Here is a 144,179-nt window from a genome sequence, read left to right as displayed (position 1 = left end):
ATAAGAAATTTTACTTTCTTCAAGCTAGTTCCTAGTGAATATATTTCTCTATGTTGTTGAGGTTGCCAGAAGTTCTTATGGCAAAAAGGATGAGTAAAGGGTTAATTTTACTTCATCTCAAAAATGGAGAGAATATTGTCTTGTAATTTGGGGATTTCCAGTGCTACCACTCAAATACCTTACTCTAAAAATCATAATGCTAACTTAAATATTACAGAATTTGGAAAAAAGAGCTGAAGGAAGTGTCTTATTAAAAACATCTTCCTGATTTGGGAACAATGATGCCCAACAGTTAACAGTAGAACAGTGTGGGGATCTCTGTGTCATAGCTTGCTATTGCTCCCAGTTTCACTTGCTGATCAGTCTCAGACATCACCTTGGAAATGACAATGTGTAAGGATATGGGTGTGCTTAATTTCCCCTCCATCTCCTTGCCTGGTGTCCATTTCTGTTGCCTAGTGCCTGGGGACAACTACAATTGTAACCATGGTGTGCACCCAATAAATCTCCATGTCAAATGTTTGCAGTTTTAGCCCACAGATGTTTCCATTCAGACCCCATTAATTCTTGAAAACAATGTTACCTGGTTTGGTAGTGATTTTGGGGGTAAAAATCATATTAGCAACACTGACATGTCTGACTCATTTTGCACAGAGCAGTGAGGTGATATGATGTCTGGACTACAACAGGATGCAGGTTCAAAATACCATACTCTTCTCCCCTGGGCAACATCACTGTTCTTTAGGTCCATGTGGATTTGGGAAGCCTTAATTTTTTATTTGTTCATCGAAAATTGTGATCATATTTATTAATTCCTGACAGCTGCCTGGCACAATTTTGATACATGTGCCTAAATCTTGACAAGCACCAATTAAATCTGGCTAACAAACCTCATTAATTCACTCCACTCACCAGTAGATGGCCTTGGTCACAAAGCTATTGTGGCTGGGAAGTAACTGGTATTAATGAGACTGTAAGTGGGGTAAAGGATGAAATGGTAGAAGCATTAGGTGCTATTTAAATAATTTAGATTTGTCTTATTAAAAAGTCTTTATATCTTTCCTGGCTTTCATTGTGAGTCAACGATAGTGTCTTGTGTTTTCTCTGCACTGCCTGCCCATTTTAAAGTGGCAATTTATCTGCATTCTTAATGTGGGAAAGGTGTGCTGTACATGTGAATTCACACAGGCACCTCTGTGTCTGACAGTAGCAAAGCTAAGTTTTAATGTTCACATTTTAAAATGTGTTTATCATGTTGATTGTGATTCCTTTCCCTACTGTCCCAGCATTGTCTGATTACTTCAAGGAACACATTCAGCTTTCTCCAGTTTTTAAGGCATGTTCAAGCTTGACCTTATCATCACTTCAGGTTATATTAATTATTTTGAGGTCTTATGGCTAGAAATCTGTTTAGGAGTAAAGTCATACTGTTTATCATAGCAGTTGTCATACCCCTTCAAAACTTCACAGATCCCCTGCTTTTTTTTTTTTGTTTGTTTGTTGTGTGATTAAGCTTGATTTCTGCCCCATGTGCCCTACTGGCTGCAGGTGAGGGCTTTGAGATTCCTCACAGAAGTCACATGGTGACTCACTGTAGTCACATGGTGGCTCACAGCTTACAAGAGATGGGGTACATGAGTGTGTAGTGCTTTTAGTTTCATTTCTCCCTCGTACATGGGTGTGATAGCTGATCTCTAGGCACTGGACCACATGTAGACACAGGAAGAGGTATTTAGCTGTTAAAAAAGCAAGCATTGCCTACACAGCTGTGCTTTTGTTCTTCTAAGGGAAAAGTACCTGGGGCAAATGCTATTGCACAGTGAGTACTGACTACCCTAAGTCATAGGAGTTCCTCTCCTTGTCTTTTACCTTCATTTTTCATTGCTGGTGTGCCAGCCTTTTGGATATTTATAGCATTGCCATAGAATAGAGGTTGGGTAAGTCACTGTGAACTTGTGCAGTGCTGTTGAAAACATCCCTTAATCACAGTGCTTCTCTTAAAGTGTATTTTGTCTGATTTCAGTGGTGTGTGCTTTTCCTCATATAAAGTTCTCCTATTTAAGTTGTTTAGGGTAAGCTGTTCTGCATTTTAATGGGAGCAGACTGCAACTTCTTTGCTGCCTTTGAAGTTAGTCCATCAGAAACAGAGGGGAGCTAAAGTTAGGCATGCTGTATTTTCTTGTGTGCCATTTCATCCCTCCTCTGCTGTCACAGAACAAGGCTCTTCATAGTGAGCTCAGTACTGTAGTGCCAAGAGGCACTATGAGGGAAGGGAACAGGACAGCAGAGAGAAGTGCAGAGGAGGTGGCATTTCACCAAGGATTCAGCCCTTTGCCTTAAGGATATGGGCTATTTGGAAACAAGTGGTGGCTTGAATGTTCCTCTAAATTATATCTTGCAGTTGACAGTAACCTTTTGCATAAAATGCTCTGCTTGTGTATGGGAAAGAAATCTGACTTTTCAAGATTAGAGATAAGGTCCCACCTTAAGTTTGCAGAGATTTCTTAGTCTGACTAGGGAACAGTGGGAGAGACTACCCAGGTAAAGGTGGGGTACATCAGAGCAACTAAAGGCTACTTCTGCCTTATGCTACTTAGCAGCTGGCACATCACTAGAAATCAGAGTGAAAAAGGAGAGGGGCAGGGAAAATGGCGTATTAATTCCTCTCTTCTGAACTTTCTGGAACTGTTCGGCAGGTGCAGCAGCTATAAGGTCAGTGCCATTTGCCAAGTCTGGAAGTGGTGCAATTTGATTAGGTGGGTGCCTTGTTCCAGCCTGTGGGGCTGTCCCAGTGTTGGGTTCTGTGCTCACTTTTGGTATTAATGCTGTTTGAGGACCTTCACATTGCTCATCTGCACTACAGCCAGGCAAGGTCATTATTTGTAATGTTACTTCTTTGTAATGTGTATTTCATTGCATAAACTGAGAATAGATGAATATAAATTATTATTTGCAGAATATTTTTAAAAATACTTTCAAATGGAACAGAATTGACAGATTGCAATATAAAGTGACAAACAAGCTATTAAAAATATATTTTGGTAGTCCAGAGTTCATGTCACGTATGCCATTGACCATTAACTTGGCCATTGACCATTAACTTGGTGAACATCTAATCACTACTGGTGTGATTGGGATAGAAATTGTCATGAAGAGGTCATTGGAATCTGATTGAAATCTCTTATTCTGTATTTTCAAAGTACATATATTATTAATGTTTGTAATCAGCATAGTGAAGTACTTCATCCTTTTTAATTATCAGTAGGGTCACTGTCACTTAGGCCTACCTCAGGCTCAAGCCCCTATAAATAGAACCTTCTGAGCTGTTAGCCTGTTTCCTACATTTTTTGTCATTAGTGTTGTTAAGTCAGTTTTTTCTTTTCTGGGCTAAGATATTTTTCATAGGGTAGAACAATAGAGAGGTTGCTGATTCTCTGGGTGCAGTGTGCCTTGCTTGTTGGTATAGGAATCCTGCCTGGTCTTCTGCTGAGATGTGCTCTCAGAAGGCATAATTTCTGCTGTTGTGAAGCAGTCTCTGCCTATGAAAGCACTGTGCAAACCCAGTGGTGTGAGAATTAAACTGTGTGATTTCCATCTTACCATAAGGTTCCAGCCCTCCATCTGAGAAGGTAATAAGGCATTTATACCAGTACTTGTAAAGATGGTAGGACCATGCTGGTTTGAATTGTAAACTTACTGTGTATATTCTTAGAAGTTTCAGAAGCAAATCTACAGATCACATATTAAATCTGAATTTTTATCAGCTGCATTAAGACAGTAATTATAATAAAATCTTAGTATAATTTCTGCTGTGAGTAAGAGAGGGCTTTTTCCTTTGTTCATGTTGTTCTGTGGTGGTTTTTGTTTGTATTTTTTTTATTCTCTCCTAAACACCAGCAGTTAATCAAGGCTAGGAAAAGTGTTCATTACATAAGAGATAGCATAGACATCAAAGGGAAAATCAGATTATCAGTAATTTTTACATATTGCATGTTCTACTTTTAGATTCTGTGTTAGAAAGAAGTGGGGGTTTAATGCCAAATTGGTAACATTGACTGACTTCCTCCGCAGTGCAGGCAGTTGTTTCCTGATGGAATAATTTGCATATGGTTTTGCCCAGTTTTGTGCCAGTGCAGCTTGTGCTGCAGGGTCTCCTGCAGTGTACAATTTAATCTCTTGCTTTCATTTCACTGAAGTGTATGGATTTCAGCAGGGGTAGCTGGGTGAAAGTTAGTGCCTGCATTATACTGGAGATCTGCTTAAGTGATCTAGTGGTTCCTCCTGGCAAAGTCTGTGAAATTACAATAGCAGATATAGAGAGAGGAAGGGGATCAAAGGTGGGTGGTAATGCAGGATTCATATAAAAGGGAAGCTGTATGTATTCTGTCTCTAGAGCAGAAGCTGAAGCAGCCCTGAAATGCAAGTAAGTTTAGAAAACTTGAGAAAAAATAAATTGTGAGAAGGTTGGTGTTCTGCCTGGAGGTTGTTCTCTCAGATAAAAGGCTAGAGAACTCCCTTGTACCTGAGGCAAGGAGAATTTCTTGTAGGATTCTGAGGTGGTGTCCTGGGTATCAGGAAGAAGCAAATTCTAAAGAATTTATAGTGACTACCTCATTTGTGAGAATGGTATTTGGAACACTTTATAAAATGACACGTGCTGAAATCTTCACTTGCAAAAACCAGGGATTACTTCTCTCAGCAGTAGTCACTGCCTTCTCTTGAGACTGTCTGATACATTTAGTCTGCAGTCAAATGGCCTTTCTGACTTTATTTACTGTCACACAATTCTCTTTCCTTACGCATCTAGCAGTGGGTATTTGAGATGAGCTGCTGACACTCATTCACAGATGCACTAATCCCATTGCAGTTTCAGAATCAGTTGATTGTCTTTTCTCAAAAATCTGAGTATCTCTAACAGCCTAACCAGAGCTGAGCATGCTGCTGCAGATGAGCCTGCTGTATTTATCCAGTGTGTTGGAATAATTTCCTCTAATTTAATATTTAAGAATTCTCAAGCTTAGTTTGCAGGATCTTGTTTCTTCTGTTAAGCATAGTAGCAGACTACTTGAGATTTCTCCCTGGTATTATTTCTGACCCTGTGTGTGACTAGTAAGGATTTCTTTCCTTGTTTTTTTGTCCAATCACACATTACCACCATAGGTTTGTTCTCCCCTTGTTTTTGACCTTGTGCATTCCTACTCTTTTTACTGTATTCAGTGTGCTCTCTTTTCTTTCTTGTTCCTTTTGCTTTCTTTATGGTGCATTAAGTGATTATTTCTTTCATCCTGTGCCCAGAAAAAAGATAAAATCTGTGTTTCAAAGATTACGCCCAAAGCTACTTAAAAAAAGATTTGGTGATTCAGACATTCAAAAAATGCCAGAGAAAGGCCAGCTCTAGTTTCCTGTACTCAGATTTTCATGAGCTCTTATCTTGCTGCCTATCTGCATGTCTCTGCTGGGACAGGCAGAGCTGTGTCACTTGAAGTCAAGATCTGTCTAGAAGCCAGTGATTCTGAAAATTGGCCAGTGTACCATGTCACAATTGTGGATCCCCTCCTGCACTGATCTCTAGTCATATTCTTCATATGTAAATTGATACTCCAACTCTCAATACAGTTTATTTGATACGTAAAATTTCTGTGTCCATTCAAGCACTAATCCAGCCAATTGTTTGAGCACAAAAGACCTAATTGTTTGCTTTAGCTTCCCTGCTGCTTTACTAAAACAGTGACCCTTTATCTTATATTTACATGATCTTTACTTTTTTGCTTAAATTTTTCTTGAACTTTCACTAGACATTTACTTTAAAAACCCTCCCAGTACCATTTGAGTGTAGAATGAGCTGCAAAGCAAAGAGGATTTTAAAAGGATTCATTTAGATACATAGTGTTGCCTGCTTGCTTCTTAGCTGGTTTGCTGGGCTTTGTGGTTTGGAAGAGCTGTTGTGGGGGAGTTTTGAATCGCTTTCTCTTCTAATTTCATGTTTGCACTCACAACAGGCTGCCTGTTTTAGTAGTCTTTTATATTTCTCCCCAGTGGACTATATTTCCTGTTTTCTTTGTGAACATCACCATATGTAATTACTTTACCATTCTTGCTTTCTTCCTGAATGACTTGGGAACTATTTTGAAGCCTTTATCCAGATATACATCCCTCTCCCAAGTGCTTGAGCTCTCTTATGTTCCCAGGTTAGTCCTGAACAAGACTGTTTGAAATATGCACTTTAACATATTTTGGGGGGTTTTTTTCTGCCTTTCTGTTGCATTTCTTGACAGCACTATTGTAGTGTATGTCCTGATGCTACAGGTGTTTGGAACACACAGGTATCTGAGGGAAGTGGCTTTATGCTGTCACTTCAGTTATTCTTTAACTGGTAGGCCTGATTATTGACAAAGACCACATCTAAATATGTGGTCTTTGTGGATTTGCTGTGTATTGGTTTTTATGTTTTGGTTTATTTTTTATGGTTTTTTTGTTTTTTGTTTTTTTCCAAATGCTGCATCCAACTTAATATTTCATAAAGTAAATAACTGAATAAATGTATAACTTCTGTCATTGGAGCCTTAAATGTCTGAGGTGCTTCCTGTTTCATATCCACAGGGCTGAAGTTGCATGTAATTAAAATCCTGTCATTTCGGCATGAATTATTTTATTGAATCATATTTTATTCACATGCCTTTTCTCTTTCAAGGTTCTCTGGTATGCATCAAACACTTGCACATTAGTCGTACAGTCTGCTGTAGCAGCTTAACTTGGATTAATTTCTTATGCTTGTTAGTTTGTGAAACAGCTCTGGTTTTGAGTTTTAGCTTCTGTGTTTTCCATGCTTCACTTTCTTTTCTTCTGTTTTTGTTTTTCCCCCTAGAAATTGTCTAGAAAGATTGTCGTTTTAGTAGATAGATGCTTGTATATCTGGTCCTAAATGCAGATCAAAATTCCTAAAAAGAATATACTGTATGTGTTAGGGGATTAAATGTAGTATGGTTACTTATAATTTACTTGAATAGCTTTCTGTTATTCTCAATGCCATATTTCATCCTAATATTCTTAATGGCAATTTCAAGCAATGCAAACAAGCAAAACCAAATAAATGTGGAAGAAAAGTCACTTTGGAAATGTAGAAATACTGTCCTTGGTCAGAGAGCGCTGATGAGAGATAAGGATTTGTTTTATTTTGTCTTCCCAGGAAGAGCACACTGTGCTGCCTGGAGTTTCTTCAGGCACTGTGCAAGCTACTGCACAGTTAAGATTATTCTGGCATGGGTCTGACAGAATTCTTAAACCATGGACTGTAGAGCTGTGTGGGCATCCTTAGGCAGTTTTTAAAATAAATGGTGGCAAAGTAAGTCCCCATGGGGCATAAGGCATAGATACTTCAGAGGGGTCAGAAAGCACATGTACATATATGACATGGTGGCACAATAAACACATGGTGTTTAAAGTGTTTCAATTTTGCTCATCTTCCTCATGCTTAGTTCTTGGATGTAATTGTAATGAGAACAATTGTCCTTTTTGCTTGCTACACAGCTTGATGTTTTCCTGGTTATGACTGTTTAACCAGATCACAGAGAGTGGTTTAACAGTGCATCTAATGCACTAACTCTAGTGTATTTGCAGTGAGGATATGGTACAGACACCTAACATATATATCACCCCTAAAAAGGTGTTGCTTTCATGCAGAAATGTTTATGTATGTCTGCCCTGTAAGCCAACCATGGTAACTGGTCTTTCTAAACCCTGAGAAATGAAAAACCTGTTTTGCGTGCAACTTTCAGAGCATTTTATTATGTTTGTTTACAGATGGAAATGGGGCTGGGTGGAGGAGTTCGTGGGTATATCCAGGTCCGCTTGCTGATGTCAAAAGGAGAATACAGTTCTCCAGTCTCAGGCTAATACAGTTTCTGTGAGGTCAGAGCCTCCCTGCCAGTATTTGTGCTTTTAAAGCATGCATTTTGCTTGTTTGAGGCCCGAGAACTCTTTTTCCAAAAGCCTCAGTACCGAAAGTTTTGCAGTGACTTCAGCAGTGCAGCTGCCTAACACCATTCACTGAAGACAACTAGTAAAAAAATAATGACTCAAGACTTCTTATAAATGACTCCTTGATTTCAGTGTGCTTCATAATATTCTGCAATTCTCTGATGAGCCTGGACACTCAACAAGGTAAGGTGCTGCTGCATGTACTGGCCCCAGTGCTACCAAATATTCCATAGAAGTACCAAGGATGACAGTTTCACTCTTGCTTTTAAGTTCTGTGAATTTCTAGGAATTTGTTTTTTGTGTAGGGTTCAGCTTTTAGTTTGTTTGCTTTCTTGAAGCAAAATTATGACCACAGCGCTTGTCACATTGCAGACTTTATAGTTCCAGTTTTAGATTCCTTTTATAAACCTGAGCCTCAATTTCCCAGTTTGATAAGTTTTTTAAAGTACTGCTAGGAACATGTTTTTGAGTCCACATGGCTTTTGTCTCAGAGCAGAAGCAATGATTTTCCTCTTTTCTCTGAGTGCAGTCCAAACCCCAGCTTTGCATGAAACCTGGCCTGTTCTACTCTGTGATGGTCTTGGAGCAGTAAAATAGTCTCTCTGGTGTTCTGTGGGGAACAGCCTGGAGCAGAGCTGATCTACAGCACAGAGCAGCTGTATCCTGCTTTCCTCAGAGCAGCAGAGCTCTCTGAACCAGCCCTCTCCATGAACCAAGCTGTCCAGTGTTTGTATTTCAAATACTGCCCTGACCTATACACTAGACTAAAGCTTCCTGTTCTAATATTGATTTAAGACTTAAGTATCAGGGGCTTATTTTTTACATTATCATTCTCTTCCTCATTTACCAATTCCCTGGGGTATGCAGAAAGCCATAGTCAGGCCTTCCTAGCAGCCAGGATGAGAGGAGGGGAAAAGCACATGAAGGACGTTTATGAAAAGAGGCAGAGCTTGAATTGCCATGCAACTCACAGAGTATTTCAGTTCAGCAATCAAATTGTGTGCTGTACTATTTTCCAAAAAAGAAGAATCACAGCACTCATTCTCTTGAAAGCTCTCTCCTGCAGGAATTTGTTAGCTTACTTTAAGTTTCATATTATTTATAAGCTCTGACCCAGACTTCTCATTAACTGTTCCCAAAGCACTAGGAAAGGAAAGTAGAAGGACTTCCTGCTTCATGTATCTGGTTAACAGCTGTGCCTCTTAGAGGAAGGAGAAAATAGCCAGTAGTGATAAAAGCTCACCCTGCCCGCCCTCATAGGGAGCACTGCTGCAGTGTGAGCTGCCTCTCCCCAGGATCCTCACGTAGCAGCACTCACTACAGTGCTCTCAAGTGCAGCTTGCTGAAAACACTTTTATTGTGGGCAAAGAAAGGTTTACTCATCCTCCTTGCCCCACTGTTGGCTACATATTCCCTCTATTACTTCTTTGTTGGTTTTAATTTTTAAAAAACTGCTAGGCTGGGTTTTAAGAGAAGTACAAATGCTCAGAGGTTGCCGTGGCTCATCAGTTGTTAGTGTTGTGAAAGTGTGAGAAACCAGTTTTATTGCATCTCTGCATGTGATCAGCCCTGCAGTACTGTGTTGCTTTCTTTCAGCAGCAGGTCTCCCTTGTCTCACTGCAGTTGAACCAGTGGTTAGGCAGCCTCCTGTCCCCAGATGAGTCTTGTTACATCAAACCATCACCTGCATAGCTGCTGGCATCCTGAAATTACATACTCATCTTCCCCCTTTAATTTTTTGTGGTGGTTCTGATCCAGTGTTCCTGAATATAAACAGTAAAAATTACAGCAGTGGCTTAATATTTGTTAAATGAATTAAACTCTGAAATCTGACTGCTTTTGATTTGTTTTATTCTGACTTTCTGAGTTTATATGTTCATTAAAGGCACATTTTGGAAAGTGTTTTATGTGATATTGAAGGCAAGGACGGTGTCTTCCAGTACCACCAAGATTGTCCCTAGTTCATATGCTTGTAAGAAATCAGGATTTAGGATCCATGTAAGGTATGATGAGAATCCCAGGAGTTGATAGCAGGGTGTACTTGTTTTTTGCAGATGGGGACAACACACAAACATGAGGCAGCTGACCAGCCCTGCCTGAGCAAACCAAAAAGCATTCTCAGATCTTTCCATCCGGGCTTTGGTACCTGAGATTCTCTTTTCCTGAGTGGCACATACATTGCTTCAAGGAGGTGATGACATTCTTGCCCAAACTGTGCCTTGTAAGTCAAGGTTGCTGTCTTCTGAGACTTAAACTTTTCCACCTTTTCTCTTTTACAGTATTGAAAGTAGTTTATCCTGTGTGCATTTTTCAGACTGAGGAAGGGAAAGCATTTCTAATCCGTCTGACTTGGGCGAATTTTAATGCACTGGGAACACTGACAGTCTCTCAGTATTCCCCTTCAACATATATTTGATATATTTAAAAAAAAAAAAAAAACCAACTATTAACAAATTTTCACACTATTTACTAAAACTGCATCTTCCATAAGGCAAGGCCAGAATTCATAACAATCCCTTGAGTATAAACAAGATCAACACCCAGCCATTACTTTCTCTGTCAGGAAGAAAGGAATGTAGAAGGGTCTGCTTGTATGGCAAAAAAAAAGAATGCCTTTGTATTTAACTTAACTCAGTTTGTATTTCCCTGTCTAGGGTATTACACTTTTAATAACAATTATGAAATTTACTTCTCACTAGACAAAAAAGTAGCTACACAATGAAAGTGGATCACTTCTTTTCAACAAACAGGAAATCCTCTTGACCAGCTTAGTTCCTCCCCTAGAAGAAAATCTGTGTGCTTTACCTCTACTCATGCCTCTTTACCTCTTTGCATACATCTGTGGGAGGTTGGGGAAATTAACACATAATCTAGGGAATTTTTAAGAATAAGTTCCTAACCCTCAGCCAGTCTGTTACCTTGAATTTGTTAACACTTCTGGAGTTTTGACAGAGAGAGACAAGCTCCAAACTGAAAAGTGTGTATTTTGAATAGCTGAAGGTAACTGGGATCAAACTGTTAGGAATGTTACTGTTGGTTAACATGACTGTTGGAAGATCTGGAAGGAGGTTATCTTGATGACCACAACACTGTGCTCCTAGCTGCCTGAGTAAGTAAACATCTCTGTGTGGAGTTCCGTGTGCTGCTCTCTCAGGTGACAAATCTGTTTGGTGCCTCTCTTCAAAAGCTACCTTACTGTCTTCATTTCCTTAAAAAAATAAAATCTCCTCTTTTCTGCAAGGCAGCCATGGGGGGTCTTTATGTACATTAAATACCAGGACATTATACACTTAAAGTGCTTTAGGAAGGATGTTGCAGAGAAACAGTGGATGGAAGTGTTGGTTTGAAGCTATCAATCAGTTGCTGTCCTAGGTTTTGGGATGTGAAGTTTCAGGCTGAGCGAGACCCAGACTCTCTTCTGGACTCTCTACCAACTGGGGTTGTAATAAAGGGGGACAGAACAGCCATGGTGTATCTATCCTCCCTTAGGTGATTGTATTTACTTCATCTGATGAAGCAGTAGAGGAAAGGAATTGACCAAAAAGGCTTCAGAGGTACTGGCTTGTGCTAAGGAACCTTTCCTGGAAACATAATGAAGCACAGGATGTGATAAGCATAGCTCACAGAGAAGGAAATTGCTTCAGAAGGCTGCAAGGAACAATGCAGCATCATTTGAAACAGAAAACTCCCTGGGATTAGAATGCATTGGCTCAGGCTGACGAAGAAAGACAATCTTGAAAGACAGTTTTGGAAAGTTTTTATTGTTTATGTATGGAAAGTATATGTTCTTCCTTAGCAGTTGCATTTTGTGAGTCTGCATGCACTGTTTATGAAGAGTGTGAAATGCTCCCTAGTGGTAGCATTTATCCACTCCCTGTTTTCTTCTTGGGAGATGAATTGCCTTTCTAGTAAACATCATTCTGGAGCTGGAAGTATAAAGGGAAAGGAGTTGTGGTTGGGCACTTGGCGATCACCTGGATCTGCAAAATAACCTTTGTGCCGTAGGGAAAAGAGAAGCTTTACTTAGGGGCAAGGAAGAGCTCTGTCAGAGTTTAACCAGGACAAGCTCTCACAAGGGTGAGAATAATATCACAGTGTTAATATCTCTAAAATGACAAGACCTGGCAGTGAGACATCAATCTCACAGTCCTTCACAATGCCAGGATGAATTGCATAGGATTATGATGAGAAGGTTGCCCTTCTGCCAAGCTTGGTGCCTAATGCATTTGATGTTCCCAGTACAAGCTATTGCTATGAATACTGCACAGCCACCCATCACTTAAAAGACTGAGGGACATTAATGTCTCTAGTTACTGATGTGAATGGTGGTGCTGGCATTAAGAACTGTCCAAAGGCAAGTTGTTTGTTCACTTACATGCATTATGAGCTCAATGAAGTTAATATTCTTAGTGAAACATTTATTTGAGTCAGACGGAAGTCTCCAATGCAGTCTTTGATTTGAAATTTCAAAAATACTGAGCTTTGGATGAGGGGATTTGCACATGACACTTTCATTATTTTGCATTAAAATTCAGGTGGTTTTACTTTAGACCAAAATAATCTTTGTTGCACCTTAGAGATAACTTGGGCCTTGTACATTTATGAAATTTCATGGTAGTTAATTCATGCTGCTGCCAGGAAGAAGTATGCAAGCACTGAAGTAGTTTAACCAAAACCAGGCAACATGGTTTGCTGTTTTGATAACGACTATCTTTTTCTATCACACTGAAAGTCATTTTATGAACCTCTGACATTTGATGATCATTATGTCAAAAGCCTTTTGGGGTAAGTAAAGCAGACAACTTTTTTAGAGCTTTCTTACTTCTCAGATTATACTGAAAATGGAAAAGTGTAACTGGTAATATTTTAAACTTTTACTCTTAGTGTGTATAGTTCTGCTTCCATTATACATAGTTGCAGATACCCATAAAACAGAAACACTATGATCTGTATTATGAAGTGACAAGTCACAGATGACAGATAATTGTTAGGACTCTTGTTACCAATGGTTTTGTACGTGAACAATGCTGATAATATATTTATAGAAAGCATATTTAATTCAGAGGATTTGTAAGCAAAAACCCCCCTTCTTCATGTTTTTCAGTTCTGTTTCAAGTGACTTGTCATAGCTGTAGACATTACAAAAGTGTTTTTAAATTATAAGCTGGTACTTCTTTTCTTACAAAATTTGATGAGAATAATCTTACTTTGTTCTTGGCAAGTTTTGTAATCACTTAAGTTGATAAGAATTATTTCACCCTTCTGTAAATAATATCCTATACGGTTACACAAAGCAATGCAACTGTTTAGAAAAGGAAATGCTGTGTCATCATAGAAATCATAGGCAAGATTTAAGTTGGCAGACAGCTCTTGATGCAGGTTGAATGTTGCAAGGTCACTATGTCCTTCCTGCCTGTTGTTTGCTGAAAGAATTCCTGGAATTCTTGATTATGGCCAGAAATACAAGCTTCTTATCTGAAAGTCACTGTGCCTGATGCCCTTAACATTATGTTTTAGGATTAGATCTTGATGAAAAGTGAGAAAGACCTGAAGACTCATCTTAATGTAAAAGGTTTCGTGCAATTTCATTTCTCAGGTGGTTGAATCAAATAGATTGCAAAATGTCGCTTTAGCTGAAATGTATTTCCTTGTAACAATATATTCTAAATAAAGGTTTTTAATGTAAACACTGGGGAGGAAAGTAGACACCCAAGTGTCCCTCCCTTTTCTCTGGGTTTATGTGTGAAGGAAATTCTTCTGTGGCTCTGTATTCATATACCTGAGACCAGTGGAAGAATGTTCTTAGGAATCCCCTCCAGAACAGCATGTGTTACACGCCACTGCTGCTGTATTCTCAGAGCCTCATAAGCATAGGAAATAAAATGTTCTTCCACTGCTCTTAGGATTATGGTTTCCATCCCAAGCCAGGGAGCAGTTCCAGAGGCAGGCTCTGGGAGCAGGCTTAAGTGTTGCCAGCAAGCTTGGAACACATGGTGCCTCTTTAGAATCCCTTCTTGGAGAAGAAGGATCCTTAAAATAGACTCCTTTTCTGTAGCACCATATGTAAGCTATTATCAATCAAAACTTTTCCAAACTCATTGTTTAACTTTCTATAAAGGGAACCTTCTCAAGCAAGAGGGAGCCCCCACCTTATGAAATGCAGAGGAAATGTGCTCAAAACAAAGGAGGAGTCCTCCATTTTAAATCCCAGAAAAAGGTTTAGAGCAGAAAAAGGGGTTTATGGCTGTGTTTATGTATTTTATATCTCTAGCAATGTGCCTCTTTAATCGGAAATTATAAAATTGCACAATGCCATCCTGAAGAAGAGGGTTCTCTTGTTCTGGTTATATTTTTTGCTGTGTTTTCTAAGAAGCTAGACAGGTCTCACTGAAAGCATAGTTAGCCCTAGTAACTTAATAACACCAAATTTTGTTGTTTCTTTAAGCACAAAGCAAACTCTTCCTTAGCCTGCTCAGCATGAAAGCAGATAGTTTATGAAGCACCAGCCCTCTCACACTGTTTGTGTAGTGTGAACAGCACAGAGCAAATGGACTGTGCTGGGCCCTGGGCAGCAGCCCATGGCCCCCACACAGAGCCTGATGAGCAGTTCTGGGCATGCGACAGAGCTTTGGGACCTTCAAAGGGATTTTCAACCCTCTATAACTATTGCTGCTGCAGGTTTTTTTCTTCATGGTTGTGGCAACTGTTTATTTCTGTCTTGGAGGCTGGCTGCAGGGGAAGCAATTTTAGAGGCATCAGGTAGATTAGAGCAATTTCTTGCACTGTTGCATAACCATCACTTATCTCTTCTAGACAAAACTTGCAGTGCAAACATGATATTACCTCCTCAGGGAAATTGTAGCTGAGTTGCAAGTTTAGGCTTTGGGAAAAAAACACAAGTGTTTTGGACAATCATTTCTTCTTTTTGCTTTTAGTCCTGGCTTTTTTGGAGGTACATAAATACCCAGTACATTAACTTAGTGTCTTTTAAAGCTGTGCTGCTACAAACACAAAGCGTGTCTTTACATGAGCTGCTGTGCCAGAACATGGCAGAGCTCCTATGAGCTGTCTTCTGAAGTTACCAGGGGCAGTCTGGTGAGGCCATTTCCTGGAAGGGTCTTCTGATCACATCTGTGAGCTTTCTAGGGTAAGTGCTAGGATTTGAGTTTATATTGCTTCTGACATGCAATTGTTCTTCAATATAATCTCGGTCCATGTTACACACAGTGAAAATCAATAAAAAATAATAGGCTTTCTCTGCACCAAATAGGTGCTCAGACCCTCAAACTCTACATGGCTGGCCCATGCTGGAAAATAGAGTGTGGTTGTCTGCCACCTGTTTCGGAGAGAAACATGTATCAATACTCAGATCACCTTTTATCTGTGAGACCGGAAATTGGTCTTACATGGTACAGGTCACTGAAGCTGATAATTGCTAGCAGATATTTCAGATGTGCTCAAAGCAGGTGGGATCTTAAAATCCTTTTTTTCCTTCACTTAAGTACAAAAGTGGGCTAGGTACTCTTGGAAGTTTCAGAAGATACCTGAACAACTTTGTATGTCCAGGCCCCTGATCTCTGCGTAGGGCTGAAGGGACTTGTGCTTCTGTATTCTGTGGTCCTGGTCTTGGCCTTCAAGAGATGTCATCTGGGACTTCAGAGTTTAGCTTCTGTCAAGTAGCTCTTTTTTTTTTTCTTAACTCTTATGTTGAGAATTGATGTGCCAGTTTTCAGCATTTTGATGCAGAAAGCGAAGCTGTTAGTCTTACTAGTTCAGTTTTGTAAATATTGCATTAGCTCCCAAAAGCCACATGTAACTACTCAAGATGTATTTTCTAAAACTGCTCAGCAAGCAATGCCTTTTAGAACAGTGTGATTTATGAAGTAATCTGTGTGTAACAACCAGCTCAGTTCTTTCAGTTCTTGATAGATGGTTACAGAGATTAGTTATATGTGTCTAATGATCATCCAGGAAATATGCCTAATCCAGGAAAAGGGCAAGAGGTGTGAGAGGCTCTGTGCCAAAAAGCTTCTGGCTAAATTCTGCCGTACTCCCAAAACAATGTCTTGTTACACACCAAAAACTGCCTATACTGCAGTTGGGAACAGCATTTTAAAAATAAAATTGAGGTTTTCAAGTTCATACCAATGATTGACTGATTTAATCGTGACTGCATAATAGTGAGTTGAGAACTGAACCCCTTAAATTAATAACATGTCATTGCTTTTGGAAATAGTGAATAACTGAAATAACAAATCTGGTCAGTGGAGAGCATCTACATCCAGAAAGCTAAAATGGGAAAATAATTTGAAGTGAGGAAGTTCTTTAATACATTATTTTGAACAGCAGCCCAGTTTAAAAAATTGGATCAGATTCACAAATCAAAATGTTGCATTTTTCCACAAAGCTGGATCTCTGCAAAGAAAAGCAGTGACAGCTTGAGAGTACCTGTTTTCTCTCAAACTCTGCTAGTCTTTTGAAAACTCCAGGGCATGCTTCATTTTAGTGCAGATTTTTTGAGTCCCTGCAGGATTTCACTAAATTAGTAATACTCCCTACAGAGAGTTTTTCCTTTCTGATCTCTGCTCTAAGCAGTTAAATAAAACGGGTTAGTAATGGGAGCTCAGGACTCCCACTCAAGCACATTATGGAGGTGGGCTAGCAAGGGGAAAGTACTGATGTCCAGGATGTGGTTCTGGCCATGCTGTTTGTAATGTCTGTGCTCTAAACAGTGGTGCAGGTTAGCATGGCTGGCTGCTGTCGTTGTGGCAGCTGTGAGGCATGGCTGGCTCCTCGTGCAGGAGAGCACTGGAGAGAGCTGTGAGGACAGTGACAAAGCTGTGCACACAGCAGCTGTGGCACAAACCTCTGCTGAGTTACCAAATGTGCTCCCAGAATTAATCTGCTTCATCCCAGAGACATTTAGGACACCGAGGGGATGGCTTAGACTGTTGACCTGGAGCTGAAAGTTGTCCTCTGAATAATCACTTCATCTCTGGCACCAGCTAAGGGTACATGTTGTAACCTTATGAGACTCTTTTATTAAACTAGTTGAGAGGGGGATGTGGGTTTTGTTTGGCCTTTTTTTTCCCCAAAAAATACTAACAGGAGGTTGTTCCCAGTCTTTAGCAGTTGCCTATCTCAGGCATAAATATTGCTTTGCTGATACTTATATGACATCAACTTTTTCACTGCCTACTGCACCTTGGACCTCACAGTACAAAAATGAGTCTGTCTGCTTGAGATACACTTGTGCACCTTTGTGGAAGCACAGATGTTTGTAGGTCACAGATAGTATGAATAGGTTTAGTATAATTGGGATACTTGTTTGATGTGCACCAGAGATTAATTTTAAAAGTCAAGCTCCTGTCTTTGTCTTCCAGTCCTCTCCTCATTGGAGCTGCCAGACAAAAGAAGGTACTTAGCTGAATCTTGATAGGCTGCACAGCACATAAAAATAGACAAGATGGGTAACTAAAATCAGATTCACACTAACCAGCCCATTTTGGACAAAGCCAATATCCTGACTTTTAAGTGGCCAAACATGGGTGACTCCCCCCCCCTGCCTTGGGCATAGTTTTTTACACTGGACAAAATTATAATTTTGTCAATGAATTATATACTTTTCTTTAAGCTTTTATGTATCTTTCCAAGATTTTTGAATTCTTATCATTGGTCTATATATTTTTGAGCCCAGAAATACACTTTTAAAGCAGGAAGTAATTTGCTTGTTGAGCAACTGAAGTCTGTGTTTTGTTGCGATGCTCTCTATGCCAGGCATAGTGGTGGTCAGTTTTTGCCATTTCAGTCACTGTACCTTTTCCTCTTTCCCAACCAAGGTGTTTAGGATTCCTATCAAGCTTGCAATTACACAGGAGTAAACAGAATAAGAAGTATTTTTATAGAGGTGTTGGATCTTTAACAAAGTTAAAATTGTTATAGATGTGCTTATCCAAGTTCACTACCATGTAAATCTTTTGATTGTTTAGGTTATTGAGCATCTCTAGGTTTAGGATTGCCTCATCCCTGTATTCAATCACATGGCCAGATGCCCAGAACTGTTGTTTTGCAGAAGAAGTGGTTTACAGTACTGCTCCAACATTGTATAGGTTTGTTCTGCCCACATGTGCCTACAAGTATGTAGAAAGCTAGCTGTTTGCAAACGTCTTTGTGTCATGTGTCCTGTGTTAAGGACAGTGCCCCATTGACATGCCACTTCCACTCAGGGCTACCTGTTTGTCTGCATGGATGGTAGCTCCTCCCAGTAGTGATCTCAGCTGGTTTTTAGTTAGAATAATTGTTTGATCTGACTTTTGCTGTCTTTAGGACAAATTGCTTGCTGTACTACTTGACAAAAAATTCATGTTTGCCTTTTTTTTTTTACTGCTTCTCTCAAGACTGTTTACAGACAATTTGCACCTTTATCTACTCCTGCTTATACCTGCAGGAATCACAATTAGCACCATAGGAAGCAATGATGACATTTGAGAATGTTAGGAAGAATGGTAGTAAGACACTGCAATGTGTCATCCTCTTACTAAAGCAGCCTGTATGGGCATTGATACGTCTTTGTTTCTTTCAGCGTGATCCTGTGGAGTGCTTTTGCTGCACTGTTTGCAAGTGAGATTCTGTGAATGTGAATTTAGGCTGTGCAAGGCCCCTGCATATCAGAAATGTGAACTAAACTCCTGTGTGCTTAGTCCATCACCAGCACAAAGTCAAATGGCTCAGGTTAATCCACCATGAGGCACTTGAGCAGACAGTAGTAATACCCAATATATAGGCTGTCATTCTTTTACCATTATGGAATCATACTTTTATGGTTTCTATAGCTGTTTGCTGTTTATTATTGATTAGTTTTTTTAATTTGCAGCACAATGACGAAGACATTAGCTCGAGTCATGTATTCTTGCTCATCTGTGCTGATTCAACCTTCTTGATCACAATTAATTTTGCTCTTTGCTCTTAGATCTTGTCTAAGGAGTGAGAAAATTATCCATAACTGGACATACATTTCACACTCACTGTGACAGTCAAATTATAGGAAAGTGGGGCCATTATGACATATGTCGTCTCTTTTTCAGTCCCTTGATAAAAGCATGAAGGCTGTACAATCCACCTATTGTCATTGTCCTGGGACTTTCTAGCAAGGCCTCCAGGCTGTAATTGCTAATTTTGTGGCAAGAAATCACACTATTTTTGCTCACATAATCCTCAAGGCAGTCAGGTTTTTAAACTGGCTTTTCCTCATCCCTACTTCTACCACTGTAAATTAGAGCAGTCTTGAAGCTGGTTTGGAGGTACATTTACTACATGTATGGCTATGGTTGCCTGGAACACTTGTCCTCTGGATTTAATGGGAAATGTTTTGAGCTGAAGAGAGTTGACTATGTAAATCCAGATCTAAACATATATTGATAACTTTTGACTAAGTAGAAACTCTACAGAGGTCACCTGACTTTTCTGAAGAGGTGTCACCAGCGAGGAGTCAGCTGATGGTCTCTGTTGATGTAAATGTCAGAAATACCAATAAAACTTGTAGAACTTTCAAATTTAAACCTTTCTTTCAAGTATATACATTTTTCTGTGTTTCAAAGGTGGCTGTTACTGGATTTTTATATGCGTTGAAAATTTAGAGTAATTTTTCTGCTTATAAAAGAAAAAAAATTATAAAGAAACTGACAGCATAGCCAAGAAGTACATAATGCAAAGTGCTTGTCCAAACACATTCCTTCTAACTTACACCACATCCTGTTAGTCCTTTAATAGATCTTGTATGAATGGATAAAGCAGATTAGAGAGTCACCAACACCCCAAGCTATTTCAAAAAGACTTTATACTAGAATTCTACCACCAGGATTATTCATTGGAGTTGGCTATAGTGAGAGTGTGAATGCAGATCCAACTTTGAACATTTTTCTCATTCCTTAGAGATCTGAAATAAGAGTGAAAGATTCTTAACTTCAAAGCAAAACAGACAAAAAGGACTTATTTGGGTATGTCTAAATAATACTTACATTGAAATGATTGATTTGGGACTGCTAGTAAGGCTAATTCTTGTGATTAAATCAACATCTGAGAAGGAGCCCTGTCCAGTGTATGAGAGGAAATAAACTCTTAGCTCAGGCTGGAGTCAAAAGTTTGGTCTTGAGTAGACAAGATCTGTTCTGGGATCAGTCTCTGCCCAAAATGAGCTTTCCCTTGGGGAGTTATGATGCGGTCAGTCAGGCAGCTGGGTGATAAGCAAACTCGCTTCCTATCTGTCTGAATAGCCATATTTCCCTAGGCTATGCCTCCACAATATAAATGTGACAGGAGTAACTTTCTGTAGAATTAGGAGTGGAAAATAAGTTCTGCTCAGGTCATTAGAAATATCTTTCAGGTTTCTTCCTCTTCATTCCCACCCTTCCCCAAATTCAATCTAAGCAATTTATCCTCTCATTTTCTGAATGCTTTCTCTTCATTCACTTTGAGATGTAACCATCAGATGGTCACAGAGCTGTGTGTGTTTATCATTGCAGCATTTGAAAGTATGTAAATGACTTGCAGATGCTCTATGGGCTGTAACCAAATTTGGCTGTGTCAGTTTTAACATCCACATGACAAAACCACACTGGCTGGACAGGCCTCAGTGTAATAAACTCTCTAGGTTCTCCTCCTCCATAAGCACTTTTATGTTCTTATTAATTAGAAACAGGAGTCTGTTTCTTTCAAAGTTCATGTGATAGTTATCAGGCCAAAGAATGAGGTACATGCAATATCTGAATGGTAATATGTTGATAATACTGCCAGGGATCTGAAGTTTATTTTTTGGGAAATATATGTTTATGAGTGTGTTTGTATATATATATATATATGTGTATATATATCTATAAAAGTTAAACAGGCATAAACAGTAAAGCTCCTGGAATATTTGATGTGGTATATTTGCAGTTAATTCAATGTATATTTCACATGACATAGTGTTGACCTTAAACTTTAGTGAATATTTTCTTGACCTTCTATCTTAATTTCTTTCAGCACAAACAGATCTTGAAGCTGCTTTATGAATTGGCAACAGCACCATGACTTAGTGAAATAAAAATACAAGAGCAATCTGGTAATAATTATATAAATCTCCACTCAGAAAGGTCTTTAGGTTGGCTTTAATTAGGAGCATGTATCAGTAACTTCTGTTTTATAGCATTGATGGCAATATTTGAACGTGAAATATTGTAATTGCTGTGGCCATTTTAACTGGGCAAATGGGGGATAACTTTGTTATTGATCATTTATTGACAGATAACCTTGCACAAGTAAGTGAGGACATGGTTTGATTACAATAGTCCAATTACCTGAGTAAATTTCGTCAAGAAGTTCTTACCTGCTGTACCCATCAACAAATATTTTTCAGAATTCCCTTTGGTTATAAATCACCATAAACTGTAACTTTCTGTGCACAGGTGTCATGTAAGTTGCAGACTGGTGGTAGTACAGAAGCCAGGAAAGAGGTTGGAGAGAAGGCAGATGGTAATGAAGAAATCCCCTCTGGCACAAAAGGGTGTGTTTGCAAGTTGCTGTGATGATGGAGGTAATGAACAAGCAGAGATTTGGGGCCCTTAGTACGCCCATCTCTTGGGCCTGTAATATTGGAGAATAGTGGGAAGTTCAGATAATTGTTGACAAAAATTCCCTAAGCTTACTGAAGAAGCAGAAATACTGATTAATTACACACTAGTTGATGCTGACTGCTTCATAAAAACATGGCCTGGCTTAGCACATATCATCAAATCTGCTTCCCTTCAAAATCTTGTCAGCATCTATTGCAGTCCCAATCACTTTCCATTTCCAACTTAGACTAGTTTAAGCTCCCCAAGAAGAACAGTTTAATATTTTCTTGTTTAAATCTCCCTTCCCATCAGAATCCTACAAGTCTTGCTGCTTTTGTCCTGCTTTGTGTGAAAAGGGCAGTGACATTTATCTCAAGTGAACTTTTCAATTTAATTTTTAAGAATTACTTTTGCCTTGAAAGGATTGTGTGAGTTTTCTCAAAGTCTTTAAAATTCAACCTATTCTGTTTTTTGGGAATATCATTCCTGAATGTTGTATTTTGTAATTCATCTCTCTGCCTCTTCAGGAAGATGTTAAAATGGCTGTTTTAGGTAGTTACTTGGGAGCTCCTTTCAGAATCTTGGCTTACTGCACTCTGCCCACCACTGATATGAAGGGGATAATGCTGTCAGTTCACTGCCCTTCTCTTGGCTGTAATCATATACATGAAAAATATATGTATAAATACAGCAGGTTCTTTCCATGTTGCTGCTAGCAGGTTGTCTGTCTTTCCCATCTTTTCCTCTCTCTTTAGACAGAAATTACTCCAAGTATATTCTGGAGACCAGGACTGTATTTTCACTGCATAATTAAGAAATGCCAGCTGTGTTATCACAACTCAGTTCAAGGTTTTCCTAGTCTGGATTGTAGCATATATGAACTATAAATGCTTGAAAGTGAGCTATTTGTGAAGCTGTAAACCTGGATCAGAAGATTCAAAATTTGGATTCTGCCCCTTCTGAAGTTTTTCATGATCTTGGATGAAATGGTTTCATTTGTATGGCTCTCCTGCCTCCAGACAGTAAGGCCTGACTGGTCTGCTTTTCATCGAGTGCTTTCTGCACACGTGTGCTCAGACCCAAGCACTAGGGCACTCAAATGTGAACATGGCTTTATTGATACTGAAGTGCTAGATTAATTCTGTGTTTTTACAGCACCTAGCAGATGAAAAGCAGAGCATCATTTGGGACATCAAAGTACTATGGTGATACAAATAATGATAGTACATTTTACCATATAACAGAGACAACATGCATACTCTGTCAGTGAAGTCTGTTTTAGATAATTAGCTGCATAGCAGATTGGAGAGAATTGCAATTAGCTATAATCACTAATGAAAAAACATGACACTTTGACAAGGAAACAATTTAAGGGATTAATCTGCAAGATGGATGTTGATTGTGATTTCTAAAGGAAGTAAAAAGGTCAATACTGATACTAGAGTTTGTATGGCATTAAGATAATTAGATTGAGGTATCTTTATTTTGAAAAGGTCTTTAGTAGTAAGATAATATTAATTCTGCAGAAACTATCTAAAGGCTAAAATATGATTAGTGGTATCAGTTCAAAAACTCGTGCTGCATAGAAATCATTTGACAGGAGCTTAATATATTGTACTGCTGTTGGGACATTGAGCTGTAACTGCTATAAGTGGTATTTTGTAAAATCTTTTAAAATATCAAGGTTTGTTTTTCCAGTCAGCTTCTATACTGTTGCTCCACTGTTATTTAAAGAAATGTCTGGTCTATGTAAACTGCAAGAAGATGAAGCATTTCCTGAAATTGCTGGTTAAAACAAAAGAAACGCTGCATTTTTCCTTGGATTGATTCTGTTTGCCATTTGTCCCTGGCTCTAATGGAGAACTGGAGAAAGTGGCTCATGTATCTAGTGCTGGATGGCAAAATAAAGCCTGTATGTCATTAGGGTTTTGGTTTTCTTTTAAATTCTCAGCTGAGCCAGTGTCTGAACAGCTCTGTATCTATTCTCAATCCTTTCCATCGGCATCAAAGCACAATCTTTTCAACAAAGCACCTGATTCATGAGGCAACCATACAGGAGTTAAATCAGTAAAGGAGTGTGCCATATGTGGCTGTGTTGGATTCATCAGTTGTTTGGAGAAGGAAAGGTAGTGGGTGTTCCATGCAAATCTGTCCAGTGAAAACACTTCAGAGCTCACATAATTTCCTGTGCTGAGATAAACTTGGGTGAAAAAAGCCTATTTGTCTTCTTTAATGACTTGCTTTACTCTGTGTCCACTTTCATCTTGTTAGTTATGTACAGAACACAGATTCTGCAAGGGCAGTCTTTGCACTCAGTCAGGACCCACCAAGACAGACACCCTTTCCTCACAGGAAATTCTCCAGAGTGACTTCATAGGCCTGGGGTTGTGACTGGCATCTTCTGACTTAGAGGAGAATGGAGATCAGTGAGGACCAGGAGAAAGGATAATATTTTTACTTTTCAGCATCTTCTTTAAGCTCTACCCCTGACACTGGGTGAATGATAATAAAGCACATGTCAGCTCCATAAATTCTAGTTTGAGACCTGGAAACCTTTTCTCAAGGTTGTTTTATAACCCTGAAATTAAATTTTAAATGTTATATTATGAAGGACTGCAGAATGACAATCTCTCCTTTATGCTTCCAGATTTCTTATTCCACCGCAGCACCCTGAGCACTGCAGTCAGGTGAAAGCCATCAGGGCTCTGACATGTTTTCAGCCAAGCTTGAGATGCACCATGCAAGTCTGAAGGGTACATGGCACTTTCAGCACTGGAAATGCACAGTATCCAGTGGAAATCAGCAAAGTCACATTTACAAGGGCCTTTGTGCAATGTTCCTGTTTTCCTCTTGCTTGTAGAACTTTATTATTTCTATAAAGCACGCAGCCCGCTGTTATAATTAGATGCCTTTATATGACCCCAGGGTCACACACTTCTGGAGCCTGAGTCCAGCTATACTGACAGCACTATCTGCTGTCATCCTGGCAGCAAAATTCTCTGTTGGTGATACACCTACATCTCAGAGTGAGCAAAACCAACAGATTTCATTACCACAGGCAGCAAAGAATACACTTTTTTTTCTGTAGTCAATGAAATTCCATAAAGATGAAGGGCAAGGTAATAGTGAAAACTGAATTAAAACAAGAATTCAAGGAAAAAGGAAGCTGGTGCCAAGAATACTTTAATGATCTTTTTCTGCTCCAGTGATTGTACCAAAGTAACATCTTAATTTCTTAAGCAAAATACTATATTTGTTGTCTACCATTCAATCACTTAGGGGAAGCATTTATTCCCCCATTTTAGATGCGCTGTGATATTGTAATGGGATTTGTGTACCATTGACAAACCCATGTGGGAAGACTATTCCATCCAGAAAAGCTTTGAACTTTTCCTTCAGAACAAAAAGAACAAATGAAATAACAGATCTGGTTTTTATAGATTTCTGCTTCATGATTTATGCAAACTTTGACTTTTTTATAGTTGAAAAATTTAAAAGAGTAGCATTCCAACAATGTTCTCTGATGTCAAAATCTGTTCCCTCAGCCAGATGCTGAAGATAGTGTCCTCTATTTAGCTGCCTGTTTCCTCTTAACTCTGAATTGACCATTCCTCTGTCAACTTTGTTAGAAATCTGCTAATAAATTTACAAGTCATACAGCATGTGAGCCTACATGCACAAAAAATTACTCCTCCATTGTGACTGTCACAGTCCCATTTCCTTTGAGAACCAGCTAATTAACCCAAAACAGAACTCCTTGAGCTTCCAGGAGGTACTTTGTAGCTGAGGGCTAGACTTTCTCAGTTTGACAAATCTGTGCTCTCATTGCCAGTCAGCGACAGGTCAGTCTTTTTTTTTGTTTGTTTGTCTGAAGTCTGGGTTGCAAGATGTGTTTGTCTGAAGTCTGGATTGCAAGATGTGTGGTTGCACCTCTGTGTTTGTTGAAATATGTCCATATCCTGTAAGACAGACTTACTGAAAAACATGGCTTCAAGAGAAGTTTGGAGTCTGATAGGCCATCCTTCCCACCACATAGTGGGCTGATACATGATTATATCCTGGTTTGTAGTAATTTGCCTTTCTTGTTTTTAAATAAAATACCACTATCTCTCCAGGTAAGATATTTTCAGAACTTTCTTACTGCTATCACAAGATTGTGCTAAGAACTAAGAGACTTTTGAAAGTTGTAAGTTCTGCTATCAGCTATATCCAAGTTGAGAGTGTGTTGGCCCCAGCAGCATAGAGGAAGAGGTAAAGTAGTAATTTATTAACCGTGTTTAATCTACTAATATAACCATTCTAGCAGGGCAAATACAGGTTTCTTCCTTATAGTGAAGCCTGTGGAGTGCCATCCAATTCCTGATTCTGAGCCTCTGAAGACTCTCAATCCAAGCTTTTCTGCCCATGGAGGAGATGATTATTTTTCCTCTCATTTGTCCCACTCATCCTTTTTCTTGGCCATATCAACACTTTCACTACTAGAGCTCTGTTGCTTTAACAAAACTAGTGGTCTAATGATTGAGGCATAACTGCACACTGCTTTGGTGATAGCTTAATGTGAGCACAGTCACATATGAAAATGGCACATGAAAGATCTCACTGGTTTCTCTCATAGGTTAGGTTATTCTGCTTGTTCTACAAAAAACACCTCAGCTATGATATCTGACAGGAAAGCTGAAAGAGTAACAAGGTCTCTTATAAACATCCATTGCAAACTCCACACAAATATCTAAGCCTTCTGGGCTAATCCCTGTACTAGATATGCAAGCTCATAGAGGTGCAGCTCTCTGCATTTCCAGACCTGTTTACTATAAGAATAACCTGATTCACAAGGGCAGAAACACATGAGACATTTCCCTACTAGTCCTGACAGCAACATCCATCCTGCTGGTGTAAAGACACAGTTTTCATTGGTCACTGATAACATCTCTCAGAGTTTGTAATCTTTAAAGCTCAGATCAGGCTACTCTGGAGGGCCAAGAAGTTTGCTGCCTGCTGCTGTCCAGTAAAATTCTGTTCTGCAGGAACTCATGCAATTGGAGATCTGTCTGTGTAATTCTCTGGGGTATCTGACTGGATGTTATTCAGTAATCTGTTCCACATCTCTGTTTGTAGGGGACTGTCAGGGTTTTTGCACTCCAGATATGTAGCTGCTGTTCTTGCAGTTTGCTGTGCCTCTGCTCTGGTGACCACCATGTATACAGATTTGGAAACTCCTTTGTTAAGAGCTACTTGTTAAGATAAAGTTGCTAATATTTTCTGTTTTGCATTATCAATCATAGCCACAACTAAGTTACTCATGTATGGCTTAAATATTATTCAGAAGTGCATTTTTGTTAATACTAGACAAATGCCTCTGGAAAATCCTAACATCCCTACCTGTCTGTAGTGTAGGACTTAAGAATTCTGGAGAAAAACTGTAAAACAGGGTCTGAAAGGCAAAATGCCTTGGTACTGTTACAGACATTGCAACAGACTTACCATGGATAGATCATTTTGCCTCTTGGGTTCTCTATTTCACTGTGGCCTCGTGTCAGTTTAGACCATGATTTCTAAGGAATGTGGGCCTGTATTATAAATGTTCTCTGACTTACACCTCTGCTATAATGCAGTTAATAAATACCTTTTAGTGGCTGCAAATAAGCCATAGTCCATAAGTGCTTAGCATCATTCCTTCAGTGATACATCTCTAGTGGTCACAGAAAAGCAGTGTTAACTTCAGTTAAGATATTTACCAGAAGTATCTTTGTCTGCTTATTCAGTCCATCGTTCTTGCCCGTGGAGCTACAAATGACACAAGGCATTCTTACCACCACTGCATCCTTCAGGGTGGGTGAACACACATCTTAGAGTTTTGGCCCTTGTAATTGGAGGCCAGCTCACCTATTAAAAAGAGAGGGTTTTGGTACAGGTCTATCCTACCTTGGCACATGAGAAAATGGGACTAGTGAGTTCAGTGGCTTCTGGGCCAAATTTAGGACTGCTAAAAATAGGTGCAATTCTGTTAAGACAAGTGAAGTCATAGTTACTGGTTACTGTTTTTAATTTAACAGTCAGAGTTCATTATTAGAGTGCAGTAAGGAGAAGTCTGAAAATTAAATGAGCTTGGTTATTAACAGGTTAATGCCTAAAATTTGTGTGACATTAATTCATATGTTACCTCAAGGTTACTGTGTTTTGATGCAGGTGTACTTCAGAGCAAGAGTTTTGTCCTCTGCAATAATCTAGCTATAACAGCACGGAAAAATGAGACCACAGTGGTGTCTGATGTATGAGCACTATGCTAGAGAGCAAGTGTGTAGAAAGCTGATACAAAGTGTGAAAATGTAAATCAGGTGCCTGCCAAGCCAGGACATGTGTGAACCAAATGTTATCTCAGTGGTGCTGACAGGTGTTAGCAGCAGACAGCACAGGGGCTTTCTGCTAGTGCTTAGTACTTAGATCTTTCTGTTAAGTGAATCCCAGATCTTGTTTTTCTATGTAGAGAGCTTCTGTCTTTTTATTGTTTTTGTATAACAACAGATAGGTAATATGGTGGAGCGATTGCTTCTAGACTAGTTCTGGCCCTCCAGCCCCTGGAAAGGGATGAAGGGTCCTGATTTCCTGCCTGCTTCTGACTCTCTGTGTAAGCCTTGAGAGTTCACCAAGCTTGCAAGAAGAGATAAAGGGGTGGAGGTGACTGAATGCTGAAATTAAGGGTTGTGTTAGCTCTCCAATTCTTATATTGTGTTGCCCTAGAACTTTTTTTTTCATGTGAGTTTTCTTACATTTGGCAAGGATAGAGATGCACTTGTACAGGTGTTATTCTGTCACGTAATGAGGGAGGAAGAGATTATACAGGGAAAGAAATGCAGGGTCTGAAAGTCGGTCAAAGTTACCAGAGCACTGCATACAGTAACTCTGTAGGCAGGGACTCGGGGGGCCATCTGAATGAGCAGTTGCATTCCTGGTGCAATTCTGCAGCTTGGTGGAGTGCTTGTGGGACATATAAACAAGGAACATTGTATGGTTGTAGAGAAGACATTAAAGTTATAAACATCTTTAGCAAAATCATTCACATTGTAACTTGCCTGGCTCTTTGGTGTCCCTGCATTCAAAAGTCAGTTGGACACTTGGAAAACATATAGAAGAAAAAAAAATTTTTTGAGAATGGGGAATGTCTTGAGGATGAGGGATTTAAGGCTTACTGTATTTCAGTCTTGATTTAGAGAGAACTTGTTTTCTACTAACAAATGTATAACTGGGAAAGGTAATTCTAGCAGCCCCTTAGTTTACTAGAGGATGATATGTAGCATCTAATATTTGGAAGCTAAAGCTAGACAAGTTAAGTTTAAGTGAGGACTATATCATAAGATTGTAGCTGTGAAAGACCAATGTATTTTGCATGTAATGATGGTCAGGTAAGAAGTATCTGGAATTACAAACTAAATTTCCTGAATACCTACTCTGGTGTGAAGGTATATAGATGGAGAAAAGTACTAGAAAGTAGAGCAATAAAAGATTATTTTAAAAAAAGACCCAAACAAACAGGTGATCCCAAATGGGGCTTTCTCAACATGAGCGGTTACTGTTTTTATCCTGTGTGTTACACAGACTGTTCCCTGCTCTGTGTGTCCTTATTGAGTGTATCTTATTGTCTGTGAGGGCCTGACTCCTGTTGTTGGCTTATTGGATGGTTACTTCTTAGGCCGTTACCTGCCTTTCTACTTCTTGCATTCCAGCTCCTCTGTTCAAGTGACCAAAAATATTCCCTCATTTCAGTACATGTGTATAGCTCTAATAGACAGTTCATGTATTCATAACAACAATACTGCCTCCCTTTACTCAGTTTGATTATATATTGCAGAAGCCTGCAACCTTTTCATATTCCCCTAAACTGCCAAAAGAAATCCATTAAAATGCCATAAAAACAGAGTGAATTGACTCCTTTTGATATCCTTGTAAGTCACCTTAAATGTCTGTAACATTAGCTAGAACGAGTTTGCAACATAAAGGAAGCCCTTATGAGCTTTCCTAATAAAGAGCTGCACCAGTTTTTTTTTGCTGTGAGAATCTAACCTTTTGTATGGGAATCTGTTATGAATTTTTCCAGTGGTACCACGAGGCCTGAGTCCTGTGAACATGTACACAGGCATAATTTTACTTGCTGGCTGGTGCCATTGCTCTGTGATTGTCTGCCCCTTATTTAAAAAGAATAAGATTACAGAAAGCATTGCTGAATAAAGAGCTGTAAAAATCTGTGTTGTAGGGGGTATCCAGTCTCTATTTTCTGTAGAATTATAGGACCCATCCAAGTTATCTACAAAAATGTCCAAGGTCATTGTTAAGTCTGTTATGTGATCTGATGGATCAACACACACACACACACACACACACAGACCTATGTAGTCCATACTGTTTAATATTCTCATTTTACCACAGCTTTTTCACATGGGCATCAAACATTATTGTCTCAAGAGGCTGTTTACACTGGGAGTGATTTTAGAAGGTTCCTGTTAGTATTGAAATAGAGATGATTATGTTGTAGCATGAACCAGATTTTTCTTCTTGTGGCAAGACCCTTCCAGCTTCAGATTTAAAAACCTTAGGCCCAGATACAGTCTCCCCAGTGCTTTTGCTGACAGCTGGGATAGGCCTTCAGTGCTCTCATATTGGCCCAGTACTTGGTAAGTCCTTGGCTCCTCCATTTTCTGGAGTTTTCTGCAATAGATTGGATGATACAAAAAAAATGCCTTGGCTTCTAGTTGCAACTTCACATATGGTAAAATGAGCTCAGCACTTAGTTATGGGGCCTTTTCCTCAATCCTCCCTCCTGGTGACAATTCTAAAAGCTTATTTGGAAAATAGAAGTGGAAAATAGGAAAAATTGAAGTAAGTACTGGAGATCTCAAAGCATGGAGCTCTTGACAAAAGCATATGTCAAACAGAAAAACATCTTCAAATCATCTCAGAACTCAGAAAATATGACACATGAGTCTTATGCAAAAGATGAAGAATCTGGAATGTTAATGCTCTGAGCTAATTTGGAGGCATCTGTACTGTCCTGATACAGAGACAATAGCATGAATGAGGAAGATTAAAATCTATCAGTTAGCCAACATTTGCTGGAAACACAGAAATTGAATGAAGCAGTAATGGAGCCAGTGGGACAGGAAACATCTGTCATACTGGCATAGTCAGCATTATAACTGAAAAGCACCTTACCTTGCAGTCTTTGCTAGAGTGGGCTGAAGAATTTTAGGTTGAACTATATGTAGTTAACATTTTAGAGAGCATATTCCAACTTTCTGCATCAATGACAACTACGTGTTATTTTGTTCTGAACTTTGATGAACTGGAATTTACTTACTCAATCCTAACCATTTGGTGGGATTTTTAAGCTATCCTCTTGACAGAACACTCTTAAATGTTTTTCTCACACATGAACATTTGCAGTTCAGTCACTGAAATATAAAAAATAAATTCATCTGTAGTCATGACCATTACGTCAAAACATTTATATCTTCTTAACTGCAGTATTATTAAAGTTACTGAGCGTGGGTCTTATTAAGTGACAGAAAAAGCAAAGTTGCCACTAAAAGCCAGGCACTGGATTTGTAAAGATACATCAAAGTACAGGAACCACAGGGTGCCAAAGTCCATCATCAGTTCTGCTTCTTAGGGTGGTAATAGAAATAGGACAGTATGCAGGTGGGCTCACCAGATTACTTTACACAGGCTTACCCAGTAATCATCTCAGCTCTATGTAATTACCATTCAACTCACAGCATTTGTCAGGACATGCATGTTTTTGTCAAACCTTATAACAGACATATATCTGCCTTTGAGCTCTCTCTTAATTTCCTTTTCTTGCATAGCTACTGGTGATGCTCTGTACTACAAGATTATATTGCTGAAGCTTTTTTTATTACATTGCTGAATGTAATAAAATTAGCATCAAGATACAATGCTGAAGAATAAAAGAACTTTTAAGAAGGGAAACATGAAAGAGCTAATAAATACTCCCTAACAAGCATCTCTGCTATGAAGCTTTGTTTACATGTTTAATTTAACAAGCAAATGATTAACCAGCAGTCTATATCAAGAGCCTCTTTTAGCCTGTCTTGCTCCTACTGTTTTTCTAGTAACTGAGGAGAGTGCTCCTGACCATTTTGTAAGGCTAGTGGAAGAACAGACCCAAGAGATTACAGACACACAAGTAAATTCCTAACAGCTGTAAATAAAAAAATGTATTATAATGTCTTCACATCAGGTTGTATTTATAGTTCCAAATATATCCTGCTCTGGTCTCTGTGGGAGATGTCCTCCTGCTGTGCATCTCCCCAGGGACACGAGGCTCTGCCAAGGTCACACAGTGCTTTCAGTGCAGTGTGTTTTCCTTGCTGATGTGCAGCATCAGCGCTCTGTCCACAGCAGGCTCCAGATATTCCCTGGAGGGAGAGGCTTTGCTCCTGTACTGTGCCATATGGAGCTGAATGCTTTAACACAGCCTGGCAGTCAGGGTGCTTCAGACTTGTCTCTGAGACCATTGGGATTGATGCCTCACTCTTGAACTTGATGATCAAGCAGCTTTTATTACCAGCTGAGCTGTTCTTTTGAAGAGGAGAGTCCTTGGCTCCTGATGAGACTTGAGACAGGGGACTGTTGATTGTGGATGCACACAAACACCCTCTGTCTGGAGAAATGGGACTGGATAGCTGTGTAGCTGTGGCAGGGCCACTCCCACAGGGCTCTGTGGGACAGGTGGCTTTCCCAGCATAGCTGCATTGGTTGGTGTGGATGCAGAACAGGAGAGCTGTGTATGGTCATGTAGCATGTCCACTGGAAGTCCTAGGAATATGTACCCTATATGACAGGAGCTGAAGGGGGAGGGACAACCTTCTCAAATCTTATTAAATCAGCCTCTGATAGGGGACTCCAGCTAGATACTGTTGCTGCAGTGGATTTATACTTTAGTAGAAATTAAGCTTTAACCTTTACAAAAAAATGGGTGAAGGAAGCAAAAGCCTTTTGATCCATAAGCTGAGATATTCTGAAATCAATACCTATGTTTTCCTGGAACTTCTAGGCCATGATGTCTGAGGATATCTTTAAGCTGAATTGCATAAAGACTTAATATTTGCTTTTTCTGGAATAGTATTACATAGATACATCCTGGGACCATGACATCTTTCTTACTAATGTGAAAATTAAATCACACAGATGCACGAACATTTTTCTCTGTGGATTCCCACTTGCAAGTATAACTTTGGCATATGCAGTGGTATTTTTACTAATTTTTGTGAGAAGGATGGGCAGAAGTCCAATGATCTGTGAGACTTTAGCACAAATTTTGCATTCTTAAAGTACAGAAATTGCTCTTGAACCTTATGATTGTTGCAGCTGCTTGAGATTCCTTAATTTAATAAAATTTGTGCCCCAGTTCTGCAGCAATATAATTAACTCTATTGTCTCTGTTACGTAGCAGATGATGTTTGTTTTAAACAGGTGACATTAACATCTAATCATTACTAAAGTTTTAATAATTGTTGAGGATTTAGATGGAAAGCAAAATGCTGCCCTTGTAAATTGTTCTTTGAAATTAATTATATAATGGCTAATTGCAGGAATTTAATAGGTTAGTTAAAAGACATGCAGGTACTGGTAACACTAGTGCTGAAGGGTTTTTATAATGGCCAGAGTGATTCAGTTTTAAGTTCTATTAATGTTCTTACTGTGAGAACTGTCAGTATGTTTGATGCATCTGAGACCCTACTGAAATCAGTAGGGCACTCTTAGTATATAGGATGTGTTTTATGGGTCACCCAATAAGTTTCCTGCAAGGACTTGATGACAGGAAATTTTTTTGTTGCATGAGCTTATGTGAGTTATCTGAATTTTTGAAGTCTACAGTGGTACAACTCTGTAAAATGAGTTCTGAGAATCTATGTATTTAAACTGCTAAGAGCTATAAACCCACCATGTTAAAGTACAGTGTGTACTTATTGTAAAAGAAGAGCTGTAAAGTTTCTGGAATAGAATCTAGCTATAAATTACCAGTAGTTTTTAAAACTCTTACACAAAGTGGTTCAGTTTTTCAAAATTTTAATCATTTGGTATTGACAATTATGGTCTATCCTCTCTGTATACATCCACAGCCTCTTTATTCACATTTATCCAATGGAAGTTAAAAGTGTGAAGCCAAGAGAGGGATCTGAGATTGTTCTTGCTTCTAATGTACCACAAGTTTTGGTACAACTAAACAATAAAGTGTTAGTTCATAATGTGATACATCACAAAGTATTTAAAGCTTTGTAATGAATTGTTTTGTATATGGACTGTGACAGAGCTTCCATGATGCACATCTCTGGTATGGAGAAGGTGTGGGGGCAACGAGGTAGAACTCCCCCAGCCTGTGACCGTGGGTCTGTAGGGGAAGGCTGTGGAGATTATTGGAACCATCAGTACATGGCTCTTAGCAAGTAGGGAAGAGGAGAATTCTGTATTCCAATACCCTGATATAAACTCGTACAAAACCTATTTAGGCTTTTACATAGAATGGAGAAACTGAATCATCAGTACCCATACAACATTTTATTGCTTTTAGAAACTGGATTTTGCTATCTTTACCTTCCACTTAACAGAACAATAAATTCTAACTTTGCATTAAGTGAGCTCCTGGACTAGGACATGATCAAGTTTTGTTATTCTGAATCTGGCCACTATGTGCTGAGCAGAGATTTTGGATAAAGAGTAACACACAGGTAATGTAGCTGCCTTGTTTTTCTCGAGTCACAGAACTGGAATAACAGGACAGTTTTGTCATATTCACTGAGCTGCTCATTTGCATGTGGAATTAATTTGCATGCTATTGACATTTGGGGGGAAAGCGCTGGGAAGGTGCTGGGAGGATCTGCACTTGATGCAGAACAGATCTCTGGCTGCAGTTGGATGGGAACAAAATGATCCTGGTCTGTGGGAAAAGCTGACAAACTTGGCTTCACAAAAATGTCTCAGTCGTGTGCATTTTCTGTTTGGAAAGATGCAGCAGTGCCTTGTAAGTAAGGCAGAGGTGTTAGGTATTCATAGGAAGGAGAATTTAATTTCAAATCACCTTCTGCATAGCTTCCTTTCGTCTTTGGGAAGTTCTTGTAGATTCACTCTTTCCATCTTCAAAATATTTTCCTGGTTTATTGAAAGGATTTATATAGTCCAAAGTTCCATTCTTTACTGTGCCAGCCAGGTTTGTGATCTTGTATGAAAGAGACTTTTTCAGAGATCACCTATGATCACTTTCTGGGGTTCTGAAGTACACCAGCTACACACTTGTCAGCAAAATAATTCTTTGGTTTAATAAGTACAGGAGCCAGGAAAACTTGTTCTGTGTTTACCAGGACCAAACAGTCTGGTGGAATGAGTATTCAAGGTAGTGAACCGTGGCTGGAATGACGCAAATCTGTGTGGACACACTCAAAGCTACTCTTTGGCTTGGGGCGAATGTTAATGACACTTCTATGTCTCATGATAAATTCATTCAGACATTAAGTCACTGGAAAAATTACTCTCTGAAAAATATGCATGTGTTCCTGCTGACTCAAACCCTTGTAATAGCAGCATGCTTGGGAAGAAAAAAGATTTTCTTTATTTTGTGATCTTAAGAATCAAAACTTGGCTGAAAATGTCACAGATTCAAACTAACATGGTCATTTCAGCTTTCCAGCACATCTAACTTCCCTATGGCTCAATTAAAGACTGGGATCTGAGATTAAAGGAGGAGGCCCCCGTTGCATATAACTAAAGAGGATTTGGAGCAATTGGTGTACATTTGCACTGGAGAGAGAATTTTTGTGTTCAGTTATTGTGTTAGGTAATTAATTGATTTTTTTTTTTTTTTTTCAAATGATAACATGGTTGTGATCTAATTTATTTACTTATTTCTATAATTAATTTCTAGACTGGTACTGAACAGTTGATTTTAATTAGTGAAAGAATAATTAAAGACCTAGACTGTCTGAGCAAACAGAGCAGTACCTTTTGGGACGTCACCTGAGGTGAATGTAGAAGAGCATCTTTTACACAGTCAAGCAGTAAAAGTTCAGCTTGTGCAGTGGTGATGTGAGTGTTCTTGGCAAGGAATAGCCAGTTCTGGACTTGATGAGCCTTCTTGTGTGATTTTGGTCTCCTTTTACTTGATCTTTTTTGCCTCAAGTACATCTGTTCAAAAGGGTGGTCATTTACCTAGATTTGTTGGTTTGGTTGTTCTGTAATGATCATATATTTTCTTCCAGGCAGAGCTGTCTCCTTCCTACTCGTGTGTGTAGCACCTGGTACAGTGTGTCCTCAGAGGTGCTATTGTAACACAGAGCTCACTCCTATTAATAGTTATAAAGCATTTCCATTCCTGTGAGCAGGAACTGGGCCTTGGGAAAGCCAGGGAAAAGGCTTCACTGGGTGTTTGGAGGGCACACTGGCCTCATGCTCGTGTCCCTCAGAGAAACATGAATTGTCTGCAGCAGGAAGCAGGGCTGGGCATTGTGTATGCCTCCCTGGCGTTCTTCCATGTGAGAAAGTTTCAGGATGAGCTTTAAATTTTATATTTAATTCGGACACCTGGAGTGTTTGATAGAGTAGCATAGATAGTGTTGCACAGAGTAGCTCTACAATGGGGATTTAAGTTCAGTTTAGGGTGGAGAGGAAGAAATATATCTATGGAAAAAATTCTCTCCACTTATACAAAGATATTGTCTAGATGACCAGTGTCTGGCATCTCCTGTATAGGAAATACTTGCATTTATGCTTATGTATGACCAACCCACCCCCACTAAGATGCTTTCTGCTAAGAAATGCATAGTAATATGCATAAGCCAGGAACTGATAAATCAGTCACAAAATAAAGGCTTGCCATTTTCTCCTTAAAATTAAAAAAACCCAAAACATATATACATGTTCTTTATGTGCAGGAATATGTAAGCTTGTGCTATTTTTTAGTGTGTGGACAATACACACAAGCTTACAAGTCAATTTAAAACTAGGTGCTTAGGTAATATCTAACTGGAAGATGAATTTGCAGCAGAAGCTGCTAGGTGAACACTGAAAGGAACATTAGTTTCCAGTTTTTCCTTCAGTAGCTACTAATAGGAACATGGATCCCTCAAGCCTGACCTTACATAAAACTTGTATATGGATTCCAAATTTTGTGCCTTTTGGGTTCTGAACTCCTTGATTTAACCATATAAAGACACACCTTGAAAAGGTCTGATTGGTGCTGATTTACATCAGCTGAGGATCTGATCCAGGGGCTGCATCATCACCTCAACAGGCACAAATCCCACTGTGAAGAGTTTTCATCAGTTCCTGTCTTGTGGGGATCTTGTGGGGACTAACTTCAGTTTGCACAGTGCACTGTAACTGAACTGGAGTTTACAACTAACCCACAGTCACTTCTGGAAAACTGTTTCACAAGGGACTTTATTTAGGTTTGAAAGATATCCAGGCACTTAGAAATGGAAGGTAAATCCCTCATTGCATTAGAAAATCTTATATAGTGCTTACTGCTAGTTAACTTCCATGGGGATTGAGCTTGGTTCTGTTTTTCAAAAATCCCATGAGTAGTTATATGAACCTTTACCTGCTCAAAATTCTGACTGTTGACAGTTTTGAAAGTATTGTCTGATTACTAGCAAAGTGGAGAGCTGTTTTGTGTTCCTGTATTGGGATTTTAGTGATTGCTGACATGGTCCTGTCCAAAGGGTGAAACTTGCCTTTAGCAGGAAGAGTACCTTCTGGCAAATGCCAATTAAATGATTTGTTATTTAATTTACATTTGTGATATTTCTTCTGCCATGTTTTAAGGTGTTGAGCTGCATGGATCAGAAAGGATTTCTGTGCCTGGAAGTTAAAAGCATTCAACAGAAAACAGTGTTTCTGACCTTTAGAGTTGCCAGCACTGTATTTAATGTGCTTGTAATTTATTGGAAGGCTCCACTGATTTTTATTTTAGGTTTTAATATCTGACACATTCACATTACTTAAGGGATTCTGCCAAAAGCAATTCCAATCACAGCTGAAAAGGAAAAGATGCAGAGTCAAACGCCTCACCCCTTATTCACTGTTCATAGAAAATCTCTGTGAATGGGGATATCAAATATCTGCCTAGTCTGAGAGATCAGTGATTTTTGGAAAGAGTATCAGCTACTTGCACATGCAAAAAGGGTCTGATTTTTAACAGCCAAGTAAATAACTAGAAACACAGAGTGAATTTCACCTTATGAAGTGTTGGTAGTGAAGAAACTGACAGATCATGAAAGTCATCCAGCAAAAACTAAGTTGGACTTGAGTAATAGATATGAAAGTTTCAGAGTGATTTGTTCTTTGAGTGCTGGCAAGAAGCAGTAGCCATGGCTGCTTGTCTTGCTGCAGTGATAGTCTGCAAGAACAGGCAGCCAAGCCAGGAGGAACAACTGCAGCTGACACTGGCTGCTCAGTGAAAGAGCTCAGATGGGTTTTAGCTCTCTGGATAAAGTTAACTTGCTGCAGCTCCAGACCCAGAACTGCTTGGAGACATCAAATCTTCAATAGGAAACAGAAAGGTACAAACACTGCAAATAGAGGCAATGGGCTCCACACTGTGCAGCATTTCTGACTGAAATGAGTTATTTGGCTTCAGAGTTGAGTAAGACTGTAAATATACAGAAAATACTTCTAGAAATGGAATTTCTGCCAAATTGAAAATTAGCAAATGAGTGACAATAGTTAGCAGATGTCAAGTTTCTCTTTATTTACTTGTTTTATGGAATGTTTATAAGTTTCATTTTTAATCTTTTTTTTTTATGTTAGTCTTTCAAATTTTCTCATGTGAGGTGCAGAGAATTTGTTTACCAGCCCTTTAAAATGGCATCATTGAGGCATCTGGGTGAGATTGTAGAGGATAAGGAAATTTCTCTGTATGTTTATTGTTGCCGTAGATCTTGTTTGTTTACATGAGATGTAAACAGAGTGTTCACAGAGTGAAACATTATTAAACAACTCAGCAGATAGGCAGAGTAACCAACCTACTCTCACTGGCCTTTTGTTGGCCATTACCACCCACCTAGCTTCTCTGCAGAGCCTGCTGATAAAATTAACATCCCTCCAAACACCAAGTAGCTGTCAGACAAGGAGTCTGGGCCCTGGCAAGGCAATGCCAAGAGCATTTCCCTTCCCTGGAAGAGAAGAGTAAGGACTTGCCACAACTTACCATGCCCCAAGTTACTGCAGCAGCTCAGTGCTCTGGGACAAGTCCAGGAATTGGCCTCTGCAGAGTAATTGGCACAGCTGTGGCTGTCTCCTGTGGCTCTCCACACTTGCAAGGAAAGCATGAAGGGAAAATGAAGAGGTGTATAATTTTTCTTCTAAGGTAGTCCTTACACTCCTGGCTGACATTGTTCTTGGTAGAACAGACACTGCAAAAATCAGTGTTAGCAGCTGTTTTCCCAGTCAAAGTATTTGCCTTGGATGAGAGTGTCAGCTGGCTGAAAACTGTCTCCAGCCATCTGACTTTCCACAGTGGGGTTGGGAGTGTTACTTTTATCACCAATAAAATATGAGAACCTTTGGATGTGGCATTACCTGTCTGACTTACACATCCTAGTAACATTTCCAACAGCTTTTTTTATTACTGTCAGCTTAATATAAATCTCCTAATTTTTCTGTGCAGGAAAATTAGTAATGCAAGCTGAAGGGTGGATTTTTTCAATTGGCTTCTTCACCAGAAGGGCATATATTTTGTATGTTGAGGAGGGTAGAGATGGAATGGGATAGGACATAAGTTTACTTCTCTGGAGTTTGGAAGAGAATTTGAAAAATTATTCTCAATATATTTCCAACTTCCTTGAAAAAAACTAGACCATTGGCAAGGACTTAGTGTCCTTCACTTCAGGAATGACGTCTTAGGAATCTTATGTGTTGACTCTCTGGTTTCATTCCATTTCAGAAATATATGGAAGAGAGGAAAAAAATTTCATCAGCCTACTTCAAGAAAACCGAAAGGTGGGCTGCAGAGGACAGAATTCTGAGAGGCTAGGTCCTATTTCCATATCTATCATTTAATGCCAAATTGCAGGCAAATCACTTATGTTTTCTTCTCATGTTTTTTTCTGCTTACCTATCACCCTTGAAAGTGCTGCACCTGACACAATAAAGATAGAGGTCTGGGTGGGGCTGCCCACCCAGATGGCAGTACCTCTGCAGTGCTTCTGCTGTGTCACATCTTCCAGTCCTCACCTGTCCTATTTGGCAGCAACAGGTTGGTTTACTTACAGGTATTGTCTGATCAAAAATGTACATTTCAGTGATCTGGAAAGTTCTACAATAGCGAATACTTTGGCCAGCATCCGGGATTCATATAACTCTGTTGAACCTTCCTGTGCTAGTTAAACTGTCCACAGGATTAATGTGTCCATCACTTTTTTTTTTTTTTTTTTTTTTTGACATCTTAGTTCTCTCCTGGGTACGAGGTGTTCCAAAGATCTTCTAGGTACAGAGGTGTTACTGAATGTATACCCAGATAACTTCACCATTACAAGTGCTCCCATGTGTTTGATATTGCTGTGGAGTATACAGAGAACAAAGGTAATGCTAGAAGGAATCTTCCTGAAGCCTCCTCACAACAAAACAACAACAACAACAAGACACTTTATAATGCTCTTTTTCTTTGGTAGGCATTGAGACAAAATGGTGGAATTAACATTTGATTAATAGCTTCTTTCATCTTGATGGGTGAAATTGTGACCCCAACCAAGATGGCAGAAAGTCTGTTAAAGACTTAACTGAAAAAAATCATACGCCTTCTTCAAAAAAGAAATTTGGATTTGATGCTGCAAGCTACTGTCTGCAGCTATTTCTTATTTAGAGCTCTAATATGTTGCAAAGATGGAAGATAGTGAAAAATTTTTTCAGGTACAGGTACTCAAAAGCCTGTCTTCATTTCAGTGCTGGCATCCTTTCAGCCATAAGCAGGGGTGACATTGCTTAGCACTGTCTGCACCTGCCTGCAGAACAGCATCTTCCATCTGTGCTGTCAGACTGCTCTGCTTACTTGGCTCTGATGGTTTCAGGGGGCCCCAGAGAATTACATCAGAGATGGACTTTGTCCAGGGATTCAGCCTTAATTTGAATTTACCACCTCCCCACCCAGAAGCTAGGCTCTGAGGTTATTTTAGGAGTGTATGTGTATGTGTAATGATTCTCATGTGTTTGCCTCAGCAGGCTCTGATGGACTGCTGTGCTCTTTTCTTTATTTCCCATCTTTGGCATAATGAATTGTAGCCACAATTGCATGAAGCCATCTACAAAGTAATTTTTTCCAATGGTGACTACTTTTTTTCCAAAAGGTTACAGACTACTCTGCTGCTCACTGTTTACTTAAAGAGAAAGAATGTAGCCACATATGTTCACATATATAAACCATAACTGGTCTGATATTGTACTGTGTACAATGCTTTTTTAAAAATAAGTGAAAACAGACCAGCACTCAGCTTCAAAAGCTGAGTGTACAAGGGAAAAGGAGGGAAAAAAGCTAAGATTCTTGTTTCAGGTTTTACTAAATATTATGAGCACTGTACAGCAAATAAATGGGTAACTTGTTTGAAGTTTCTGCCCAGTCAGGACATAACTAACTGATAAAAGCGAAACCCTGTTGTAAACATTTGGAGAGGCAGTGGTACTGAGGTGGGATCCCCTGGTACAGTGTAACTAAAGCAGATGTAGCACCAGTGTTTCCAAACAGGGTGGGAATGGCTCTGTAAAATCCTGCTTGGCTGGTGATTTCTGAAGAAAATAGGTCACAGACTCTTGATGGTCTTCTTGCTAAGTCTATAGTCTTCAAGGTAACCTCAATACCTAGCTGGATGGGCTTTGTATCTTCCTGCCAAACGAGGCATGTCTTTCAAATTAGAGCAAATCACACCTGTAAATGATTCCTGAGGCCCAGTTATGACACCCTTGTTCCAAAGACTGAGGAGGACATGGCATTTCCAGCTCTCCTGCTCTCACTCCAGGACTGTCAAGTAATTTGGCTACTGTGGTTCCAGGGACCTGGCAGAAGTTTTTTTCCCTGTAAAAATTTGCTAAAGTGATTGCTACAGCTTTTAGTTCAAATTACAGAACATGAGAGGGACTGTGCAGAAAAACATCGGGTTATGGATAAAACACAGAGCAGAGATGTGCAGGAGAATAAGCCCCAAATAACTGTAAAGGAGTAACACAGGCTAAATGTGGCAAGTAACAGAGAGGAAGATAGCTCACTGTAGTGTTTAGATACTTTCAGCAAAAGTTGGTGTTGATTTATCAGAGCCCGACCTGTACGCCAACTGTGATTTTAAACATGGTTTATTCCATGCATTATGTAATGCTCAGGGGCATAAACTACACAAGGCTAGGATCCATGAAGTTTTTGTGAAAGATTCTTCTGGTAAATCACAAGTGGCTTGCTGCTTACATCATACTATTGTCACATGAACTCTTCTTGGTTTGCTAGAAAAAGTATATTATTTCATATTAAAGAAAAGGAAGGAAGATTACAGGAGCAAATAGGAGATGTAGTACAGGTCAGTAATAAATTTTCTATTTCTCTTTTCCCAAGAGTTATATATGTGTGTTGAGCTATGCTAAGTTCAGGGATGTTGTTGTAACTATACATGCAGCAGCAGATCAGTGACCACAGAAGTATGCAGAAAATTATCTTCACTAGGACCATGTGCCCTGGCAATAATGTGCATTTCCTGCTAAATGTTTATCTTATTGTATCTGTGTTTACTTAGATGGCTTAATGTGTGCTTTGAAGCTGTGGGGCTGCATTTGTGCTTGTCTCCCCAACCAAGGATTATGTGGTAGACAAGCAAACAAGCTCGTTAATGAAATGTGCTGAAGGGAATTTAATACATTTATATTCTCTGAGTACTCCTCTTCCTCTGGATTGAAGGGTTGTGCTGTTGATAGTGAAATGAGCACAAGGATAGAGGATGATCAGATAAAACCCAGTTGGAGTAACTGATAAGGCTTAAGAATTCTTGTTTTGATTGACAATGTAATTTAATGATAAGCACAGAAGAGTCTGTTGTTGAACTGGGAACTATGCAAAGAAGATTGTTTAGTGATGTGCACTGTCTTTCTGGGATAGCTGAAACTTATTGAACTAAGACTATCTTTGTTTCTTCTGAAGACCTGAGAACAGGATGTGTAACTAGCATAAGATTCTTAAAAATAGCAGAGAAGAATGTGTCCTTCAGATAACCCTCAAAACTCACTGAAGGACAAAGGGCTCTTCTACACACCAAGACCCAAAGTACTGAATTTCAATAATAGTTTCTACCATAGCTGCTAATGATGATCTGTGCTGTTGGACTCTGTAAGATTCTTGATTTTGTCCTTCTTCTAATTTATGCACTGTGTTTTCCTCTGGTGTGTTTACTCTAACTTGTCCACCACACAGAATTCCTTGTGACTAAATAATACAGGTTGAGGGTCCTTCAGAGCTCTTGGTTATCTCTCTGGCCATAAGAAAATTCACTGACAAATTAGGCCCATTGAGCCTGAACCATTTTTTTCTAAGCCCAAGGCTTTTCTCCTCTGGCTACTGTTCTTGGTAGATGTGTTATTTTGCTGTTTTTTAAGGGATTGCTAAAATGAAAAAAATACTTAGTAAAAAAAATTAACACACAAACGAAACACTTTCCTTACTCTGCTGTGAGTATTATGACAGAGAGTGTAAGAAGAAAAATATGTGTCCATTTAGGGAAATAAAAAAGGCAGGCAGCTAACAGGAATCCTTTTGAGCTTATAAGAATACAGAAAGAATATCTGATTTGAAACAGGACTAATTGTGCTGACAGAGGGAGACTTGACTTATTATACCCAACTAGTTATCATGTGATTTTATTATTCTATAAAATATCCTTCACAACTGTATACAGTATCATACTGAAAAATTGATCCTTTAGTTCCTCTATGTTATGTGCTTAATGATACTAAAAAATGCAAAAGATTCTTTGTGAAATTGAGAATAACTTAAAGTAGAAAACCAAACAAGGCCTATGGTGTCAGCCAAAGTCCACTGAATTAACTTGTGTGATTTGTATCAGGCCCAAAATAACTAAATGCAACTTACAGATTATGAACTTGTTCATTTTCTTTCTGACTTTCTAATGGAGTAGTAGATTTTTCCAACAAAATTGAAAAGTGACATCATTGTTTTAGAAAGGGAGAAGAAAGAACCTCAGATTACACATTGATTTCTGAATATACAGTGCTACATAAACATTTGAAATCACTGAATGCCATGCACATGCTTAGAAAGTAAAGCAATTTTAAAAATAATTGGTCTGCTGTCAAATTGAAAGAAATTTCCAGAAATGCTTTTAGTGAAAAATAATAAATAGTGGATGAAGAACACTTCAGAAGTGTACCATTCTTATTCCACATTATAAGCTATAGTGGGAAAAAGCTGTTAAAACAAATCTGATTTCTGTAAATGTAAACCCACTACTTCATGACACATTTTTCAACTGCAGTTTGTAATCAAATCACAGGCTCCAGCGAAAAGACTGATTCAGTAGGAATGTAACCCAGCTTACACTGTACGTGTGTGCAGTCAGTAGATTCACACAGTCTGTGCTGAGTGATACGATGTGGATTACCCTGAGTTGAGCAACTCTGAGGAATCCAGCTTGAAATAAAGTGTGAGCACTGCTGGATGCTCTTCTGGATGTGTGCATCTGTGGCCTTTGCAACAGTTTTGCTGGAGGACGGTCAGTTATTCAGCTGTGCATTCCAAAACCATCAGTGCATCTGCATTCTTTCTCACAAGCTGATACTCCCTCTCAGAAGATACTGCATTATCTTGCCCTGATGCTAACAGCAAAAGCATGTAAATCAATTTATTCAATTTATTAAGGGGAGTAGGCTCATGAAAAACCTGTTGGATCACATCCTGTAAAATTAAATTCGGTTTAACTGGAAAAAAAAATACTGTTTTCTAGAATGGACACTTAGCAATAAATTGTGGTATTCATATTTGGGCAGTTCTGAAAAGTGCTGAGAATTGAATTCTCCTACTCATATGTGCTGAAAAGGCACTAAAAGCTATTACTCTGTTTTCTGGTCACTACTCAGTAGGACATGCAGAAGATATCCCACTGAGCTATAGCAATCCTACCCATTGTGCTCTGGCCTGAGAGTTCCAGTGGTTCAACGAGCAGAGCAGTCAGCTATGAAATGCAAAATGTTCCAGTTTGAGTTTGATCTGTGTTGACATGCCACAAAACAACCCACTGGTTCTACCAAAATGTTTATGGTGGAAGCAGTGGGAATTCTCCCATCAGCCAGGTGTGGAGTGAACTCATCAGTGGGAGCTGGCGTGTGCTGGAGAGGGAGGGATGCTTTGGGACACAAAACTGCTGCACCAGAAAACAGAAAGATATACTGGTTGTGAAATGATGCCACTTGTTTGGGTATGAGATTAGCATAATTTGTCATATGGTGTAGTTTCTTCCATTTATAATAGGTTGCAATTATGAATTACTCTCATTTTGAATTATATATAAAATTCATTTGGTTCCTATCATAAGTACCTCTCCAAGCTTATCTGTGAATTTCATTATAATTCATAGCTTTCTCCTTAGGTAGCCCCAAACTAATCAGTGCTTTACAAGCTAATCAGCTCATACTGTCACAAGTGGCATAATGCAAGCAATTATGCTTTAATTCAACTTCTAAACAAGGAGGAGAAAAAAAATCAGATTGAACAAAAAGAGGCTTATCATGAACTCATGAATTGATAATCATGATTAATGGAGGGTCTCTGGGAGAAGATGTGGTTAAATCTCTTGCCTGTGACCTTTTCATTGGGTATGGTAGTAAAATAAGCAGATGTACATTGACCTAGTCAGCAGCCAAGAACCTGTTACCTCCAGCATCTTCTCCTAATCAAATCTGTTATCACTTTCACATATTAAAAAAAAATCTTTTGTCTCTTAAACCATCTCACTATTAAACATGTATCCCAGTTCTCTGTGTCACCTATACATTCAAGTGAAAGAACAAACTGTTTCTCTAAAATTGCATAATTTTGACAGAGAGTAAGGATTCCCAGGTCCCATTCTTCATTGCTGTTTTGAATCCTGATAAACATATCAACAATAATTGTCTCTGTCTAATACTTATATCAAGATCTGCAAGGAAAGATAGAAGCACAAAATAGTTTTCCTAGAGAAGCTAACTTTTAGTAGGTCTTTGTTTTAGAAAAATGCTTCTGTGGTTTGGGTGGTAATTCAACATGACAGAAAGAGAGAACCTCTGTCACCTCACTAGACAGGTCAGGTGAGAGGGGAGCCTTTTGGGAGGGGAAAGGGAAGTAGTCAAAGTTCCACCATTCTACCAAAACCAGATGATATAGTGCCTACTCTGTGTCAGAAATCACAAACCAAGTATACCTTCTTTTCCTGGAAAATAAATCAATATCAAAGCAGAAGCTTCATCTTATTTAGCACTGGCAGGAATTATTCCTAATTTAGGCCCATAAGGCTGCTCAGAAGTCAGTCACTAATTCAGTTAGAACTTGTGTTGCATTAGAATTGGTGTTTGAGGAATGGGTGGATTAGATTTCACTTGAATATTTGCCTTTGCCATTTTGCAGAAATAATGAAAGGCATAAAAAGGGTAGATCAGGATAAGACCCAGACACACACAGTCTGTCAGTTCTGCAGTTTCACTTTCTTGGAAATGAAATTGAGATCCATATGACAGTACAAGGTTGTAAATGGAAAAACTTTTCTATTTCACTGGACTGAGTCTAGGGTAATACTCAGGATTTTTTCACGTATCAAGAAATTCTGCATGATATTGGTTTTTTAAATTTTACTATTTTTAAAATTGACCAATTCTTTAAACTAACAGAACTGTAGTAATCTGATGAGACTGAAATACAGGTATTTTGAGCCATTTTAAATAAATACACATTTGTTTAATATATAGTGTCCTTTGGTAATGAGTTCCATCAGCTTAAGTGCCAGAGATTAGTAGGATTTAAATATAATTAAAATGTAGGTGGCGAAATGAGCTGTTACATATGCTTTTTAAGATTAGATTATATATTCCTGAACCACATAACTGGAGGATATGAGAAGAAATCCCCCATTTATCAAGTCTGCAGTGAAACCAACTACTCAGTTAACCAGGCTAGAAATGGGAGAGCTTGGTTTGCTCTCCTGGAGTCTGTGATGTGCAACCTGAATGTGAAATGGGCTAAGTGGGACAGAACCTCAGCAAGGAGCTGGAGACTGGCCCAGGGTGCCAAAGGTAAGTGATTGCCATTAGTGGCTGCATTTATGTCTGAGGGTTTTATAAAAGGCACATATGTAGGTAAAGTGCTCCTGAAACTGTTTAGTATTGGACATAGAAGGATTCTTGAATTGGGTGAAGAAATTCCAGGTGGACGCTGTTCTGCCTGTAGTAGTGGTAGCAACTCTGGGTAGTTGCAGTTAATGCAAACGCTGAAGTTAGATTTATTTTCTACCCTTTAATGCAAGGTAAGCTCTGTGAAAGCTTGGTACTAAATAAAGTGCCTCTTCTTCTAACCAGCACCTGACCCCAGCCAGCAGCTGCTGACACTCCCTGCAGCAGCTCCTCCCACAGCAGTGGGGAGAAAATAGGAAAAAGGGAATTGAGAGACCTCTACAGTGGAGATAAAAAACAATTTAATAGGTGAAGAAAAGAATGGGGTGGGGGGAAGCAAGTGAGGCAAAGGAGATGGCACCACCTCCCACAGGCAGAGCAGTGCCCAGGCAGTCTCTTAAACATCCATTTTGGAGGTCAAAATAACTTCCCCCCACCCCACCACCACCACCACCACCACCACATCTGTTTTTTTATTTCTGCCCTTGAGGATACATGACATGAAATGTCCTTTGGGTCACTCTGAGTCCCAGCTGTGTCCTGTCCCAGCCTCTTGCCCCCCAGCCTGGCTGTGGGGGTGTAGTGGGAAGCAGAGGTGGCCTTGACACTGTGCAAGCACAGCTCAGCAATAGCCAAAACACTGGTGTGTTGTCAGCACTGGTGTAGCCACAGAGCCAGAACATGGCACCATATGGGCTGCAGTGAAGAAAATTAACTCCATCCCAGTCAGACCCACCACAACCCCAAATCATACTGCTTTAGTTTTTAGTTTACTTTTGTATATCCTAGTTTAAAATTCAGATTTTCTGTTTTCTTTGAAATCATTTTATTATTGTAGAGACATCGATTACTCAGTTTTCCTCAGGTGGTTGCCACATTTCATCGCTGCTGAGACTCCTGGGTCTATTCAGCTATGTTATGATCTCTGTCATGTTTTTCATTAGTAGGCTGAGACCTATATTTGCTTATGTTACAAGCAAAATCTGTTTTGCTTAGCCTGGCATTCTTCTTGGTACTCCTGGTAGGTCTTCACAGGTTCTTCAAAACTATTCATTTAGGACCAGTAGAAATGTTATTAGCCCTCTTTGTTCACTCACCAAATGTTTTCCACATTTCTCTCTTATGATTGCTTTTTTACACAACACTTCCAAATGATCTCTGTTATGACAGACATCTGCCCCTGTCTTAGCAGATTGTGGCCTTTGTAGGCACATAGAATAATCTCACTTCAATCTAGTTGTCAAAATCATTATTGTGAGATTCTGGAGCAATGCTGCATCCCCATTACAGTTTACTACCAGACAAGGTGTGTCTAGTTTTTAATCAAATTGCTGGGTATAATGCCTGGCTCTAGACTTTGTGTCACTGCATATTTGCATATACTCTGTATTTTTCTTGGAGCAATTGTGAGCAATTTACTTTTGCCTTCACTATCATATTTCCCTATGACTGGAACCCACTTAATGCCTTCAGTTTCTCAATGTCTTTATTAAAATTGACATCCCATATCCAGTCTCATCTTTGCACAACAATTCCTTCAGGTTACTGGTTTGGAGCAGCTGGATGCCAATTTCACTCCCTAATTCACAGTGCTAAGGAGCCTTTGTAACCCTTATTTGCCTGCAGGAACAATCCCAAACTTGCACTGACCCATTTATAACTCTTACTTTGCTGCAGTCTCCTTGCCCAGCTTCAGAAGTTCCTCGTGGCTGATTCCATCTTTTCAGGTCAGTTTATAATCTCCCCCTACAGCTTTTCTGCCTTTCTTTTCACGTTTTCAGGTTAAAAAAATTTACTATGTTCTGTTCTCACATGGAGTGAAATTAGTCATACAGTTTTCCCTCTTCATCTGCAAAGATGCTGGAAATACTTGTTGAATCTGGGGAAAAGAAGTTTTTTGATCTCTTCCTTTCCTTGGCACCTGTGTCTCCAGACTTTTGAGCTTCACACAAGACTTCTCTCTGGGAAGAAAACACTAAAATTTTTCCAAACGTCATTACCTTTAGAACAAGTATGTAATTGAAAAATGTACTGCAGGAAAAGAGAAGGATCGGTGTGGAGGGGTCATGAATCTTTTGGCAATGATGACACTGTTGACTGGCAAATTAATATAAATATTTTAAAATGTAGTGAGGGTTGGTTTTGGTTGATTTAATTGTTGCTGTTTATATATGTACTTTTTTTCGGTGTATATATAAAGTAGGTGACAAGGTTCTCTGAGAACTATACAAAGAACCTGAGCCTAGGGAGGTTGGGATAGTGTGAAAGCTAAGAAAATACAGCTAATGAGATAAAGTGAGGAAAGGCACTTCTTAGACCAAGAAAAGGAAAACCAAAATGGAAATAAAAATTAAAATATAGAAATTGTTCTAAGAAGAACACTGCTAAGTTTTCCTTCTACTAGGCATGGGAAATTAATTTAATACACAACAAGGAAAAGAGAATTTTGATCAGAGGATTTTTTTTTTTTTTTTTTTTTTTTTTTTTTTTTTTTTTTTTTTGATTATACAGGCTTTGAAATGCTGGAGTTTTGAAGGAGGCTGAGGAACTTTGCTCAGCAATGTTGAACACACACCTGCCAGGATGGGCTAAGTGTGTTCTGGCATTCTCTTCTGCACCCCATCTATTTTCATATAGTAACTTGATTTTTAATACTACAGTAAAGGCAAGATTTTTCCCACTTTTTGTTCTCAGAGAAAGCTGATTCTTAATATTAATTATGAGCAAATAATAATAAGACCATAAACCTTTTGTTTTTCTAATTTTTATATTTATTTTTTCTAATTTTTTTTAACATTTAACATAGAGACACATCACACCTTCCCCCATTCAGTTCAATTTTGTTCACTCTGACAATTTTATTATGATTTTTGCACTGTGTTATATTTTTCTCAAGTTCCAGCTCCTTGGCAGCTATGACCAGGTCAAATGTTGGTTCTGGTTTTTCAAAACTAGTAAAAAATGTATTAATCATGGGAATGTTTGACTAAACAGCAAACACTCAAAAAATCAAAGGTAAACAAATTACTTCTGAAAGATATTACTGTTTGAAAACAAACTGATGCATTTGGATATGCCTGAACCACAATTTTTAAGGCAGACAGTGCTGAGCCCGTCTAGACTGTGCTGAGTTATTTTAATGTATTTCCCCAGTGTTTCAGATAGGAAAGCTGACTGGCACTTACATGACTCCTTGCTTCAGTTCTTACATAGCAAACAGGAAATGTTTTTGTGCAAATGGCAAAAGTGCTGGATTTTGTTAAAGCAAGTGAAAAGACTTTCAGAACAAGAATTTTGGAAATGGAGAGAGCTTTATATTGATGTAAGTTGCTTTCATTTATATCTTTGCGTAACTTGCTGCTGAGAGCACCACTGTATTTGATTTACAAAATTTGGCATTTTAATTTGTATATTTTTTGTATGTATTGCAAATTATTATGAAATATTTCTGCCCTGCATATGAGCAAACGCCAAGCTTTCTACATTTGACTGTTGCATGTGAGTATATGTAATAGTAATTTTTTTTTGGTCTAATTTTGTAAGTACGAATTTTAGGTTGATACAGAAAAGTGTAATTCACCTTAATTTATCTTAAACTTCTGACAATATTTTTCTGATTTATTTTACTGATGGTTTTGGAAACATGTATCCTCTTGTTTGCAAGAATTACTGAATCTCAGACTTCTTTTGGTCTCTTGACTAAGAAAAAAACCACAATAAATAATTATTCAGTAATTATTATATATTTAACTTGTTTAGGAATTGGGGATAAAATTCTCCCTCAATAAATTCAGTTGCCTTTAAATGGATTAAATCCTGAAGCTGGGTTGTTTCCTTTCCTATGATTGAAGTGCAAGTAAATTTTCTTTATGTATTTCCTTTACCTTAGGCTGAAATATTCTAATGCTCACATAACTTGTTAAAGTTCTCTTGAAGTTTGCAGAAGTAGAAGGAAAAAGATCTCCAGTCTGGCCCAGTGTTTTTGAAGGCAGAAGTGTGCACTCCAGATGATACCTTTGAGTAACCACTGAGATCATAACAGTGTTTAGGCTTGCCTTCTTTCAAACTCTGACAGCCTCAAAGTGAAATCAGCCAGGATTAAGAAATTATCCTCCATCTCCCATGGTCCTGTAGACTTTAATGTTTCAGTTCTGCAAGGGGCTGAGGAGCCTGGCCTTAATCCAGGCAACTTTTTGGATCTTAGGAGGTGCCATCCATATAAATGACACACTCAGGTGCTGTTCACCATTCCCCTTGTTCAAACCCTGAAAGATTAAGATCTTCATCCTGATAGTTTCCATCATGCCAGAAGGAAGGTGCCCAAGCTGCACAGTCCTGGAAACTGGGAGACTTTAGTGGAGAAGACACACTGCCCATTTTCATTCTTGTCACACTCTTTCTTAACCATCCATTACTGACTGTGACTGAGAAATGAGACACTGAGGTCAGATTTATGATATGCCCCTGTGCCACTGGTGTTTACAAGTTCAAGTTTTCTTTCCTGGCTGAAATGTCACTCCCTCAGCTGACAGAGGGAGTGTCTCCTCATCTTTAAAATGTAGAAATGAGCATTGCTTTACTTCACCAAACAAATAACACCTGAAAGCCAGAAGACTGACAAATATGCTTTTAGTCCTGGTGTTGCAAACTGCTGAGCTGGCAGGGAACAGAGGATGAAATCTTAATAGCAGTAATAGCAGTGGGCCCCTTATTATTCCTGTATTATTTTCCTTGGACCAAGCATTTTAGATGATTGGTTCATAATTTTACTTCCCAGCTTATCTTTTAGCTCTTCTATTCAAAATAAAAAATGGGAATAAATATTTTAATAAAGCATACTTAATAGGAGATGGGAAATGCTAAAAGATGGGAAATGCTAAAAGAACTAATTTTATGGGTATGAAGAAAGCTATCACTTCTCTGAACCACTTGTAGGTTATAATTTATGCCAGTCCCATATGTCTGATATGGGAAAAGATCTTGATGTCTTAAAAGAAGTTGCTGGTTTATGAATTCTCATAGGATACGCGTTTTTCCAGATGTCATTTCTGGAGTGATTATTCTAATTATTGTTAAATACAGTTAGAAACTGGCAATAAACATAACTGAAGTGAAAGATTATTTCAAGAACCCCCACAGAAACTTCTTGGTTCATTCAACTATCAGATGAGCAGGTTGGCTAGCAATAAATCACACTTTATAAGCAACAGTTGAATCTGGATTGATATCTGGATTGATACTCAGGCAAGAGTGAAAGATGTCATGGAATGTTAAATTGAATTGATAACATCAAATGATTAATAATAGGTGAAATTTGGAGGTCCTTCCTTGGTTTTTGATTCAGTGCTCTACTTCAACAGAAACTGAATAAACATTAGGTAACAACTGATTCTGAACCTCAAGATGTGACCCAGTAATACTTACCACTTATATTGTGCTCTGAACTTTCAGAGCTCTTCTGTGGGTCAAATTTTGAACACAAAGGGGCTATTGAAGTGAGCATGATTTGGTCAATTAACCTGTTAAATCTTTGTGTGCACGGCAGTCAGAGGCCTGCTGTGGTTTTGGAGAGGGGTTACTCAGATCCAGCAAGTTACAATATGTTGAGAATCCCATAGAGGTTGTATCCAAGTAGGGGCCTTGTTGGACCCCTGCTCCTTGTGGAATAATAAATTACATGGAACTTTTTCAATTGGAAAAACATATTAACTTGTCTGCTACTCCAGCTGGAGAGAATAAAATCATAATGTTTTATGATAGATTGCATCTATTTCTTATATATATACCATTTGTCAGACATTTTCCCCCTGAAGTTGAAACCACAATGTCACACATAAATGGGTTTTTATAATGCACCATCCATGGATACTGGAGGAATATTAAGGATTAATTAAAAGCATAAGTCACCAAAGTTGATTAGAATGCAAACTAGGTCTAATTTCATGCAGGATCCATTAAAGGAAGCCAAGGTTGCAGCAGAGAGACAAAAAGACTGAAGAGCTGCTATATTTAGATGAAAAAAAATACACTACAGGCAAGAATCCCACAGATGGGAGATGAAGGGTCAAAGGCAATAGGAAGCACAAACCAAAGTGGGGAATACTCTTGCTGGTTTTCAGTCACCCTGAAGACTTCTCTGAGATGACTTACCAGAGCAAGCTAAGCAGTATTTGGTCAGAATTGCTGAGTGTCCTTGAGTGCTGCTTTCAGGGAGGCAGAAGTGCCCAAATTGGTTTTTGCATGGACAGTCCATGTAGGCAAGATAGAGGCAGAGTGCCAACAGTGGCCCAAGCAAAATCAGTTTTGTTGCAGTGGTCCTATTGCCAGCTTGGGAAAGCTGGTTCCAGTTAGTGTGAATCATCCAGTATTCTGATTTTTTCTCCTGGTGCTCCCTGAATATAGCCTCTGACTGTAGCTGACTCAGAAGGGAACAAAGTTTTTCTGCTTATACCAGGTGAGGAGATGTATAGGCACACATTTTGTTTAAATTATGATACTATGAGCAGCAGGCGTAAGTTTTTTTCCTTCAAAAATCAGTATGACATGATTTGGTTTCTTTTTAATAAAATTTTGATATCATTCCTGTGTTGTGGGTATTAGCAATTATCATGCTGCTTTTCCATTTCTCTAAAGCTTTCTACATGCTAATAGCAGCTTCTCTTATTAATTTCTAACACCATCCGTGCAGCCAGCTGTGTCATCACAATTGCTCGGCCATTCAACTCACTGTAGTTACTGGTTTGATGGATTGTAATCAGGATTTTGATCCCAGAGTAGCTTTGCAATAGCAATCAATGCTGAGCATGACAAATTATATCATCCTGAACCCATATTTGGCTAACTGCCAGCATTTCATCTCGCTTGGTCACTGTGTAGCTTTTGGTCTTTTTTAATCACAACGCTTTGCTAAGGGGTTTGTAGCCATTTGTTGGTATCTCTGGAACAAGTATTAGAACTACATTTTACTGTACCTTAAAGTTCTACATTAGATTTTATTGTAAATCTGAAGTTTTCTCCCTTTGGAGAACCATTTTAGAAGAAATGTTTGTAGGCTTGTCTTTTCTTTATTGCTTTTTGTTTTTCGGGGCTTTGTTCTTGGAAATGCAGCTGTTCCTTTATATAATTTAGTTTAAATTAACAACTACTTCCTAGCCTGTTTTATTACAGCTCAGTACTTCTGGGATTTAAGGTTTGATATTGCATGTAGTCAAGTTTGCAATTCTTAATTTACAGCTGTTACAGAAATACAAATGCACAGCAACTATTTGTCGAGGCCCTCAGTTCTCATGGAGAATATAAAACTTTGGGAATTTTGATACCTGTATAAGTGCTATCAAATCTCCAAAGTCCTGGTGATCTCACAGGTAGCAAGGGTGAACCCTCTAAATACTGATGCAAGATCTATATAGTAGAAAATAACAGTGACATTCTACCACTGTTGTGTGTGTACATTACTCATAATTTTGAAAGCTCTGTTAGATATGCCTCCTGTCCTTCAACTATCTGTTTTTAACAAAAGGATAAATTGGGTGGATTTCATTGGCAAAATTGCCAAGCTTCATCAGGTAGGTGCAAAGTTATTCTCCACTCAGGAAGTTATTTGCACTTCTGCTTGGTATTTATAGTCTAATTTAACAAGGTGCAGGAGAGGGGAGAGTGCTATGAAACCCAGCTCAGCAGCTTCAGCATCTATTTGTTCACATGGGATATTCTCTTTTGTGGCTCTTGAGGATCTTTTCACTAATTGAAGTTCACATAAATGATACATATTATTTTTCTGTAGTAAATTCAGACATTTCCTTGTGAAGCTGTACCATTCATTGTAGGGATGAAGGTAAAGTTTTTGAACTGTGTCTGCAAAACAATGTCACCTGTAACTGTAAAATTTAATACTGCTGCAGCTAATAAGTGTTGGATGTGGCATGGGAGCAGTGGGAATGATGGGGATCTGCACATAAATTTTCTGCTATTTTTTTCAATGTTGAATGTCCAGTTTGGATTTCAGGCAGAGTCATTCTTGCAACCGTAAACTGAGGCAGACTGAGAAGCAGCTTTTTTAACATAAAAAACCTGTTCTACTTCAAAGGATTTATTTAAAGCTGGAATCAAATGGCATAACTGCTGCAGCCTACAGCTTCACTCTATCCCCTTTCTTGATTTCTTTTTGCCTGCCTCTGTTCCTGTGCAGATATTAACTCTCACTTTGCTGTAGACAAAACACAGCTTATACAGTGTTTGTGACATAAGTGGGGTAACAGCTAAGTACTTTGTTATTTTGTGGTCAGCTCAGCAGGATAAACTTGGATTACGTGACAGGTTTTACAAGAGAGAACAGGTTGTTCAGGTAGCTGTCTCCCAGAATGTACATGAGCAAACTGCACTGTTGGGGGGAGAAGCCCATCTGGATCTTTCATGGTGTTCACACACACACTGAACCACCTAACCAGAAGAGTAAGACTTGCTGCCTTCTGCCTCCCCTGCATCTCTGTCTTCTCAACCTTCCCTTCCAGTTGTTTCCCAGTTTATTTGTGTGAGTTCTTTTTCACTAAGCCTTGCTCTCCTGCTTTCTATATTTCATCCAAATTCTTTCTACTGAGGAATGGCGGGAGAGCTTCTGTGAGTTGTTCATCCATGAAGCTCTGGTTAATGGGATTGGTGGAGGAATTTTTAAATGTCACAGCGACTCCTTAAATTTTGGACCTTTATGGAGTCAGATAAAGAGCCTGAACCAGCTAGGAACTGATCATATTCCATAGTTTATTTGTCTGTGGCATTCTTTCCCTTTGTTTTTTATTCTTTAGACAAGCTCTTAAGTGTCAGCGTAAATCAGAAAATGCAATTCTGATGCCCCAGAACTCCATCCTGCACCAATTGTCCTATTAATATTGATAACATATTAGGTATGCAGATGTGAAGTGTAATGATATCTGGCATGTTACATATTCTTGACTATTCCTTTGGTGCATTCCACTCACTGTTTTCCACATGTTTCTGATGAACCTATTGTAATTTCACTGTACATGTTCCTTCTTGGCAATCATAGGTGTCCCGTAGGCAGCAGCAACTTGCTGATCCCTGCACTTGTCTGTGAGCAGCAGAAGAAGATACAGATAGTTTTGGGGGCATGTTTTACCCAGAAAATGCTGGATCTGAGTTTTGTTTGATTCTTTTTATGCACGTTGTACTGCAAACAGCATAATCAGCCTCTTAATGTTCAGTTACGCTTATGAAACGACAGCCTTTTGTTCCACCTTTTCATTAAACTTCCTATCACATTGAGCTTTTAGGACACAATGCAAAATCTGGCCTCAGACATTCGCTTATGTTAAGATTCTGTATTTGGAAGCAAACTGTCAGTTCTGAGGGAAGAATGGGGCAGAACAAAATGGTCTTTGCCTTGCTGCCATGGTAATGGCAGTGAAGTGCTGATAAGTAACAATATCCATCTATGTGTGAGTTAACTCCTTATGTATTCTTCAGAGAGAAGTACTCTGGCATAGAATAATGTAATCTTTCTCAAAAAAAATTTGAAGCCAGCCTAAGGAGTATAATTAATAATTGGTTATATTCTTGTATAATAAATTGGGTCACAAATGGAACATGTTCATTATATTCTAGAAGATTTGGGTACCATGAGTACAGAAGTATTGTCTCAATTCTGTGACATGCAGTATGACACTTGCACAAAGGATGACCCAAAGTTGGTGTGTTTTTATACTGAATCTGTATCTATATATCTCCCTTTTTCAGTTTTATTTTCTAGGTTTTTGACATTACCTCTCTCTTCTCAGTCCATGAGCAGTCCTTTCTGGTCATTAAGAGTAGCAGGCTGTATTTGTGTATTAAATCACGTAACTCCACCTAGATGGATTTTGTTCTTGTTTTCAGCCAGAGTGTTATTTTAAGCAGATTTATTTATTTTTTTTTAATTAGGATAAATTTCAACAGCCACTATAAGGTAAGTTTCCTGGGAGGGGGGGTGGGGGGGCTGTGTTCAGTCCTCACACAGCTTTCCTGTGCAGTCATGGGTGAGGCACTTTCTGAGCTGGGACTCTCTCCTTGTTAAACAGAGGTGCTGCTTTCCTAGTGCAGAGCCCTGGGGATGCTTTCCTTTTGCTTTGGAGGAATTTGGATTCTACATTGTGGAGCTTTCCTTCAGTCTTTTCTGAAATAAACCAAATAATGCTTGGCATTATTCCATATAAAACCTTAAGTTATCTTGGTAATTTCTGAATCATATTCGTTAAATATTTTCTGTTATGACCACTGGACTTCTAAAGCACTCTGCTGATTGATCAAACCTTGGGGACTTGACACCTTTTAGTTTCTTCTGTAATTACTATGTTTTAGTACTTTAATTCCCTGTATGCTATGTAACAACACTAAGGCTGTAGTACTTGCATTTAGTGTTTTTTCCAACTTAATTATATGTTTTTGCCTGTTGATCATCCTTTCTTTCAAATACTGCCAGATATGTCACTGCATCTACCATCATCTCACCTGCCAAACTCCTGAGTTAGTAGTTAAATCATAATTTAAATGTGCCACTTTTGTTATTTACATTGCTTCTCAGATAAGTTTCATGTTGATCTTGAAACCACACTTCAAAGCACTCGAAACTTTTGCTCGCTTTTTCCTTCTGGCTAGGATTATCTTGTGCAGATGACTTTTTAATATGAAGGAGACCAGAGTAATGTCCACATGCAAAACCAGTCCTGGAGTGTGGTCCCTACTTTACATGGCTACCTGTTATATGCATTTTTTCTTTACACCAATGTAAGTGTAGTTAAACTCCCATACATCTCCAAATAGCAGTGGGATACTTGGTTATCAGATTTGGCATTTAAGGGAGATTGTCTTGCTTTGTATTAGTAAATGACGTGGCATTTTTTGCATGGAGATTTTTGGTTGAATTGGCCCTGGTATATTAATAGCAGAAAGTAAATAGTCATCTATATACTCACCCAGCCCCATGGAAAAAAGTTCAAACTGTTGTAAATTATTCTTGATAGCAGAAAGGAGCGTAGGACAGGGGCTGAAGTAGCATTTTGCACACTGCCTAGAACAGAACTCTGAAGCAGAAATTGGAATTGCTACACTTTTTGTGGCGCTTTTTTTTTTTTGTCCAGTGGTGTGAGAGAAAATACTGTAAATAGTTTCTACGACAGATCATCTTGCACTGCAAAACTTGGAAGCAGAGCCACATCTTTTAGATGTCAATTTTTTCATCTGTTTTTAGTTCCCACGTGAGATTAATCAGACACTAGGATTGAATCCACTTTAGAGATGTGGGACAACATTTAGAAAGTAAATAAATTAATTAATGTAAAACTCATGGTGCCCAAACTAAAGATTGTCACACAGCTGCAGCATTTGTACACCATATCTTTAAAGCTGGAAAAGTTTGCACACTGGACTATGACTCAGTACTGAATTTTCATGTTTTAGAGTTACAGTCATAAAAAAGAGAAGGGCTTTTTTGCTAAATTTTGTTCAGTCAGTGTGTTTGCTTTAACATCAACACCCTGAGCTGGCTGTACATCTTTGAAAGTCAAAAGGGAAGAAGTGACCTGTGTCAAAAGCAGCTTTCACAGACCCTCATTCGCTTGTGCCTAGAAAGACAGGGCTGTTAGTTGTAAAATGGAGACTGTAATGTTCAAAAGCTCTCATTTAGCTTATGAACTCTTGATTTTCTCCTCACAGTATCAAGAACAGACAGAGGACAGCAATCTGCTAGTGCTACCAGCTAATGGAAGTTCCCTGTTCTTTTGTTGCTGAAATTTTGGGGTGGCCCAAACCCTTTGGGAATATAAAGTTGCTAGATCAGACAATGTCACAGTGCCTCTGTGTTACTGAGGGCAGTTTTCTTTACAAGCAGGTGCTGCAGGAAAGTAACACAAACAACACTGTGACAAAGTCATCACTGCACTGGGGATTTTCAGTTTAACTGCAGGCACCTCAGTCTAGGGATCTGGGGCTGAAGGCTCCTGCAGGGTCAGTGGGACCCCTGCAGCTCCCCCACAGCCCAGGCCCTGAGGCTGCTGCCTTAGGCACTCCATTTGGATGCCTGAAGCTAAACAGGGAGAGCAGCCTCTGCAGCCCAGGGTCTAGTTCCACCACAGAGGAGTCTACCCCAGCTGCTAACAGAGGTACCTCTTTGGCTGTCTCTCTGGTGCTGAGTGCATACCAGCACTCTGAATGCATGGTGGGACTCCTCAAAAAGATGAGCATTAACCCAACTTCAATAGCCTGGAACGGCAAGCCATTATCAGGAACTCTTCCAACCAACCACTTTTTTGTTTGTTTGTTTGTTTGGGATTTTTTGAGATTGACTGATTCACTGACAGTTATCCCTGTATCTTTCCCCTTCTTTTTGGATGCTCCCTCAGGACCAGGAGTGCTGTGGCCTCAAACAGTTCCATAAATAAGTAGAGAATATTTTTTTCTTCTATACTTTTCCACCTACTGATGAATTAAGAGCTTGTGCAAAAAGAAACAGAGAGAGGACCAAAGATACCAAGCCTCATCTTGCTCACACAGAATCTGCTGCTTTGCAGACTGCCTTCTCCAGAGTCCTGGGAAACACAGTGAGGAAGAGGATGAGGTTGCTCACCCTGTGTGTTGCTCAAGCAAGAATGGGTGCCGAAGTCAGAGTCAGAATCCCAGGACCTGATATATATGGTGTATTGTTAGCTGTGTTTGTTTTGGGAGCTTTTGGTAATTTTTCTTCTAGGTTTTTGTTTCTCTATTTAATTATCCTTTTCATTACTGATTTCCTGACTTAATCTGAATGTGCATAAATCTCCACCACAAATTTATCATCTCTATAGAAAGCGCTTTCAGGGTGGTTGTGCCGCTTCCCAGAAAAGGGACACCATTGGAAAATGAAGCTTTCAGATTCAACAATAAGCCCACTATTATGCTGATTTTTGCCAAGCTTTCCCTCACTTTTTTCCCATTTACTACAAGAGTGAGCTCAAGGCTTCTTTTTGTTTGTTTTTGAACTTCAGTCATTCTTAAGTGTTTACCACCCTGCTCAAGTCCACTCACTCTGAAACATCAGAAACCACAAGATACAGCTGTGTTGCTTCTGGAATCAGAAAATGCTCAGGTTCTTTCAGGTTCTTTTTTTGAGCTGCATGTTTTGATGAAGGTTTTAACTAGCCTCTTTGCCAATCTTTAAAAAAAGAAAACTTTTTTGTAAGAAAACTTCCTTTAAAAAAGAAAACGAAAAAAAAAAATTCTTAGAATATTGCACTCTGACTGTCACAGTCCTTTGGGGACTTTGTATTTTTAACCAAATGTGAGATCTCAGAAAAGCAATTGAAATTAACTTTGATATAAATAGTTTCATTGCAAACCAGATTTTTTAAAATATAGTATATAGTCTGCGTGCTCATAAGCATTTAATCAAATTCAGGTCTTGTCTGAGCAAACATAATGGCCATTGACTTATGTGTGGGTTGTGAATTATTCTTTCTGAATTTGGCCTGCTTTGAGAGCTAAAAAAGATGCCATTCTTTTTTTTTGCTTGGGATTGCACAGGCGATTGGAGAGGCTTTTCTATTTCTAAATTTTTTCTGGATGTTCAATACAGCTTTCTGCTGATAATATATAGGAAGCCAACCTCTCTAGGGTTTTGGTCCACTGTGGCTGTCAAAATTTTTTATAGTTATCATGAATTTTCTTTTTCTTCTTTCTATGCTTACACTCTATATAATGCTCTTTGGGATTCCACCCAGGTCCCTTGAAAGGATTCTCTGTCTTTTCTTTCCTTGGCTGCTTTCTCATAAGCCAAGCATGTAAACACCTATCCCATTAAGATATATTCCTGTTAATCACTTCTGGTGCCTCTCTTTGAACTTCTTTACGCTAACATTTGAGTTTTTAACTGCTGTTACCAAAAGCCAGGATAAAATGTCCTCCTTCTGGCTTAAAAGACCCTTGTGATACTTATGCCCTAGATTAGCAACTGCTGCACAACTTTTAATTTGCTGTTTTCTGTATCTTCATCCTCAGATCTGCTGCCAGACCACTGTGACTGTACTACTTTATTTTCAAATTTTTGTGTTGAATTAATTTTCCCTTGTTCTGAGCCAGAAACAGTTTTGAGCCAGAGGAATTTCAATTTATTTAATTTGTTGCCAATTAACAAACTCCTAATCACTGATTCTGGTGAACCAACAAACTAATACATATTTAGAGAAACACATCTCAGCTCCCTTCCAGACACCTCTCCTCCCTGGTCCATGGTCTCCTGTTGCTGCTGCACATAGCACACAGTCCCTGTGGGGAGGCAACAGAACTCACCAAATAGCAGGAGATGAGGCTTTGTTGTCAGTGCATTGGGCAGGACTCAGGAAACCTGCACTTTATTTCTGCAGCTGAGAAGTTCTCTGCACCATTTCTTTCTTTGCTACTGTCTCTTATCTATAGTCAGGAAAAACAGCAGTGACCTGCTTCAGGCAGTACCTTAAAACTGATTGCCAAGAAGCAGTCCAAGAAGATGTGGTGTTACTGATGCAACGGAAGCGTTGGAGTCTGTCAGTCTTGTGGGAGCAGTAGGTGTGTGAAGGAGAAGAGATAAAATATATCTCTGTGTAATTGTCCTGTTACCTTTGCTTTCAGTTGGCTCCTGTTCCATCCCTAGTCCCAAGACTAATCAAGTACTAACCAATATTGAGCCCATATCATATGTGAGGGGTGTTTTTCCCTTTCAAAAACAGTGACTTTACAAAGTCTGTGTTGTGACATCCCTCTGCATTACTGCAGCTCATTATCTGATGTTAGAGTATGACATGTCACTTTTCAAGGTCCTTTCATGACAGGTCACCAGCTGCTGGAGCTTCAATAACAACTGGATCTCAGTTTAAAAACTCTTTAAAGAACGAGGGGTGTGATGTGGTATTTTTAACCCAGGTCATTTCAGTGGTCTGGACTGCGGGTAGGTTTCAAAAACTGAATAGAATAATAGATTACAGTGCCAGAATGGAGTCAGGGAGGCTGCAAGTGAGCAAGAAATCATTCAGACACCTTTCCTGCCAAAGTTACTACATTGTACAGTTACACCTGGAGTATCTGTTAATCTTTGTCATATACACTGAGGGCTGGAAATTCTTTTCTTTCTTTGCAGATGGCAAACTGAGGCTGAGAGAAATCAAATGAGTTGTCTGGGATCACATCAGAAATACGACCATGGCTGTGCAGGAAATAAAGTGACCTAAAGATTTAATGCAAAATCCAAAGTTGGTGCTTTGAGCAGGTCATCTCATTTCTAATATAGCCCAAATGTTCTATCTGAGATGCTTAATTGTTGTTGCTTTTCATTTTACCTTTATCAGTTACTAACCTCTACACAGAAAGTGAACCACTGCAAGGTATGTTAACCATAAGGTTCATACTGCTATTTGGCATAAACAGAAGATGAGAACTAAACTCTGGGCAGCTGGCGTCCTCTTTTGCAAATGTAAGCTCAGCATACAGTCAAATATGCTGCAAACCAATGCAGATTTGCACATCTGCTGCAAAAAATTGAAAAGCTGGTGGAGTAATGCTAAAATTCTTTCAATGCTGATGTAGAATCTGTGTCACCTTGTCTGTAGATTGCCTTCTAGATATTGGCCCATTATTCCCTAGAAAAAAAAGGTTGGCAGATGTTGCATCAGTCTCTGTATAAAGAGCTCCAGTTGCCTGAAGATTTGTTTGAGGCAGCCATTCATGACCCCCACAGCAAAACATACATTATTCTTTTTATGTTCCCATTTCAGCCTCTACTTTCAGTTGCTGTGTATGCCAATTTCCTTGTGCCAGCTTTTGCATGCACCTGAAAGCTTCCCAAAGCTGTTATTCCTCAGTTTACAGCTGCCTAGTACTTAGTGGGTTTTTTTTTTCCACTTGTGTTTAGAACCCAGAAAACTCCCCCACAAAACTGTCCATATAGACCATTTCTCACAAGAACAATAGATGAAAAAAATTCCCTCAGGAATTAATTTTGGTGTACACAGAGTATAAAAACTTTATTGGAAAAAGTAGACCACTTAACTTTTGCTTAACTTCTCTAAATAGATTTACAGTTTATCTTAAATAATTAACTTTAAGTCACTACTTTTTCAAAAGTCGGAAGTAAAGATCTGGAATGAAGTTTCAGTTCAGGCTTTTCTTCCTGCCACACTGTCACACAAAAACCCTAAGCTATTTCTGGCTGTTCTTATTTTTAGATTGTTCTTCATATACCATTTACCGTCATTGAAATTAATGAGAAAATAAAAGGAGTGACCTTTGGCTAGGCACATACAGTTTATGCATGAGCTAAACAGCAGGATCCTTTTTCATTCTTCTTTTTCCCACATTCTCTTTCTCCCTGCTCTCCCTCATCCAAATATAATTTGTAAAGCCTTTAGAGCCTTTCATCCTGTGTGTTTCCACTGTGTTCCTTTAGATGAATCTCAGGTCCCTGATTCACATCTATTCTCTTTTGCTGAAAGGTCAGTGGCACCCTTGTTTTATGAATATAATCTACCATTCTCTGGAACTTCAGAATCGTTTCCAAAACTCCCAGGCAAAATTCATACAGCTCAGGGTGCAGACAAATATTGGCATTACTGTAAGGAGCACTCTCCCTACACAAATACAAGCCTGGATGTTCCAAGTTACGTTGTTTACAATAAGGAAGCATTTACTGAAGATCTGAATACTTCTGAAGCTATTATTCCAATTGCAGACATTCTCAACCTGTGGCCTTAACATAACATTGACTATGTAATTCATGCCCAGCTTTCTGCAGCAGGTGGACAAGTGCATTTGACAGATATCAACAAAGCCACCGTGCCTGAACAGAGTAGAACGCGCCCAGTGAGGTTTCCTGGAGCACCGCTGTCGCAGCGAGCCTTGCACTGTCCCACTGTGGAGTTCTCTGCCAGGAGGAAACGCTGCCAGCTCTGCCTGGTTTACAGGGTGGGTTGGATATGTTCTCATTATAAATTGCACCTTGAATGATTTTCAGTGCAGCAGTTTCAGAATCCTCGGTTGAAAACAGTAAGGTTCGAGTGTTGCCTCCAAACAGTGAAGTTCATTTCCTGGCTGAGGGGAGGGAGTCAAATAGAAGTGTGTTATTACCAGGAAAGTCCCATTTATGCTAGCTGGAAAAGAGGTATGCAACCATTTTGAGAGGGAGCACCATGATTTTCCAGTACTTGTGACAATTATTGCTAACAAAAATGAGAACTGATACGTATTTGGGTTAAGGGAAATGCTTATGACAGTATAAGATGCCAATGCTGACAGTAAATCTGTTTTGTAGTTGTTTATGGAATTTTGGTGGGGGAGTGGGGTGGGTTTGGTTTGGATTTTTTCTTTGTTGTTGGTTGGTTGGTTTTTTGTTCCAAGTGTATGGATGTACCTCTGCATTCTAGAGTTTAAATTCAAGTGAATAGTTACTTATTACTTCGTGTTAACAATCCTGACTGTATTTTATTTGCACCTTTTAGGTGGTATTTTAAAACACTGATTACTGAAAAACTTTTGGTAAATGTCTATATTCTCATTGTTTGCCATGCGTATTCATAGAGATTTACAGCATCACAGAATGGGTAAGGTTGTAAGAGATCACTGTAGGTCATGTGGGCCAAACTCCCTGCTCAAGCAGGGTTATCCCAGAGCACAAGGCACAGGATTGTGTTCAGAGGGTTCTTGGGTATCTCCCGAGAGAGAAATTCTACAGCCTCTGGGCAACTGGTTCCCATGCATGGTCACTGTACAGTAAAGAAGTTCTTTCTCACGTTCAGGTGGAACTTCCTGTCCATCACTTTCTTCTCTTGCGCTCAACATCATCACTAAGAGCCTGATCCATCCTCATAGCACACACCTCCCTCCCCCTTTAAATATTTATACACATTATGAAGTGCCCTCTCGGTCATCTCTTCTCGAGGACGAAATTCATCTGCTGGCCGTGACTGATGTCGCCTGTTCACTTTCACTTACGGAGAAGTTCGTGAATAGTTCCTCACACGAGGCCCAGCGCTGTCCTAGCACGTCGCGTGTGTTTTGTGTGTGCGCGGCAAGCGGGGTACCCGTAAATCCCGTGTGCGGGGCCGGGGGCCGCTCTGCGCCCCTCACAGCTCCCGCGGCCCGCACACAGACCCCGGCACGCCGCGGGCGGCCTCGCCGCGGGCCCGTCCCGCCGCCGCCGCCCGGCCCCGAGCGCGGCCCGGGGCGGCCCGGGGGCGGTGCTGGCGCGCGGGGCGGGGCGCGAGGCGTGTCCGCGGGAGGGCGGCGGTGCCACGGCCGCCACCGGCCCCAGCCCCTGCTCGGCCTCCGCCGCGGCCGCACCAGGTAAGGCGCCGCGTCGCCTCCCCTCAGCCGCACCTGCGCCGGGCGGCGGGGGGCCGCCGGCAGTTTCGTGCCGAGGGGCTCCGGGGAGGGGCGGGTGCGGCTGCCGCGGTGCCCCACCCGCCGCTCTGTCGCCTCGGATCCCGGCGCCGAGCCCCGGCTGCGGGCGGGCCCCTCCTGGCGGCGCGGGGACCGCGGCCGGGCCCGCCTCGCTCCCTGGACCCCGCCTGCCGTGCGCCGGGACCCGCTCCGCCAGCGCCCGGGAGCCGCTCGCCGCCGCTCCCCCTCGGCCGCCGCTCCGCCGGCCATCGGCGGCTCCGGAGCGGGGCTGGGCTGGGCTGTTGGAGGCTATTCGGTAACAGCCTGGGCCATAAATGATTAACTGCGCTCCCCGGGAGCCGGGTGTCGCTGAGCGTGGCCGCCCGTGCCCGGCGCGCTGAGGCGGCGGAGCGGTCGGTCCCGAGCCGCCGCCGGGGGCTCCGGCGGGGCTGTGAGCGCTGCTGCCAGCGCTGCTGCCAGCGCTGCCGCACCGCAAGGTAGGCACGGAGCTGCTGTGCCTCGGCTGCTGCTTCGGCGTAAATCCGCCCATTTGCCGTTCTTTTTTTATCTCTGCCAAGGTAAAAGACCGCCAAGATGATAGGGCTTTTTTGTAACTGATTTTGTATTTAGTTTAGGATTTGTTGGGTTTTTAAAATATTTGTTGTCTTTTTTACTATACATAACAAAATTCGTAGGTTTGGAATTCGTTGATAGGCAGTGGCAGCTGGCAGTACTCTTATTCTCTATCAGAATGCAATGCCTCCTTTGTTGCGCTGTAAATTAATAGTGTAAGCTCCTTCCCCACCCTCAGCCTCATCCCTTGGAGCTGTGCATCCCTTGTACTACCAGATTTGTTTTCTTTTGGAGAACTAAGAGACACCACAGAAAATCCATCTGTTTTATTCCAGATCACATTCCACTGGATTGATTTGGTTGATTTCGGTTTCAAAATGTGCTTCACAGCAACTAATGATCTTCTTTGGGAATTTTTTTTTTTTTAATTAACCTTTAAGTTTGAATTACCAGTGTTTGCAAGAGGCATTTTCCTTCTGTTCCTTCAAGCTCTTGATGCAGTTATAAAGTATTTTCCAAAACATTCAAGAAGGTAAACTAAAAACTTCCTACACAGAAAGTGGAAAAGGCTGCTGCATGTAGAATGTCAAGTTAAGTAGGAATGTATTTGCACTATCCATGAAAGAAATCCTGGATGGCAACCTGTTGAGTGCCACTGACTAGAGTCTTCAAGCTGCTGTAAGCAGGACACTGTGCCCTTGCCACAATTGTTTCTGTGAATGCAGTCAAACCGTGCAAATGCAGAATGATTTCCAGGTCAGAACAAGTTGATGAATTTAGTGAGACGCCATCACAAACTGCTGGAGCCAAACACTGGTGCTAGGCTGTGAGTGTTCTCCCACTAATTGTGCTAGGGAAGTAGAAGGAGTTTGGCACTTTGAGAACAGCAGGATCTGTTAAATGTAATGAGACACTAAACAAGATAAGGCTTGTTCTGTGGCAGGTGCTGTATAACTGTAAGGAGGTAAGGCCACAACTCTGGGAAATTTACTGCATAAAAAAAGTGCTGTGATAAAGATGAATTAAACTAAGTACCCTTCAAAATGTCCTCAGGGTTATCCTTAAGTGAAGGGTCTGTTTCCACAGCCCCTTATGCCCAGGCTGATGCATGAGAAGAAATGTGCTTGAGAATTATTGTTATGTCTGATATAGAGTAAAAGCCTAAAACTGAACTGAGCCTAAAACTGAACACAAGTGTCTTTCTTTGTTGAGAACGCTTTGGTTCTCAATGTAGATCTGTTATTCTTATCTAGTCCTTCTTGCTCAAAGAAACGGAAACAAGGCTATATTGGGACATCTTCCTGCTGTTTCCCAAATTTTAAGGAAATGCTTGTCTGGAGCCGAAATTGATTCAGGCCTGTTTTTAAGAGAAAGTACAGAGTTTCCAGTGGCCTACAATGTATTTTATATTTTCTTCAAGTTTTTCCTCTAGCAATCATGTGCCTGTCAGCAGTTGTAGACAGCCTATATTTTGCATTATATCTCACAAATCGTTATGTTTGTGTACTTTTTTACCCACACATATGGTCTCTTGTCATTCTAAAGGTCTGTGTTTCCTGGTGTGTTTTCAGAGGCCATGTCTTAGACGTCTTTAGACACTGTTAGCAATGTTAGTCATGCAGAATAGAAAAAACCCCACCTCAGTCATGTTCTCAAAACAATCTGCTATCGTGCTTTACAAATATAAAGGAAAGGTCAAACTCCACTTTTCACTGTGCACTGGAGGATAAAAGTAAAGCTGTGTAATGACTTGGAGCAGAACACCAAAGGGCAGTGAGACTTTTCATGAAGATCTAGGGAAGAAAAATAACAGTTAACTGTTAATTGTAGTTGATTTGTAGCTAATATCAAGGATTTTATTGTCCATGTTGCTCTTGAGAAATACGGCTCCTGTGTGGTGCTACTCTACGCTGTGCAGCATTTTTCTGCACAGTGCAGTTTTTTCTGCACTGCTCTAATGCTTCAGTTTTTCTGTTCCTCCTGCCTTCCTTCCTCAGATACGTCAGCAGCTTTCTCACAGTTTTCTTCTTCTAGTATAAAAAGAAACAGTAGTGAAGCACATTTATTTTAGCCTGACACCTTCTCCTGTTAAAAGTTGTTTGAAAGCAGTGCTTTGTAACATTACTAAATCAAAGAATTTGGATCCTGAACTTCACTGAGATTAACAGGGGGCTTTGCATGTCACACCTCTATGCCCTGTGGGTTTCTTGCACCTTGAGCTTCAAGATGTGTGGCATGGTTTAGCCTCTACTTTGCATTGGCAGGAGTCTCTTTACAGTCCTCAGAATGGTAAGCTCTTGTTTTAGAGAGCATGAAATGAGGGGGTGTATAGTTACCTTGGGGGTGTATTTGTCATGGCAGGACTTTTACTTCCCATGTATATATGGGAGTGGCATCATAGCTGCTTCCTACAGCAAAAATTTTGGCCCTTGTGCAGTCTTGTAATGTGCCAAGGACCAGCTCCTTGCCTGATGTAATTTGATAAGGTGGTCAGAAGACCTAAATGTAACTGGCACCTTGACCAATGGTGTGTGCAAAATACATTGTTTGGTTTTGGTGCCATTGTGGGATCACAGGGAATATAAATTTTGGGATATGGCACGGAGCTGGGGAGTGAAAACTGACACTTTTTGACTGTTTAGTTTCATGGTACGTGGGTGGGACATGCAGGGAAGAGGGCAAGTCTGTCATCTGTAACTCCTGTTTCTGAATGAAAATGCAGTAATTCCCTAGTTCTAGGTATGGGTTAGAAGAAATCTATTTTAGGTTATTAGCTTCCACTGTCAGTCCTGCTGAAAGTTTGTGCATGTGAAGCTTGTTTAGAAACTGTAATGAAATCATATGTGCAAGTCCCATTTTGAATTTGTGTGTACCTTTGCGTGTAAAATCTCGGAATTGAAGTGTCATTGGAGTAGGCAGAGAAGTAAAATATTTTTTCCTTCTGGGAAGTTGTCGGCAGATGACATAATTGTCGGTGAGACTTCAGAAACAGACTTCAAAATTAGAGTCTAATATTGGTTTCTCAGTATAAAATAACTCTTTTTCGTGAATTGGCCATCTTTTATACTTTATGGGCAATGCCAAATTTGCTCAATTACTAAAGTGATTATTAAACAACAGTGACAATGGTTTCACTTATTTTCCAGTACAATTGCACTTTTACTAGATGTACCAGAAAAAGCTCCTGATGATTTTCTGTTTATACAATACTGCTGCAGACCCTAATTAGGGTTTGGGAATAAAATCAAAACTCTGCAAGTGTTTTAAGCTTCTCTTGTAAAACAACAATAATCTAGAATGCCAGCCCATCTTTTTATAATACAAAAGCAACTAAAAATATGCTTTGCATGTACATAGTGGGAAAGGATTGTGGCATAACATTTCCAAAGCTTGTTCTTTTCTTAGTTTGCTTTTAACTGAAGCTCTGCAGTTTCTTCCAAAGCCATGAGTTACAAATGAATCTGCAATACTTTGTGACTCCTTGTCCTTTCCTTCAGACAAAAGGCCCTTTCAAACCATTGTGGAACAGTCACTGATTTTCATGTGGTCATTCAAGAAAAGGATAGCGATTGGCCTTCATAATAGGCCTTTCAGTACTCTCTCAAGTGGTTTGCTGGCTGAAAAAATGCCTATGGCAGTGTACTGTGTCCAGTATTTAAATTAATGATGAATCTAATCTCCTAAGTGTTGGAAAGGTAAGAGTTCAAATGGCAAAGAAGCCTCACCTGTTTGTGGATACCAGTGTGCTGCTAGTCAGAGTTTGGGGCAGATATTGGCCTGTGTGAACTGCTGCAGTTTTATTTGATTTTCTTTGACTGAAGGTCTGTTGTTTTTTCTTTTTTTTTTAAGTGGCAACCTGGTGTTGCCATGAACTGTGTTTCTGAGAGGGTTGATGCTTTTTTTTGTCCTGGGTGGAGTTGAGCAATGCTATCTGTTTTGTGCTATGCATAGCCAAGCAAACTGTTATGGTGGCTATCCTTGAAGGTTGTGGGTGTATTTTGAGTTGGCATTCAAGAAGCTGCTGCCGCCGTGGTGTTGACAGCTCAGTCTCACGGAGTTATCTTTCTATGCTAGTAAAGTCAACCTGCCTGGCAGCATTTCAGAATAAACACCTTAGGTTTGGGGTAGGTAGACTGGTGTTTGTTGGCCCAAACTTGTGTAAAGTACGTGCAAGAATTTATCGTGCTTGACTGAGCCTTACCTGGAGCACCACCAAAAGATATAGTGTTGGTGAGACATTTCCAAATGAGGATAGCTCTTCAGGATCCTGGCTAATTTTGTTAAAAATTTGTGCAGTACTTGCCCTGAAGGTTCAACCCTGGAGTGTCTGCCTGAATGGTAACTGTGGCACCTGGCTTTCATTGCTGCAGGAGAGTGGTTCATAGTGGCAGATCAAGACATGAGACTTCCTTATCAGTTAGGTGCAACTGCCACCAAAGAGTATTTGGGCTCTGGATGACTTGAAGCTCAAGCACGTACTTAAATGATTGTTTCAGACTAAATTACTTAATACATAAAACCAGCAGTGTCCTACACACATCCAGTTTGTGGCTTTCTCTTCTGCACTACACTTAAGTTATTCCCTTTTAGTATCTAAATTACAGTGCTCTGTATGGTTCTCTGTAAAATTAAATGCAATAAAACCATTGCACAGCAGTTTGGGTGTGGTAGCATTTCTCAGTTGGAATATGTTCAGAAGCTGTGGTTTATGGTAGCAGTGGAAAACCTACAAGTCCCAAAATATTATCACTATGGGACTTCTCCTTTCTGTGTTGCTGAGGGAATAACTACCTTATGCAGTGATATTAGCCTGTGTAGAATTTGATTTAGTGATCTTTAAGACCCAATCGGTGCCTTTTCTGTGTTTCTGTTTTCCATTTATAACTTAGTTTTGGCTAGAATTTGTTTTTAATTGGCTGGTTTGTTCAGGTGCTGTCATGTGACACTGTGCTTTGGTGTTAGAATTGGAGCTTGCTGTCCTTGCACTGGGTATGTTGGAGTGAAGGATGGTGTGGAGATAGACTGCACAGCTCTAAGGTGCAGAAAAGCTTCATCATCTGTTCCCGCAGCTGCTGAGGTCTCCCATGTGCTGCACACATTTTGTTACTAGAATGAAAGAAGGAAACCTGCTTGTTTAAATTCTTGAGGGTTTCTTCCTCTACAATAACCAAATTATGTTGTATACAGACACAGTGGAAGCCAAAAGGGAGTGGATAATTCATCTGGCCAGCAGAAAGGCAGCCAAATCTGAAATGTAAGGAAAGAGCAGGAGAAAGGAGTCAAAAAATCAAATGTGTCCTGTCAGGTGCACAGAGCTCTAGTGCAGGTGGGGCAAGAGGTGCCCTGAAGAGATCTGAAGTGTAAGGCAAAGAAAGAGCAGCTGCTATGTAAGAGAAGTGCCTGTAGGCTTGGAAGAGAGCAGAAGGAGATGGTTGGAGGAAGCCCTGATAGGGAGGAAGATTGGGCTTTTTGAAACAAGATGATCCAAATTGTGTGCTATTGGGTCTGCATCACAGCATGGCTGGTAGCCTCACAGATTTTTCCTATTGTGAAAGACACAAGCCCTTCATGTCTGAAACAGGTGCAGGCTACATCCTCTGTAGATGAGTTTCTGGGGAAGAGATACTTCAAACCAAGGTCCTGTCAGACCTCTCCATGTATTGGCAGTTTTGCAGCACTTTGATGTGAATAGGAGTTTGTTTCTCTGTCCTTAGCCAAGAATATGACATGAGAGCCAGCCATGGAGCGGGCTGCAGCAGTTCCACTGAGCGCTCAGTCCTGAAACTTGTGACTGTTCTGTGCGAGGATTCAGAGTCCACAGGGTGTTTCAGGATGAAGGGTGCTCTATAATGGGAAATGTTGTACTTTATTTTGCAGTAAAGTGAGTAAGCCTACAAAACTTCCTTAAGTTCTGAACAACACAGGTTGTTTGGATGTGGATACCATCCCTGGAAGTGTTCAAGGCCAGTTTGAGTGAGGCTCTGGGCAACCTGATTTAGTGATTGATGTTCCTACTCCTGCGGCTTGGGGGCTGGAACTATGTGATCTTTCAGGTCCTTTCCAGCCCAGACCATTCTGTGATTCCATGATTTGGCAGTCCGGGAAGTCACTCTGCTGTTGCATAACCTGGCATGGGATGGTCATATATGTAAATTCATCTATGGTACTGCCATGAGTACAACGAGGATTGCAATGAGGAGATGACTGAAAGGGGACCTTGTCAACGTGTTTAAATATCTAAAGGGAAATCCCAAGAAGATGGAGGAGGCTGTTCTTGATGGTGCCGAGCGATAGGACAGGAGGCAATGGGCAGAAATTGATGCATGGGGAGCTCCACCTGAACATGAGGAAGAACTTTATTGTGCGGTGACTGAGCACTGGAACAGATTGCCCAGAGAGGGTGTGGAGTCTGTTTCAGTGGAGATATTCAAGAGCCATCTTGACCTAATCCTGTGCAGTGTGCTCTAGGATGGCCCTGCTTGAACAGGGAGGTTGGAGCAGATGACCCACTGTGGTCCCTTCTGACCCAACCCATTCTGTGATCTCTTGACAAAGAATAATGGGTTTCCATTTTCTTTGCTTCTGGGATAAGGCTGACATACTGGCATTTTAACACCTGATTCCCCTCTCTGAAGTTAACCTAAGTATACAACCATGATTATTTTGTTCATTACCGTACAGATGATGAAATGTTCGAAATTTTTAATTGCTGCCCGAGTGTTGGATTTCCAGAGATATTGAATGCAGGAAGTTATTACTGCAGTTGTGTACAGTCAAGTCCTCTAACATCAGCCTGTAAATGGGTGATGGTGTCATCCAAAGCTTTTTAGTGAGAATTGTTAAAAAGCAAAACATGATTTCTTAATCTGTAACAAGGGACTTTTTAAATGAAAGAGGGATCATCTTGTAGTTGCAAGATCTATAAAACTGCAAAAGAGTTAGTCATTAGCATTGTTGCCTCATATTAAAAGAATGCAGCAATGTAACTCATTAGTTAAACTTGAATAGCACACTTTCAAGCTACTGTTCACTGTTTTAAGTAAATAGTATCTTCATCTAAAGAGCTGCTTAGCCTCATATTAGAGATTTCTGTGAATTAAAAAAGAAAAATCTCAGGATTGCTGTTACTGATGACAAAAACCGGACATTTTGTACCATGGTATGGTACTTATTCTGGGCTGAATTTGACCTACCAGGCTATGCATCCTCACTGAGCTGGCTGTGAAGTCAGAGCCCAGCTCTGCAGAAGTGGTTCAATAGAGGGAAATGGTCAAACATGTGATAGCAAGGGCTGTTTTTCTGCAGTGCCAAAAGACCTGGGCAAGGACAGCTTGTTTTGAAATGTCAGTCTGTAAGGTCGGAGTGTGGTGAGGGTGCTTCCCCACATGTATGGGAGCAAGGCTCCTGCAGAGCTGCATTCCTTCTCCAGGCCTCTGGCCAACATGGGGAACTGCTGGAGCTGCAGCCAGCTGGCAGCTGGGCTGCTTTGCAAGGGCTGTTGCTGAGTGTGCTGGTTTTGTTGGATTTTGTCTTTAAATGAATTTGGGACCAGACTCCATAAAAGGCTTTGCCTTTTGCTTGTTTGGGATTTTTTGTGGAAGGGACCTCAGGAACTCTTACGTGCTACATTTTGGGACGTTTTTGGTTTCCAGTACTGATCACAGGAGTTTTGGGAGGGAATCTGCTGTTAATTGAAATGGAAATACAGTAGATGAACTCCTTAAGAGACAGGCCATAAATCATTAACTGTCTGTGTTAATACAAAGCTAGAAAGGTATGTGTTCATGGATCATAGTTTAACACCCCCCCCACCTTCAAAAAACAACGACAGAAAGTTCCACCTTAATATAAGGGAGAACTTCTTAACTGTAGGAGTGGCGTGCACTGGAACAACTTTCCCAGAGTGGCATTCAATATACCTGGAGATATTCAGGAATTGTGTGGATGCAGCCCTGTGCAACGGGCTCTGGGATGACCCTGCCTGAGCAGGGATGTTGGTCCAAGTAACCGACTGCTGTCCCATCCAACCTTACCCAATCTGTGACTCTGTGGAAGGATATAATCATCTCACTCTTATTTTGAAATTCAGTAATTCTGGTTTTAATCCTCAGCTTTTACAGTGTGATGTATTCCTCAACGTACGCCAGGAGTTGCTTGTCTGGCTTCTCAAGTTCATTGACTTTGGTAATTCACTAGAAAAAGTGTACTTTAGGTGGCTGAGAAAATTTTAGTATTTAATATATTGGTGATCAAGGTGAACATGAGGTAGTCAGGCAGTGTGTGTGTTTGAAATCTGCGGCTATGGATGTTGGGGGATTTGCTTATGTTTGAAACCTTTGGTTGTTCATACTGAGGATGGGAGTTATGGGTGATGTTGAGCAGAACTCCCACCCTGCAGGTCCATCTGTGAAAGCCAGGAGACCTTGGAAACAAGAAAGATAGGTTGTAGTTACTCTGTGCCACTCCCCTCTTCTACTGAAGTGGCAAATATCTTAGGAAAAAAAAGGAAAAATAACATCAGTGTACTATGACTTTGCAGAGCTAAAACATACTGATAATTATACTGAAGGCTGATAATTCGCAAAGCAGAGGTTGGACTAGAGATGATAGCTTGGCCACATATAGTGCATGTAATGCTTTTCATGCAACTTTCTGTCATTAAATGGGATGTTATTTTTTTTTAGTGGACCGTAAAATATTCAGACCATGTCCTGTGGGCAAGTGGTTATTACTGGAATAAACTTTACTCTTGGTATCTCAAAGGCACTTGGAGCAGAGGTGCCAAGTCATAGAGCAGTTGCTGAGTCTCAGTGTCAGCAGTAAATGCATGTTTGTTCCTAGGAAAGTAAATGCAGACATTAATTCAGAGTAAGTGATCATATAGAAGATGCTATGCCAATAAACTGAGGCAAACTCCAGTTTGCTTTAACAAAGGGTTTATCTGAGTTCCCTGAAGACGTTCCAGATTTGCACCAGCACTTACTTGCTTTTATCCAAACTCACTATCAGACTAGAAAACCAGAACAGAAAACTTGCTTTATTTTGCCCATGTTCCTTCATAAAATACTGAAACAAGCATTTCAGCTGAAGTCCAGGCTGAAATAATTTAAATCATTAGTGAAATAGTCTTAGCTCCAGCGTGAGAAACTTGCTTAAAAACTTTGGGTGTTATTTTGTTATTTGTATGTCATTCCCATGAAAAGGCTGCTTTGATGACCAAATTACTGTTTCATGGAAACCTTCTGTCTTAGGGCTGTGAGAGCTCTGTGTTTTCCCTTGTGATGTGAAATACCACATGGGAATGAGATCTCATTTACACTCATGGCTGAGTCTGACCAAGATCCCCTGGGTAATTCTGCTTCTTCTTCCTATTAAATCTTCAAAAGAGGCTAGAGTTGTATTTACATTTGTAAATTGATTTCATCCTGCATTTTTATTCATTATGATCCCACTCTTAGAATCTGAATGCTCAAGAGTATTTCTCCATTCTAGGTGGAGAAGGATTGGAGTTTTATATAAGAGGGAATATGTCTAACCTCTGTACTGTACAAATATTCTTTGTGGTTGTGTTCAACTCTTGTAGGACTGTCAGGAAGAAGTGTGAAACTGCTTGGGTGATGGCAGCCTGGGAGTTCTTAACCCTCCTGTCCACACACCAAGGCAATGACAATGGAGTGAAGTGAAATTGGAATTGAGGATCTGTTGCTGCTGCCATGCTGGGCCCTGGCATCGTGCTTTCTTTCTGAGCAGCATGCAGCACCTCCTTCAATGGGTGATGCAGAGTGTACATTCCTCTGCTGGGCTAGTTCCTGGTAAAGAGTCCCAGGAGGTAGTTTGTTCTTTGAACCTTCCCATTTACCCTGTTACAAAGGCACACTCAGCACATGATGTGTTGACAAGCAGTTCTACTTTTCACAGTCGTGGAGTGATGTTTTTTCAGAAGCCCAGCAATGGTGGCAGTAGATCCAGTTCCCTGAAGCCCACTTCTGTCTGTGTCCCAGTGTAACTTTCAGGGGATATCTTTAGATGTAGTCTCTACTTGGGGCTTTTTGATGAGTTTAATACTTATTTATTGTAACCTTTGATATTGGGTACTGCACAGTAAAACCCAGTATCAGCTGGGTGTCAGTATGAGGAAAAGCTGAAACCTGTTCCATGTTGAACATTTTAATGCACTCTGTGACTCTCAAAACCTAGATACTATGTGTCTTAAGCACACCTCTGTTATAGCTGGGCTGTCTTGCTTTTGGGACTGGTCTCACTGTCTTACCTGTGAGACTAAGGTGCTGTCTGCAGACTGGCAGCATAAACTCAGTATCCTCAGCCTTGATGGATCCACCACACATTGGTTGTGTGCAGTAGTCACCCTTTGTCTCCTAAAATAACCCCTCGTTCACTTTAAAGCTTATGCACTCAGACATATTTTCCCTGCCTCTTCTTATTTTAATAAGCAAATAATTTAAACATTTTAAAAAAGCATCATTTGCCTACTTTTCTTTTTCAGAATATGATTATGTCTTGAAATGTTTGTACAAAGATATATAGATTGACTTTGCTATTAAGAAAACATCTACTTTTGTTTTGGAGCAGTTTTAAAAAATGTTTTATAAAATGCTGAATAAAAACCATTTGACAGGGTGAGGGCACAGCTGATTTTGCTAGTGTGCAAAGTAAGAAGTACTGCTTCCTTCAGAAGTTTCTCTGCTTCTGTTGGGAGGCTGAAGACTGATTACATGGAGGATGTGCCAGTTTGAAAATAGTGCTGATTGCACTTGCATGGAAAATGAGTTACTTCAGCTGTTGTTCATCGCAGAATCTGTAAAGTGCTTGAGTCTTCTCATGTGCTTTTCTGACCAGAAAATAACATTGTGGATTTTTTTTCAGTTTAGTTACATTTTTTATCATTAACATTTAGTTATAAGGTTGTGGTCTGTGTTAATGAACACATTCAAATTTACATGGATCCACTGTGATATTTGTAATAAATCCATGGATATTATTTTTAATTTCTTGGCAATTATGCTGAGACCCATTATTTTTGAGCTGCCAAGCCTTGGTAAGGGGAAGCTCTCCTGACAGATTGATCTTGCAGAAGTGGCAAGTAAAACTCACAGTGGACTTCCAGGTGGCAGCAAAATTAATTTCAGAGAGAGGCAGTTTTCACACTGAAGCATGGAAAGTCCACAGATTGTGCAGAATGTTTTCCTCACTCTTTTTAGAATCTTGTGGTCGCTAGAATGTACAGAAATGGAGATCCCATAGCTCCTCTATGCACTGAACACATCCTGGCTTATCAGGGTATCAGCAATGGTCTTAACTAAGGCTTTCCAGGTTTGTGGTGTTGCTTGGTTACCATAATTCCCACAAATCTCAAATAAAGTAAAGAAAATGGAAAAAAAAATCCACCTGGTTTCTATTTATGGGCTAGGTTACTGTACAGTTGCAAACAAAACAGAATTATAAATCCTCTAAAGCTTCTGTAATGGTCATTTTTTTCCTCAAGTATCCTACTTGGCTACTCCCAAAGGCTTTCTGTTTTAAATATGTTTTATATTGGACATCTTCTAGGATTCAGCACAAACTCATCAAGTTCAGAAGCTGGAATCTTGAGAAATTATGGCTTGTGTAATCACCCTTAGATCAGGGTAAGGAAGAGCATGCAAATCTTATCTTGGAATATGTTAAGGAGTATTTTCTTTAGTAACGATGATAATGAACTATCAGAACCATTTGGCTAAGGATGTCATGTCATTTTTTTAATATTTCCAAATGTAGCTGCAGAAGTCCTCACCTGCCCTTAAGGGGGAATAATTTTGGCATGCGGGCTTATGTGTTTCAGGGAAAATTCTCATCTGAATTTCAGTTAGCTGATCTTGACAAAGTGCACGGACACTCTGAGAACTTGATTATAGCATATATGTCTAAGTAGCCATTCTGTTGCTATTCCTGCTCCACCAAAGAGTTCTGCAAAATTGGAAGGTATTCTTTTTTTATCACTTCCAGGCTGAGATAGATAACAGCTCTTAAGACAGTCATTCTGTTGTTGTGTAACAAATAAGTTTAAGTTGCTTTTAATGCAGTTAATTCCCAAAATAAGGCATTTTTTGGAAATTGTGGGTGAGTTTCTTAGTGAAGAGAGCTTACCATGAATCTGCTAGGGTTATAGACAGTGTACCTGGTTATGGTACAGTTGTTATGGAAATCCTCTTCTGAGAGTGGAGCAAACTAAAATAAATTGAGGTATCTGTAGTCAGACAGATTGAGGAAAGATAAACAACATCCAACTAAAATATTCCCAGCTGTGGAAAAAGCTATCCCCATCTATCAGAAGTATGATATATATTTAAAACAGATAGCAGTTCCTATAGGAAGTATAACTTGTTAACTATTGCTCTGTGTTCCTTGTCTGAGAACTTGACTTTCACTGGTGCCCACAACTCAGTCCTCTAACCATTTTGGGCTTCCAGTGGATCAAGTTCTTCTAACAGTGAAGAGATTTCTCATCTGGTGTGATACTAGGTGTTCAGTGGTGTGATGTTGAATTTCTAGTGTCATCTGGTTCATCTGTGCGTGTTATGGATCTATTCTGGCTCCAATACAGTCAGGAGGAACTGGATTAGGCCTGTAATGCTTTGGGAGGAAATTTTTGACTGATGTTACATAAGGAGGAGTAAAAGACTGAAATAATGAGAGATCACTGGTAGGAGAATAAAGGTGCTTACAGATATCTTACCATTTACCCAACTGTGTTATCACTGTCTGACTTGTGTTACTGAACAGAAATCGGGTGTAGGATGAGAAGTGATCCAGTCCTGAAGCTTTTATTTGGTTGTTTCCCAATCCTAATGTCAACAGATTTTTTTGCTGTACAATCTCTGGCAAATACCAGATGAGGATGGTTTTAGCTTTATGCTGCTTTACAGTCATATACATATTTTGTTGCAGTTAGAAGTGCACGTTGTAAATGTTGATATGAATTGTCCACTGAAGCCTGGACCCTGCTGAGTGTGCTGTGCACTGCATGCCCTGGCTAGGGTTAGAAACTGCAGTGCACAAAATGGAGCATCTTGGGTTAAAGGCAGGCAGAGTTCAGCTTTGGAAGTTGTTGTTACTAACTGACTGATACTAACAGGCTCTTAACACTGTGTTGTGTTGAAGTGTAGCAGTGGCAGACAAGCAGAAACCCTTATTGACTACATCAGAACTTAGAATCTGTGTTGGGTGTAAGGTTGAGAGTAGATGTCTTAAGATCTGACTGTCAAAGAAAGTGAGGTTTGCTTTCCATGTGCTAAACAGCTGCATTGACAGTTAGGGAAATGTGACTCACTAGCTAGGCCAAAGTCAAAACCCAGAAAAGGGCCAAAAAACCCCAAGTGCCATAATCATGAACAAAAATCTCACTTTTTTTGTATTTGTAAATAGCCTTTGCAGTGGTTCATATCAACATTCAGAAGATCGCCTGCCTTGTGCTTTCTTCTCACCTAGATTTTCCATCAGTGGCCTCACCAAAGAAATATCCTGAAATAAAAGCTAGTTGTCTATAGTCCAATGTTTCCTATGTTAGCAGCATTCATCCCAGCTGAGTATGCCTCTGATTCCACTATAAACTTAGCTTTTAATATTTTTTTTTTTTAAATAAGCCAAAAACCAACCCAAAACAGAAGCCAACAAGCTATTCTTAACACACTGATGACTTACACTCAGTTGCAGTGCTGCTATAGTCACTATATACAATATGTGATATATTTAGCATAGTATTTTACACAGGTGCGCCAGTCCTATTTGTGTAGGATATTTACTTGGGAATGAAGAGATTGCAGATTATGTTTGCTGTTAGGGTCTAGAAGGCTCATGGGTCTACAGAGGAATTAGAAGAAGTGCAGTATTAAGAGGTTTTTGAGCTCTTCTGTGTGATGGGTGTGTTGTGCAGGTTAGGTTAAGGCTGCAGGCAAGGTTAGGCATCAGAAGAAAAGGGATCAAAGTCCTTGTTTTACTCTTCAGAAGAGTAAATATTCCTGTAGGATGAGGACTCCAATCTAGAGTGTTATATCACTCAGGTTATGCTTTGATTTTGCACTTTAGGTTCATTAAGGGCCATGTCACAATGTTCTGATCTAGATTTAAACTTTGTGTCTTGTTCTTCTATTGTCACATATCACATTAATGCTAGGATTAGGAACTGTCAAAAGAGTCATAGTTCAAGATGGGGAGGAGTTAGAATGTTTGGGTTGTGTGTATGTCCTGCAGGGCTGTAGCACTGCGATGAGCACTAATTTGTGGCAGGTGTTTGGGCTTATGTTGGTTTTGGTGCAGTTGTTTGTCACCGAGCTCTGGGGGATGTGCAGTTTGGTGATGTGATATCTGAGCTCTTTTTCCCTCTTCATACTCTGCAGTGGAGGGCAATGTGTTGAAGGTTCTGTGAGGAGGTACAATGACATCTCCATGCACATGGCCTTCATCACCATGGTTCTGTCACAGAGGAATATGGGTCAGTGTTTTTCAGCCTGCATTCTAAGGCCTGCAGAGTGACAGCATACCTTCCTATTACAGCATATTTTTGTTGCTTGAGAATAAAAGTCACTTCAAGAATTGACCTTTCATTATAATGGGAAATGACTTGAACATTTGCACGTTAAGCAACAGTATTTTCTGTGATGATACATAAGTCAAATAAGTTTCCTTTTAACTGCTGTACCTTTACTCGTGATTTCCTTTCTCCTCCCTTGAGTCATTTTTTCCTCCGTATTGTTTGATTACGTATCGTGGACCACTGAGTAAAGACAAGTGGTGATTTAGGGAGGTGATCAAACTGTGGAAAGATGTCCTGTAGAATTAATTGTTTGTTCAAGGTATTATATTTCATTTGGTCAAATTTGATATATGTGGTATTGCTTGGAAAGAACAAATCTTTACTGCATGCAGTAAAATGGGGAGGGTTTAGAACTGTACATATAGTATGCTGTTAGCTGTCTGCTTTGTTACTTTATGGTGATGCAAAATAAGAACTTTGGACTTCAGTTTTTTGCTTATGTTCCTTTGTGTTTCAAGGTAGTTTTTAATAATAAAAAGGGCCAATAGTTATAATTCTAGCTTGAATAATTTCATGCTGGTGACCATATTTCTTGACCACATCAATAAATGGGATTCTGGCATTATCTGTCACTTTCTTCTTGAAATCTTGTCAAGTTCCAAAGGAAAAAAATTGTCAAAAGAACTCATTGAGCAGGAGGAAAAAAAAATTAAGTTATAAAGCTCTTCCCATTTGACTTTTTCAGGTTTTAGTTTTCCGGTGAAGTTGGGGAGGATTCTCCTCCGCAGCCTGTATTGAAAAAGATCAAAACTGAGTTTAGCAGGTGATGTGATACAGTAAAAAAGAAGAATCGCTAGGATGCCTCAGTGCAATAATGTCCATGATCTGATTTGCTGTGTTTAAATCCTAAAAATACTTTCTGCAGACTACAGGCAGTACTGTAAGGAGTTAAATGTCTGGATGTTGGCCTAAGGAGTGCAGTAGCTATTAGGAATATTTCTGTCTTCTCTGTTTTGATTCAGGTGCTCACTGGACAAAAGGGATGAGTTCTCAGCCCTTCCTTATGTCCCTTTGAGGGAAACAGCCAAATCTTGCCCTTGCTTGCCTCAAAGGAAAAACTCCTGGTAGAGCCATCACATAGGCCTCTTCCCCAGTGCTTGGTTGGGGTATTCTGCCCAAAGGCAAGGAATTGGGTATGCCTCCCTCACCACATTTCTAACCCCTCTATTCATCTCATGGACCTGTGCCTGTTGTATAGATTCCAACACCCAGAAATGCTTTTTAACACTGACATGTCTGAGTACTTGTATTTCTTCATTGAAGCATCACATTTTAAATTGCTCTATTCATTCCTTTGATTTTGAACATAACTGTGACTCAGGAAGCCATGCAGAAATGTGTGTTTAGATTGTAATGGACTTTGGGATGTAAGCTGTGAGAGTCTTTGTTGTGGGAGCCTTTGCCAGGTGAAGTGTTTCAGGGAACATCTGGCTGGTTTGGATGCAGAAGAATGAAGAGTTTTCTACCTTGCTTTAAACTAGAACCTATGATGCTGACAGGACTTTTGCAGTTGAAAATTTGTTTTGGCCTTGGCAAAATACGTAGTTTCAATAAGGATAAAATTACTTAAATATGACAGGACTCACACATTTCTAGTCTGTACATAGAGTGATTATTTTGTAGTACAGAAGGAAAGACTTGTTTGTCAAGACAATCCAGTCATAGTGGCTTAGTAGAGCCTGATTTCAGCAGTCAGGATGTTCAGAAACATTGCCATATTCTTTTAGGATTAGCTGAGTGACTGCTAAACAGATCTTATTCCAAAGCAAACAAGGACCAGTGTGCAATTCACTTAATAGCTGCTAAAGAGGAATAATTTGTATCTGACATGCATGGTAAACCATAGACCGTGACTGCCTTGTCATCACAACTGCACAAGAGAATAGAAAACTTAACTACTTCCCTGCACTAATGAAATTGGGAGGTCAGTTTCCATTCATCCATGTATAGATGTAAACAGGCACTCCGTTTTCCATGTGGTTATGTGTCTTTAAATTTGGCAACAATTCGTCTGAAATTTATATGTAAATCAGCAAAGGCCTTGTATTGCAAACAAAGTGCTGGTGTCACCCTTTGGGTTTCCCTTTGTTTCATCTGAGTTAGTATTTTGAGATGATAATGTTTCTGGAGAATGACCACAGTGAAGCTGCACTAGTACTGCTCGGAGGGGTTGATTAGTAACTGCTGTGTTACTGTGACTTGCACCTACGGCTCTCTTGCATTAATGATAAAATAGTTCTCATTGCTTAAGTTCATCTTTCTGCACATCCCATGTGTTGGCTAGTTTGAGCTTAAAATGCTTTAAAAATGGGTTTGTTTCAGGGGAGAATTGTATGTGTGGGCGGGAATGGGACTAACAACAAAGCTTAGGTGATTGCCTAAGCTTTCATGGCAGTGAAGACAGGCCCTTAGAAAAGATAAGCCCTGTAAAACAGGTAAGGGCACCCCCACATGTTGACCACAGCAGTAAAGGAATGAGGGATGTTTTTTTCACAAAAGTCTTCTGTAAGAAGACAGTAAAGCAAATAAAGAAAAAAACTAATTAAGCACTTTTTTGGGGTTTTTTTCTAACTTCCAGCTATTTTTGCAGGAGATAGAATCTATCAGAGAGACAGAAAAATAGGAACAGAAACTGGAGTAATTTGCGGTGGTAAGATACTTTCTATCTCTCTTTGCTGTTCATTCAGATAGGAAAGTTCTTTACTTGCAGGTCTGTCAGTGCACAAACGTGAAGACAGGGGCTGCTTTCACCAGAGCAGTGCAGTCTATTTCAACATCTTGGAACTTGAATCATATGGAAATCATAGAGTGGCTTGGGTTGGAAGGCATCTTAAAGATCCTGTTGTTCCAAGCCTCCTGCTTTGGCCAGAGACACCTTACACTAGACCAGGTTGCTGAGAGCCCCATCCAGCCAGGCCCTGAGCACTCTCAGGGATGGGGCAGTTTTTTCTCCAGAGTCTATTATTCACCATTCCATATAAATTTATCTCCTTAATCTTCTTTTTCTATGTCAGGAAGTTGACCAGCTTATGCTATATGGTCCTACTACTTCTCCTCAGCATCTCATCTTTTGTAATTGTTTGAATTACTGTGAAGATGTAGCAGAAAGAACTGAAAGTTCTCCTGAACTGGTATTCTGAAGTCATATCACACTAAGTATAGTCCAAAGTCATGTTCAGAGGGTAGTGGGAAAGGGTAGCATTGTAGTAATTTAAAAAAAAAAAATAGATACATATATAGACTACAAAACTGAGAAACGGGGGCTCTGCAATTGCCTAATTTTAGAGGTGTTTAAACTCCTTGGTTTTTGTCACTTATTTTGAAGCAAATAATTTTTTTAACATACCAAGTTATTCCTTTTGCTATTTTGTCCAAAGGAGGCAGTTTCTCTGTGTTCAACATGTTAAAAATCATAAGCTAAGTGTTTCAAGCCCGAGGGCTAAGGACCTCATCCTTCTGTGTAATTCTAATAGAGATGACCATTTTTTTCAGATGTCTGTAAGGTTCTCCACTTTTCTTGCAGCTTAGGACACCTGGATTGTGTCCCTTATGAATGGCTTCCTGAGAAATCATTGCTGAATCACTTAATTCCTCAATTTTAAATCTGTAGGATGAGATAACAATACTCGTGCACTTAAGCATGGGTGTCAGAATGATAAATGCGATTATGTATTGAAGTTTCTGAAATACTCAAGCATTATAATAAATAGATGGAAGAAGTAATTTCATTTGCACATTATTCACTTCATGCACCCTGTTTCTTTGGTGGTGGTAGTTATGCTATTTCTTAAGGATTTCCTTTTTGCTTCAGTCTTTTTACACAGAATTGCCACGTGGCAAACTTTCAAAGCTTTTGGTAGTGGAAAGCTCGCAGGGAATGGCTGAATAGAGTCAATCTGGTAGATAATAATTCAGCATACTAAACTTGGTAGTCGTGAGCTGTGTGACTTCCTCAAAGGAAAGAAGAAAAAGATATGTGTCCAAAGTGGTTCTTAGGCATCTGCTGATCACAAGTGTGGACAAGTACATGATGAAATATTGCTTGTCTGGCTCTGAGCTCTGTATAGTACAAGCAGAGTGACTCATTGGGTCAGTTGCTGACCAGAAGTTGAGCTGTCAGAAACAGATGGGCTGCCTAGAGAACGAGATATCTTGGAAGTATCTCCACCCTTGTCAGTAGTGTTACACAGCACAGGGATTTCTCAGAAGCAGTAATTTCTGGGAAAGATGCTGGGTTTTCAGCTGCACTCGGTCTTCCACACCAGAATAATGCCTTGTGGCCCTGAGAATAAGGAAACTTGCTGGCTTGTCATTGAAGATCCATATTTGTGAATCCTGTACTTGTATGGGTAGTAATAAGGAGGTCAGTAAAGGTCTTAAACTTGAAAAGGGATTGTTTTTCAGCTGTGAAAAGCCTTCAGGTTGCTACTAAAAGATGGCTGTGTGTAAATACTCTTTCTGCAAATGAGGCCAAAATTTTTAATCAACTCTGAAATCCAGTCTTTTCCTGTAGTCCTTTCCACTTCTTTACTCCTCAGCAGAATGAGAATAACAAATACTTCCTCAGACTGTAGAGTTGGGATGATTATGTTCAGCTCAAATATATGGAGGTAAAGTGCCCTACAAGTACCTATAGAAATAAAGTTTTTGTAGACATTGAGTATTGGAGCAAGTTCTAGATCAGAATCTGAGAAGAGAGTACACCAATCTGGGATGGATTTTCAATTTGACTTGCTGTGGTGGGTTCACCCTGGCCAGCAGCCAAGCACCCACACAACTCACAACTCCCTGCAGCAGCTCTTCACAGGGGGATAGAGGCAAAAATAGGGAAAACAAAATACATCTCCTGACCTGAGTTAAAAAACCATTTAATAGGTGAAGAAAAGCTCAGGGGCTCGGGTGGTGAAAAACAAGCAGAGCAAAGGAGACGACACACCAGGTGATGGCGGACAGATACCCAGCCAGTCTCCAAACAACAGCCAAAAAACTTGCTTGAAAACAAAAATATCCTTTTACTTCTTTATCCCAATTTTTATTTGTGGACTTGAGGATAGCATCACGTGAAATATCTCTCTGGTCACTGAGTCAGCTGTCCCAGCTGTGTCCTGTCCCAGCCTCTTGCCCCCCAGCCTGGCTGTGGGGGTGTAGTGGGAAGCAGAGGTGGCCTTGACACTGTGCAAGCACAGCTCAGCAATAGCCAAAACACTGGTGTGTTGTCAGCACTGGTGTAGCCACAGAGCCAGAACATGGCACCATATGGGCTGCAGTGAAGAAAGTTAACTCCATCCCAGTCAGACCCACCACAACCCCAAATCATACTGCTTTTTTCACTTACTTTTTAATGTAGTACTGAAAAAGGAATTATAACAAGAACAAAATCCTATTGTAAGATCTTAAGAACAGATTCTTGATTAAAAAATGTTTTCTTGTACATGCAGATGTGAAATTTTCTTTAGAATCATGCACACTTCTGAAACAGTTCAAAAAGACTTAAGAATTTGCTGAAGTTCATTTTTCACTGGAAAGTGTGTAAAAATTGTTTCAGGAAGTTCAATAGCACTTAAGTGCTTGTCTGAATAGGGTTTGCATATTCAAGCTGATTCTGTCCTGCAAGAACAGTTCTGGAGAAGTTTTACCAGAACATCAGAACTGTGTCAGAAATGGGTAATTCTCTAATTGCCTATAGGTGCATCTTGTTACTGTCTGTATAAGTATGTGATTCTGTGCCTTAAAATAGTCAACTCTGTGAGTCTTATTTATCATTAGACTGGACTGATAAAATGCTTTCAAAATTGAAACATTAAGAATTAGATTTATGGGGTTATCCCAAGAAATGGAAAAACTTAAAAAATAAAAGATTTGAAGTAGGAATGAAATCTTAGTTCACTTCTGAAAAAAAGATCGGTGAATGGCCCTGTTCTTCCCTACAACACCTTACTTTTGGTGCATATGCTGCTGTCAGTGAAAAATAACTGGCAGCTGTGTTAGAACTCTGTGCAAAGAGTTCAGGTAATGCAGATTAGAGCTCACTGATTACTTTGATCAATATTGAAGTCTGAAACTGAAAGCAAGTTGAGCTTTCACAGATTTTTTAGAGAAAATAATTGAGATTAAAGGAGACTCTCAAGTTCTTGAATTGATTCGTTATTTTTAGGGTGTTTGGCCTGCTCTGTTTTTGATGGCCCTTCTGTATTCCACTTTTAATATGAAGAGAGATAAGTATGTGTTCCTGGTAGAAAAGCATCACAAAGCATACACAGATGGGTAGCAGTTAGACTGGTCTAAATGTCAGAGTTCAAGGCAGCCACCTCCAAACCTCTTACTAGGTTTGTCGGTCAATGTTGTCATTCCAAGAGAGAGATGACATTATGGGATTTGGTTGATGATGCAGTAAGCACAATGAAACTGAGACTCCAGTGCTTTCATAAAAAGTTCTCTGCAATTTCTCATGCCTTTTTAACATTGAAGCACTGACTTGAATGAAACTTTGCTTGTATGGTGGAGAAGAGTGAACATATTCATTAGGCAACCCACAGTGAAGGCAAATAGAATTGCCCCCCTCCATTATGTTTTGAAATAGTTCAGCTGTAAAGGTTCATGATTAGAGCAGGTAGTTTTTCTTTACCAGTGATAACTTCTATTTTTTGTTCTTTCTATGGAGCAGGCAATTGGTACAAGTTGAAAGAATGATGGAAATCTTTGTTTTCGACAGCAAAGGAAGAAATGTTCTCTGAGACCACAAGGACGGAGTGTGTATTTTGCTAGAAGGGAGTATCAAGGCAGTAATTTGTGCCCTGTCCAAAAGCAAGGTGTATGTGGGGATAAAGTGGTGAAAGAGTTCTTGTATTTTTCTCCAACTGCACAGTTCAGGCAGTTTAAAAAGAGCCAAAGCATTCCCTGTTTGCTGTGCTGCGATTGTGAGCAAGGTGGCAAGACTGTCTGATCTCAGTTAATGAGCAGAACCCCTGGAACAATAGTGTTAGAGGAAGCTCAGGTCTTGAAAAATTCCTACCTGTGTCAATATTATTGGCAAGTAAATTTCATGTTTAAGGAAGACAGCCAGTGGAGCTGAGTCTCATCCTATGTAAATTGTGTCTCATATGTGGGTCTTTTTTTTTCCTCCATTATCAGAGTGTCCAAATATTGAGCAAATATAAATCCAGCCAAAGTCCTTGGGTCTGTGGATGCCCATGATAGAGCTCTGTTAACCACAGAATCCAGTCACAGCTCATATCTGCTGCTTGCAGAGCCAGCCCTGCTTGTTTTGGTGTGTGGCTAAATTGGAGATGTGAATTTGTGGCAGCTCTGACTGTGCTTTTGTCTATGGTAAGAAATCTGTGTGAGTGACTGCCAGAACTGCTCGTTATGAATGAAGACAACTTTGTGAATGGCTTCATGAAAATACAGCCAGACACTTTGTAAAGGACTAGCTGTTCAAGAGTCACCTCTGCCTTTACTTGGTGAGGCTGCAGAATAATGTAGGAAAGGCATGACTGATACAGCGCTTTACTTGATAATAAATGCTGTGGTCAGCTCTTCTGTGTCTGCACAAGCTACAGTAGCTTCCTGCTTTGTTAAGCTGAATTTTGCTTATCCCAAGTTTTGCTGTGATTTGGGCTTTTTGGGGAAGGATAGCTGGCTAACAGGGAATTCAGTTAGCTGTTGGGGAACCCTTGCTTGGCTGGTGTTTGAGAAGTGTTTTGGCTATGCTGAAGTAGCTTTGCCAAGCCCCAACAAAACCCATTTGATTGGGAAATTCCTAGCTAGCTCAGTTTATTGTCTGGCAGTTCTTACTGCTGACAGGCTGATCAGAGCACGTTAAGATTACTGGGGTTTTGACTTGTTGAGACTTTGGCTTGCTCTGTGTGGTAACTTAACCAGCACTGGGTTTTTGATAGCACCTACATGCAATATATAAGAGCTTGTCAGTGCTGTTGTAATGTTGCTAATTAACAGCAGTGAGAAGAGAGACTTAGCAGTTAAAGTAATTTTGAGGTTCCTATACAAAACATGTTTTTTTGTGTGCTTGTGATGGATTGACCATGGCTCGATACCAGGTGCCCATCAAAGCCTCTCTGTCCCTCCTCTCAGCTGGGTAGGAGAGAGAAAATAACAAGACTTGTGGGTTGAGAGGACAGGGACAGATCACTCACGTATTATCATCCCAGGCAAAACAGACTAGACTTGGATAAATTAGCTTAATTCATTATCTGTCAGTAAGAGTAAGATGATGAGAAAAAGCCCCTCAATTTTAAAATGCCTTCCCCCCAGCCCTCCCTTCTTCTCAGGCTTAATGTTACTCTCAAATTCTCTAACTCCTCTCCAGAGCAGTGCTGGTGGATAGGTAATGAGGGTCATGGTCAGTTCATTACACATTGCATCTGCTGGTCCTTCCCCCTCAGGGGAAGGACTCCCCACACTCTTCCCCTGCTCTAGTATGGGGTCCCTGCCATGGAAGTCAGCCCTCCATGAAGTTCTCCAGCATGGAGCCTTCCCACAAGCTGTAGTTCTTCACAAACTGCACCAATGTGGATTCCTGTACCCTGCACCAGCAAGGCTTCCTTCCCATGGGGTGCAGTCCTTCAGGCACAGCTTACTCCAGTGTGAGCGCCCTGCGGCATCACAAGTCCTACCAGCAAATGTGCTCTAGCATGGGCTTCTCTTTCCAAGGGCCCACAGGTCACTGCCAGGAGCTTGCTCCAGTGAGGGCTTCCTGCAGGCTCCTTCAGGCATCCTCTTGCTCCATTGTGGTGTCCTTCACAGTGTGCAGGTGGATCTCTGTATCCCTGTGGACCCCCATGGGCTGCAGGGGCACAGCTGCCTCACCATGGGCTGCACCACAGGCTGCAGGGGAATCTCGGCTCTGGTGCCTGGGGCACCTCCTACCCCTCCTTCTCTACTGACATTGGTGTCTGCAGAGCTGCTCCTTGCACATATTCTTTCTTAGTCCTCCCGCCACCTGCAATTGCTGCTGCACAGCTTTTTTCACCCCGCTCTTCTTGACTGTTGCTCCAGGGGCACAGCCATGGTTGCTTGATGGGATTGACCTTGGCCAGCAGCAGGTCCGTCTTGAAGCTGACTGGCATTGACTCTATCAGACACAAAGGAAACTTCTGGCAGGTTCTCACAGAAGCCAAGTCTGTAGCCCCTCCCCAATACAGTGTCTGAAACCTGCTGGTATCCATGTTTTCCCAAGTAAAGTGGGTTTGGCATCCTTTAGCAGACTGTTTCGGCTTGTAGGGCCTGCAGTGGTAACTAGTAAACTAGGTAACTACAAGTTACAGCTTAACTCTTGAACACTGAATTCTGTGAAATAAGTAGTATTTTATCTTATCCTCCAAAGCTGTGTTAAAGGTTCATCTTCAGAAATTCTGGACAGATGCAAAGTAAAGGTTTGTCCACAGATTTTATCATTTCATGGATTCTGGCATACCAAAGATAGATCACTTACAGTAAATAGACACAAACAGATGAGCTGAAAGATGTTCTAGAATGTGTATCTGTTCTATACAGTGTAACTGAGCTTACCTGTCTTTGAGAAAATAACCTTAAAATAAGACATATTTCTCTTTCCTTGAAAATGTTCCTCAGTAAATAAAGTATCTTCTTTTCATTCTTTTGATGAAGTTACTGCATTTGCTGTCCAGGTGTTGCAGCTAGTCAAACAGCTTTGTCTCTGGGTTGCCCTTTTCAAGGTAAGAAACCTGTAATTAAAAAGAAATCCAAAACATTAATATACCTGTCTAAACAGGGGCCTCAGTTCATGCATGTCAGCAGCACTTCATATGCTGTTGACCTTCAGAAGCAGAAAAGTTTTTTGAGATTGTCTCCCGACTATTGGGGAAGGTATGGAAGGGGGAACTGGTTAAGGTGCTTTTTTATATTTTTGGCAGTATGCAGTCTGCATTGATTGACTATACTTTGCAATTAATGTTGATGTAGCTGGGTAGTGTGGGTTTCAGTTGAAAAAAATAATGAGTTTCTTTTGGGTTTTACCTCTAAAAAATGCAGTTGAAAGTCCACTGAATGCTCTAATAGCTACTTATTCATGTGTAATAGCAATTAGGTTGAAGGGCTGTATGAACAATAAGCAATCATGGGTTAACTTATTTATGTGCTTTTGTTGTTGTTTCCAGGAATTCCTTTTGTTAACATCAGAAAATCAATGTTTTCCTTGCCAGTAGGAAGGTGGGGGAGGAGAGGAAGACTACTATTGGTTGTAAATTTGAGAATATTGAAGTGTCAATGGTGGTGACAGTGTAGTGTCTGACTCAACAGATACTGTAGAGACAAATAATATGGGAATACTGCTGGGCCTGTGTCTGTTAATTGTGGATATACATCAGGTGATTTTACTAGAGAAACTCGTAAACATTCATTAGAGCTTTTATGTACATATATTTTGTGTGTGTACATATGTATATAATATATAATAATTTAAATACTGTTCAAGGAAAAATTTGCATCTTCTTCAAAGAAGCTATATGAGGTGACTTGGTTATAGAAAATGAAAGGCTGCATTTAATTTCAGTGTTTGGTTTTAGAAGGTTCAGACTACTTTGCCACATTTAAATCAGGTGTTTACCTTCAAGCATATACATGACCTCACTGACTCATAAAGTATGCTTATCTATACTTTAAATATATGTTACTTATCTGAGGTCTCACCACACTGAGGTTTCTTCAGGTCTGTCATGCCTCCAGTTGAGCACCTGGCCTTGTCAGTTCTCTTCAGAAGTCCTTTGTTCAGGGAGTGCTTTCAGAGCTCTGGCAAAGTGCTTCCTTTCCCCAAAGTCACTGTAAACTTGCCAGTTTATCATGACTGTGGTGCTTCCTTGTGTGCTTGGTCAGGGCCGCTCTGATGACTTCTCTATCTGCAGCTGGGGAGGCTCCTGTGGGACCAGCAAGCAGCTGGTTCAAGTCCATCTAGTTCTTTCAATTCAAAGGATTATATTTGCTGAGAGTCAGTCTTGCACATCTAACAACAGTCAGCTGGTTCTTCAGAGATGTCTGAGCAAGAAAGGTGATGTGGGCTTGAATATTTAACAGAAAGAAGGCTGAAATCAGAATAGCTCCAGAAATAATATCTTTGAACTTGAGGTTTATTCCAACATTGAAAATTTACTATACTTTATTAGTCTGCTGGTGGAAGTTTGATTCCTTGTGATAATTTATTTCTTGATGTCCCAAACATGCATGAATTTGAACACTTCCTGACATTCACTTTTTTACTTCTGCTCTTACTGTTTAGAGAAAACACTATGATTGAGGAAAGCAGTGCTCCCACTTTACATCCTTCCCTGTTAGCATTCCCATGCTGTGCTCTTGTAGCAGTCCACATTTGGGCAACCACAAAAGCAAATGAGCCGACGCTGTCTCTTGGCATCCCGTTCTGAGCTGAAATAGGAGCCAGAGTAAATTGCTTAATAGCTCAAGTCCCTGGCAAAAGCAAAGTGGAAGATAATGCCTTGTTTGTAAAAACTGAAAGTTAACCTTTTTTGTTGTTTTGCAGGAGGGTCATACAGATGTAGAATTTGAGTGGATTGGTTTTTGCTATTTCACTGCTCTATATCTGTGTGTTTAGGAAGATATTTTGAGGCGCTTGAGGAAGAGCAAGAGGCTAATGTTTATTTTGGCAAGTCTTACTGTGAAAAGTGAGTTTTCTCAGTCTGAATTTTTTTTTCAGAACTCCCATCCCTCCCTCCTGCTTATCAGAGAGAACCATTTTACCGATCATGTTGCTGAATTCATCTATTGTCAATTGGGCTCAGCTCTACTAGTATGATATGCGTAGTAAAACCAGGAATTCAGATTATGCTGAATCACAGTGATGCTCTGCAGATGTTCCTCTAGGATGCCAGCCAGCAGAACACAGGCTCTAGGCTTTCAGCAACATTCTTCTGCAGAGTGGGGAGGGTATAGAGCCCCTGTGTGCAGTCCCTGAAGTGGGGAGCATCAGAAGGCAGCAAGTGGATATTTTATGCTGAGCAGCCATTGGGTACTTTTGGTGCTGTGGTGCTGGGTTTCCTACCTTTGGAGCTCTGGAGTGGGGATATGCCTTTGCTAGCTCTTACCTGGTTCCAGGAGGCTAATAGATGTGTTTGAGGAAAATCAGAAAACTCGTTAGAGAAAATCTTACTCTTTTAAGAAAGGGGTTTAACCTAGGGGTTAAAGTCTCTTCCAGTGTAGCAGCAGGCAGATTTGGAACAGGCACTAGATCTTCAGTGTCTGTAGGCTGGAGACATTTTCTTGTCTCGGGGCTACTGAGATGAGTTTTTTCTGTCTCTTCTGTTTGAGCTGTTTCATGTTCTTTATATAAATATTTATAGAACAGGACTCCTCATTTTTTCCACAATTCCCAAGATTTTAATGAGTTGATAATTTCCTACCATTACATGAAAAATTGTTGGGAGACTTTCTGCCTTACACTATTTCAGCCTTCTGGTATTTTTGTAGTTCACTGGAGCTTCTTAATGCGGAGTAGAGTCAATGTTGCTGAGTGTTTTGTTCTTTGGTAAATGGGTGGTATAAATTGGATGGGTCAAAAAGAAGAGCAGTAGAAAGTGCTGTCACCTCAGTTTAGAATTACATGTGCATATGACCACTCATAGACTTCTAGCAGTATATTTGATAGTTGTTCAGATGACAAAACCAGCTGGGTAGGGAGTTCAGATGCATGATATGTACATCAGTTTAGGTGAGAAAACATTGGCTTTAGATTCTTAACTCTGCTTCACATGGCAGGTTGTGTGGTTTTAGAAAGGATCTGGCTTGAAAATAAGTGTTTGGCTACTAATCAGTATGGAAAGAAGGTAGGAGGAATTTTCAGAGGTTGTGCCTAAGTCCCTTGAATGTTCACTAGGAAATAGCTCTTCTATCCTGTAAAATATCCTTTCATGTAAAAGCTTGCTGCTGTACCACAAGACTTCCTTCCAGACAGTTGATGTTTTTTTAAAATTTTAATTCCTAGCTTTTGTTTAAGAAGTGTACTGTCACATGTGTTTTGGGGAAGTTTTTCAATATTTAGAATGCTATTTTTAAAAAAATAATGGTACTTAGTTTATTTTCAAATTTATTTTACTTAAAATTATTATTTCATAAAGCATTTTATTCATTCTTTGTATGTCTGTGTGCCTGCCTATATATATACACACACACATATATATGTATATATATGTGTGTGTGTGTGTGTATGTCAGCAGTTGCAGAGTATTTACTTTGCACTGGTACCTGTCTGTTGAGACATGGAAACACAGCTCTACACGATTTGCATGTGCCCCCTCCTGCAGCTCTGTTCTTCTTTCCAGTAAGTTGCTGTAAATAATGCAGAGCTGACATTTCTTTATGTGCTTTTTAAACTGATCTCCCTTGCTCAGATGCAGGGTGGCATTAATGACCTTTATATAAACTACTGGTTTGGATCCTTCTCAGCCCGAGCTACATTCTACAGTGGTAGCAGGTTGTTACCCTTCCAGGTCTCTGAGGTGGTAACTGGTGGTCACTGTTTGAGGGTGTCAGTCACTTGTCATGAGCAAACACCAGCTCATACAGTGACACCAGTCTCTGGGGAAGCCACACTGAAACTTGTGTAAAAGAAGAGATTTCTTTGATAGGACAGACGCAGCATTCACAGTGTGTACAGGAAGAGGGTTTGCTAGCGCCCTCGCTTGTAACCCATGGTGACCAGTGATAGAAAATACAGCCAGAATATTTTGTGATGTCAGTATCAAAATATATGGTTATATCACTGAATACTTGTAAACTGTTTGGAGTTTGGGGAAGATGCCAGTCAGTAGCTTTCTTTTGACCCTCTCTGAATGTGACCTTGTTAAGGGCTAGAGCCTTCCTCTGCAGGATTAGCATACAGTGGAGCTGCAGCACCAAGTGCAGGGAGGACCTGAGGATCCCTCACACACTACATCTCTGTGAAAACACAAATGCTTGTGCAGCCCACATAAGCAGTGGTCTGGCTTCTCACACACTGGAACTGAGAGAGGGAAGCAAGTCAGCTGACAAGAGGGGAGAAAGCACAGGCTCTCCCTGGGTTACATGGATGGTACCATCTCTACTTAGGAAGGGGAGAGCATAACAAGGTCAAAGAGCAATGGGTTTTATCACAATGAGGTACAGAACTTTCTGATACCTAACCATTTAGTTACAACACTGACTGGACATGGCAGTGTGTCTATGGTACCTGCTTAGAGCGATTCCTGCCCTTGGCAGAAATCTGAGGAGGATAGGGGAAAGAAGGACACTGACCCAGGTGCTAAGGTCTGTGCTTCCTCACATATGCCACTCTTAACTTTGTCCCTTTTTTCTTTTTAGCAGATAGGTCTGTGGTCTCTCAGATATGGACTTTATAGTGTTAAACAGCATAACTGAGTTCATGGTGTACCACTGCATATTTTCCAAACCTTTACCCCTTACTGCCCATTCCCAAGCGAGCGGCCTGCAAAGGTGTAGATCTGAGACAGGTGTTTCTTCCTCAAACTGTGTAGTCAGACACTTCAGAAATCCTCAGGAGGAGGTGATAAACAGTGGGGGAGCATAAGCCTTCTTTCTGTAGGAATCCAGAGCTACATGTGGAATCAGTGAGATGCTTCATTTCCTGCATCCTGTTTCTAGATCTACAGCCAGTGGGTTTCAGGCACAGTGTGGTGACCAGTAGAGAGTCTGGCTGCAGTAGCTGAGCAGGAGGGAGAATGCAGAGGCAACAGCTGCAGTCTGTGATTGAGACAAGCGTGACCAGGGACAGTAGTGGAGCTGGACTCTGCAAATGATGGATATTTTGGAATGTTTGCACTTCCATACATATGTTCATGCAGGCATTTAAAGGAAAGGATTTTGAAGGCCTCAGATGTCATGAAACTTATCCAGGGTGCTTAAGTAGTCTGAAGTGGCTAATCTCAAACTTCCAAAAACCAGGAAATACCAAATGATGGTATGGATAGAAAATTTCTACATGCTGTCATCAGAAGGATATAGAACAGTACTGGAAAACACCACTCCTGTATTTGTAACATTCTGTGTTGGTTTTACTAGGTGTGTTCATTCCTAGTGAAACAAAAGGTTAAAAGGACAGCTTTGAGGATACTTGTTAATATGTTCTGACTCTGGTTATGTTTATGCATTTAATTATTATGTTTGCCTTTAGACATGAGACTACAGCAAATAGAAAATCATACCCATTACTAATCTCAAGATCCTGAAGACAAATGTCTGAATCTTGGTATTTCTTGTAGTTTCACAAACAGTGGCATGCTGATGTTTGCCAATTTGACCTAATTATTTTTTTCTTCTATTTAAATAAAATCTGAATGAAAACCAAAATAATTACTTTCTGAAATGCTTGAATTTTGGGATCTCACTCTCAGAGTTTTTTCATTTTTTCTAGTGCAACAATATTAGCTTAAACTGCAGCAGAAAACCTGTGTCCATTTCAAGCTTCATGTGCAGTTCCCTAGTAGCATTTCTTTATAACAAGAAACAAAGTCAAATCTGAAATGGAGGCCATGTGTCTCTGTTTCTGCTTTTGCTTTACCTGGGGCCTGTGGAAGTCTGCAGGCAAGACAGTGTAATATAATATATATGGATGGATAGGAATCTCATTTGAAAATGAGATGTAATTCCGTAGAGAAGGTAGAAATAGAGAAGATGAAAGCATAGTGCAGGCTGCTACAATCTCATTAGATACTGTCATGGTTTAATCCCAGCCAGCAACTAAGCACCACACAGCTGCTCATTGACTGCCTCCCCTTGGGAGTGAGCTTTGAGTGGCAGAGCTTTGTATGCTGAGCCTGACATCATATGATATGGACTATCCCTTTGCTCAGCTGTCCCAGCTCTGTCCCCTCCCAATTTCTTGTGCCCCTCAGGCTCCTCACTGCTGGGGTGGGGTGAGAGGCAGAAAAGGTCCTGATGGTGTATAAGAAATGCTAGCAATATCTACAACATCCCTGTGTTACAGCTACTGTGAAGAAAACTAACTAAATACCAGAGAAAACCAGTACAGGTACTTAGCATTCTTTTTTCTTATTTTTGGAAGTTTCTCTAAAATTGTGATTCCTTTGTTCTGTCCATACCTGTCTAGCTCTTAGGAGCTGGAGGGTTTAGACTGAGCTATTTGGAAATGAGAAAATGATGTGTAATTAAAAATAGAAAATAATTAAAATTCATATTCTGATATTGTTCTACTTCATGAACAAATTTGAGTGACAAAATTGTAAGCTCTAGTTTCTCTTTTAATTGTAAGCTCTAGCTTCTCTTTTAATAGACAAAGCTCACTCAGTGACTGGGATTAGAGAAGCATTGGCAATGGTCAAGTCACTTAGACCTGGAATTCTTGGTTTGCTGGGGTAGTATTTCCTTAGAAAAGGAAACAGTTGCAGGGCAGACGAGGAACTATGACCTTTTTTGTGGTGTAGGAAGGCATTCATCCATAAGCCTACAGATGGGAAATCCTCCCAACACCAGATCATTAGGTGCTGTTTAATGGGGAGTTTTCTGATCGCCCTTCCCAAAGCTGCATTTTCAGATGTCAAAAGTGGTGGAGCAGGTGTCACTCACAGTCTCTACTCTGACACACTTTACTGTGACAGAGTATTTTCACAAATTGTATCTTTCTGGCAACACTTATGCTTTCATAGACTACTTTTCCACTCTCTGTATTTGCAAGGGGATGTTTTTTTTGTTGTGTTAGGAGTGGGGAGCATCTGACAGAGTTTTGAAGTGTGAAATTAAATGTGCCAGGTTTTGCAGCAGTGGCATGACACAGAGTTGTTGTGATTCTTTGATGCTTGAGATGCAGGCAATCCCCCCCATCCACAGTGTTGTATAGAATGGAGTGTTTGTCAGCTTTACCTGAGGGTCTGGCTGGCTGGAAGGTGTCTGTGGGCCAAACAACTCTGATGCTGCTACCAGTGGGAAGGTGGTGGGCATTCTTTGGAAGCTTAACACAGCAGCAGTGGGGTTTCACTGCTGCTTGGAGACAGAAAGGGAACTTCTGTAAAGGCTGAACAAGCAGCCACCTACTTCAGGCTGTGTCAGGTGAGCTCTGACATATTTTTCTGCAGTGGTTAAAGGCCGTTCCTGTAACTGTCTGCCTGCTGGACGTTGCTGCTTACAGTTAAGGTCACCAGGACAGAGTATGTGCCAGCACTGTAGATGACCTGGTTCAGGTTCATGGTATCTTAAACGTGCATAGACTGATACAAATTGCTTCATTTGGTAGGGGAGAGAAGTAAAACTCTGCCAAAAGTAGTCCAGTCTTCTCTGCAGCATTCCCTTGAATGCTGCTGAAATGCTTCATTTTACAAGGCAAGTGAAATATCTCATTGGTATGTGTATAATAGCTTTAGAAAAAACACCCTGTCAGTATTTGAGGTCAGCATGTAATGAGAAACTGAGAGTGATCTCCTGCTGCAGGTAGTGCATTTGGAAACTTGTATCAGAAATTAATGACCCATTATATAAGGGATTTTGTAATTTGTTGGGGTTTTTTTTTTCATTAATTTCTTTTTCTTGGATTTCTTTCGGGATGATTTGCAGTGACATTTCAGGAGCAGAAATGCAAGCAGGAGATGGTGGAGAAAGACAAAGCATGTAAGCTAACATTCAAGCTCAGAATCTCTCATATACAGTAAGTTTTCTGTGTTTTAAATTTAGTACTTGTATTAACTTAATCTTGGCCAGTGCAGAAAATCTTCTGTCAGAAAATTTTCTCCAAACATTCTTTAGTGTGCATGCTGTTGGTGGCATGTAAAGTACTGTTACCCACTGGCTTTAGGTGTCTTTTGGGCTCAGCTGAGAGTCCTACTTTGATATTCCAGAACTCTCACAGAAAGAAGCTTTGCTGAAGAACTGAGGGTGAGAATGTAGCAGCTCAAATTTAGATCCAAGCCCGGAGATAAAGCTTGTATACTTCAGTGGGACTATTTGGTTCATAAAATTATGGATGTGCTGTAGTCTTGCCACAGGATCAGCAACTAAGTAATTGCTCAATACTGAGATTAAAATAACACCAGGGAAAAACACTAGTTACACTACTCAATAAATCAGTTGGTGCTACAATGAGAAATTTAAATTTGTTAGCTATTAAGTAGAGCCATAAAGGATGATGCTTTTAAAAATTAGTGCAACATTGACATTTTCTTTTTAATGGATCATCTGTATTTTCTGTAACAAACAGTGCTGGACTGAGTTATATAAACGAGCAAGTGTTTTATAAATGTTATTTCAATTATCTGTCCTTGGAGAAGATGAATGAAAAATAGCTCCAACTCAGTTTTAGCATCTTCATTTTGACATTTGTAAAATGCATATTAATGAAGTGTGTGAAGTGTAGAGAAATGGGTCCATTTGAAAAAGCTGGTATCCTCTTAGTTCTTTATTTTAAAAGGATAAGAAAAAAGAGAAAGGAAGAAAGAAGCAGAGGGTATGTTTCATATAGTATGCCAGGTCTTTTTGAAATAGCTTGCAGTTGCAAGCTAGCTGAATCAGCACCACATTTATTGGTAGAAGGCTGTAATCATAGTAACACCTGCAGTGTACAGCAAAGAAGAGACACATCAAATTCTGGCAAGATGTTGAATGAAGTTTTTATGTCTGGTTTTAAATCAGAGCATTGCTACAAGGAGTAGAATTGGTTAAGTAGTAGGGTTTAATCAACAAAATTAAATTTCAAGATTTATTTAGCTAGTGTCTTTGAAAAAACCTTAGTTGAGAGGCATGAGGCTTTCACAGGGTATCGTTATTTGGATTTATTTGCTTAATACAAGATGCAGTTTTAAAATGTACCATTTTGGTACAAAATTTATAGCATATGTTGAAAAAGAACCTGAGGATTTAAAGTGACAAAGATATTTTCCCATTACTTAGTGGTTTTTATAGATTAATACATTTTTAAGGCCAGAAGAGTTTGTTATCTCTCTTAGTAAACTTGTTTATATGATGTGTGTTCAGTTCTTCAAGAACAGATTAACGTTTTTGTTAATGTTGTTATGAGGTGCTGGATCGGATTAAGTATATTTGAATCAGTATGCAAGAGTGCATTGATCAGTTGTCTTTAACATTACAAAATCTGCTCCATACTATATACAAGAGCAAACCACTTGAATTCCTTAACTATTCCTTACCATACAGTTACCTCTTAAACTTAGAATAGGACCCGTCCAGCGTGGGTTTGATGTCACTAGATAGAAGTCATGCTTTTATGAGAAGCAGCGAGGGAGATGAAGATTTAGAGTAACTTTAGAACTGACTTTTCCAGCCTGCATGGGAAAATTTATCATCTATATCTCATGTTCTTTGCCCCTTCGGCACAAGAAATAGCTGACAGCAAAAGACAAGAAGTACATTTAAAAAAATTGTCTAGGGACTACAGGCTACAAGCATTTCTTAACACCTTTCTTTTGTTATTGGAACACACTAAATATTGGAAATGGGATTGCCCTGAACTTACCTTTGGAGTGATCTTCCTGCCTGCTCTGTCCAGATGTTTTTAATTCTGCTTCTAGCCTTTGGCTAGGCTAGACGAAGAAACTAATTTGAGCTCTTTCCTTGATGTAAGGAGGGGCAGGAAGGACAAGCTTCCTCTCTGAGATACCAGCAGACAGTAAGGCCTTCCCAGTGACACAACTGCCAGGAAGGCTTGTCAAACATAGTGAGACTCCAGTCTTGGCTAAGCATTTGAGCCACTGACTTAATAGAGGTAAAAGGTATTTGAGTTCTAAGAGAGCATCTGTTCATGGTGTAGTAAGATGGAGACAGCACGAACAACCTTACTTATTTCAAACATGTCTTTTTAATAGCTGGCAATGGAAGTGGTTACTTTTGTCTTTTGGCTCCTCATCAGACCAAAACTCAGATGAACTTCTTTTTCTTCTTCCTGTTATCTCTTCCACATATACTTCCTCAGCTCTCATCTCTTTAGTTAGAAAATGGGTGCCTACAGAAATTAATTATAAGATTTTAAAGTTGTCAGTGAATACTGCAAGAGAAGTGCTTTATTTTTGGTGTTTGAGCTGTACTAAACTTCTGTGTTTCAAAGAAGAAGTTGAGGGAAGATTCTTTAAGAGCATTAAAAGAGATTTAGAAGAATTTTTAGAACACATATCAGTCCACATAGCAAATGCTTAAATGGGGGGAAAAGGAGATGTTCCAACTTAAAAATGTAAAATGAATGTAGGGGTTTGTTCTCATATATTTGTACCTATATCTTTTTATCAGTGTACAATAGAGTTAAAGAGAGTGACCAAACCAAGCTTTTATTTCATTTGACTTAGTCTTTGCTGTAATTTTTTGTGTGTGATTTAATTTTAAAATGTGAGGATTCAGCTCTGTTCCTTAGTGAAGTTTAAGGTAGTTAGTTTTGATGGAAGCAGGAATAGGCAATGGAACTTCATTCCCTATGTTTAACTCTTCATCATGTGATAGAGTGTCTCTCAGTTACCTAGCCACATAACTGGAAATAGAAAGCATATTGCAGGATTTCTTAATCATATGCAAATTCCATTCATGTGGCCAAGTTTTCAGAGACTTAGAGATTTAAATCTACAGACCCTGTTAGTTTCAGTGGGAGCTGTGTGACTAAATTCTCTGAATTAGTTATGAATTAAAAACAAACAACAGCCGTGCAGCACTTGTCAGCCCAACCACCTGGCACAGTTAGCTGCTTTTTGTGACTGCATTAATTGATAAATTCTTTTAGCAAAAATTGAGGATGCTGGTGAATGAGAAAACAGGAGCTGTTGAGTTCATCTGCGGTACTCCTGCTCTTTATAGTCTCAGAACAGGGTGTGGGCGACATGGCTTTTATTTTTTTTACATATGCCTTTTATCCAGATTCATAGCTATTAGGCTTGCAGAACTAATCTGGGGAAGGTAGGAAATTTAGACTAGCTTTACCTTTTGACAGGATTGAGCACTGCTGTGCAGGACATTGTGTTCTCATTTTTCTTTAATGCTTACAGGTAAGCATGTACAATTAGTCATGACAGGTGTAGCTTTGACAGGTTGAGACTAAAACCTCCAAATTAATCTCTTGTATATTTTTCTCATTTCAGAGACACTACTCTCCTCTGAATAAAGATGGCAGAAATCAATTCTCCTGTAAATATCAAGGAAAAGGTAGGTTCAAGTAACAGTACAGTGCAAACCAAAATTATATTTGCATACGTATTTAATTTCTACTCTTTCCAACACTGTTCACATACTGAACCTTATTATGTATTGACTTTGTGTTTGTGCATGAAGTACACAGATAATGATAGGACTAATCTGAATCTTGCTTGATGAGAAGCATTTTTACTTTTGTGCAGAGAGACTGTTTTGTCAGCTAGAGTTCTCTTACTCCTTTGCAATTCCTGTGCACACTGATGCTGTGGAGAACAGCACTTTGGGATGATTGCTGCTGTACAAAAAAAACATTGAAGAAACATGCCCTTTAGAAATAATTTTCCGCCAAAAAATCTTGTACCTATAATACTTAAAGCAATTCCTAAAAATCAGGACCTAAAAAGCATAGATTACTTTTTCCTATGAAAGTATGTCTCCTTTTAACTGCATTCCATGTGCTTGAGTGAGTCTTCTCCATATCCTTGGCTAGAGCTAGAGTCTCATCATCCTTTCAGGAGCAGTAAAGGACCTAAAGATAATTAGAATATGAGGTAGGTCAGGAGAGCTTTTGTAACTCCCAACAGGCAGATGAAGAGACCATCTAACCATAGAATGTCTTTTGCTCTAGCTCTCCTTATGGGAAATAGTTCCTTACCTTACCTGTTGCACTGCCCAGGTGCCTGTTTTATGAGTAGTTTTACCTTATATTTGTTGTTAACATCTGTGTTGCTTATTGTGCTTGAGGATTTACATGTCAATATAAATCTCTTGTCTTGATGATGAATTTCTTCCTTAGTCCATAATAGAAGCACAGGGTTTTAAAATTGAGAAGCATGATGATTTTACAGTAGAAAGTAATGTCACTGAATTCTTTTCCCTGGTGCCAGAGTGCTCAAAGGTAAACTACAGTAATTCCAAAAATACAGCTCAATAAATCAATTGAAGCTCTGCATACTTACTGTGTAGCTTGAAATGTTTTATTTAAGTCAGTTTTACAAGTGCGGGATTTTACAAATCATGTATTTGTCTTTTGCAAGTTTAAGAATGAAGAACTGCAACAGGAGTTTTATTCATGGTAGATGTCTGCTGTTCTGAGTCTGATATCTACTGGAAGTGCCCAAAATCAAATGTTTATGAGCATATGCATTTTAAGGCAGGAAAATAATTGGATCAATACACTCTGTTATAAATTGTTCCACTCTTTATTCCTGCATCTTCCATCAGTATTTAGTGCCACTAAATGCCTATGCCAAATTGAAAACTTAGCTTAATAGCAATTGAAATTGTTTTGCAAAATCACTGGGTTTTCTTCTGGAAAATATAGATTAATAACCTAATGCATAAAGGGTTAGTGACCAAACAGCATAAGCCTCATGTAGTCTAAATAGTGCAGTTGAGAAGGTGCTGTGCTCAGAGAGCCATTGCACCTGGGCAAGTCCCTTGTGTTTTAAAACAGGATTGCAGTGGCTCTGTTTGGTATCTTGTATTTGGTTTACCTATGGGTAGCAACAAACGAAGCAACTATGAAGTGATTGTAGCTTCAGAGGTCTTTGAGCGATGCACTAGAAATACAAGGAAAAAGTTGAACAAATAAGTCCTGCAGAGTTGCCTTGGATAATATTTGCACATAAACTGCTAAAACGTGAGGATTTCATTTGCGTGTTTGAAAAGCAGACATATTTACAGTGTGCTGGTAAGGGAGTCAAAATCACATCCCTTTCTCACTTAGCTTACAGAGCTTCCATAGTGGTGCCTCACAACATTGAAGCAGAGTAAATTTAATGTTTCCTTTTATCCACCTTTTGGGAGGCAATATTTCTGGGTAAAAAACCCAAGGTTTATAAATACAATAGTTCTGCTGAGCTTCACAAATCCATTGCCCTCAATGTAAATACAAGCAGGCCTGGTTTAAAAGAACAGACTAGAATACAGTCCCTTCCCAGTTCTCCCTTTCTTCTACCTTAGAGCTTGCAGATCATGATGTACTTAAGACTTTGAACTTGCTAGGACTTGCATGAAGCCAAAGGAGCTGTACATATGCACACAAATACTTGCTCATATAGATTTCTGCAAAAGTGGCACACAAGTTTCTCCTTATATTAAAGGTTGTTTGACTGTGATAAAAATGTGATTAAAATTATGTGCAGATTTCAGCATATTTGTTCTTTTGTTTGGGGGTGGGGCAGCAGTTGTTTGGGTAATTTTTTTCCTGTGGTGACCTTTCCCTGTGTTCTCTCCATGATCAGCTTCTAGTTATTCAGTAAAGTAGAACCTCTGCCACTGTTCTAAATGTGGTGTGAGGCCAGTGCAGACATTTTGGACATTATGCTCACACTCAGGCTCTATAAAGCCCCACCTCTGAATTTGAGTCATAAGAGAATGCTACTGTGGTAGTGATACTTGTGTAATTCATTCTCGGCATTTCAGCTGAAATAGTTCATAGAGTCAATAGGTTAAACATTCTATTTTGTATCTTCTTTTTTCTCCCCCAAGAGGTTTATATAAATGTTGGCCTGTGATGTTAGGAAGGCTAATGAAAGTTTCCATAGTTGGCAGAGACTTCTGCAGCTGTGATACTCTTGTGGGGGAGCCAGGACTGTTTCAATTACCATATTTTCATGCACATAAGCCACAGATTTTCTGGAATAACCTAAGTTCTGCATTTCAGCAGACACAAAGGTCATTAATTGCGTGCAGAACTAGTATAAGTTTACCATCAGGACCTCTCTCAGAATAATTCCCTTTGCCCTGACCCTTGCTGTAGTCTTCTTTCATTATACCACTCTCCCTCTTGCCTCTGATAGCACTCATAATCATCTCTGTACCTGAAAATAAGTAAGGACTTCTTTTTTGTGTGAGGATTTTCAGAGACGGAGTGTTATACATAGTTCAGATCATATGCATAAAAGTTCACTGGATTAAGAGGTAAAATGAGTTAAACTCATTGGCTTGCATCCACAATCCATAAAGTCAAAGGAGGTATTCAAGCATTAGCCTAGTACATCACCAGAAGAGGTGTTGAGATTCTGAATTACAAGGCTTTCAAAGAAGAAGCAATTGGAATGAGGAAGACAAGTGATGTATTGTCTCTTGCAACAATTAGGCCCTCTTAGTTTAACAAGAGATGAGTGAGTATCAGGCACTCCCCAGAATTACCATTAATCTCTGGCATGTGACTTTGGTTTTGATCCAAAGAAATATTAGGAATTGTTTAAACTTAAACTGTAAACTTTTTGGGCCCTTTTTTTTTATTTTTTATTTTTTTTATTTGCTGTGAGATCTGCTGTCAGCTGGAATTAGCAAAATATTCATTCAGATGAAAATTGTCCTTTTGAGATTCTGCTAGGAGTGATGTTTTGCTGAACTTCTGAAAAGCTTGCTTTCTCATTTGTCATTTCAAGTGTCAGAGCTGGAGAAGCAGATGGGCAGCACTGCAAGAAGGAAATTTTATTCAGATGTGGTTTTGGAGGTTTCACAGTTTTCTTTGCATTACACCATAAATGTGGTTTTCATAAGCAATAGTCAGCATGTAAGGAAAGAGTAGGATTTAGAGTGGAAGGAATGGAAGTAGTATGTAAATATGAAATCATGCATTGCCAAATCAGATAGTTTGTAGTCTGTGATTTCACTTTCTCCTTAAAGTTGACCTTTGCAGCTGTTCTTTGCCCATGTGATGAAGTAGATGGACTATTCAAAGACCAGAAAAGTTGATCAAAATGCACTTTTGTCACTTGATGAGCCATTTAACTTTGATTAAGGATATCACAGACTCATGTCTGTAAATAGTGTTGTCATCACTCAAGTAGAACAGTTCTAACTAAGCCAAACTTCTCAGGAATCCTGAAATAACATATTAGAATGTCTGGTTTTCTATTTGATGGATAAGGGTGAAATAATAAATCCATGACAAGTGCCTAAAGAAGTTTACTGCAGCAAGTAGAACTTTTTTGGGGCTTACTAGGAATAAATGGTCAGAAGGTATCAGGGTGATGAACAGATCATGTAGCAGGAAGAGAGGCACAGATCTGATCAAAGCTGTCATTTTGCTCAAAGAGGATATTAGCAATACTTGTTCAGTTTGTCAGGATGAACTTAGTAAAGCTTTTGGAAAAATATCTTCAATGTAAGAAATAGCCTCTTAATACAACCAAGTCAAATTGTATTCATGAAATATGTTTGTGTAGAAGTTCAAAACCTTTTAAAAAATTCTACCATAAAGTGGTTTTAAAATGCATTTTCTTGCTTAATGTAGCCAAGACATCTGCTAATGCTAAATTCCTAGATTATCAAAACAGCAGTGTTCTGCTGGCAGCCCTTCTTCCCTGCTTTACTTGCAGGATTTGGGAGAATTTGGGGGTGTAATGGAATTGAATGATGTATATGTGTACATAAAAATTTACTACTGACATGCAGTAAAAGTAAAGTAGGAAATGTCTGTGTTTATTGATAACCATACTTATAAATTAATTCATTTCTTGACTTAGAGAAAATCTGTTGTTCTTAATGTTTAGTACAAAGTGAAGGTGGATCAGCATTAGTTTTCTAACCAAGCATGAATAAGAATATTTCTAAGTGACCACAATAGTAACTTACTTCAAGGGGATTAGAGCAGCTGTGTTTAGGGGTTTCAGAACAGCCGTGAGCTTTCAGCAAAGAAGTTTAATTTGTCACTATGTCAGAAATACATAAACAAACTCTCTGAACCCCGGATATGTTACTTATTCACCAGAAACATCCTCTTTGAGATGATGCCAAGGGGGACCAGATGGAGCAGAGCAGCAAACAGGCAGTGATTGAGTCCATGTTGTTACAGTTGCCTGGGAACCATTTGAAACTTGACAGAGAAAGTAAAGGGCTTAGAGGAATACAAATCACTGTCAGCTTGGTTCTACATGTGAAATAGGTAATCTGGTGTCACAACTTCCAGGCAGGCTCTGTTTGTTTTTGAGCTTGACTTACCTAGAAAGTCTTGTGAGATGGGTATTTGTGAGGACTTAGAGTGAGCTACCATGAAAGGGTAGAATTCAGCATCCTTTCCTGTGTGCTATATTCCTCAGAAGTAACCTGTTACTGATCATTATATATATGTGTGTGTGTGTGTATTTTTTTGTTAGGTGACCCCAAAAATTTTGCCCCATGTGAGATGTTTAACAGTAATCATCAGAAAAATAGTCAAGTATATCTGATCAGACCTTGGGGATTTTATTGTGAGGTAGATGCTTATCTGAGGGCACTTAATACCTTTTTCAATTTTGATTCCACTTCTGGGCAGTCTTCAACATATTTTGTAGGAGACAGATAAAAACATCCTCATGACTGTGGAATTCTGGTCCTGATGAGACACAGTCTGGCTCAAATTGCAGCAAGCATTAGCAGGACTTGAGCTCTGGATCATGGGTTTAAATGGAGGTGGACCTGGGTTCTGACTTTCATGTTCCTGACTGTATACAGTTTTTTTCAAGATCACAGATTGATATTTTAGATCTGTGATTGCTTTAAAGTAGTTTCTGTAAGCTGAAATTCTGAGAAAGTTTTCTTAGTAAACAAAGTAATGTGTTTTCCTGTTAGGCTACAGGAGGGAAAGCCCAGGAATTTAACTGCCGTCAGTGACAGATTCTCAACTAATGCTGACATTAATAGCATTAATTATCTGTGGTTCTGAAGGTATGTTACTGAATTCTCTTGGTGTCTGGAATGCTGTCTAGCATCCAGATGATGACAGCAGTTCACTGGGAATCTACACTGATAGAAACAGGATGTTTCACAAAATAATTATAGTCTGGTAATGCTGTTTGTCCTATGATCAGGTTTCAGTAAGTAGGGAAAAAAATGTTTTCTCCCACATAAATGGACATCTAATAAAGTAGACTGCTTTGTTAGCCCTTGCAGAATGGCATTAAAGCAGTACTATTGCCTGGTAAGAGTTTCTTTTGCTCTGGTACTTTGTTTCATACTTTAGGATGCTAAATATTTTTTAAAGGAGTTTGTTGTTGAGAAGTCATAAATACCAGATGATTCTAGTTGCATCATCTGTTTATTAAATGTTAAGAAGATTAATATTCTTGCTGCATTTGAGGACTGTCAGTTTAGAAAGAGAAAGATAGGAGTTACATCCTGCCCTGGCATTATCCTATCACATCTGTAATAAAAATGAGCTCTATAGAGTTTTTTGGATTGGGAAGTGGTGGACTTCTCTCAAGTAGCTGTAAGTAGCTTACAGACCTGCTTAGGTTTGTAAGCAGGTGGGGTGTATAGCTGTACTAGCACAAGGGCTGATTCATCACCTGAGCTAGCAGGTGAACCAGAGAGGAGCCAGCATACCTGGAGTGGCTAGACCCAGATCACACTGATCCCTTCAGTGTAAGTCCACCTTGTCTTCTTGCATTTGTCAGGCATTCCTGGAGCTTTGCTGTGCTTCTGTTCATCACAGTCTGTGTTAGGTCTCTTACGACCTGCAGTTGGAGAAGTGCATTTGTGCTAGGCCTGTGCTGTCAGGAAGTTTCTCATCCTTCCCTTTGGCTTTTTCTTTTTTATCACTAGGTCCCTTTCTGGAAACAAATGGGACACTTTTTGTATGAGGGGACAGAGCTGAGCTTCAGACCTAGAAATTTACATATATATTTGAAATCAGGGTTAAAGGACTAAGGGGTAGAATATCAGGGACCTTGAAATTTCCATTTCTAGGAGAAGGCTGTGATATAGCCTGGTCTCCTTCCATATACCTTGTCCTCCCAGATATACTATCAGGTCACAATCTGAGTCTTGTAGCCACATGTCAGTAATTTCTGTCCGGATATTGGTGACATTTTCATTGCCTGTAAACAACAGTTCTAATGTATTCTGGATTAAAATATTGGTAAAACAGTGCAACTGTGTTGTAGACTTGTTGTCTGGCACACAGATCTTTAAAATTCCAGAAGTATGGTAACACAATGCCTATTGATTTTGTTCCTAAAACTTTAAAAGACAAAATAATTTGGAGCAAAATGTTTTGGGATCTCTGTTCTTTTGGTTCTGAACTGAGATGGTTTTATATATGTATGTATGTAATAATTTTGATGCATCCTACTGATTGCAAATTTTGGTTTTCATCTACTTACCCACATAAATCACGGCACAAATCTGGAAAGAAGAAACTCTTAGCCTGTAGGTATCCTGGGTATCACAGAGTACATACGTAAGAGAAGCAGACAAAAAATTCTAAGCAGCTTCTGATTTGGTATTTCCTAGGTCTTGGATCATATAATTTGCAATCTGATGTTCTTTTCCTGAGGAATTATTTCATTAAACTCAAAATTTTATATTTTCCAAATAGGTAAACAAATGTATATTTTATGCAACAGTCAACAAAAAAGAGTGTTGGGTTTTGGCAGTAGAACTGTTGAGTTTTACAGTATATTAATTCACTACATCAAATTTTTTAGTAGTCCAACTAAACCAGGGCTGTGTCCACAGTCTTGTCATATGCTAAATTTGTTAAGCATTTGTCCTAAGATCATCATCGTGGTGTTTTGTTTTGTTTTTGTTATCTCCACAACTAGAATATTTCCATAACCTTTTTGTATTTAATTATAGTATTAGTTGGATGAAACATAGTTTAGCTTTGAATTCTGATTTTTCTATAATGAAAAAATTCTTAACAAATATCACACAGTACAAACGGAAAGTCTCCAGCTGATTTTGGAGTCTGAAATATGGCCTGCGTGGTTGAGTTCTTGTGTGTCAATGTCCTCTACCCTACAGATATTCTTCTTGTTTTTAATAACTTTCCAAAGTGCACTGTGTGGTGAATTGCCTGAGTGAGGTCTTAGCCTCACTTGGTTGTTTCCAGATGCTTCCTGAGTCTTGCAGACCTTTCATAGCAAAGTAGGACCTAGAAGCCATGTGAAATCCTTGTGCTTGTTTAAAGTTAGTTAGAATACTCTAGATATTTCTTTTACTATTTTTCCTGTAAGCAGTTACCACAAGGAGATTATGCAATTTTGAGTAGGCAGAGAGACGATTCACATGATTGTGAAAGAAGAGGGGAATTTTTTGTGAGAATATGAAGATGTAATCCACATGGTGAAAATATTTGAGAGCTGTGAGCTTGAACATAAAATGACTGCAGCTTGTGGCCTGCTCTTAGTGTCTTTGCCAACTTTTATTGTGGAGCCACCTCAGTTCACACTTGTTGCAGCTTTATCATTAAATAGCATGCCTGTGCCCACAATCACTAGATTAATTAACTCCTTTTTCCAGTGCATTCTTTTCACATCCTAGTGATTTGGGTTAGTTTTCACTTGGCTGCCTGCAGTACATAGTGGAGAGCTATACTCATTACTTTCTTCTCCATGCATGCATGTCAGCTGAAGAGAGAAACTTGAGCAGGCAGGAGATTTTCTGTATAGTTTCTGGCAACACCACCTCTGGTTCAAGAAGTCCACTTGTCAGCCTGGTCTGTATGAACTTCAACATAAAGTTACCCCTGTTTAGTAGATAGTCTGAAGCAGCCTCTGTTGGCTAGGGACCGAGCTTGTGGGCCAGCCTGGTTCAGTCACAGCATGGCAACATTAAACAGACAATGGGATAGGCCTTTGGGAAAGGGTCCTCGGGAAGTAGATGAGCACTCAACTCCACTGCCTTCTAAATTATGGGTTTGGCCTGGACTATCCAAGGCTAGACTTGCTACCTAAGAGGTGCTGTGGGCATATGTGAAGCTGCAGATAGGGGTGTGATAGGATGGTGGACAGGAGCACAGTAAATCATCCTAAGTAACTGTACTAACATGTACTGAAGCCAAGCATGAGCCTTTGCACTTCTGACGCTGAGTTCAGTGGGCGTCAGGAATCTGAGCTGTCCCATCAGTGCATTGGGAGAGCATGCCGTGATTCCTGGTTTATGGTAGAATATAGGACAGGAAAACACAGTGGTTGAGGAGTGGGGTGAACATACTACAGCAAAACAAGATTTTGTTGGTCAAATCTGAGCACTTGAATGCTCTCAATCACCTTCTGATGTCCTCGTTGATGGAGACTCCATAGAGATTGTCCTTCAGCACCTAACTGGGCAGCTAAGACAAGGTAGTATGAATGTTTTTGCCATGCGAGCCAGCCTAATGCCCTTAAACAGCTCTACCTTCATGTATTACTTTTTCGAAATTATATTTCACAGTACAATAAAAAGACCACACTGCTTCACAATTAGCATGATGATATTGGGATGCAGTAAATAAAGTACACCTAATCAAGGATGTATTCCCACAGAAAGATAACAAAGGAGGGTGCCAGATAAACATTTGCAGGACAATAACAAGTTTCTGATTGTAAGTACTTGCTGGATATCTTGACAGGGAAGCTCATAAAGCTAATTTGGAACAAATGATCTGGTTTGGCAGAGTCTCTAATTTTTTATCATAGGCTTTTGTTTTGCTAATTATGTTTAAATATTTTTATTTTGGTCTGATCTAGTAAATTTTTTATAGCATTAAAATAAACTAGCAAAAAAGTTGCATGTAACTATTTGCTTTCAACTATAATATATAGGGATGAGAAAATGAATTATAGTGTGATTCCAGTAGGAATATTTTATTAAAGCATCCCAAGTTGAATTCCATTTGGTATCATTGGATACTGACAGTATAGCAGTAGCAAATGCTGTGAAATTTAAGCATTGCATGCCAGAGTCATCTGTGGGTGTAACACCTCATCCATTAGCAGTTTCCCGAACGAAGCATTTGGCATCCCATGTCCTTTGTTTAGGATTACACAAGCTTCCTGGTCACTTGTATATGGAACAGCAAACTGAAATTATGTTGAGCAGCCACTAGAACTTTTAAAAATTATACTGTTCTCTTTTAGCCTCTGACTATTTTTCAGATGCCAAAAAAATCAGTCATAACTTTGATGTAGAAAGGCCATGCAAGACTCTTGTTGACAAAGTTGTGTGCTCACTAAATTTGCGTAGGTGATACGTTGAGACACTTGGCAGCAAATAGACCATTTAGGAAAGAAGCGTAAGACTGAATTCTGTTAGTTGAATTAAGGTAGTTCTTCTGCTGTGACTGAGAGTAGGAGAATTGATGTAATGAAGAAACTGCTTCATTATTTGCATGGCTGGGTGAGGATAGGATGGGAATTGCTTTGTGCAGATAGATACATTGCTGTGTGCTCGTGAGCACATCAGTGTAATAGGCATTTATATAAACATGCATTGGCACAGAGGTACCTTATAGTCTAAAAGGAGTCTGATAAATTTATGATTGTCTTCCTTTACTTACAGATCAATGCAATCCGATCAATTGTTCCAAACAAAAGCAATAATGAGATAGTTCTGGTGTTGCAGCAATTTGATAACAATGTAGACAAGACTGTTCAAGCTTTCATGGATGGTGAGTACAATGTACCTTTTTCACTAATATCAAAGTATTTGTTGTCTCTAGTGGCTCAAAATATATTCTGTGGTTCTTCTGAAATCTAATGTGTGAAACTTGTTAATTATAAAAAATTGATGCTCCTGTCTGCATCTTTGCTTCTTTGCAGTACAAGTTTGACGTGGTTCTTCATCTGTTCTACCTGATTTTGCCATTTTTTAAGCCATTCTTACTGCAGACCTGTTTCTTTATTCTGCGTGAAGGTTAATGCTTTTTAAAATAATATGTTAGGAAATTATTCACTATTGATGATACAATAACTAAGAACATTCGGGATAGTTCTGAAGCATATAACCAGGCCCCTAAACCCCTGAACTTGATGCATACATTGATATTCAAACCTCAATCTTAATTTTGCAAATAGCCTTGACATTTATAATGGCTGAACCAAGACTCCAGTGAAAGTTCGAGCCATTTAAACCTGGATCCATGTTTGTATTTTGCATCATGAGACCACCTCTAATGAAAGGTCACTTGTATTTTAATATCACTTTCCTGGTAAATATATAAAGTCAAGTATTTTGAACTTTCACCAGCATCTGTGAGAAACCCTTTGCAAAAGTAATGGCATACCATGGGCAATCTTTTGAAAAATTTTTGTAGCTTGAGGTTACATAAATGATAGTAGAAGTTCAGTGGTCTCAAATGGCCCTGTATATCTTAAAAATGCCTCACTTTTCCTATCTCAGAAAGTTGTTTAATTCATGCCTATTTTACTTCAAAATATTTTTGGGTTTGATTTGGAATAACTTACTAAAATCTATCAGCTGAAAAGCATCATTGTATACTAGGAAATACCAATATGCAAAAAGCAGATTCAAGCAAACTGGACTGTTTGTAAATGTCTCAAAATTCTTTCATCAGATCTATATGGTTATTTTTGCTTCAGGCAGTTGCACAGATAGTTATGTTCTGACAATGTATTGAAATGGCACTTGTCTGTGCACACACACAGCGAAAAAGGAAAGTGTGATGCATCTAATGAACAATAACTTTGTCTTCCTGTACTGTGTGTCCTGGGGAGGTAATGGAGAATTGTTTGATGACTATTCAACGAGTTACTTTCCTTTTATTTTGTTATAAGTTACCATAACTTGCTTGTATGCTTGTGACTTATGAATTGTTTCCAGTGGTTCCTCAAAAGGGGAAGTGCTTTCACAGCCATGTGTCATCCATCACCTGCTGTAAGGAAGAAACAGGGCAAACACAAGCTTTGCAAGAAGTGCAATAAAGTCATGAAGAAAAGCAAACTGTTATACCCGAGTTCAGATGATCTTTGAACTTCACCAGTTCGCGATTACTGTTCAGAAGTCTTTGTGAGGGAGTATATGAACATTGCTAATATTTGTTACTGTCTGGAAAGAGCAGAAAAGATACGTATCCACGTAGTTGCCACTGTGGATAGAATGAATAATTGAAATATTTTTTCACATGAATGACAAAAATTGCTAAGATTGAAATAACACTCACTGAGAAGTCCTGCAATGAAAAACATTGCAGTGGTCATGCTGAGTGGAAAGGTTGAGCCACCTCCATGTAGTGCTTCTCTCAGAGGTGCTACTTGCTGAATCAAGAAATATTCAAATTTAGTTTCCTATCTTCCTTCATATCTGGAATAGCATTTAGGTGATGCCTCTGTTATGAATGTTATTCTATATGTGAAATTATATTTAAATGGAAGAGGGTTCAAATGTTTTATTTGCTATGCTAGTTTATCTAATTGAGCATAATCAGAAGGTCTCTTCAGCTGCTTTGTAGATGTGTTCAAGAAAATATACTGAGGGCTTTGGGATTTGGACAGTGAGTGTATTTCCAATTGGAAGAAACAGAGGTTAGCTGGATGCATCCCCAAAGTGACTCTCAGCATGCATAGTATTCACAGGGAAGCAAAGCAAAGACACCACCAGGCAACACATAAAGGATGTTGGTTGCTACTGTGAAAACAGTTATCAAAGCTGTCACATGAAATCACATATTTTCAGTAAAATGGGGAGCAGATGTTTATTACTTCATACAAAAACATGGTACTTGTCAAAAGATGATGTGCCTTTAGGAGAGGGAATTGTACTTACATGTACATAAGTGTGTATGTGTAACTAATTGTAAATATGTATATAGTTATACAAAAAATAGAAGTCTTAGCCTTCTATCTGCATTGCCATGTCATCTAGCAAATAAAACATGGCTTTGATGGATTCCATGCAATTTTTTCACAATTTAACAGATTGGTCTTAGCAAGATACGTAATCTTTCCTATTGTGTGTGACAGGCTCACCAGATAATCTTGGATCTGGTTTATTGTGATAGAATAGTAATTTTGGTACATCTGAAAACCTCACACGTCTTTGTTTGAATACAGGTTGACAATTCATGGTGATCTGAAAACAGCAATTCTTCTTAATACTAATAGCAAGATTTTGCTGATAGGATTGAGAAGAATGGCTGAGTATGAAATCCACTTGAAAAGGCAAATAATTGAGTATTTACTAGATTTGTGATGTGATGGCAAAGTGATTGTTAAATTCAAGCCAGAAGACCTGTAACCTGCTGGCAATTAAAAATATTATTGTAGCAGATGCTGCCATAGTATTTTGGGTGACAATTCAGACTGCATGCTTACCATGAGATCTCTTTCCAGCATTAGGCTACAGGAGAATAAAATGGTGATGTTAATTAGGAGAAGAGTTTTCTTCTAACATGGCACCAGGCACTGGTCTGACCAAGGCTCTGCCTAGTTTGTTTCATAAATTTATCTAAGCAACTCATTATGGCTGACAGGCAGAATTTCAATTATAACTGTAGTTACTTTTCAGTATAATTGTTTAGCATTCTTTTCTGCCAGGCCTAAGTTTACTGCATTTGTGTGATGCAGATTTTATGCAAGAGTCCACAAAATTACTCTTTTGGTTGCTAATTCTTTACTTTTCATACTCTTAAATCTTCTGAAGATGACAGGTAATACATAGAAAATATGTGATAGAAATGCCAAAAGTTTTTAGAACTTTCATATGCTTAGGTGGACTATTAAGTGTACTCACTGTTGACTCTGGGTGCTGAGATACTTTCCTTTTCAGGTAAGAGATTTGAGTGTTGATTTTTCTGGGTGTTATGCTAGTGTTCTAAGATAGGCACACAATTACATTGTGCAATGAAGTCCATAAAAAGCCAGTGGTGCCAAGTAAGACAATCCACTGTAAGCAGTGAAATCAAAACAGGTAACTGAGAAGAAGAAAGGCAGCAATGTCCATTTTGTTCTCCCCACATAAGAGAATTCACAACAAATTGAAATGCTCCTCATCTAGGAGACTAGAAACTGATCATGAACACACTGGTTCTTTTTCATAGCTGAACTTTTGTTGAAATGCTTTATCTTTCTCTAGGCAGTGCAACTCAAGTTCTAAAGGAATGGAATATGACAGGGAGAAAGAAGGTAAGAACTTGCTCTTGAGAGTCAAGTCATTTAAATCACTTGTCAGCTGTCTGTACCTGAATTGTACTATTTTGGGTCAGTAGTTGGCCTTTTCCAGCACAGATGACTTCATTCACACCTGTAAACAGTACTTGAAAGTAAATGTGTGTACTATTTTTAATCCTATTCTTCTGTTATTGTATCACTAAGCCCAGTGTTCTGAGCAAATTTCTGGGGCAGCACATGTGTGTGTACCTGGGTGTGGGACCCTGGACAAGCACAGGACAAATCCCAAAACAGCCCATGCACAGAAATGCTTCTAGTAAAAAACTGTATCTTGGATAATCACAGACACTTAACAGTGCTCAATTTACTGATTTTATTTTGAGTTTGTACGATTTGCATTTAGTGATGTCTCTGTTCTTGTGCTATTTCTCCATTTAGAACAATAGGAGAAAAAGAAGCAAATCTAAACAGCACCAAGGTAATAAAGATCCTAAAAACAAGAATAGTGGACCTGAGAAGGCATCTCAAGAGCCTCAGCGAATAAATGATTGTCATATGAATGGATGCCCTAAGGACACCTCTGGCCGTGGTTCTGCCAATCAGAAACTGGAAAGCACTTCTCTTGAGAACAAAGGCTCCACATTTGTAGGGTCGGCACTGAACTGTCCAGAAATCAGAGGTCAGTTCCTCTGACAGAGAGCACATTTCCAACTGGCAGTAGCCAAGCTTTCATTGATATAACACATAGTGTTTTTATTGCCATGAAGATGTTGTAGAGATGTTTTTATGGAAAAATAATGCACATAATAGCTGCACACTATTCATCTTGTAATATGTTTCCTTGTAAAATGTATTTCTTCTCTTATAGACAGCCCAGCTGATACAGAATATTGCAGGTAGAAATATAGAAGAATGCAGGGTTAGAAAGTGGCTTGAGTGTCAAACAGTAAAATTATTAAGTCCCTCATATGGGGTAAAGATATCTGAGCGCTATGAGCTTGTGGCATATTACTGGATTTCTTTATTGTTTAGTCCAAACTAGTCAATTTTTTTTCATTTTCTCATCTTCCCTACACAGGCTAGTTACAGTAGACCTCCACTGGCTTTTCTTAGCAGGGAAGGAAGGGCCTTTGTGGTGTGGAAAGGCAGTGATAGCTTTTTAGTAGATGCACTTAGTTTCTCATAGGGTCTAGTTATCTAGTTACCATTTCTGAAACTGGGAGGGGCAGTAACACGGAAGGTTCTTCCTCACTGTGGTTAAGTACAGAGTTAAGATTATACCAGACAGTGTGAACAGACTCACTGCTCTGGGGCAGAAGCTCTGTGAAGGCTTTTGCCTACAAGTTCATAAAGCTCATATTTAATTGTTAGTACTTGTACTGTTTCTTCAGCTCTTCAATCTTTCAGATGTCTGACAGGCCTGGATTATTGCTGCTGTTAGTATTTTCTTCCTGTGTCTTTAAGACCTTTCCTTGAAATCCCTTTTCCACGGTTGCAAATACAGGTCTCAAACCCCATTTTAAAGGAATGTTCCGAAGTAATAATTGTCCTGAAATGAATTATCTGCTACTTTCAGATGATTTAGTGCTGCCAGCCTCTGGTTAATTAAATGAAGACTATGCAACCTATAGCAGCCAAATAAACTACTTAGCAAGAAATTTTGTCCTAAAAGTTTGATGGTTCACTAAGAACCAGAGATATGCTCCCAGCCCTTGCTAGACTTCCACTTAACTTTGGATAAAATGTGCCATAAGCCAGAAAATTATGCATTTCCATGATACTAAAAGCATTTTTGTCACTTATCTTGCAAGACACAAACATTTGTAGTATAAATCAGACTTCTTAGAGTGTAATTTTTTTAAAATGATACATACATGAATAAAGGTATGTAGACTTAATTGCCTGTGCATGGGGAGTGTTTTCTAGGGGGTACAGAATGCAAGAAGAGTACTCATGCTGTTAGTGATCTTTTTGTGGGTCAGTGGGATTGCATCTTGCTTTTTTTCCTCTTTGAAACAGGTAAGAGTTAGTTGTACATATAAAGGGCAAAAAGTATCTCGACATTTTTCTTTGCTTTTGCAAGTGGCAAATGAGAAGTTATCATAGCTTTACAATTTTTTTTCAACTTAAACACATCTCTCCTGTTTAAATAACAAGGGGGAGAGAGAGCGTTCAAAAAAAAAGGCAGAAAAGAAAGGAAATGAAATAAAGGAAAACCTGAAACTTGAATATTAAAGTTCCCCTTACAGAGTAAAATAATTTCCTGGTGCAATTTTTAATAGAAAAAAATTATTTCATCTTCACTTTCAATTGCACTAGTATCCTTTGCAGTCAGTATATTAACTACTTTCTTAGAGTCAAAAGCCACCTATATTCCTATTGTTACATTTGTGCTGAAGTGATCAGGATCCTTCAGGGACCATCAGCTGTGCCCTTGCAGTTTCTGAGCAAGTTATACAGACCCTTCTAAAGCAGTGCAAAAGGTTGAAGTGAGTCCAAAGTGCACCTGTTTGATATTGCTCTCTCTTGTGTTGTAATCTCCTTTGCATTGTCCTTGTCTGCCTTGTAAACACGAGGTTTAAGCTTTGCCTATATACCAATTCCCAGTCTGTGAGGACTTTGAAAGCCATAAAATCCTGGCAGCCTGGAAGGAGCTTCAGGAGCCAGAAGGGAGGATGCAGCATTTCTCCATAGAAAATTCGGGAGGGGAACATTTGGCTATTTACATGCATTTCAGGTGTGCTTACGTCTTGCCATTATTCCATCTTTCTTTTGCTTAGATGTCTTTCATTGTTGTTACCCTTGCTGTGTATTGCCTTATAAAGAAGCAGTGTGAATGCACTGAAAGGCTATTTAGTGTTGCCTTGCCGTGCTATTGCTTTTGCAGGGACCTTGGTAAAATCAGATCCTGATCTCTCCCCTACTAACTTTTCATGTAGGAAGATTTTTAATTAATCTTTCAAACTTCCTGTTTCTATCTCAGGGAACATATGGCCTTTTTCTTCCTTCAGCCAAAGAATCTCTGAGGTTCACTTGATTTGAAAAGCGTTGAATGGCAAGCTGCTCCATAAAGATAAACCACTCATTTTGAAGATGGCAGCTCAGCACATTTCAGAGCAAGTTAACCTGGGCTGATGCTATTAACTGGCAGGTGTGGTCATACTTGACTGTTAATACAGCAGATGTCACACGGTAGACTGGTGCTGAAGTTCCAAGCCACCACATACTGAACCATGTAACAGCTTACTTGCAGTCTTATCCAGACGTTTGACTTCCCATGCAGATATTTGACAGACTTTGTACCTAGATTTTGTTTTACACATGTCTTAGCTGGTACAAGTCTTCAGAGACTTGCTACAGACTTTTTCAATATATTTTTAGTTGTGTTGATTATCTTCAGTCAAATTTGGAAGTTCAGTTGCAGCATACAAAGCTACTGTTTGCTAGCCTATGTTGGTCATCTTTCTGCTGGGTTTCAAAGTAGCTTGTGTGTAGTTTTGGACAGAAGCTAAAGAGCCCTGGCCTTTCTTTATAGGTTAGCTGATAGGTTGCTGGCTTCTAATTTGCTGTTAGAGTTATGTAGCAAGGGCAACCTCAACTGAGAGTAGAAAGCCTAGATTTATAAAGAATGTTCTATTTGCATTAGTGTGAGATGCAGCCAGAGTTGAACAGGGTTAGTGGCAGTTCTCTCACAGGAGTGTTCTTCAGTGTGTGTGAGACCAGCGTTGGCATCAAACCTTGGACATGTTCAGAGCACTGCATTACTGGTGTTTCTTGCTTTCACAGGTTCACAGGTTTCCTTGACTACTTTCATTACTTTCTAACATACTGTTTTATGCAAGATACGTTTTCTGTTTTCAGACTCAACCTTTTAAAGCCTTTAAAAGCTGATTTAAAGTATGAGCATTGATGTTCCTTCTTCCTCTGGTGTTACATGGTTGCCATTAAATATACCAAGATGTGCTTTCCACCTGTCCAAATGCCCAGCCTGGGCAGAAAGAAGTCACAGGTTTATATGCTATGCTTGTCCATGTGATATCACTCAATCCCAGCAGTGTTTATCCCATTCCATGGACTGTAATCCAGTTGTTAATCTGACAAGTCCCTTTTCTCCAGACACCATGCATCATCAGTTGAATAAAGTGATGCATAAAAAGCATCTTCAGAATGAAGAATCATTAATTCATTGAAGTGAGTACAAAAATTAGAAAAATGAGTTAACACAACAAATCACTTTCTATGCTTGTTACCTTAACTAAAGTTCAGAGTGGCAGTAATAGCTGGCCTTTCCTGTCAGTTTTCACAGTCATGCTTTGGCTGCTTGTTCCTCTATTATGATGCTAGTATCTTGAATCCCTTTGAAGTTTTGGAAAGAGGAAACCAGGTTGTCTTGTGGCAGCCAAACAGGCTCAGACATTGTTATCTTATCCCTCTGAAGCTGTTGAACCCAGGAGCCTAATCTTTGACATACTTTCATTTCCTGCTTGGTTCCTCTTAGCAGCAGCTTTTGATAGAAATCTGTAGTCGGGCAAGGTAAGTATTTCAGGTAGGAATGTTCAGTCAGTGCTTTAAAATGCTTTTAGTAAAATTAGGAACATTTTTTTGGTGTATTATATATATATATGCATATTTGAGCTAATATTGTAATTGGTAGCATGCTTTTTATGTTATGAGGTGTTTTCCCCATTGGCATCAAAGAGTTGATTTTTTTATTGAGTTTTTCTTTTATACACTGTTGTGAAATAAGGAAGTGCTCCCATTAGTGTTTAATTACCAAAACAATTTCATTTGTTGTCATAGCTCTCTGAGGTTCTGTGGAATGTGTGCCAGGAGAACACCATAAAGCCATTCTGACTTAACACATAAAGTCATTCTGACTTAACAGTAAGGCTTCATACCTTTCTTGATCTTACAACTTGCTGTTTTCTTCCTTAATGCTTTCTTACAGACAGAGAACGAGAACGCCAGAGAGTACCTGTGGAATCAAGCCCAAAGACTGTGAATGGAGTAGAACAGCATGAGCCCCGTCAGTCACCAGTTCAGCTCCAGTGTAACCTAGGCAGGCCAAAGTCAAAATCTTCCTCAGTTAAATCACCCAATGTGTCAACCCAACTTGAAACAAAGACAGATGATTCAGTCAAAAAAAGAGGTAAATTTGGTCTCTGGTTCCTGTGTTCTGAGGTCAAAAACAGCTGAGGCCTCCAGGAAAAAAGCCTGAATTCACAAAAGTTTAAAAAGAGATGTGTTGGAAAGTACAAGAGGAATTATAACAAAATGAATTAAACAATTTATGCTCTATTTAACATATTAAACTGAATAATTTAAATTAATAATGCCTTTCTAATTGGGGGATGCATTTCAGTAAACATGTTTAGAAACTGAACAACACTAAGGAGGGACTATGAAAAGGTTGGATTTATGGACTTCACTCTAATCTGGGCAAATAGTATGTTCAGAAAAACTAAAACCAACTTTCTGACTACCGTGCAATTTTTGTTTTCTATTTTAGGGCCAAACATTGAAAAGTCAGTAAAAGACTTGCAGCGTTGCACTGTTTCTCTAACCAGATATCGTGTGATGATCAAAGAGGAAGTGGATAATTCAGTTAAGAAGATCAAAGCTGCTTTTGCAGAATTACACAGCTGGTAGGTAAATCAGCTGCAGGGATCCATCAGCTCGACTTAGAAAAGGGACTAATTAAGCCACTGGCATTAGTGGGGATGGGTCACTTACACCCTCTTTGTTTGCAGCATTTGGTTTCATAAAAAAACCATGGTGCCATTAAGGAATGACACTCCTCACCAACCAGGAAGTAATATATGCATAAATTGTATACATACATAAAGTTGTTTGAAAAAAGCTCAGATTTTTTTACTCCTAAATTATCCATCTTGACCTAATTCCTTTGTATCAGATTCAGTGGCAACATATATGAGCAAACAAAAGCTGTTCTAAATATCCTGTCTAGGATTTTCTGAAGTCTCTTTTATCTTCTTTAAATCTCTTCTTTCTATATTGCATCTTTGATTTTACCTCCTTTAGCAGACAGTCCTTTACTGTCTCTTCATGTCCCATCATCTTTGCTTATTATCCTACCATTGTTCTCTTAACTTTCCCTCATAGTTCATCCTAAGTTTCCCATCCATAATTTAATTTCCAATTTGCATCTCTAGTTCATTCTTTTTCTTCGCTCTTTTAATGTCTTTAATCTATTTTTTAATAGAATTTTGACTACTGCTGATCTTCAGCATGTATACCTACACCCTTTGAAAATTTATAGCAGAAATATTTGCTGTAGTAGCAAGTTATATATTTGATATTTTCTTGTCATAGAAAAGTATTTTCTGCTTTGAGTTTCACTCTGCCTTAGTTAAGCATAGATGTCATATAAAACCTATGTATTAGACAATGTTGGATTAAATAGAAGAAATCATGTTAAAATATACAATACTTGGTTATAAATTGGAGAGAAGTGAAAAACCTTTCCCCTTCAATTCAATCACAGTATTTGTCAGTATTTTTATGAGTATATCTTATAAAAGAGCAATAGTATTGGCAGGAGTTTGTTAACTTTGGACTTCAGTGGTGTAATCATTGTCTTCAAAGATGCATCTAAACTAGCTTTAGCGCTATTGGGGCTCCACTTCTCTATGGGCAGAAAATCCAAGTGCTGCTAAGCTGATTTTGGGGAAGATTCTGGTTCACTGAGCCCCCAGTGTACTTTACTGTATAGCAGGGAGAGCTGTATTTCTGTCTCTCCACTGAATATGAGCTGTGATCACCCATTGTACTAAACTCAGTAATGTCAGGATTGTTCTGGAGCCATGACAATGATTTCTGCTTATGAACTTATATGTAGTAATAAGATTGCTGAAATAGAAAAAATGAGCGAAGTTCATCAACTCCTTCCACCTTTTTTTGGTCATTCTCAGAGGGAGCCTTTTCTCTTGAGAAAACTATAGTTAGATCTCATTTGCTGAGTGGTTCACACTAACTTTTTTATTTTTGGTAGCAGTGTTAAAAATATCTTACGTCACATGTCTCACCTTGGATGCAGGCAGTCACAGGCAATTCTTCTTTAAGGAATTGTCACTCTGGTCACAGAACAGACTTAGAATTCTGCCATGATCTAAAAGTGCAGGAAAGTAATAAGAAGGTAGTAAACTCATAACTGAAATTCTTCACTTTTCATGTATTCATATATTCATTATTCTCATTTTCAAATTCAAAAACAGTAAAGTGTATTGCCTAATACTAAAATGCCCCAAAAGAGTTTGTAAATGCAAGTACTTAAACTTATTAAAATAGCCAGAAAAACTATTCAATAGGCTTCATTTCATTTTTCCTCCTACCAGCTTCACTGCCTAAATTATTCAAATGGAGTCTGCTGGAAACTCTAGAATCTACCAGATCTGTGGTCTGAATATTTGTGCCTCAGCATAATATTGCAATGAGGACAGTGCAATGTCAGGAGATGTTTATGGAAATCTCAGTGCTGGCTATGTTGCTTTTGGCAGCTCATAGGTCTAACAGTTAGGTTTTTCTTCAAAGGAATGAAGTAGATTTTTTGTTTAAACAGTGAACTGCCGGACTTAACACCTTCTTTGCTAAAATTAAAGAGAGTATTGTGATACTGCTTACAATCTTGTGGCCTAAACTTTGAGGAAGATGGACACAGCTGTTCTAATGCCTTGTTTCCAAAATATCCCTGACTACTGTTTTAGATTTACTGGATTTGGGTAGAAATCCCCCGAACCAGTGATACATACAGCTTCAGACCTCATACAAGGATCACATTGTATTCCTGAGCTGCATGGTTTAGTGTGTGTTATTTACATGGGAGTTTCCTTGCTCCAGAATTGAACAAAACATCCCCAGTGCTAGCAGAAGGATAAGGTTTTAAGTGAGCATATTTATTACCCTCCTTTGGCATGGAGTTTCACTGTGACACAGTCATCTTGTCTGTCATGAAAAAAATTAAGGAATTCAGCTAAACTGTTGCACCCAGAATGCTATGGAATGACCAAAGCAAGGGCATGATGTCAGGTCTCCATTGTGATTGTGATTCCAAAGCCTTTTCCAGATTCCTCTCCCTGTTCCTGCTGGAGTGTGGGTGTTTGAGATGGACAGCAGATACAACAGCCACCAAGTGATCTCTGTGTACAGAACTGTCAGGAACACTGGAATGAGCTCAGTACTGTAATCCCTTCCTGTTACACACAACTGTCACCACCTAAGGGGTTTTAGTGAAACTAAATGAAGTCAGAAGCTTTTATCTTGGATTGCAGCTGAATGCTGAAGCACATACTAATTTGTCTCTTTTGGGTTTACATTTCTTCCTTTGATAATAGGATATGAGGCCACTTTTGTGTCCTTTTTTGCTATCAAAGTCAGAATCAAAATTGCATTGCAAGAATCAGTAATATTTTTGAATTTCTGACAATCTGTTTTGGTTTTTTTAATCTTATTCTACCAATCACAGAAAGAATGGAGACTACAAAGATAATATCATGTATCTTCTCCTACTTCCAGACAGTAAATGAAACCATTATTGTGGAGTTAAATGAATAGCACATGTGGCCTAAGATATCCTGAAAGCTTCGGCAGAAGCATTCACAAGAGCTTCTCCTTTTAACAGCAGAAACTATTGAGTGATAGCTGCCAGGGAAAATCCAGCTCTGGCTGATTCTTCACAGCTTGACCTAGCCAATAGGGAAGTTACTCCTGAACGTGTAATATGCTGCTATTTTAAAAGTCACCTATCTGGCAAAATAGAGCATACCCTCCCACAATCTGAAAAACAGTGCTAAGGAGCAAATGTGCTGTGAACCCCTTGTCCTGGTTCAGAGCAAATTTGGGAAAAGAACCCCAAAAGGGTTCCTTTAGGAAAGCAGATTCAATTGGCCCCTTCCCCCAACCAGTTCAGGAAAGATACCTCTTTGGAGAAAAGTGGAAAAAACCTGTTTATTAAACAAGCAAACTTAAACAATATTAAATAATAAAACTTCTTGCTACTCCAGAGAGAGAGACAAACTCAGAAAGATCCCCCGGGCTTCAGCTGGGCTCACTCAGTCTCTGCTCAGTCCCTCTGGTGCTGGAAATGCCACAGCCCAGGCCCGGCCCGCTGGGCCACTGGTGCTGCTGCTGCTGCTCTGCTGGTGTTCAGTCCAGAGAAAGGGAAAAAAACCACAGTCCAGGGAACTTCTTTGCCTCAGCTAGCTACAACTAACTAGAAAAGCAAAGGAGAGCTCTGTCTCGCTGTCTGTCCGTCTGCAGACAACACAGTCTAGGAGCAGGAATGTGGAGGAGGGAGTGCAGTTCTTGAGAACAAACTCCACGCTTCTTCCCCCCCTTTCACTCCTGGAACAAGCCTTAAAGGTGCAAAACTTATTATTCAACATAAACAGGGCAGACAGTTGGGGATAAAGGCATCATACAGTCAACCTAGGACACCCCTGTAAAAGCTTGGGGGGAAAATGCAATGCTTACTTCAGTTTTTACTTTGTAGTAAAATGGAGAAAATAAAAATCCCAGAAATATGTTTATTTAAAAACATTGCATTGGGCTCGCTTCCTCTTTCTTAAAGAGCCTTACTGAAGTTTCTGCTAACTGGAGTAAGTCTCTGTGTACTCAGAAGAAGTGATAACAGCTTGCATTTATTCAGTTCTTTTCATGCCAGAAGACTCTGTAGTATTTTGCAAGTTATGGGCTGGACCACGCAAGGCACTTAGCCCCAGAAGAAGCCTTTTGCAGTCTCATGTGGATTGTCCTCCTGCTGTGATCCAGCCCTCTGGTCACCCCTGCTCTTGCTGGGCTTTCTGTGGCATTGCTTTCCCAAGGTTCTGAGAGCACTTGGTAAAGCAAGCTGAAGGCCAGTGTTCCTCAAAGTTAGGAGAAAAATCTTCTTCATAATAATTCTTGATCCAGTATTTGTCTTTGTTGCATTCAGCTTTGCTGTATGGTTTTCAGGAATACCTTGGTATCAGTGAGAACACAAGGTGCTTGCTTCTCTTACTACTTCAATATAAAATATATCAGAGTGTAGCCATGCCCCACGGTACTGTAAAGCACAGAAAAGAAGGCTACCAAATAGTCCTTAATTTACAGGGGAAGGTTAAAAAAGCTAAATGAACTCTCACTAGAGTGCACTTGAGACATTAGTTGCCAGGCTTAAAACCTGCATGCATTAACTGTGTTCTCACTTTTTTTCCACCAAGAGACTGAATAACCATCCTGGAGATAAAAGGAGAGCCCCAGGAAATCTGAGTGAAATGTGTAGAGCACAAAAGGAGCCACAGTCCCCCATAACACCTCTTGCCAGAAAATTAATTTTCACATGTTGGGCATTTATACAGTCATATGGAAAACTAAAAGGGAACATCTGCTACTTGCCCATATGGTCTGCTGCCAGCCACAAATGGTCTATAGAACAGTAAGAACCAGGTTTAATTACACTGCATGCGGAACTGAACCACATAAATACAACCTTCTCTACTCTTCTGTAACATGTTGATACGTCCAGTGCTGTGTAAAGAGCATGAAAATCAGCACAACTTGAGTTTTTGGAGTGAAGAAAAGGTAGTCAAAGCCTTTACCATAGGCAAGATAAAAAAAATGATTCTGACAGTGCTGGGAGGACAGAGTTTGGCAATACTGACAGTTTAAAAATATAATAAATTATATTCAGGGTAACAATTAGAAAGCATGTGCTGTATGTTTGGGGAAAATTAAGTTTTTATATAATTTTCTAAGTTAAAGCAGAAGAGTGATTGAATAGGGGAAGAAGTAATCTAAAATAACAGAATTATGTCTATGCTTACATAGTTGTGTCTGTACTGATTCAGTGTAGGGTAGTGAGCATTGGTGCCAGTGCTCACAGTTGCAGAACAGTGAGAACACAGTTGCCTCTTTATGGGACCCCTACGTGGCAAACTGTAAAGATGATGGTTTTCTGTCACCCCTAACCCAGAATCAGTGGCACCAGATGAGAGCTGCCTGGTTGGTTGGAGATGGGCAGATGGCTGGAAAGGCCAGGACTGGTACTGCTTTACACTGAACAGAGGTCTATGCTGTTCTTCTCTCCATTTCCAGTCAGTTCTTCTGAGGTTTCTGTCTGTCCAGCAGCCAACCTTTGGTAGTCTTTATGCCTCTAAAGCCCAGGTTTTTAAATTCTCTTGCAGTTGTTATGATGTTTGTTTGCCCATCAGTCACATGATCCAGTCCTTAACCTTGTCAGCACAGAGAAGATAAAAATAATCTCCTTGCATTCGGGTTTCCTTGGCCCCGGTGGGTTTTCAGGTACTTCCAAAGATAAGTGCTTTGACCAAGGCCCTGGGCCCTGGCCCTGCTGCCTGGGTGGTCTGGGAGAAGCTGATCCAACAGCTCTGGCCCCAGGCTGGGTACCTGCCTAGAGAGCTGCAGCACTGGGAGAGGGGCTTGTGCTGGCATTCTTCTCATGACCTCCAGCAGTCTGGGATCTTCCTTGCTGTGCATTAGTGGAGAGAACAGAGTTCTTGGAACTGGGGGGAGTTAGATTTCAATGAAATACATAAATCCCCCTTCTGTCCCCTTTGTCTTTTACAATTACTTACTTAATGTTTTTTAACAAGTTTGTGAAGTTAGGTCAAAGGTGGATTACATTGTTTCTTAGCTGTTGTCCCTATTTTATGGCGCTGTGTCTCCCCTCTTCCCTCCCAGTCATTCATGGGTATGTTTGTCATCCCCAGTAAAACACAGAACACACAGGTTTTGAGGCTGTGCAGATATGCTCTTGATTTTGTGCATGTCATTGTGGATGAGAGGTGACCATCTCCTTTCTGATCTCACAGTTGTCAGACTAATGAGAACTCTAGCTTACTAAACACAAAAAGAGAATAATTATCTTGAAAAATTTCAACTGACATTACACCAAAAAGTCAGACCTTTCTTTGAAGTGACTTTCCAATGTGCTTTTAAGAAAGTTACTTCTTTTCTGTAGCAGGAGCTCAATAACTGTCTTCTCCTTGCTGGAGTGTGTTTAGGCTAAAATATTTAACCAGTAAGGTATTCAGATACCTCAGGAATCAGATCAGAACTGAAACTCAAATAGGAAAGAAATACTGTACATGTTTGCGTAAAAATGTGGAGGATGCTAACAAGCCATGGTGCAAATGATACTCACCATTGTTAAAACTGCCAAATTGTGGGATGATGTTTTCATTTCTAAATAACTAAAATTTAGAAATGTTCTTTCAAGAAAAGGTTTTCCATGTCAGTTTTTAGCTTAAACAGGTTTTTCTGATGAGGCAATAAATTTCTAATTGTTATAAAGAAATCTTAAAAGAAAATTGCAAACAGGCCTTTAGTTATGGTGCATTTACCAGATCACACTGTGCTGGCTAGCTGCTAAAGAGAACAGTGTTAGTGAAGGTAGATAAAAAATTACACAAAATGAACTTGAATAACTAAAAGCCTTTGGGCATTTTCAGTTCTACTAGTTTATGCTCCGCAGAAGGAAGAATTTCAGTGAAAATGATTTATGCTGTCTTCTATTTATCTTCTTACTGTCAGACTGTACTAGTGTTCAGAATGAAAATTAATGTAATCTGGTTTGCTGTGTAAACATTGTGCATATGCTAATATGGTAATCAAATAACCTTCAAGCATTGTGAACATTTAAATAATATTGAGCTAATACTGGAAGAATATAATCTACTGAAACATTGCAAAATATATAATGTACCAGCTCTTCCTACAAGGTATTTTCTACAATATATATATATTTCCTATTAATATAAAGAAACTATGAGTATCATTTCTCCAATTACAAAATAGCATGGCTAGTCAGTAATCCTGTAACACTTATAATCACCTAGTACAGGTGATTGGGCTTTGTATTTACATTCTCATCACATCATTCTAGCTCCCTGTGCCAGAACTTTGTCAGGGACAGTTCTAGTTTTGGATTGACATGCAGGATTCTTTTGTGAAATACACAATTGGATTAGAGATTCTTATCAGTTGTCTTCACACTGCCTGTGGGTCAAGTATGTTCATGCTAGAAGAGAAATATGTGCAAGACAAAAAGCATAATACTTCAAGCAGAGCTTATCAGGACCATCTCATGAATTTGCATGTAACCTCAGCTCAAACACAGCAGAGACAGTACTAACATCCCTCAAACTTGCTTGGGCTTGTCATCACCTTGTCAGTCAGCACAGCTTCAGGGAGCGACTGGGGTCTGTTCCAAAGCATTGGCAGAGCAACATCACTGGAGTGTGTTGTATTTTTGCTGATGCCTAAACTGTCAGGTTTGAACAGTGTCTCACTATTCTAACTCCCTTCCTCATGAAAAAAGGGTTCAAATTGTACCTCAGTGTTCAGCAGCTCTCCAGGTGAACCAGCCCCCCGAGGATGCCCTGGAAAAAATAGCTCTTTGACCTTCTGGAAGAAGAGCCCTGCCAGAGCTGACGCTGTTTTCCTCAGTCTCCAGAAGAACAGTCATTCTCAAACTGTGAACAAAGCTGGTTTGGGGGAGAATAAAGCTTATTAAACACCTCAAGGAGAAAATTGGCATTTTGAGGAGTTGAACAGGGTTATGAAAGGTCTCATTCGAATTACACTTAACAGTAACCTCTGTGCCATGCAGCTGGGACTTACCTTTGTGAGCTGTGTCAGCATGTTTGCCTCCATGTCAGCTTGACCTTTTTTATTTCCCCATCTCTTCAGGCACAATAGGTTTGTCATAATGCCTAGAAGAGGCAGAAGGAAAGAGAAGATTCTGGTCATCTGGAAACCTTATGATTCTCATCAGTAAAGCTATAAATCAGCCAGCCTGGCAATCTGAAGCAGCTTTTCTCAAGAGGCATTAATAACTTTAATCATTTTAGTGGCATTTGGAGGTATTGCAGCTGACTGAAAATATATTTTCTTTAGCACTGTGCAAATACTAGATTTCATGCTGTAAACTAGAGGAAGATTATTTTGTTTCCACTAATGTCAGAACAAATTCAGAATTTGTTCTGAGTATGAAACTGTGAAATGAGGCAGCTGTCAGCATAATTTGCCCCATCATTGCTGTGCTAGCAGCTCACTGTAGTTTCGCATTTGCAGCTCTTTTGTCATTGTACTCTAGTGTGAATCCTGCCAGCCTCTGTAAGGCTAAGATATGAGTGCTGTTCATTTGACCAGGAATAGGGCACTTCTGGTTTTGCCTTCAAAATCAATTTGGCAAAATGATTCCTAGAAAGCTGCTGTCTCTCCTGCTGCATCTCGTATCTCTACGGCACGAACACTGGCTGTGTCTCATCTGCGTGCCCTCTGTGTTAAGCCTCTGCCTTGTCCCCTCAACAAAATTGTCTCTTTTCTGAGCCCCACTTCAAAATTTCACCTGGGATGTTAAGCTCTAACAGTGCTAAATCCTGTGCTCCAAACTGCAGATACTCACCTATGATGAACAGTGGTATGGGGCTGATAGCTCAAGTTTGGTACCCAGGTCCTAGTACTGAAAATGTGAGGGGTAAGAAAAGGAAAAATCAGTCCTTTTAGGAGACAGGTGTGGAGAAGGGAGGCAGAAAAGAAAGATATAGCAATGTTACTTAGTTTTTTTCTACATCATCAGTCATAGAGTCAGAAAGATATGGCTCACTTGATTCAGATCTGTCTTGTTGAGTCTGGTTGGTGAAGGGGGGAATTGAGTTGCAGTGTTTGGCCTACTACAGCAGGGGAACCTGTGGACTGATGATTAGGGCATGGATTCAGGTACATTCAAAGAAAGAAGTGGTTCTGAGTTATGTGTTTGTCACCAGAGTCTCATATAGTATGTGGAAATATGTTCAGGTGTTGATACTGATATTCAAGGTAAGGAGAAGGCATAGCTTCAGCCATGCCTTTCAGATTTTTAGTGCTCAGAGTAATCAGAAAAAATTGACAGGATTATGAACTCTTCGGAACATCAGCTAAAGTAGTATGTTCCTGATTTTAAACCTGGTTCCAAACAGCTATAGAAAACAAAAGAGAAGCAACATAACTGGAGAGAAAGGAATTAGCAGAATGTTTTCCCTCAGGTGTCTTTAGATCTGAAATGTATTTTGTTCCTTGCTCTGCTAGAGCTCAAATCTGATCATACCTGATTGTGCAGAAAGTTCCTGTAGCACTCAGTATCCAGTTCTCACAGCACACCAATGGCTGCAGGCTGTGCACTGGAGTGTACCAACCTGATACAATATTTTAGTTTCAAAGGACAGTATGAAACATTAAAAGAAAATACTTTCCTGGGAGGTATTGCTGTATTGAGCTTTGAGCAGTTCTCAATAACACTTCTGCTGTGGTCTAATCACAGTCACTGTATTAAGACTGAGTAGGGCATTTTTCCAGAAAATGCATTAAAAATGGTTGAACTTCTAAGTTAAGGAGCTGTTCAATTTAAGTGACTGTTAAATCTTTGTGTGAAAACAGTGGGATACTAGCAAGAATGAGGGACAAGATTTGATCCATTGATTTTTCCACACTGTTCTTGTCCTTTCTCCTTCTATATGTTAGCATTAAGATTTCTCTTTGTCATTTGTCTTTTTTTTTTTTTTTCCCAGGCCAGTTTTTTTTTTCCAGCTTTCTGTCTGTTGTTTTCATTTGTTTATAACTTTGATAAATTCTTGTTGGAGGCAGTATTGCTCTGTTTTGCATTTGCTGGTGCTGGTTGGCCTAGGACATTTCTAAAGAAACATTAACTTTCCCCATATATGACACATGGCAGTTTTTATGGTTTCCAAGCTGAGAAATATAGTTTATGCTTCCAGATGAAAGTTAATGTTCCTTTCCTTTAGCCAAGAGAGAGAGGGCCTGTCCTCTGCTGATATAAATTACTACAGCTGCATTGTCTTCAGGGAAGAAAAACCTTTTCAAGGTCTGTCTGTTAAAGAAACTTAGTTTCTTACATGGACAAAGGCACCAAATAGTTTCTCTCTTGCATTAGTCTTTAATTTTTCCAATGTTAGTTTATAGCTAGAAAATAAGTACTCAGGTGGATGTTCTTTAAATTCATCAGTCCTGTCCTCTACTGCTACAACATGCAAACACTTTCCTGAAATGTTCACCAGAGACCAAAATGAAACATAAGGAGTGGAAAACTGTCTAGTAACAGATAAGATTTGACTATAAAATGTGATAAATACGAGACTGTTATGGCCTTGTTTTCATTCTAGTATTAAAAGTGGTTTAATTTGGTATCAAAATAAAATGTTAAGGGTCACCAGTTTACTAAGGAAGGATCTGTTGTTGGAGTGCAAAGAGAACAATCCTGGAAAGAGCTGCACTAAAACACTCTTCTGATGAGCTCTGCTGTTGTAAGCTTGTTGCTTGGATGTTTTCCAGAGAAAAGTTTATGTAACCTGTGTAGTGCACTAGGGAGGCACTTTGATAACAGAGACAGAAAAAGTAAAAATCTGCAGGGTTTCTTTTAATTTAAGAGAAAGTAGTAATGATAACTGGATTCTCATTGTGGAGGCTAGAAATAGGTAAGAACTTAAAGGCCTCGTTTCAGCCACCTGTTGTGAAAGTCAAGGAAGTTTATTAAACTATGTAGTTACAAAAGCTAATTGAAAATAGATTAATTCTGAGAAGCTATGACTATTTAGATTAGCAAGCTGGAGTAATCACCTGCTTATTTGGCATTCAAGCTTAATGCTTATGCCTGGAGGGTATTGAATGCCAACAGTTGTGTCCTTCCATTGTCACTACCTCTTAACTCATTTGCTCTACCCTAAAAAAACCCTGCTGTTTTATTTCCTCTGGTGTGTAGGTCACACTAAATTGATGTGACAGGCTAAAACAATAATTGTAGTCTTGTTTCTGTGTATGAAACAAAAAAAATATGTTACACTGCATTTGTGTTGTCTGGCTGCAACCTTTGCCATCAGCCAACCTGCTTCTGTCCCTCTTGTTGGCTACTGGGAGGCAGTGTAAAGGTCTCCTCCTCTCCAGGGTGCATGGTAGACTGGGAAAACTCAAGGACAGAAGACTGCAGAGCTTCTGTTGCAAACCTCCTGTGTGAGGTTGGTTGGAAGATTTCAAGAAAGGATGAATGGCACATGAATGTGTTGTAGCTGGTGAATGTTTGATTGTCAGCTGTGTGTTTGTCATGTGTTCCCCACACTGCCTGTTCACCAATCTTTCCCTGTTTTAATTAAGGACCTGTCAGTATTTCTCTAAGTTTCTGTCTCTCTTTACTGACCACTGAAGTCTGCAGAGTCTTCCCTTTCTTGCTAAGGATGTTCTAGACAAATATTTTGGTTTAAGTTTTCTATAATGTCTTCCTTCAGTAGAAGCCTGTTCATATGTAACTCAGTATTTTCACTGGGTCCAAAAGCTAATGTTTAAGGTTGATTTTACTAACAGGATTAAGAGCTCCACTCTTCCCTTGAGTGCATGCCTAGATGTACTCCTGGTGTTTGACCTACTTTTTTCAATTTCCCTCCCCCGGCTGCTTGAATTTACTCACTTATGCAAACACAAACACTAACTTTGGTGGTTAATTAAATGTGAACTTAACTTTAAGAATACTCTAGTGAGGGGAAAACAGAATGGCACACCAGATCACTGTCCCCTGGAGAGCATTCTGCAGAGATGTTACTCCACTGGACAGTGTCACTGTGTTCATAATGGGACCAACTTAGCTCATGTCCTGTCTGCTCTCAGCAGACCCACCTAATCAGTTGTATTCTGACAGCTTATAAGCACTGCCAGGGGTTGCACACCAGGCATTTGTAAAAGGAGAAGCACACAATTCCTTTAGGTAGACCAGGTAAAGTGGAAAAAACTCTTTCCAAGTCCTGGAGGGAATAGAGGACAAGGAAGCTGACTTAAGTTATGGAGATACTTTAATGCTTTTGTACATCACAAACAATTTTCTTGTTTACCATGACATATTTTACAAAAATATCACTAAGGAAGGAAAAGAACTCATTCCACACGTCTTTAATTTTGTTTCATTCTTAGTTTTGTGCCAAGACCTAAGCTGCATTAATTTGGGTAGCAGCAATGGTGTATTTGGCTTAATTAGGAAACAGACTGTTTAGTCATTTGAGGATTGCTGTGCTGAATGAGACTGATTTCCACATCTGTGCAGTTATGCGGGAAGGCCAGTGAGATGTTTGTGTAAAGCAGCACACACTCATTATCACTAATTTTTTTATAGCTGGCTTGCCTAGATATTTCTTCAGCTTCAATTTTTTAAGTCTTGTTCATTTCAAAACTGCCCATTTTTAATGTCTGAAGTCTGTGTGTAGTTATAGCCTTTGATTTTGATGGAGTTCTAGCATGAATTAAATATTTTTTTCTTTTTTTTCTGTTTTAGCATCGTAGACAAAGAAGTGTCATTAATGGCAGAAATTGATAAAGTTAAAGAAGAAGCCAGTAAGTAAAAAAAATACACAGGGAAATTTTGGAATACTGTTGAAACAGTTGCTTTGTTTGGCAGAAGATAACACAATCCATAAATTTGGTTAGCAGCATTCCATCATCTTTCACTCTATATGTGTAGGCAGAGAAGTCTTTGATGTGCCAGGGTAGTTTCTATGAGGATGGTGCATCAAAATTTCAGTATTATGAAATTAAGGTAAACCAAAAGATGATATGGAGTTAGATTTAAGTTACTCCTTCAGCTTACCTATCAGAGCTTTTTGACCACTCTTTTTTTTTTTTCCTAGTTTCTATGGTTATTTAATTACTTTGTTTCCATTTATCAATCACTTTTTGCTTGCTTGTATTACCAGTGTATGTTGGAATACTGGAATTAGGGAGTAGGGGAGTAGGTTATTGTGTTGCCTTGCATAGCTTTCAGGGACAGTGATCAAGCTTATGAATTAGAAAATTTAAAAAAAAATTTAAAAAACAGATCTTCACTGCAGTCTGTTTTCTTAATAATCTGTGGGAGACAATCTGATTCCAGGTTTTCATGTTGTCTCTGGTTTTTACATTTTCATGTATGTATATTCTGGTGGGGGAGGGGGGAAGCAAGATGAGCCTTGTATTAGGGTACCACAATATATCTTACACACCCAAGACTCAGTGTTTGTATTTACCCCCAGGAAATACAGGGGGACATGTTTCAGTAGAGAATGCTAAGAAAGAAATTGAAGACCACATTCTAACCAAAGCACTGTTAGAATTACACTTTTCCTTGCAGATGAAAATGTCCTTGATATGAATGCATACAATCCTTTTACTGATTTGTGAATTTAAGGTGCTTCCAAGGGTCACAAATACATTTAACATTCTTGAATGCTTCATCTGCATTTAGAACTCAATTAGTTTACAAAAGTATAACAATTGAATTTTTGTTGAAAAAAATGCTCTAAATTCTCTATTGCTGTCCAAGTCTCTTGCAGTTGTAGATGTGTATAAACTAGAAGGTACGAAGTTACGACACCAAAGATTTGCAGAGTTTGTGTTTTGAATTTTATTTGCTAATTTTCTGGGAAGAACATTAAATAGATGTGAATTTGAAGCTTTGTGTTATTCTGGGAAAGACTTGTGGAAGGATATATATCAGCAGTTTTTGGTTACCTTTGGTTACTAGATACCAGGTAACCATAATCAGCTACAGAACATGCACTCATTCCCAGGAAGACCAATGGTAGAATTCTCACTGATCAGCAGATGCAGTTTTAAGCCCTACCTGCACAAACAAATCCACATTTTGGAAATCCGCTGTCCAGGGCTGATGGTACTATAGGGCCCCTTCATTAATCTTGGCCAGTTATAGGAATTTTTGTAGAAAGTAAACCTAATTCCTACCTAGCAGCATGCAAAGAGCTGCATTTGCACATGGTGTGTTGTGTTTCCCTTTCCCGGCCAGCTCCACGCATGGTGGTGGATGGCCCAGTACCTGTCTCCAGCAGTGTGGTTTCTGCTGTCTCTCAAGGCTGCTGTAGGCTGTAAAGTGCCTTCAGAAACTTAGGCAGAAAGTTGTTACAGGACTGTAACATGCTAACCAAGATTTAGAATATTATTTATTTTCATATCTCTTTGCTGCAGTTAAGGACTATTTTACTTAAGGACTGTTTTATTCTTACTGTCAACACTAGGAGAAATTCCAAATATGATAATTTCAGGTTTTTTTAAAACATGGGTAGTTGGCTGGCATCTCATGGAAATAAATGCCAGTATGAGATAGATCATATGGTCTGGGTAGTCACTTTAGCAAAGAGGATATTGATCTTGGGGAGGAACAATATTAGCATTACCTAGAATAAGCAGTAAAGCAGAACTATTGGACAAGGTTTGCACCTGGTAAACTGTTCATTTAACGTGATAAAATTTTCTCACTCTTGTGGACCATATTCTACAAAAAATGAAATCTAGAAGATCAGCTGGAAAGACAGCAGCTGTTCTTAGCATAAGTAATAATGTAGGCACAGATTTACCAGCAGGGCTAAAGGAACTGTAGCCACCCTCTGCCTTCCCTGCCGTATGTGACACACTCCTCTACAGTTACACAGTTTGTTTGCTCCCACACAGCTGTACAGGTGCAGCTGTATCTCCCTGTGCCTGCTGGACCATGTTGTACTCACTGGAACAGGTTTCCCAGAGGAGGGGAGATCTTCATCCCTGGAAGCATTCAAGGTCGGGCTCTGAGCAACCCCATCTGCTGATTGCAGGGGGTTGCACTAAAGACTTTTAAAGGTCTCTTCTGGCCCAAACTATTTATTGACTCTACAATGCTTTCAAAAAAGGTGTTATCTGATAAACAAATTATAATGGGTTGAGAAACAAATTGTCTGTGAAATATCATTAATTCTCACCTTCAAAAATAGCCTTAAAAAGTATAGGCTGGTTCCATGACTTGTCAAGCGTGCTGTGGAAAATCGTGGCAAAAAGAAGGTAAAGGAGCCAAAATCTCTACTGCTGTAATGGATTCTGTGACCTTAGGATAATTTACATTAACTACGACTCCCCCTAACTGTATGTGTAAGTTCAAGACAAAAGACTATGATTGTTACTGTTTTACATTTAGATGTTGTTTCCTCTCTGCTGTGATCCCATCAGCCAGTTAATCAGTTGTTGCTTTTACTCTGAGTCACCATTTTGGTAATAGTTTGCATATATTTCCACCAAAATTATAATGTCATATTATCTTGTGTACAAGTAGATCATTGCTTCGTGGTTTATGATTAATCTTTCCCTATAAGAATATAACTACTCACCCCTTCCTTACATAGAATGTACAAGACAGGCAGTAATAAATATTTCGGGTTTTTTCATAAAGCCTGTTAGCCTTCAATGCTGCTTTGCTTTTGAAATGGCTAATAAGTATATTCCATATGAAAAGCAAAATTGCGATGCCAGTGACTTTAACATAAACTGTATATGAACAGGTTTTTTTTCAGAGGAAGTGAAATTTCCCTGTGTAAATCAAATACAGCATGTCTTCAGAAACAGGCTAGTGACTCAATGTAATGCTTCTTTCTATGTCTCTGGAAGGCTCCCTATTTTTGTACTTCAAAATAAAACACTAAAAAACTCAAAACAACATGGCTTTGCCCCTGTTCATCTGAATGTTGGAGGATTGGTTTGACTTTGATTTTCTGACAGCTATCCCCTTTTCAGATCTTTCTCAAAATCAGGCAGTTCATTGAATTACACTGATCAACTTAATCTGTGAAAGTATCATATTGCAAATCTAGTTAAAGTCAGTGGTCCATGTGTTTGTCTCACATGGGATGTACCATGTTAATTCCCAAAGACTAATAAATTACAGAGCAATTTACCTTCCTAGAATTAATGACTAACTATTGGTATTTGGCAGTGGAAATCCTGACTGCTCGGCAGAAGAAAGCAGAGGAGCTGAAGAGACTGGCAGACCTAGCCAGTCAGATGGCTGAAGCACAACTCTCTGAACTCAGGGCTGAAATTAAGGTCAGGCATTCACTTCTGCTTGGGTATTTTAGCTATTTGTAGAAATGCCAAGGAATAGTTGTCACATTAATATGCCCAGGCTGTTTATTCCTGCTATGGGTCAAGGGGTAAATAGTTTTCCATAGGGAAAGTGTAACTTCTTAAAGCATTGTAGCACCTCTGAGCAGTGTACAGATGCTATCAGAGAAGTTCAAGCTATCCCCTCCTAAGTGTAGTGCTGGGGAGTTTTGCTGTTTGTGTATCATTTAGACTCAGCAAGTAAACCTGATAGCTTCAGGTTCAGTGATCAAACATACATTCTCCACTGAAATGACCCACTTCCCAAGCGTGACAGTGATCCACCCATCACTGGGCTGTGAGATGTAATTTAATGAGGATGGGAAAATACTTGCTTCTGCACAGAGATCTTGTGAACAGGGCAGGGTCAAGAATCTTCGGGCCTTGAAATCTTTTGCTCAGACTGTGAATCACTGTTAACATGTCTATTGTTGCAGCACTTTGTGAGTGAACGGAAATACGATGAAGAGCTGGGCAGATCTGCCCGATTTTCCTGTGATACAGAGCAGCTGAAGACCCAGATTCAGCTCTGTGGAGAAAGTAAGTGCTGATGATCCCTCTCACTGAGTTTCTCAGAACATATCTGTTCAGCAGAGCTGACAGCACATGTGGTGCCAGTGTTTGAGTGTGAAGCAAAGCCAATATGAGTGGTGTCTCTGGATGCAGCAGGACTGCTGAACACACACAAGTCAACATTTTGCAACATGTTAGACTCATTGTGCCTGGGCTGAACACTCCATCTGCAGGTACACAGTACCATCTTTGTCAGAGATTTCGAGGTATTACTCAGATAAGTTGGAGTTTTCAATCTGAACAGGTTCCCAACTCCAGGGAATACACAAATTCAGTAATTTATAAATAAATGGTAAATTGGAAGCCGCTGTGCTTAATGTAATGAGACCAAATCAGATCTCTCCTGCTAAGAAGTAACTCCCCAGCTTTTTAACAATATTCACTGCATTTTTCAGGAGCCATCTAGAGTCCCAAATTATAGAATCACTAAAGTTGGAAAAGACTGATCCCACCTTGCTATAACCTTCTTTTAGGTACTTGTAGAGAGCATCAAGTCTCTTTTTCTCCAAGCTTCTGTTTCTAAATAATCTGCCCTTCTGCTTGGAAATTCAGGTTCACATTTTTTGCTTCAAGTATCATGTCCCTGTTGCAAAATAGGAGCCTATTTCTTATCTCTGTCATGCTTTTTCCCCCCAAAACAATGTAAATTATATAAGGCTTTGCCCAGTATGTTACTGTGTCCTGTGGTATTCCATTCAGGGTAAAACTGGTAAAACAATACTGAACAAGTGCATCTTGGTAGAAGGAAAATAATAAACGTTTTCAAGTAGTTCCTAAAAGTAGGAAGCAGAGGAAAGTACTACACAGTATGCCAATACAAGCTACTGACTGCTTGGAGGCATAACCAGTTTAACTCATTAGACCATAAGAATTGCTTTTGCAGAACACTTTGAAGTTCCATCTAACCCCATATCCTGTCTCTCAATGAAACCAACCCAGGATGTTTCAGAGGAAGACATAAACTTCCTAGTAATGCATCTAATTTTTTACAGTCACCTCATAGACCATATCTAATACCCTGAAGCAGAAGAGATTGAAAACTCCATAAAGATTGTCTTGACTAATAATACCACAGCTGCTATTGATACAACCAGAGACTATTTTTTAAAACTCACTGAACTACTTTCCTAAATAACTTCCAGCTGCAGTTAATTCTTCAAGTTAATTATTTATACCTCATTTCAGTAAAGCATTACATAAGCATAGTTTCATGAAAGCCTGTTTAAATCAGGTCAGTGAAGTTAGAAGAGCAGCTATTAGCAGGGGAGCAGTGTCATCCTAGAAATGACTGATAGTGCACTGAGTGTCTGAAGAACTTTGCTCATACCTGCCCTCAGTGACCTTAGCATCTTGTGATGATTGCTGTCTTTGACAAGAGCTTTTCAGTGCAAAAGATGTTTCTCTTAGCATCATCTCTCAGTAAGACCCATACCCTGCTAGAAGCTGCAAATACCCCTCAAACAAGAGATTATACAAGGCCAATAGCTAAGAACAGCCACTCTTAAGGGCTTTAACAAAAGCAATAACCAAATCCACAGAACTTGTGCAAAGGAAGGAATGTTCTAGCATGAGGAGTTTACAGACAGCATATGCACAAAATGAAGGACAGGAAGAAACAAAAATAATTGGATTGATATATATCAGAACACCCAGTATCCTTTTCTTGTACATCTTTTTTGTTAAAAATACATTTTTATGACAAGCATCTGGGTTTTTATATGGGCTTCCATGTGCAGCAGTCTGTTTTAGATGAGAGAGAATTAATAGAATTCAGGGATGGTTGGCCTCACTGAACTCAGGAGAGAAAATTCAGTTCAATGTGCAGATCATTGTATTGTTTTTCTGAAGAGGACACCTAGTGGGAGAAGTAGCTGTTGGTGTAAGTGACTAAGATCCTCAGAAAACCTAATAGATGATGCTTAGTTACTAAAACTATTCCTCATCTTCTTTCTCTGTAGTAGAAGTGGACAGGAAAAAATAGAAATACCTCTTTGATAAAAACAACAGGTGTCTCTCTGGAGTCTCAAATTTGTCATCTGTACCAGAAGGAAACAGAAAAATTGCATAATCAGAAAAATCAGGGCAGCAAATTAAGATCAAGAACTTCATTAGCCTCAGAATTCTCTTCAAGGCTGCTTGGGGGCCATTTCGCAAAGGCAGCTTGGAGAAATGCAGAGCAGAATCAAGGATATTTTGGGTGCATTTCCTATCCAAACATGACAGTGCTTAGTAAATTAGGTGATCTCAAAACACTGAGAAGTAGAGAGTAGGAATATACAGAGATGGGCAGTAGCAGTTCCTGATTGTACAGACTGCTGTCTTCTGCATAAAGTGGATTAATGCATTGCATTCAGTTCCAGTTTTTATAGCTACCCATGATACAGAAGAACCTTTTTTTACCCATTTCCTTTAGAGAGGAATAAGTAAAGTTCTTTTGGATGCCAAAAGCCTGTCCTTCTGCCAGGCTCCCCAGTTTTAACACTGGCTCTTCTATCTCCAGAAGTGCTTTGCAGTGAGGCAGACTTACAGGTGTAGAACACTATGGACTGACTTCAACCAAGTTACTTCAATAGTTAGATTAAGTTAGTTTACTTCATTATTTTAAGTGAGACTGAAACAATGCTTCCAAAATTCACTGTAAGCAAGAATACAGTTTAGATGTTGATAATTTAACTTATAACACATAATACCTTTTTTACAGTTTCTCATCCAAAGAACAACTATTCCTCAAGAACACCATGTAGTTTACTGCTCTCTTCAATGACCTCGCATGCAACAGCTGGCAAGCAAAATACGCACAGCCGAAAGTCCTCTAGTAATGCCAAGAACTCTGATAATAAAACAGCCAGCAGTAAAGTACAAAGTCATCCTTCTTCCAATCCTACAGAATCTTCTTCTCAAGGAGTCCCAACAAATAAGCAGGTAAGATGTCAAATCAGTCATGAACTGAACTAAATTACTTCAAAACTTCCAGAAAAATACAGCACTGAAAGTTGTTAATACAAAATCAAATACTGGTTTGTGGTTTATATTTAATTAATAATTTTTGAGGATAGTAAGCATATATTTTCCAGCTTAATTTTCAATCAGTATGAAAATACAAAGTAGAACTACCATATGAGTAAGGACAGCTGTCTGTTTAGAAGTGTCTAGTGGCAGTAATAAAGTGAAAGAAAAAACTCCTCCATTATAGCTAACTGCTGTGGAGGTCAAACATTTAGTCCTTGACAAATGGTCAGCTGATGTGCTGTCGAAGCACAATTATTAGATACCCTTTGAAAGTAGAATCCTGCCAGGTTTAAAAGCAAATTATTTCAGAAACTCTGTAGTACAGGTTATAGTATTGTGCTATATTATTAGCATTTTATATATACGATACATATATGAATTACATTTTGTTGTAATAGCACCTTAGAATGTCCCTGTACTATTGTTCTTAAGTAAAGCTGCCACTAAAGTTGGTCTGAATTTTTTTCCAGTAGGGATTTTAGGCTCAAGTAGATGGCTGGAGGGAAATGTAACACAGTGCATAATATCAGTGCATGTATGGAATCACCTGTCCTGTCAGGCATGCAAATAGAAGTAATTCAGCCACTTCCCACTAAAAATCAAAGTATCCTCTGAGCAAAATGTCACAATTGACTTGTCTTCCACAACGAGGATTCTTCACTTGACTTCAATTTACATGTGACTGTCTGTTCTTCCTACAGTCATACTGTAGTACAACACTTTACTAGGAAAGCAATAGTCATGATTTTGGAATAAGTCAGTATTAAGTTCTTCAATACTTCTTGACTGCTCAGAGAATCACAGAGTATCCTAAGTCCCACTCCTGGCCTTGCATAAGGCACCCCAAGAATCCCACCATGTGCCTCAGAGCAGTGCCCAGCCACCCTCTGGGTAAAGAACTTTTCTCTGATACACAACCTAAACTTCCCCTGACCCAACTTCAGGCTATTCCCTCTGTTCCTGTCACTGGTCACCAGAAGGAAGAGATCAGTGCCTGCCCCTCTTCTTCCCCTCACAAGGAAGTTGTGACTGCAGTGAGGTCTCCTCCAGGCTGAACAGAACAAGTGACCTCAGCCACTCCTCACACGGCTTCTCCTCAAGGTCCTTCACTATCTTCATGGCTCTCCTTTGGACACTTTCTAATAGTTTCATGTCTTTCCTATATCATGGCACCCAAAACTGCCCCCAGCATTCGAGGTGAGCTGCCTCAGAGCAGAGCAGGACAATGTCCTCCCTTGCCCAGCTGGAGATGCTGTGCCTGCAGGACACATGTGGCCCTCCTGGCTGCCAGGGCACTGCTGGCTCATATTTAACTTCTCTTCACCAGAACCTGCAGGTCCCTTCTCTCAACAACTGCTGTTGAGATGTCTAGAATTTCATCCCCTTTTCTGTATTCTCTTGAATCATGGCAGATTTTAATTTGGCATCAGTGATGAACCTGCCATCTGTATCTCCAGGCTACTCAGATGTAGTATGGTACTCGTAGTTCTGGTTATAGGTATTATAAAGAGACTCTGGTAACAATCAAAACTTCTTCGTGCTTTCCCTCTCCTGTTCCCTCCTAAGAGTAACACTGTTAATTTTGACTGCTGTGTTTCTTGGCCTGTTGGAAGGATTCCTAACAGTTACCTGATTTCTTTCTGGGTAGAATGGGCCTTCTAGCCAGAGACGGAGATTCAACCCACAGCACCAAAACATGCGGCTCAATGGATCTCATAAGTCACAAGGTGCCAGTAATGAGGCAGATCAAAATACCAAGAGTGGTTCCAAGTCTGAACACAGAAGACAGCAGCATAACAGCTTTCGATCTAAAAATAAAGGAGCTGTGAAAAATCAAGAGCAGTCTACAACTGCAAGGACCACAGAGAATCCGACACATTCAGAGAAGTCCCGACGGAAGCATCACACACCGGACACCGCAGAGCACAGGCCTTTCCAAGGCAGTGTTGGCAGGGTGTCACAATGCAATTTATGTCCTGCAAGGATGGAGGTCTCTACTGATGCCACTGTTCTTTCAGTGCCAGCTGTGACTTTGGTGGCTTAAAATGTCGCAGTGATGGCTGCCAGAGAAATTCAATCTCTTCATTTTAGTTTGTTGCTCAAAAAGCTTGTTGGTGAAGAAAATAAGTCAGAACATAGTCTTTTAAATCTTTTGCTGCTTAAAACTTGTTGGTATCTTTATTACTTACTAATTATCAAAATTAAATCATACTTTCAAGGCTTTCCCCAATATGTTCACATTTATTTTGTCATGACTGTATGGAATCTTAACCAAAGCAGCATTTACTTCTTAGAAAAACGAAATCTAGATTGGAAAGATAAATTGGTAATTAAATTCATAATAGCAAAAACCTATTGTAGATATGTGGTTATATCAGTCAACATTATTATTTCATAGAACAGCCTGTGTTAGAAGGATCCCTGGAAGTCTGTATGCTATGGTCTGCAATGAAATCAAATAATCTTGTAGAATTTTTCAGGAAATCTCTATACACCTCTTTGTTTCTGTGCGTGTATACACGTACATGCATGCACACTATATTCACAGAGAGTATTGTTCTATACAAGAAGAGTTGAAAAAGCAGTTCATTTGATTTTAGCTTATTATTCCATAATCTGGGATCTTTAAATTCAAGTATAAATTGTATTAAATGTATTACATATTGTTATTTTTCATGGACAAACTATTTTTATGAGGCTGAGGAAATATGCTCATTTAAGTTTGGAATGTATATAGTAATGGCTACTCAGATGCACAGCCCTGTTCTCCATCCTTATCAGCCACTTTTCTATGACTAGTTGGATTTATTTTTTGCATATGAAAAGTTGCAGGTCTTCTAGACTTGAATTCAAATTATTTTTCTATATTTTTGCTGTAGGAACCATCTGTCCATAACAAGAGCTATGACTAATAAATTACTTAGTCTTTATGTTCTGAGTCTGTATTTCAGAAAACCTGTTTCTTCCAAATAATTAAAATCTTCTTTCTAAAATACTCTGGTGTTTGCTGCTTTGCAGTGCCTAACCTTGTGCTCTTACTCAGATTGTGGAACTGGTAGCAGTGGGAGGCTTTCAGCTGAGTTTGGACTGGACTAGGCTTTTGCTTCTAGCTCGATTCTAATGCCACAGCGCACAAAACAGCCTTGCCATGAGAGCCACCTCCATGCTGAGCATATTTTACAGTAAGTTACTGTTTAATGTAGTAAG

At 39.5% G+C, this 144,179-nt stretch overlaps 1 protein-coding gene across 2 annotated transcripts; it reads left to right on the top strand.

Moving 5' to 3' along the window:
- The first annotated feature begins 65,206 nt into the window (after window positions 1–65,206).
- Window positions 65,207–143,967, top strand: SPATS2L (spermatogenesis associated serine rich 2 like). 2 transcript variants are annotated; one of them, XM_021555470.2, is made up of 12 exons: window positions 65,207–65,303; window positions 101,565–101,628; window positions 111,877–111,985; window positions 115,408–115,457; window positions 115,881–116,121; window positions 120,391–120,591; window positions 120,952–121,087; window positions 133,771–133,829; window positions 137,224–137,333; window positions 137,828–137,930; window positions 140,665–140,885; window positions 142,621–143,967. In XM_021555470.2, the coding sequence occupies exons 2-12, from the start codon at window positions 101,590–101,592 to the stop codon at window positions 143,014–143,016; spliced, it is 1,665 nt and encodes a 554-aa protein (XP_021411145.2). In that variant the 5' UTR covers window positions 65,207–65,303; window positions 101,565–101,589; the 3' UTR covers window positions 143,017–143,967. The 2 variants fall into 2 exon arrangements, with proteins under 2 accessions (XP_021411145.2, XP_021411146.2); XM_021555471.3 differs by lacking the exon at window positions 65,207–65,303 and adding an exon at window positions 83,110–83,152.
- Window positions 143,968–144,179: the final 212 nt, after the last annotated feature.

The sequence above is a fragment of the Lonchura striata genome, chromosome 8 (assembly GCF_046129695.1).
Source record: "Lonchura striata isolate bLonStr1 chromosome 8, bLonStr1.mat, whole genome shotgun sequence".
NCBI lineage: Eukaryota > Metazoa > Chordata > Aves > Passeriformes > Estrildidae > Lonchura > Lonchura striata.
This window is presented reverse-complemented; position numbering and strand designations above follow the sequence as displayed.

Excerpts from the sequence above, each read along its gene's own strand:
- SPATS2L (XM_021555470.2), top strand. The coding sequence starts at position 101,590 with ATGGCAGAAATCAATTCTCCTGTAAATATCAAGGAAAAG. Across the intron at positions 137,931-140,664 it reads GATTCAGCTCTGTGGAGAAA|TTTCTCATCCAAAGAACAAC; the intron begins GTAAGTGCTGAT and ends CCTTTTTTACAG. Across the intron at positions 140,886-142,620 it reads GAGTCCCAACAAATAAGCAG|AATGGGCCTTCTAGCCAGAG; the intron begins GTAAGATGTCAA and ends CTTTCTGGGTAG.